Raw genomic sequence first — 144,179 nt, forward strand, 5'->3', positions numbered from 1 at the left:
CCCGCATTTTGATCATCTTTCCCCACGATTGGCATTGTCTACTTGACTAAAACACTGTAGTCACTCCTGTTGATTTCTGTACTTGTCAGGCATTTGAGTATGGTCAATCAGTCATTTTTCCCCCACTTCTTCTTTGCCTTTTTTATGAGTGTTTCCTGTTGTGATTGCAGTGAGATTAATTGGCTGGTTGTTTAATTACAGTAAAGACCCTTGGAATGGATTTACATATTAAGTTGTGTGGATTATGGGTAAGGCTCTTTTTCTGAGTCAGTCTATCTTTTAATTTTCTGTTTAGTCTCAGTTCACTAGAGAGACTCACAGTTCTATCACATTTTCCTTTTGGCTTGTTACATTGAATAGAATCATGAATCAAAATTTGTATAAGATATAAAAATAATCATAATTGAACGCATACATCTAAAACATACTGGCTTTATACAACTAAAACATACTGGCTTTTCTCACATTTCATTAAACCATGAACCTAGGTGATTAAATGGGTCTGATCATTGAAATATTTGAACCTGGCTGATAGGATGATATACCTTAACTTGGCCCATTAATTAATTAATTAATTAATTAATTAATATTCTTGTTACTTCTTATGGTAAGAAATATTAATATAATGCAACATTGCTCATGGGCAACAGTTTAGGTAGAGACTACTTTACAAGAAGACTGATGCTCAGCTATCAGCTTAACCTGAAAGGCTTAAAGAAAAGTGAAGGTGGAAGTAATGGACCACGTGCTCTGCACCCCTGGCACGCGGGCCGCGGGGTGGGGACTGGGAGGAGTGGTGTGGAGCATGGAAAGCTCCACTTTCCCGCCAGGTCGGCTAGGTTGGCGTCACCAAACCCTGCGCATGCGCCCAGGACGTCTCCAACGCCACAGGCTGCAGGAATCCACCCGCGTATCTAGGGGGCGCTGCTGTACCCGCGGGCGTGGCCTGGGGAGAGCGTGTGTGGGTCCTTCCCTGCACCGGCCCGGGCCACATGGCGAGTGAAGCGGGTCCCGGCGAAGGCCCGGCTCCCCAGGCACGCTCAGAACACCTCGTTGGCTTGGCAAGCGGCCCTCTGGTAGGAACAGTCCCCACAGAGCTGCAGGGCAGGGGCGGAGGCACAGGCCCCAGCTGGAGGGAGGGAGAGGGGAGAGGCGCCCTGCGAGGAGGCCGCGGTGCTCTGGGTGGAGGAGCTGCGGGGAAATGGAGATGCTGGAGTGGAGAGCGGAGCTGGACATCTGGAGATGGGGGGACGTGGTGCTGTAGAATGTAGTGGCGGTAGTGGAGGGAGTGGCCTAAGAGCAGGTGCAAGAGCAGGAGCGAGAGGCGGAGCAGAAAAGCCTGGAGGAGGGGCAGGAGGAGTGCGGGCGGGCCCAGCCAGGGTGCGATGCCGCGGAGGCCAGGACATCCCTGCAGGCGCTGGAGGTCCTGCAGTTAGAGCTGAGCAGCCTGCAAGCCCGAGCCAACCGGGCCCTGTGCCTGCTGAAGCGCAAGCTGAAGCGGAGGCTTAAGCCGCACCTGCAGCGCAGAAGCAGCATCATCGAGGGTATTCCTGGCTTCTGGGTCAAAACCGTATCCTTGTGCAACTGCGTTTAGCTAAAGTCCAAGCGCAGGCAAAGCTCCTTTCTGGTGGTAGAAAGCGGTTTCTTAAGTGCAGGGAGGGAATTTGACTGAAGACACACAAGGCGGTGATAATGTACCAAATCCTGTTTTGAGTGGTGATTATGTGGGTTTGTACAGTTGCTGAAACTTAACATATTAAGGGCTGTACATTTTATTATATATTGTTTATGTTTTAATGCAAAAAGTTCAGAAAAGCCCTCCCCAACAAAACAAAACAAAACAAAACCAAAAAAACGTACCCTTACTGCAGTTCCAAGGGGAATGGCCGCGGGCGAGGGTCGTGGGAGGAAGTCATAGCTAGGGAAGGAGGCAGTCCTAGTTGTGAGAGGGAGTGATGCAGGAGGAAAGAGGTCCTGTTGAGGAAAAGGGATGGGTGCAACCACACACAGAGGTCTTGGGTTAATATTGATTCTATTGGTAGTTTTGTCATCCTTCATACTGCTTACTTAGGTGGATACATTCAGCACATGAAGTCCTATGTACACTTTTGCACCCTCACCGGGAACTCAGAGACTGCCTTTCGTGCATAATTAGTAGCATACAGACCCCCACACACATTTGTAAGGTAGAGCTCAGGATCTCAGGAAACAGATTTTCCAAGTGTAAGAGCAGATAGCTATCTGGGAACAGAAAGCCAAGGAAACAGTAGACGAAAGGTAGTCTATGATGAAGGATCTTGATTGAAGGAGACCATCCAGCAATGCCAAGAAATCTGGGAGGTGCACTACCCACTTCTCATTGTTCTGTAGATGTACACTGCTTGCATCTATCCCTTCCATTCCTAGCATGTTAAGGCTTCTTGACCCAGTGCAGATTTTGAACCACCATCAAATGTCAGCCATCATCACTGACCAAGATGTGGACATGCTCAGCTACATCATCAATTTGGAGATAAGTCTGGGAGCATCAGCCCTCTCGGATGAGCTAGCTCTTGAGGGCAAGTAGTACTGATTCAGAACCAAATCAGGAAAAGGCTTGTTCCATAGAGAGGGGTCACCTTTCTCTACCTTTCCCTGTCAGGTGGAAGACTTCAGCTATCCCAGGAAGAGCTGCAAGATCACATTTTCCTTTCGGAGCAACCCCTACTTTGAAAATGAAGCAATCATTAAGATTTACGACATTACCATCACTGGTAAGAGGTGAGTTTCTGGATGGGACAGGCACGGAGGTGTTCAGGATCTTTTCCCACATCTTCCTCTTCTTCCAGGATACTGGGAATTTTACTCCACTCCAGGCCAATGGTTCCACACTTTTGAACACCAGGCCTACAACCGCAGCCACCATAGCACCAACTTTAAGCTTTTTAACTTGTTCTCTGACCACAACTTTGCAGAATCTAATAGGATTGCTGAGGTGAGGCCATCATGGGGAGCATAAGAAATGGCCTTGGAGGGCCTCCCAGCTACTTGGGTAGTGGGAATAGGGTCCATACCCTGGTTCCACCATGCTCTTTCCACTACCAGATCATCTGTGAGGATCTCTGGCTGAATCCCCTGCAATACTACCCAAGGATGGAAGAGGCAAGAAGAGGGAACAGAGAGGCAGACAGGTGAGAATGGGATGCAGTGGGGGTTAAATCTGTGTGCCAGCTGCCTGGAACCCTCGGTTCTCTAGTGAAGGAATTAAGGGTAAGAGAGAAACGGTGAGTAACCCCAGGTCTTCAGGGAGGTATTCCAAGATAGGAACAGTGGAGTAGTGTAATCCAAACAAAGTTGTCACTGGAGAAGCTTAATCCAGCTAGAGAGCATGTCCAGCCAAATACACTTAGATGCAGAGATAATCTTCTCCACTCCTAAGCGTAGTAACATGGGCATCAGCCCCAGCCCCAGCTCCAACATTTTGGTTTTGCTCACCCTAAGATTCTTCAGTAGCCTTCCCTTAAAAGTGTATAAATCCTTAGGGAAGTACTCCCTCCAGTGTCCCATCAGGTATGTTTTTTAATCTTCAGAGTATTCCTGATTTTCATATCCATTTCTTTGTTGTGAACAGCCATACAAATACAGGTCGTATCACATGGACAGTGAGGGCCATTTTGAACTTAAGAGTTAGAATTTAAAGACATCACAAGTAGTAAATGGAATAGGCATTGCGTGATCTAGAGAGTTAAGACCCGCTCTTAAACATCATTTAATAAATTCCATTTTTTATATTTCTTCGTCTGTGTGTGTGCATGTGTGCGTTTTCCAGGGAACTCTGTCCTCTTGACCTGTAGACAATCGAGCAGCAAACTTAACACAAATAGGACAAGACCACTTCAGCTATAGGAGATGAATTGACAACTTCGTTCTTTTGCAAACCTGAGACAGGAAGGAAGGAATAAATGGTGAAAAAACAAAGAATGAGTTTGGATAAAATTGGAATGACACTAGTAAAAGAGAAATAAACACTGCCAAGTGTGTCACTCTGCATGTGTGTTTGTATGCTAGGTGAGAAGTGCCCTCAATGACAGCACAGCTCGTCAGTTTAGGCCAGGGGTTCTTAATGAGGGGTTCTTAATCAGAGCATCCATGAGCTTGAACTTATCTTTATTTTCTCTGACCTGTACCTGAAATTCAGCATTTCCTTCACTTTTGAATATATGCAGTAGATTACAGTAGTGTTCATCTCATGTCACATGACAGGTGTTTCATAAGTTGAAAAATCACTAATAATTGTGCTTACTTTGAAATTACCATAGTTGTTAGACATGACACTTGTTGAGTGTCTTAAAACTCTCTGATGCTACATTTTGAGGAGGCGTCCATGATTTTCACCTGACTGGCCAAGGGGTCCATGGAACACAAAAAGTAAAGAATTCCGTTTTAGTCTTTTTTAAATTGCTGCATAAAAATAGCTTATCTGTGGAAAGCAGAGTCTCTAATGTTGGAGTGACGGGGTATAGCAGCCATGGAATTATAATTTGGGGCATAGTGGTTCCTACCATTTCATGGATTAGGAATGATGAGAGAAGAGAGAGGCCAATTAATTTTGGGTTATCATTTTTACAAGGGGAAGAGCAGACAAAAGCTATAGTGAACAAGCGGCTCACAGGTTGTTAAAACCTTTATGTGCTTAATTGTTGATGTTTCACCTAATATTCTTTCATCTTGAATATTCTTATGAAAATGAACAAAATACAAGATGGAGGAAATCTTAAAACTTCACTTCTAAACAAAATGTTTTCCAAATCTATTAATAACATAGTTCTAAATAGGGCAAATTGTCAAGATCAGTGTTCCTGAACAATAGTTTGGGCAATTCAATGTATTTAAAGATTACCGAGTCAGTCTCTGAAATTTGGATTAATGTGAACACAGGTAGATTTTGTTAATTAGTTATTTCTGAAATATTGTTGCATAACAAACAACTTCAAGAATGTCAGCAGCTTACAACAAAAATACGTTACGTGCTAATGATGCATTTTTATTTATGTGGCTGCATCAATAGGTGATAATAGGTGCATCAATAGTGTGTCAGCATGTATGTGTTAAGTATAGCAAGTTCATTCTCAAAACTGAGTCTGATCTCAAATACCTGGATAAAATGCATACTGCTGAGTGCCACCTGCAGAGATACTGACTCAGTTCAGCTGGCGTGAGGCCCAGCACTTTATTGTTATAATGAGGTGAGTATAATGCAGGTGATTTATGCAGAGCAGACTTTTAGAAACAATGGGATAATTGCTGGAATATGCTCTGGGGCCAGGCTACTGGTGTTTCAGTTCTAGGCTTAGGCAAGTAAACTTGCCTCTCTCTTTATTTTTTTTAATGTTACATTCAAAAAGTGTAAGAGGTCCCCAAAATTCCCACAACCCCCTCACGCCACTCCTCCCACATCAACAACCTCTTTCATCACCATGGGACAGTCACTGCATTTGGTGAATACATTTTGGAGCACTGCTGCACCACATGGATAATGGTTTACATTATAGTTTACACTCTCCCCCAGTCCACCCAGTGGGCCATGGCAGAACATATAATGTCCAGCATCTGTCCCTGCAGTACCACCCAGGACAACTCCAAGTCCTGATATATCATATATCTTCTTCCCTCTCCCTACCCTCATATATCTTTTTCCCTCTCCCTACCTTCAGCAGCTACCATGGCCCCTCTCTCCACATTAATGCCACAATTTCTTCCTTTACTAATCTCAATATTTCCATAGTAGAATATCAGTAAGTCCACTCTAATCCACACTCTGTTCCTCATCCTGTGGATCCTGGGATGGTTATATCCACGCCACCTCTGTATCAAGATGAGGGTTAGATTCCACATGGATGCAGACTTGCAACTCCTACACTCTGGATTATTGGACTAAACTTGCCTCTCTTAAACTGAGTCCTCTCATCTCTGAAAAATGAACCATAATAATACCTGCCTTGTGAGGTGGCTGTGAGGATTAAATGAGTTCATGCATTTAAAATGTGTCTACAATGTAAACTTTAATCCGTGCATAGTGGCAATGCTCCAAAGCATGTTCATCAATTGCAATGAATGTACCACACTAATGAAGGACATTGTTTATGTGGGAAAACGTGGCAGGTGTGGGGAGTGGGTCATATGCCAATCCCCTATTTCTTATGTACCATTTATGTGACCTAAGTATCTTTTAAAAAAAAGCAGTTGTAATATGATGGCCTTTTCAGGACATTGGAATTGTCCTTAATGATGTTGTAGTGACAGATACAGGCCATTTTGCCATAACTTATAAAAATGTGTGGCAGAGATTTTAAACTATGATGTAAACTATAAACCACACTTAATAGTGTCCTCCAGTATGTGTTCATCAATTGTAAGAAAAGTACCACGCGAATGAAGGATGTTGTTAATGTGGGAAAGTGTGGGAGGGGTAGCGACTGGGAAATATGGGAATTGTCTGCATTCATTCATTTATGTAACATATATGTAATCTAAGTATCTTTTAAAAGGTATGTCTCAAAAAATGCAGGAAATGTAGATTCCTGAGAGGAGGTGGTAAAGGTGCCATTGATCTTGGTAACTAATGGAAAGGGGATCTATAGGAAAGAAAGAGATTGGCTCATAATTGCCTGGGCTCAGCTGAATTCCTTGTTTTACTCAGGCCTCTCCATTGGGGATAGAAGGTGGAATGGCAAGTATGCAGATGCAAGGTTGTCCCCAGGGTATTCCTAGTGATGACACCAGGTATTTTACCTCTGTTAATAGCTCTCTTGTCTACAGGCAGGCTTAAGTGTTGTGCCAAGCCCAGCAGTAGGTGGTTCATAGGAAAATGTGGGGTCTCTATGCCCTCTGTGAATACACTTCTTGGCCATGAAACCCTCTATTAGAAGTCTCCTACTTATTGTACGGTGCACCACACAGTTGCTATCACAACCAGTGCTTGTGCATCTGGTGGTCCTGTCCTTTCCTATGTCGTCATTTAATAATGCATTAAATTCAAAGAATGGGACGGTCTCCTGCAGAAAGACCCACACCTGGGAAAACTCCCTCAGCAAGGGCAGACACTTCAGCTCTTCCTCCCTGAGAGTGTAATATCCTCCCAGAAGCAACTCTAGTCCATGGGAACAACAAAGGGGAGACCCTGCCCATAACTGTAAATGGATATTCATTGTTTCACCCAGGAACTCCTCCCCATGATCAGGTAAGAGTCCACATGAGCATCTCTGTCATCGCCATAACTATATTGACATTGCTGGCTCTATATCGACTCTGTCCCCCCTGCTAATTTTATGGCAGACTTAATGTTGTGTATCACAGCAGCACTGTCAAGGCACAGGATTTGATATCAGAATTCATGGATCTTCCCTGCCCCTCAAGCATTAGATATCACCTCCTCTATGGATTTGACATTCTAGAAGATGCCGTGGCCCCCTTTTTAAGGGGGGAAGCTTAAACTCTAGAAAAGAAGCCTAGATCAGCTTTGGCTGCTGTTCCTATCACTCACCCCACAGATGGGACTGACAGAGGCCTTTCCAGTTCCAGAACTTTAGATTTCAAGGGGCCCTTACAGTTCTTATCATGCTACTGATATGGGCTATGTGTGGGGGCTGTGTGTTTCTTCATGAATATCTGGGCTGTTTGTGTAAACTTGCTAAAACTTAAAATTCCAGCAGAAGCCATGTGTGCATGCAAAGAATAAGAACTGCAGCCCCGCCTGTGGCCAATGGTTCTGGTGCTGTACAAAGGACAAAGAGACTAGAGTTCATATGCTTGGTATCTGCCCATCCATTTCCATTATTACAAAAAAGAAAAAGAAAAAAAAATGAAAAGAAATAAAAAGAAAGACCAAAACACCCATGACTTATACTGCCAAGAAATTCCAATTCACATCCCTTGAAGCATAGAGGGGGTTGAGGGATTATTCAAGCAGAACCCACTTGTCTGTTCAGGGACAAGAAGTCTGGGGTTTATACAGGCAACGAGTGCACATCCTAGATAGGGAAGGATGCCTGGAAAAGGATATGAGCTAAACAGGGTCCATATAACCGGAAAGTTGTGGCCATATACATGCAGAAGGATTCCAGCGTTTTTATACTTGGAAAGCCCACGTAGATCTATACTTTAGGGAAAAAGAAAAGGATCACTCACACATGTCAAATATGCAGCTTCTCTAAAAACAGTCTTCTGTTAAATATGTTAATATGCAAACATCATACAACCCAGCAATTGCAGCCTGGAGCTTACGCTGGAGATGTGAAAACCTGTGTTTCCATCAATCTGCACAGGCATACCATAGCAACTTCTTCTTTAAAAGCCAAACACTGGAAAGAACTCCAAGATTCTTGAATGGTGACTGTTTAAAAGTGCCACGGCACCTAATGTCATGGAAGAGTAATCAGCAAGGAAAGGGATTAACATATTGACCCCTTAGTCCCACAGCCGGCAACCTCACTTTGGAAATTCAGTTAAGCAGGTGAGCAGAGCTTAAAGTGGCCATTTGTGCTGCGTCTCCAGGGGCTGAGGATGACTCTGCATAGAACAGTGCCAAGGGACCAGATGAAATGCCCCATGTTACAGATGATGCGTGACTCCATGTTTATTAAATCCTGTGTCGGGCAAAATTATGGAATTTAGATGTTTTCATGTCCCACTGTTAAGGGTAGGACGGGAAGCAGGTGATACGGCTCTTTGCTGCGGTATGTGCCACGTACCACAGCACTACTGTAACCTACTAATAGTAGGCGAATCTGTGTGTGGGTGTGTAAGGAGGATGGGGCAGGAATTCCCGGAATTTCCAGTGGAAATTTTCTGAAAACGTTTCTAAAAACAGCTTTTATGTCTAAGTCGGGGGTGGGGGTGGGGGGGGCTTGAGGTGGTGAAAATGTCCTGTGGTTGTGGTATGGTGCTAGAGTTTTTCTTTTAACCAGATATTACCTGTGGGAGACAGTAACGGGTCCAACGGCTTTGGATTCGCTCACTGGCGCACGTGAATCCACAAGGAGGTGACCATAGAGTTAATTAAACGAAAACAATACATCTGAACTGCTGGCGTTCGCTGAGGCTGCAGTGTACTTCCCATCGCTGCTTGGAAATCCTGGCAGCAGACGGGAACCCAGTCAGCGTTCCCCTTAACAAAGACAGTCCTCCCTCAAGCTCCAGGACAGCAACTCGTGGCTCTGCAGGAGAACCAGGCAACAAGAGAGCAACTCCCCAGAAGAGGAGGCAAGCGCTCCAGGAGCAGCCTGCAACAAGGAAGGCACTGAGACCTAGGAGTGGGCCTCGCCCTTCCCGCGCCGTCTAAACTCGCCCTTACTTCCTGGCCTCAGCGGTCAGACCTCCTACTGCGAGGCAGGCTGGGCGCAAGGCCATCCGCCCTCAGCCTCCGTGGCCTCCCTACGAGCCTGCGACGTCCCGCAGCTGCTGTATAACAAGTTTGGGGTGTAACGGGCGACTCGGTCCAGAGTCAGTGTACAAGCACCCGGTAACGGTGCTCCTGCTGCAGGACTGCCTGCTCTCTCAGGCAGCTGGAGGCCAAGGGCGAGCGGAGCTTTGAGCTGGACAGGCGGCTGGAAGGCTGCAGGCGGGGCCGCTTGCACCACGGGACCCACTACCGCGAGGTCCGCTAGGTCCGCTCTGGCCGCCACCGGGTACGCTTCTTCTTCCTCACCGCGTGTGCGCCCGGTGCGCGGAGAGCGTCCTGGACCACCTGCGACGGGGCGAGCACGCCCCCGACGTGGCCGTCATGAGCGCCTGCCTCTGGGACCTGTCCAGGTACGGCCGGGGGTCCTGGCGGAGCTACAGGGAGACCCTGCGGAGGGTGTTGGGTGGTCTGAGCCGCGTGCTGCCCGCGCCCTGCCTGCTGGTGTGGACACCGCCGAGCCGCTGGCTCAGACTTGTCCGCGGGCTTTCTGCCGCGGGAGCGCTAGCCCGGGGCCGCCCGCCTGCGTCGTGGGAAGGCGTTGTGGAGGCCAACTTCTCCAGCGCCCTTGAGGCCCGCAGACGGGATTCGAAGTGCTGACTTCCGCTTCCACTTCCCGCAGACCGCGCAGCACCGGCAGCAAGCCGGCGTGCGCTGGGACCAGCGAGCTCACGCCATCTCTCTCAGCTGCTGCTGGGCACCTGGCTGACGCCTGGGGCGTGGACCTCCCGTGCCGCGCGCGTGCGGGCAGGTGGATCCTGGACGGCGCGGCGAGGGGCCGTCGAGAAGGCGCAGCCGGCAGGGAGCCCCTAGACAGCCGACATGGACGCAGTGAACGCGCTGCACCTCCCTTGCTGTCCAATCCCAGGTCTCTGGGCTCCCTGCGGCGCCCGGGCCGCCCAGGCCCCAGGCTAGACCAGGAACCCTCCACCCAGGCAAGGCACCTCTCTAACCTCCCACCTAATCCGCAGGGTCGGCCTGCATCTGGGGTCCTCATCACGCCGCACAGATGAAGCACGCGAATCCAGCTGCATGGCTGGAAGACACACCCCAGCAGGCCAGGTTCCCACAACTTCTGGTCCTCATAGCGACCGCCGAGTTCACAGGGGATCCCCAGGTGATCGCCCGCGTCCCTCGCCCTCCTCATGGAGAGGACGCGGCAGGCTTTCAGAGAGAAGTCCTGGGCGGGGCCAGAGGCAAAGCCTCGGAAGCCACACTTAGTCCAGTACCCTCCCGAAGTTGACAGGGCGTGCCTGCTGCCTGCCCTTCCCCTCCCCAGACGTTTTCTGAGTATCTGATGTTGTGGCCATTACCAGCCCTGCCACGACGGGGACCTTTTGCCCCTTGTTCTCACAAGTGGGCAGCCTGGCCAATCCTGTTTGCCGGTTGCCGTCCTCTTCCTTGAGAGAGGGTGGGACCTGCCTGGATCCCCACTGCCTTTCTCTTAGGATGCAAAAAATGAAAACAAAAAGCTCTTGCTGAAACACTGTGGCTGGCTTTGGGACGCCTTTCTGGGGCTGCACCCTGGGGCTTTGTCTCTATTTCATGGAAACTGCTTTGCTTTTCCATGGGCTTGAATATCCATTAGGCTTAGGACTAGGTGGGGCTCAGAGCAGTGCTGGGGTACCCACTAAATACGATGTCCAGAATGATTGCTGGGCTGGGGGTGTGGGCAGGAGCTACATAGAACGTGTCGTTCTCTGTGCAAACTAGCAGGAGCTGAACCTCTTGGCCTCGTGGTTTCCTGGGGCTCTCAGAGCATCGCTGACACATCTAGGTATGCAGAAGACATAAGTTTCAGTCTTCAGGTTACAGAGAAGAGAGGAGAGGCTGAGAGGTGAGTAAGTCTTGTTGACGGTCAAATAGCTGACCAGCAGCTCCATCAGGGTGTGTACCGTGGACTAGAAGTCCCTGCCTCCAGGTTACACTCGCCAATTCTAACAACACAGGGGTGTGCCCTGAGGAACACAATACCATGAGCTGAGGGTGGAGTCTGGCAAAAACCTAGGCAAGCCAGGTTTTTGATGGGTGACGCCTCTTGCAGATTACTCTAGCTTTTCAGTAATATCTGAACTGTGGAGATGGGAGTACTCCAATTCTGATGCTTTGGGATGGGTGTTCTAGAAAGACAAATGCATTTTATTGGTATACCCATTAATATTCTGCATGTACCTACACAGTTGCATGCCCACTGTGCTAAACAGCCATGCAGATAAGCTGTCAGTATCCTTTTGTTTGCCTCTATGATTTGGCCTTTTATAAGTGTGCAGGCCAGGATGCTAGGAGCATCCATGATACAGGAGCCTGCGATAGAGCATAGCCTCTAAAACTCACATCTAGATACAAGGCAAAAGCAGCCTGTGTCTGTACCACAGGGAGTGCCCAGGTCCACCCAAAGAGGAAATTGCTTAGAATAACAACATAGACTACCTCACTCGGAATCAAGAAATAAAGGTCCAGGGATTATAAAGTTTAGGAAGATTGCATTCATATGCAGGAGAATAGGTTCATAAGGGAGGATCTTACAATGATGAAAGGAACGACGCAAAAATTTGTTTTTAATATTTAAAAATTATATCATTTCTTTATTCGACCTTGTTTTGGGGGAGGTTTTGGATTGCAGAAGGGTTGCATCTGTGGCAGGGGAGGGTCACTGCTGGGGGCAGTGGTGGGGGCATGCCCCTATGGAACATGAATGTGTTCAGGTGCTCATGAGTTGTTGTCTTGGTGGATGAGATCCTTTCAATAACTGAAGGAATTCTGGATGCCCACTCTGGGTAGTCTTGCTTCTTTCTCTAATAGAGTGGCAAGAGTCTAAAGATATTTTACAACTGATGGTGAAAAAACCTTAATGGAAGCATTTATAAAACTTTTACAAAATATAAAGCCTATTGTTATACATATTATTCATTAGCCAAAAAATTCTTATGTCATTCTTATGGACTTAGCCATTATTTCCATGATTTTTTATCAGAAATGTGAAGCTTAATAACCTGACTTGCCCTATCAAAAACAGCAACAGTGACATTTTATTGCAATTTTCTGAGCTGTGGACTGAGAATCTAGTTTTTCTGAATAAGAAGACCAAAAATTCACCATGTCACTATCCACTAATTGACCTTTTTTTTGTGACATGCTTCATAATGTTTCTTAATCAATTCAACCACAAATTACTAGGCAAGTTAGAACTAACCTAAAAAAGTACCCAACACAAAATCATAACATGACATTTTTTAGTATAAGTAACATGAACCTGCCTGGTATGCTTCCTATGCTGTTTAAAGTTAAACAAGAACTTTTACCAGAAAAACTACACTCAACTATTGTATTTTGATACTCACCAATACAAATTCAGGAAATGAGATTTTTCTCTTGTTTTACATGCTAGGACTTACATAATGCCCTCAGTTTAACCTCTTGCCTTATAAGCCTTAAGGAATTTACTATATGATTTTACGGAACAAGTTTGCTAACTTACACATTAGGGAATTGTGAATTACATTTTTAGAAAAATGAAACATAATAGAGAACAAAATATAAGTATATCACAGATTTTAAGTGCTGGTCATGACATTGTGATTATACACAATAAATTATTTCAAATGTGATGGAAAACCTCTGGAAAAACAATTATCTTGCAATAAACAGGAAGAAGATTTGTTCTATAAAGTCATAAGTGGCTTCATTCAGTCAGTACCCTAATGACACACCCATTTCTAGTTTACAATTTTCTGTTTCAGGTCATTATATGTAAAAAGGATAAAAGCACACTCTAACCTAAATTACAAAACTAACTCAACATTTTTACATATGTTAAGTAATATAGCTATTACAAGAACTTCATTCACTATAAATGGAAAGAATCTGTTTTCTCCCTGCATATTTCACATTTGATAAACTAATTTTTCAATTGTACAAGATATGTTAGCTCAAAAATCACCTGGTGTTTGACTCCCTGGAACTTCATGAAGAGTTGAACTGTATTCACACACAGTATGGTATGACCCACATGGCTTAAAACATTTCCTGCTGCACCACATGAACAACAGCAAGAAATTTGGTCAACTCATGTAGCTGTATTCTCTAGCTGAAATTAAATAGTAGATTAAAAGTAAAATCATGGCATAAACATCTGTGAGATACAGTGTAGCCATTTCCTCATAAATCTCATGTTCCAATCAGAAAAGCAATTAAATCTATAAATATTTTACTACTGCAGTTTCACAAAGTACTGGACTATTCAATATATTCCCAAGAAAAATTTCTAACAAATACTGTGTAAAAATAATTACTTAAAAAGGAATGTAGTAAATGGATGAAATCGTTTATATTTTATTTTATACTTAACATATAATGAGGGATTTTATATTCATAAGAAAGAAGAAAAAGCCTAATTGCAGAATGTTTTAAAATAATTTAAGACTACAACAACTTTTAGATAAAGCTTTATAAAGTGAAAGAATAATGACTGGGAATGAAAGAGTATGAAACTAGACAATTTCCAGTCCTTAATTCTCTTTGCTCTAGTTCAAGGAAATATTACTGATGAAATTACTTACTTTTTATCATTTGAAAGGTCAATGTTGGTCCCAGACTTTATTGTTTTAAAGGGTTCTATATTCCTCTTCCCAGATATTAAAAAAAGAGAGAGAAAATATTAAATTCATGCCTTTTAATGGAAATCATGATGGACCCCAAAAGTTACATACTTATGTGAAGATGTGGGTTCATTATCCAAATAGTCTTTTTGATGAGTTCTTTTCTCATTTTCTTCCTATAGTTCAAGCAAAAATATTCCTGCTTAGAATATTATATCATTTCCTAATTCACATGAATAAATGCTGATTTCTACATGAGTAGTGTTTGTTCAGAAACTAATTTTCTATAGGCTGATTTCATATGAAAATATCTTTAATGGTCACATTAAAGAAAAACTCAAGAAAACTCAAAGCTCAATAACATACTACTTAAACTTTCCCATCAGTCATAAAGTTAATATAAACCTCAGGTAATAGGATAATTTATAAGGGAAGTATGTGCCTATTCTAAATTTACTTTGAAAAAGTTTTCTAAATGACATCAATTTTCTTTACAGTGATAGCAAGTGAAATTTAAGAAGATATGAAAAATGAAAACAGTATGTGAAAAGAAAGAGAAATGTAAAAATAATTAAGGGGAAAAAAGATTATGCTATATGTAATAGCATATTACTTGGGGAGTGGACCTGGCCCAATGGATAGGGCATCTACCTACCACATGGGAGGTCTGCAGTTCAAACCCCGGGCCTCCTTGACCCATGTGGAGCTGGCCCATGTTCCGTGCTCATGTGCACAAGAGTGCTGTGCCACGCAGGGGTGTCCCCCACATAGGGGGGACCCCACGCAAAAGGAGGGTGCCCCACATTGAGCCACCCCATGCAAATAAAGCCCAGCCTACCCAGAAGTGGTGTCACACACACAAAGATCTGATGCACCAACATGACGCACCAAAAGAGACACAGATTACGGTGTTGCTGAGAATGCAAGAGGATGATGGATGTAGGATGACCAAATACCTGAAAGTAACTTGTTTCTCTCCCTGTTACTATGATACAAAGAAAAGAATTGTATGTAAATCAGAAGGTAATGAAATGCAACCCTCTCTTTGGGCCAAATTCCACTTTTGGTGGTCAAGAATATCCTGTTGAAGCATTGAAGTATGAAAATCAGCTTCAACCAGTTGGCCGGACCGGCACAGAAACAGCCCCTTGCTGTCCTCACTTCAACTTGCTTAATTAACATAGTAAAATTCCCACCCAGGGGAGGAGTTATCCACCCCTTTCTTGATCATGAATGTATGTGCAAGCATGATTTCCTGAGCATACTAATCACACAATTATATACCAACTATGTGTGTTCATTCATATGTATAAAAACTAATTAATAAAGCAAATGCTAAGTAATAACTTGGATATTTAAGCAAGGGTGAAACTGCAGCACGGGGAGTCAGGTCTGAGTCACTTTGGACTGGCCTTGGCTCCTTACCTCTGCGGATGTAATAAATGTGAGTTTGCCTAGCTCTCATGTTGAAGTTTACTTCATGCCATCTCTGGTTATCCATAAAGGCCTTGCTTTGAGGCCTAACAAGGACACAGAAGAACACACAGCAAATGGACAGGGGAGCAGACAATGGGGAGGTAGGGTGTGGAAGAAATAAATTTAAAAAAAATAAAAAATGTATACTTCCTTAATATCTGTGAAGTTTTTCACATTAAATGTTGATTGCTGCAAAAGATAATAAAATATTTTTTCTCTTTTTTCAGTTCCAAATATTGTAAAACAATTTACCTTAATCTCTGTTAGCTGCTTATTCTTTTCTGACAATACATAATCCTGTAGTTGAAGCACCTCAAAAGTAGAACAATTAACATTTTTTAAAAAAATGGGAACTCTACCACTCACAAAAAATTACATTAACAGCTTTTATTAAGTATCACTCAGAAAAGAACACAATATTTGCTTTAATTATTTCAACCAGATTAAAAAATGTGAACTGAGGGTTGACTTTCAAACATTTTCTAAACATAAACTAGTAGCAGATTAAAAATTTAAAGGTTTTAATCATTTCAGTTATAAAATTTTGATGAAGTTTAAAACAATAAAGATGAGCATTTAAGAAATAACATTTCTGCAACTTTAAATCTGTGATACTATTCAGAAGTTCTGTTTCATAGTTTAATAGAGATCTGAAAAAACAAACTAAAATATATTTAATAGGAAAATCACAATAGATACTTTACTTGCAAAAGATTTCACAAGGTTCGTAATTCTAAACCTATTTACTGTCTATTGAGTCTTTAATAACAATCCTATGGTTATGCTTTTTTGATAATTTTTATTCCCCACAAATTATGAGACATTTCTGTAAAATTTCTACTTTTCCCACTGAGATTCATCTTACGATACTAATGCTTTTGGTGAAGTGTCTTTCAGATTAAAAACAATGGAAACATGCCTGTATGTGTGAGATGCACACATAATTCCTTTCATAATTACAAGTGATATTCAGCAAATATTAAATAGAAATGGGTTATCCATCTAAATAGAAATATTACACAAATGAGGGAGATGCCTTGTTAAGACTAATTTTTATTTCTATATAATCATGTGTATTTAATCAAGTTAAAGTTTGTGAAAGTCTTGTTTAATAAGTTTGCAAATTATAAAATTTATGTATAATTTATATGCATAAAACAAATATTTTGCAGCGGTCATGTGCCCTTTTACAACTCCAATAAAAATCTCCATATTGAATACTTACTCTCAAAGACTCCTGAAATGAGGCAGCCTGGTACTGTACATATTCAGCAATTGTAGTATGAGATCTATTACTTTCACAACACCATATTTTCTTTGTTCCAGTAGGGTCCCAGTTTTCATCTACTGGTTGCAGCAACTGTGTCCTTCTACCATATGTTCATTGTTAGCTCCTACCAAAGTTTTGGTGAAGTCCAAGATCTTCATAGATAAATAAGTGTTGTTAGTAACTACAATTAAATTTGTAAATGTATTTCAAAAGTATTAAAAAAATAAAAAAGAAATAACACTTCATGGAGCTCCAGACATTTCCTAAAAGATTTCACTGAATCATGTGATGCTCAAATTTGCAAAACAATCCCTTGAAACCCTGGATCTAACCATAATGCTTCAGTACTCTGAAGAAGTATAGTATTTATAAGTAGGGTCTAATTTCATCTTTTTCCTATGTTCAAAACTTCTATTATCTGATAAAAAGCACTAACTTTGCATAGTTTATACAAAATTAAACATTTTAAATGCCTCTAAAATTTCAGCAATAATTTCACCTTTTTCTATTTATATCATATGCTTAAAATGTTATATATATAAGGGAAGAGGGGTGTGGGGAGACACCATCAAAATAAAAACTGAAAATCCTGGGGGAAAAAAAGTCCTGTATGATGATATGCATGACTCTCTTTTAAGTTCACAATTTTTACTATACAATTATGTTCATGTATGAATGGCATATGTAAATTTAAAAATATTTAATAGAAAAAAGATAATAGAGAAAACATACAAACTTTTTATCACTTTTAAAAGCTTACCTAACTTAAGAGCTCCAGCAAGGTCAGGGATTACTGTAACAGGGTTGTTAGGATTTGTACAAAATTGATGTAATGGAGGAAAGAAAGCATCACATTTATTTTCCAACTGCAAAATTAAATATTTTGTTAGATCTCAGAAAAATGACTCTTTAATTATTAATAGCAACTCCATATTCATTTTCTCATCCATCTGGCATTGTAAAATCTACAATGAATGCTAACAATTGATATTTTATTGGTATAAATTTTAATATTTTATCATTATCTCTTGATTTAAGAGACACTATTTAAGAGACTTTACTTTCATCATTATGATATAATAGGCCTAAAAATGTCTCTGGTGAATAAATTCATTTTAAAATTAGATTTATTTTTAAATGGTATTATCCATCTCTCATTATAATATTATGGTTCACAAAGTTATACTTAAAATTTTTAACTGTTTTAAGTATTTTCAGAGAGTTCTTTAAGTAGACTTCCATTATATTTTGAATGAAAACAACCATACACACTCCATGTAAATTAAAATAAAATACATGCCTGTGTTCTAATAAATCTTTTAAAAAAAATACAATTAGGAATTTTGCCTGAGGATTGATGACAGGTATTCTCATCCCTTGAATACTACATATTTACCCCAAAACTTTCAAGATATGTCCATGCATACTCTCTGATTTAAATACATACATATATAATTAGTGTGTTCTATTTTCTAAAGATATTAAATTCCAACACTGATTTCATTTATTTCTAAGAAACTGGGGCTCACATAAATACCAGGTGTGAGTAGATTCAATGTGTCCTTTGGCAAGGATGAGTATGGTGTAGACTGTAACCTTGGAGGTGGACATTTATCCAACAAAATGCTGCTGTTAGACAAACTGTTTTTACCAAGATTCCTTTTTTAAAAATTAGAAGAAACAAGGGCTGTATATTTATTTTGAAAACTAAGAGAAAAATAAGAAAGCCTAAATTAAATCCCAGTTTAATTATAGGGCATTTACAAATACACTGTAATTACAGGATATTTGGACTCGTAATTAAGAACATTTGATAATTTTTAAAATAATTTGAGTTCTTACATCATTTAAGAAAAATTAAACAAAATACATTATCTACATTTCATATAAATGAATGACAAAATTACACTCTTTACCCATAATTTTCCAATTTATTCTCTAACCTAAAGAACAAATATGGACCCCAATTTTTCCTTTAATATCTTTTACCCTTTGGTTTTCACCAATAAATATTTAAACAATAACTTGCACCAAAAGTCTAGATATCAATATTACCATTAGTAAAATTTGTCTCTTTGTCAATTTTGCTACCCCTTTTTCATTGTGCTAATGAAAACAAAGGCTTGAAAGTTTTGACTCAAGAATGTTATTACCTTTTTTGTTTTTTCCATTAATTTCATTAGATATTAACTCTCAATGAAATATTTAATTTTCCCCATGAAGTTAGATATAGCTCTGCTACATATATATTTTATTAAATGGTTATTACTATAAAAATTCCTTCCTTCCTTCCTTCCTTCCTTCCTTCCTTCCTTCCTTCCTTCCTTCCTTCCTTCCTTCCCTCTTTCTTCCTTTCTTTCCTTTCTTTCTTTCGCATTGAGGTGGAGAAAGTGGCCACAGTAGCCGCTGAGGATAGGGAGAGAAAGAAGAGATATGATGTGGGAGGATTTTCAGGACTTGGAGTTGTCCTGGGTGGTTATTACCTTTTTAAAGCCAGCACTCAGCTTCCTTGAGTTGGTTTGATTTATTTTGCTTGTTTTTTGTTTTTCTCAGGAGGCAAGGCAAGGGGAACCCAACGTAGAGCCTCCCATGTGGGAGTTAGGCATTCAACCACTTTAATTATTGAATTTTGTTTTATAAATACAAGAGTGTGAAATTGCTTATTAAACTAAATAAGTTATAACTAACAATTAAGAATATAAGCTAGGGAAACGGACTTTGGCCCAGTGGTTAGGGCGTCCGTCTACCATATGGGAGGTCCGCGGTTCAAACCCCGGGCCTCCTTGACCCGTGTGGAGCTGGCCATGCGCAGCGCTGATGCATGCAAGGAGTGCCGTGCCACGCAAGGGTGTCCCCCACGTGGGGGAGCCCCACGCGCAAGGAGTGCGCCCATAAGGAGAGCCGCCCAGCGTGAAAAGAAAAAGGTGCAATGGACACAACCAATCCAGTGTCCACATAGAAGAGGTGGCATTGGATTGGGAAAAGTGGACATAATGGACAAAGGGTATGGGGAAAGGCAGGAAGAGATGAGAGGTGGAGGCGTCTTCGGGACATGGAGCTGCCCTGGATGGTGCTTCAGAGGTAATCACCGGACATTGTAAATCCTCACAGGGCCTACATGATGGAATAGAGGAGAGTATGGGCCATGATGTGAACCAATGTATATGAGGTGCAGAGGTGCCCAAAGATGTACTTACCAAATCCAATGGATGTGTCATGATGATGGGAACGAGTGTTGTTGGGGGGGGGAGAGGGGGGGTGGGGGGGTGGGGTTGAATGGGACCTCACATATATATTTTTAATGTAATATTATTACAAAGTCAATAAAAAATTAAAAAAAAAAAAAAAAAAAAAAAAAAAAGAAAGAGCAGCCTGTCCAGGAATGGCGCCGCCCACACTTCCCGTGCCGCTGACGACAACAGAAGCGGACAAAGAAACAAGACGCAGCAAATAGACACCAAGAACAGACAACCAGGGGAGGGGGGGAAATTAAATAAATAAATAAATCTTTAAAAAAAAAAAAAAAAAAAAAAAAAAAGAATATAAGCTAAAGCACTACCCAAATTTCAACATCTCTTCACAATGCATGATGATCATGTAATTTTTAGAGTTAGGTATGATACACATTAAATTTTGAAATTTAAATACATAATGGACCTAAATTATAAACTGCACAGGTGTTTTGTTTTTAACAAACAGAAAAATGCTGCACTGTACCTGATAAAGGAATAATTCAAGTAACTTCATTAAACTAATGGGATTAAAATGCCAATTATAATTTATACAATAAAGAAACTGATTTCACTGCCTATGACACGTGTCACTTTTATATTTTAAACAAAATATGGTTCATTTGTTTGATTACATGAAGCTTGTTTATAGTCAGCAGTTAAGATGCAATATATCATAAAAACTATTTGAAGTGATTTTGAGAATGATCCAGTGTTAAAATTGTACTTGAAAACATGTTTATGCTAACTTACGTGCTACCAAAATTGAAGCTTATTCAACATCCATGATATGAGAAATGAGACTAGAAAGCATAAACAGTATAGTCACTGCAGTTTGTACATTTGTGTGATAGAAAAAAGTGGTTACATAGAAAATTAAATCAATGGAAAGTGCAAATGTCTGTATTATAAAGATGTAGCAAATAGAAGGGAGCCAAATTCAAGTTTTCTATCACTTGAATATTGTGAGAATCTTAGGTGCTGTAATTCATATACTTTCAATTTACAGCACTGACTGCACAAGCAAGATGAAACAAATGAGAGCTAGTTTAAAAAAGACAAACTAGGAATATAGGAACAGAATACTCAGAATAAATAGTGCTATATCTTATCTAGCAGTTTTTTAATATGTCAAATATTTACTACCTATGGCCAAGTCAGAAATTAGGAATTTTTGTGAAAGCCACTAATCTATGGGAAATATCAATCTTTCTCCCTTAAAATATACTATTACCCTAATTCAAAAGGACAGCCCTGTTGACAAGAGAAATAGACTATTTTTTGAACATGTATATGCCTAAAATTGTTGGAGACAAAATAGTGAACCTCACCAGAATTATTCAGTGAGAAAAAAATGAAGGTGAAGAAAAACTCAGGTTTGGAAAAGATTAACAGTTTAACCCATTCTGAAAACTTCTTAATCATTAGTTTATTTGTTATTGGAGAAATTAGTCAATATTTTAAAACTTCTTTTAAAAAGTGCTTTTTAAATATAGCTTTCTTTAAAATTCCAAGTTTATCATTTGGTAGAGAAATGAAAAGTTACTTTACAGATAAAACTCATGTACAATTAATTATATTTCCTCATGAAGTTTCTTAATCAGGGACATTAAATCATAAAGTCTATGTTTCTTTATCACTTCTTTTTACTTTCAGACTTCTGTTTAGTACAGATATTATTGAAAGAATCAATATGGACCTGACATGACAAATACCATTTCTTACTGGTTCTTTCTCAGCCTCAAAATAATTTTTACCCCAATTTTTCATAAACTGTTCCTTCCTTTCTACAATCTTTCCTCTTTCCTTCCCCTTCCTTTTTGGGGTGGGAGGTGGGTATCTTTAGTAAACCGAGAGATACACTTTCTGGAATAATCCATGTAGCCACAGAAATGGCTGAACATGGCTGTTCTCTTCAGAATGACTAACAGACCTCTCATGTTTTCTTTCTGTTTTCCCCTCCTCTGTGCCCATTTTATTACCTCATCAAATGAGACAAAATGTTTTTTCAAATATAAACAAAGTGGAATATTAATAATCAATGAGATTCATATCTACTCAAAACTCCAACAACTTCCAGAAAAGAAAATGAGTAGTAGGGTTTTCCAGGCCTTGCAATTATCTATGAAATATGATTTAAGCTTTGTGACAATCTTCAAAATAAAGTCAATCACACTGAAACTTATAATCCTAGAAATCAGAAGAGGGAAATGGCATTACACAAAGACATATCTCAGATTACCCAAATGCTTGTCACATCACATACATTGATAAGGTATAACCAGAAGACTGAAGCATAACCAAGAACCTTATTAAGCTGTTATTTTAAATAAGTAAATATATCAACCTTTGGTGAACTTTGCATTTCTTAAGTGATTCAAATTATAAATGAGATTTTTTAATGGGACCATTAGTCAACAATTTCACTTTGTGAGGAACATACCCACGTTAACCTGCATGCTTTCAGTACTTCTGCTGAACTGGAATATATGGACACAGACACTGATGGTATGATCTGAGAACTAGGTTTGTAGCTAATTTGAGGGAAATCTGTTTCTTTGTGGCTCTGTGAGTCCTCTACCCCTTCTCCATTGGTTCTATGTAGCTCACAGTGAGGACTATTAAGGCTGGGAACACTTTGTGTGGTCATCTGCTCAGTTGACTTAGGAGACGGAGTTGCTGTGGAAATGGCTGAAGATGGTGAAGAGGTAACAGAATCGCCAGTTTTTGTACAAATAGCTGGGAAGATGTTATTTGTCACAGGGTCTGGTATCTACATTGTCACTGGCCTTTCCAATCATCAAGGTGGAAAGCCGAGAATCATCTGAAATTAGTAAATTTGGTGACATGGAATCTCCATGGTTAGGACTGAAAGAACCATCTGGTATCAGCTGATGAACATGATTAGGATGTTCCTTGACACTGGCACAGCCATCGGATGACCCTTCACTGTGCCTGCTCTTATCAGGCACTAAGGATGTATTTCTTGACGGCTTGCTGCTCTCTTTGGTAAGAGTAATGACTTGTTGTCCACCTGAGGTAGCCGTGTGAGAGGTGAAGGGACTGAGAGCAGATCCCTCTGTTAATGAATTACTAGGCAGGGTGGAATGTCCCTTCTGATTTTGAATACTAGTGCTAGCTGATTGGAGATTCTGGGGAGGTCTAGTGAAACAGAGATTGTTCACCATTAGGGTCTGCCAAATGTGAACTCTGATCTCTCTGAAGCTCCTAGAAAGAAACAGAAAGCAAAAATAGGTTTAAAATTTAAATTTTCAACTTTGATTTAAATATTTGAATATTAAAAATCATAACTGAAAAATGAAAAGAAGAAACACATTCCTATGGTCATTATCATTTAAAGCCAAGGACACAAATCAAAATGAACCAAATCACTGGTCCAAGATATATACATTTAATAAAGGTAAACTATATATTCATTAGTCTTTAAAAATCATCAAGGGGAACAGGTGAAGCTCAATGTTTGAAATGCCTGCTTTTCTCTAATAAGGTTCTGGGTTCAATCCCCAGCACCAACTTAAAAAGGAAAATCACCATTAAAACTGTTAAGACAATAGTAATCCTTAATCAAAGGCAAAATTACTAACTCTATGAATATATTTCAAGAAACAGATTCCACAGATTCCACTCATATGTCTAAAGACATTTGAAATATAGCATCTCTCCACTAAGGATTTATAAAGAGATATAGAGGTAAGTTTCCCCAAATTCAGCTAATTAGAGAATATGATCATACTGGAAAAGTATTTTGAGGGAGAAGTTACCATAGTACTGAATTTAGAGGAAAGTTATTTCATGGGATGAATTACACAATGAAATAAGATGAATAATTCTGCTTAGATTATAGCCTTAGAGTCACAAACTGCTCTGAGAAGACTTTCTTTTATTTTACTGAAAAAGAAAACATATTTCTCAGCAATAATAATTAAGAAATACGGGGATAGGCAAACAATAATTTAATAGTTTCCACATGATTCTAATAACAACATATCAAAAATAAATACTGTTGAAAGATTATTTAAACATTAATATATTTTTAAGCTTTCTAGAATATTGGCATACTATATTTAACTTAGATGTTAGAGTTCAGCTATTTTTAAAAATTTGAAACAATTCAGTTAATATCCTAGAATAATTTGCTCCAACAACAGTTATTCAGTTAATATTGAGGGATATAGTTATTTTGTACTTTATATCTACAGAAGTTGTAGGTTTATGGAAAAATCATGCATAACATAAAGTTTCCATATACACCCCATTATTAACACTTTGCCTTGGAAATGTTAAAATATTATGTTCAGAATATGAAAGAGAAATTTTAAACCCTAGAGACATTTTAGAATTGTTCTTTTTAAGCTGGTGATTGCTTCAAAGGCAAGGATAAAGTCATTTTACTTACACATGAAAATAAATTTGTCAAAGTATAAAATAATAAAAATTTATTTTATAAGCTATTTTAACTTTTGAAGTCAGCCAGGATGCCTGTGAAATACAATTCTATAATTTAAAAAAACATCTCTGAATACAATGTTTCTAAGTAAAAATATTACTTATGATTAATTTGTTTACTTAAAAATCAGGTATTTTAAAAGAATGAGTAAGAACGCAAAAGGATGCAATTTGGTTTTTAATTAGTGAATAAGAAAGTAAAGAAATAATTACAGAAATAATTTAACAGTAATTCTTCAGTTGAATAAACTGTTTCCATAAAATAAAAATACCAAATGCTGTACTCAAATCACATTCAAAATACCACAAAAAAGGGACGTGGGCAGAAAAATTAAAAACCCACTCTTTATCATCATTGTCAAACACTGACATCATCAAAATTACAATTCAGAGGTTATCATTTAGCAAGTAAGGAGACAAGTGAAAAAGTAACACTGCTGTTATTTCTTTAGCAAAAAAATATTTTAAGGTAGAAAGAGCCCAAAGAAAATTTAAAGCAAAGGAAGACTTGAAAACTTCCTGCAACTTCAAATACATTCCCCAATCTATACAAAGCTCCATAAGCAGATGACAGTACACTAATGGCACAACCACTTGCTCTCATAATTAGCTGACCACCTATGCACAAACTATGCACAAATGTAAGAAACTCAGGGACCTATTTCTAAAAAATAAAATAAAAGGCTAAAACCAAAGAATAGAGATAAAAATTGGTGCATTGTGTAAGGGAGATTTCACAAACACATTTTTGCAAGTTATACAAGTTACTAAAAAAAAGGAATGGAAGGAATAAATTTCAGAAAAATAAAACCAAAAACACGCACAAAGAAAAACACACAAATTGAAAAAACAATTTTAAAGACCCAGGATTACAATACAATATTACATACAATAAGCAAAAAAAAGACTACCATTTAATACATCAAATTCAAACTGCTAAAAGCTGACAGAGGAATATCCAAAAGCAGCCCAGGAAAATAACTCACCACTTTAAGAGAGTATTTAAAGTATTACTATAACACTTGAGGGTGAAAAGACAGAATGTCTGCTTCCATCACTGTTAATAAACTTTATACCAAAAGTACTAGAAAAAATTTCAAGGCAAGAAAATGCCATAAAGAATATCCAAAATGGTAAAGAAGCAGATAATGTGATGATTTATGCAATTACCACAGAAAACTTCAAACCTACTAAAGCTAATAAATTCAGCAAAATTCTGGGGAACAAGACTTAACAAGTACCCCCTCCCCCCCCCTTCCTCCCCCCCCGTCCCCATATACATATCTAGGAACAATTTAACCAAGGAAATAAAAAGATTTGTACAATCTGAAAGAAAAAAAATGCAAACGAAGAATTCATTATTTAGTAATTTTGTCCTTCAAATAGAAAAATGAGTTTAAAATATGCACCAACATAAACTAAAAGAGTCTGGCTTTGTAGCAAGCAATAAAGGGAGATTAACAACAGGAAAGAAAGAGAAGCTTGGAGGAGAGTATAGAAGGGAGGACTTCAATGGAGAATGGAAAACCAAAAGATTAAAAAGACAGAAGAAAATAAGATAAAAGCCAACAATAAAATGGTGGAAGTAAATAATGTTTTATCAATAATATAATTGAATATATGGATTAAACACACAATCAAAAGAAATCGGCTGACAGAATGGATAAAAAAACATGAGCCATCCATATGCTGTCTATAAGAAACTTAGCTTAGACCCAAAGAAACAGACCATCTGAAGGTGAAAGGTTAGAAAAAGATATTCCATGCAAACATCAACCAAAAGAGAGCATGGGCAGTTTTAATGGTGTCAGACAAAAAAAGACTCTAAATTCAAAAGTGTTATATGACATAGAAGAAGGTCATTATATACTAAGAAAAGGACAATCCACCAGGAAGGAGTAACTCATAAATGGCTATGCTGCTAACAAAGGTGTCCCAAAACACATGAGGTAAACTCTGGCAAAACTTGGCAAAACTGAAGGGAGAAATAGATATCTCTAAAATAATTAGTTGGAGATTTCATGTAACACTCACATCATTAGATAGAAGTACTAGACAGAAGATCAACAAGGAAAGAGAGAATTTGAACAATATTATAAACCAGCTGGACCTAACAGACATATACAGAACACTGCATGCCAAATCAGTGGATTAAACCAATGTTCACAGATCTTTCTCTCTGAGATAGACCACATAATGGGTCACAAAGGAGGTCTCAATGAAATAAAAGGAATGAAATTATTCAAAGCACCTTGAAGCTGGAATTAAGTTGGAAATCAGAACTATTTGGGAAGAGAAAATTAAAAAATGTGTGGAGACTAAACAACACACTCCTAAATAGTGGATGAAAGAAAAAATTGTAAGGGAAATTAGTAAATATCTTGAGATGAATGAAAATGAGACCAAAACTTCTTTAAAAATTAGTAAAAAAAATTAACTATAGAAAACAAACTTATGGGTTACAGCAAAGGCTGAGAGGGAAAATAATAACCCTAAACACTTATATTAAGAAAGAAGAAAAATGAAGAAATCAAGGAAAAAAAGTCATTTACAATAGCAATGAAAAGTCTCCAATACCTAAGAACAAATTTAACTAAAGATGTAAATGGCTCTTAGGCAGAAAACTATAAAACCCTGTTAAAGGAAATCAAAAAGACCTAAATGGAAGAATATTGCCTGTTCATGCACAGGAAGACTAAACTTCACTAAAAAGTATATCCTACCCTAACTGAGTTACAGATTTAATGCAATCACAATAAAAATTACCAAACTATTTTTTACTGAATTGGAAAAGCTAACTGTGGAATTTATTTGGAAGAGCAAGTGGCACCAAGTAGCCAGAGACATACTGAAAAAGAAAAACAAAATAGGAGGACTCACACTACCTAATTTAAAAACATATTAGGTAAGTGCAAAAGGAATTGCAGTTTTAGACTGTGAATTTTAAATTCTTATAACTAGGCTCAGAGAAGGAGATTTGGCTCAACTGATAGGGCATCCACCTACCATATAAGGGGTCAAATGTTCAAACCTAGGGCCTCCTGACCCATGTGGTGAGCTGGTCTATGCACAGTGCTGATGTGCACAAGGAGTGCCATGCCACACAGGGGTGTCTCCTGCATAGGTGAGCCCCACATGCAAGGAGTGCACCCCTCAAGGAGAGCCACTCCTTGCAAAAAAGTATAGCCTGCCCAGGAGTGGCACTGCACACACAGAGAGCTGATGCTTCAAGATGACACAACAGAAAGAGACACAGATTCCTGGTCCCACTGAAAAGAATACAAACACAGACATAAGAACACACAGAAAATGGACACAGAGAGCAGACAACAGGGGGGAGAGGGAGAAATAAAAATAAAATTTTTATTAATCAAAATAGGAACCATTAAAATAAAAACATTTTTTGTGAATGAGAAAACAGTTTGTTGATTCCATAAGCATAAAAATCCATGCTTTGGATTCAACAAACTCTGGGAAAGCAGTTTCTGCACTTTGTTGGTTGTGGAAGTGTGTTCCCTGCAAAAGTTGTTGAGATGCTTCCAGAAGTGGCTGGGGAGAGGTCAGGTGATTATGGTTGATGAGGAAATACTTCATAGCCTGATTCATTCAACTTTTGAAGCACTGGTGGTGAGACATGCAGTTGGGCACTGTTATGGAGAAGAATTGGACCCTTTCTGTTGACCAATGCCAGCTATAGGCATTGCAGTTTTCTGTGCATCTCATCAATCTGCCAAGTATACATCTCAGACGTAAAGGTTTAGTTGAGATTCAGAAGGCTGTAGTGCATCAGACTGGAAGTAGATCACCAACAATGACCATGACCATTTTTTGATGCAAGTTTGGACTTATGAAGTGCTTTGGAGCTTCTTCTTGGTCCAACTGCTGAGCTGGTTATCACTGGTTTTTGTATAAAATTCACATTTTGTCATACATCGCAATCCGACTGAGGAATGCTTCAGTGTTGTTCCATAGAATAAAATAAGATGACAGTTCAAAATGACTTTTTAAAAATTTATTTTGGTCAGCTCATGAGGCACCCACTTATAGAGCTTTTCTGCCTTTCCAATTTCCTTCAAATGCTCAGTGACCACAGAATGGGCAATTTTGAGTCTTTGGCAACTTCCTATGTAGCTGTAAGAGCGTCAGCTTCAATGACTGCTCTGAATTGGTCATTGTCAAGTTATGTAGGCTGGCCACTTGCTCCTCATTTTCAAGGCTCTTGTCTCCTCTCCAAAACTTCTTGAGCCACCATTGCACTGTACGTTCACTAGCAGTTCCTGGACAAATGTGTTGTTGATGTTGTCTCTGCTGCTTTACAAACCATTCTGAACTCACATAAGAAAATTTATCAAATTTGCTAACATCATTTCCACAGTTTAAAATAAGTATCAACAGCAAGTAATAAGTTCTTAGCAAAAAATAAAGTGAGAAATGCACATTAAAATGATGTATGTAACATAACCACATTTATTTAAGAATATATGCCAATATCAAATAAGAAACATAAACAATGGAAAACAGTAATTACTTTTGCACCGACCTAATACTGCAAAGTTACAGTGGTCAAAACTGCATGTTATTGGCACAAGGATAGCCTAACTGATCAGTGGAACTGATCTGAGAGTTCTGCTATAGATACATGTACATTCAACTGATATTTGACAAGGCCACCAAGCCTACTCAACTGGGAGAGAATGGCTTCTTCAACAAACGGTGCTTGTAGAACTGGATATTCATATTCAAAAGATTGAGAGAGAGGCACTATCTGACACCTTATATAAAACGTGATGGAGGAGGCATGGGAAGAGTTTCACCTGGGGCGTAACTATAAGTCATATAAATGTGTTCAAGTGTTTATGGGGCACTGTCATGGTGGGTGGAGATCTACAGGATAACTGAAAGAATATCCAATTCCCATCCTGGGGAGTTCTGCCACAACTTCTAATGGCAGAGCAAGAATGCTCAGTACAGTGGCAGGGACTGGTGAAGGAGGAAGGACCATTCTTGGGTCCATGTTGATGATTGTACTATGAATCATTCCTTTTTTTTTTTTCAGAAATGCGTTGTTGTTTTTTCCCTAGTTTTTTTTAAAGATACATAGATCACAAAAAAAGTTACATTAAAAAATATGAGTTTCCTGTATACCCTACACCCATCCCCCCACTACTTCCTCATCAACAACCTCTTTTATCACTGTGACACATTCATTGCATTTGGTGAATATATTTTGGAGCACTGCTACATTGCATGGATTATAGTTTATTGTAGCTCACACTCTCCTCCAGGCAATTCAGTGGGATAAAGCAGGATATGTCATGTCCAGCATTTGTCTCTGCAATACCATTCGGGACAACTCCAAGTCCCGAAAATGCCCCCACATCACATCTCTTCTTTCCCTTCTCAGCCCTCAGCAACTCCTGTGGCCACTGTCTCCACATCAAGGATAAAATTTCTTGCATTGTTTGAGTCACAATAGTTCTATAGTAGGATATCAGTAAGCCCACTCTAATCCATATTTTATTCCTCTATCTTGTCAGCCCTTGGATTGTGATGTCCATTCTACCTCTAAATCTAGAGGGGGCTTAGATTCCACCTGCCTGATGGATGGGATTTTCCTGCTTGCCATGGTAGGCACCCTCGGTTCTCTGGTGTGGTGGTTACCCATCTTCACTTCCCTGTTAGCTGACTGGGTAAACCCAATGAGCCAGAGCATAGGTGTTGCAACACTGCTTAGTCTCAGGTCCTAGACAGCACATGCCAGTCCAGAGAGTCAAGTCTCCTGAGTATTCACCAACCCTACCACCAATGACAGGTTCAATAAAAGTGACAGAAGTTATGACCCCAGTGGGTGATTTTGAGTCTTTCCTTTGAAATTTAATCTTAGCCAAGTATTGTATTTTACCTAAGAGATACCTCCTGAGAGCCTCATTTGTGGGAAACAAAGGAATGTTGTTTCCATGGAAGCAAGTTACTTTCTGACTACTGGGTCATGCTGTCCCTAGAGATATACCTGCAGGTGGCTAATCTCTCTGGGAAACATAACATTCCAGCAGAATCCAGACTTGATATCTCAAGTAACCTGGGCAACAAGATTAATGAGTATCTTTGTTTCAATAATATAATAGAACATTATGAGCTTTGGTAACTATCTAATTCACTGTGCTAGTAAGAATGAGGTAATGGGAATAGTTAGCTAGAATAGTTCCTGCTTCTCACGGCCTGTTGGGGTATATAAGCAAGCCCCTGAGATTAATAAACTTGTCTAATGAGCTTGAGACTTCAATGCTCGCAGATTCCGTGAACCCAATATTTCTTTGCCTTTCATTCACAATTCTGTTGGGTCCTTTGACTCCAACAAGTGGTGCCCAATGTGGGGCCCAAGGCTATAACTTCAGCAGAGATTCTTCCACAACAGTATCAGGAATGCGGAAACAGAAAAGCCTTCTTTAAGGTAAGAGCATCAATCAGCAGTAACCTGGGTTTGGCATTGCAGTGTGTTAATATATTTTAATGTTGTTTCCACTAGCATCAGGGTATGGGTAATCAGCCAGGATGCTTGGAAGAATATTCACAAGTTTTAAAAACACTTTTACCTACAGTTGGCATCACAGTAAAAACAGCAGATTCATGACAAAATGTGGCATTGGTGTGGAAAAAGTGGCCATGGTGGCTGCTGGGTGCAGGGAATGGGAGGAAGAGATGAGATGTGGAGGCATTATTGGGACTTGGAGTTGTCCTGGGTGGTGATGCAGGGACAATTGCCAGACATTGTATGTCCTCCCATGGCCCACTGGATGGAACATGGGAGAGTGTAGGCTATGGTGTGGACAGCTGGCCATGGGGTGCAGCGATGCCCAGAGATGTATTCACCAGATGCAGCGGATGTTTCATGATGATGGGGGAGAGTGTTACTGTGGGGGGAGTGGTGGGGTGGGGGCAGTGGGGGTGAATGGGGACCTCATATTTTTTAATGTTATATTTTCTAAAAAATGAATAAATAAAATTAAATTTAAAAAAAACAAACAGCAGATTTACTTGAGCTTTTTGCCTTAGTTCAGAAACATTGTTACTGGTTTCAGACTCAGGAGTGTAATGTTTGAAATTTGAAACAGTGGAAACATGTAATGAATGCTTTACGAAGAGCATATCAAAAAAGGGAATTCATTCCATTATCAGCATGGGCCTTATGCCACCAGATAGTGGCAGCCTTAGATCCTTTACAGTCTAAAGAAGGAGAGAAAGATGAAATTACTATATTTTCTAAGCCCATAAGTAAATGTGAAATGAAAGAAAGTAAATTGGAACAAGAACAGGAACTTGAGACAAATGGGGAATCATCAGGTTTTTTCCCCCATCCTGATATTAACCCTTTCATCAATAAAAGCTCAGTGAAGTGTCCTAATGAAATATATTCTGTGTATCCAGTACAATCCTCTGCACCTACTGAATTGTCTTCTGTTACTAAGCCTAAATTAGAAATGTTTTCAGATGTTGCCAATGCTTTGCCTTATGTTAAACAATTATTATCTGCTTTCACTGTAACATTACATGTGATACCACCAGATACAAAGAATCTGCAAGGGGGTATTGAGTTTCATCCTGAGCCAATATCTTTTAAACTATTGAAAGATTTAAAATGGGTAAAGATACTAAATAAAGTCCTTGTTAGTGAAATCAGGCTTGTAAGAAAGCGCTCTGTTAAAGTGTTAACTAAAATAAAGAAACTGTTCTGGCAGCAACTCTTTAAACCCCCTGCTGTCTACATGACAATGTAGCTGTGGGCTAGTTGGGGTTAATAGAGTTAAGCCACTGAAAAAAGAGAAAAATGTGGCAACATTGGTATTCTGTTTTGTTTTCATGCTAATTCTAATTGGGCGTATTTAACCAAGATAATAAAATTAGTACAAAATTTTTATCAGGGTTTAAAAAGGAATTTTCAGTTTTAAATCAATAGTTTACTCCTGAATTTCAAGTCTCAGTATAGTCTTATAGAGCAATAATCCAAAAATGTGTGTTAACGGTCTGTCTAAACTGCTAAATAAGAGTTTAGCTACATTTCTGCTGCTCAAATTATCTTAACTGATTGCTGATAACTAATAAAAATGTTTCCAAGCACAAGCTTGCATGTTACAGGCAACATGGATTCCAGAAGAAATCTTAAAAGGTAAAATCTAAGATGTGATATTACAGAGAACTTAAAAACAGCTATACCAAGAAAGTAAGAATTATGGGTTAATTGTAAACTGTATGTTTCTTTTACTGTGTTGTGATTATTCTGTTTGTCTATTCATTCAATGTCAGTGTATATTTTGATACCTCCGGATGGTAATATAAATTAATAAAACTTTATAAAAGAGCTCTATTCAAATGGCCAAAAATTAAATAAGTGCTTATATTAATACTTAAGTTTAAATGTTAATAAGATCTCTGCAATGATAAAAATCATGTCTTGATTAACAAAATTACTATAAGTCCTTTTATAAAAAGTTGTTCTTGCCTAGATTAAAATGAATAGCTTATTTTTCTTCACAGGATAATATGAAGGATGTAAAACTTAAATGAATATTTAAAAGGTTAAAAGTTTGTGAGAATGCTAACTGAAATTTAATAAGTTTTTGCAAATAGTGTGTTTTGTCCTAAAGCAGGATGGCTAATTTTCATAAACTCTTGGAACTTAAATGCATGTGGCAAGTTGTAGAAAGTATTGTGGTAACTTTAAGTAAAGAAATGTGTTCTGTAAAGGTAAAATTTGTCTTAAAATAATATAATTATAGTCTATATGGTTATAAATAATTATAAAAAGTCTTATGAAGCATTGTTTAAATTAAAGTGTTTAAGTGGTAATTCCAAAAGGTCATTATTAAACAAACCTGAATTAATAATAATAATAATAAAAGGTAATTTTATAACAGAAAAGCTTTGCTGCAGCCAGCCTCCCTTGACAACTTGCTTCTAAGAAACTGTTTCTAATATTGCATGCTACTAAGTATTTAAAGTAAAGAAAAGTTTATTATTTTAACAAGCTTGTTTAGTGCTGACAGTGTTATAAGAAGTTTGCTTGATAACTTTGCATGTGGCTATATGAAATATGTTTTTATTATTAAGGAAACAGGAAATAATTTTGTCCTAAGATAAAATGATTGGTTATTAAGAAAGAATAAAATATGGAACAAAGCCTGAGTGAATACTGAAAGTGCAGAAGGTTCATGGAAAAGAAATTTTTATGGTTAAAGTTGAATAAGATTTGATGGGTCTATCTATAAAATTTTAAAGGCTTTAGTATCAAGTAGTATACTAATGCAAAGTTAAAATTTTGTTCTTTCTTAAAGCCTCTCAAATCATTAATCTGTTTTTGGTAAAAGTTCTTATCCTCAATAATCAGTATACAAAGAAAGCCTATTTTATCAAAATAGATTCTTGTGCTTTAACCTTATCATTTCCTCAGTGTTCAAAAAAGGAAAAGTCTTATCTCTTTTAAAGAAACATAATGTTCAAAGCTGCTATCTCAAAATCAAATCATAAATGTAGCCTTTTATTCCAAACTAATTATAAGAGATTTGTTCTTTTACCTTGAAAGAAAAATTAAATAGTTGAGTTCATTTAATATGTTAAAATTTAAATTAAAAAGTGTTTTAAAGTGTTATAAAAGTAACAAGTTTTTTCTTTCCTTTAACCCTCTGTTAATTAAAGTTGTGTGAGTAAAAGGTTTCTATTAATGCTTAAGAGTGTATAAAGTTGCCAATATTTCAGCATAATATAAAAGTGAAGTACAATGTGGTTAATTATGGTTTTAATTATTATAAAAGAGTATGTGTCACAGAAAGAATCTCTTATCATAGATTAAAGTAACAACACTGTAGTATGCAGCAATCCCAAACACTGCTAGTTTGTTGCAAAAAGTTAATGTCCAGCTGTATTGCTATCACTTTGTTTTAAAACTTGCTAAGACTTTCTTTCTTTCTTTAGTGTCTTCTTAGACAAATCAAGCCAGCTACATTCCTCTATCTGTAAAAAAAAAAACAACAACAATAAACTTTTACAGTGCTTTTCAGGACTAGGTGCACAGCCCAACCATCTTGTACAGTATTTACTGATAGTAATAATAATAATAAGCAGCATGTGTTAATTCTCAAAAAGAACAGGTTTGGCAAAATCCTTATTCATCTGCTCAACGCACAGAGCTTTCAGCCATCATTAAAGTTTTACAAATGTTTTGAGAGCCCTTAAACATTTTCTCTGACTCTGAATATGTATGTCTTACTGTCAAGCATATTGAAAGAGCTCATATCTTTGCTACTGATGAGTTATCTCAACTTTTCACTAACTTGCAATGTCTCATTAGGTTAAGACAGCATCCTATTTACATTACTCATATACACTTTAATACCTCTTTGCCTGGTCCTATGACAGCAAATAATGCTTGAGCTGATTTATTAGTAAAGTGTTTACAAAGTGCTTGTGATTACCATGCTTTAACTTGCATTAATGCTAAAGGCCTGTGAAATAAATATCAAAAGTTAACAAGACTACAGGTGCAAGAAATTATTCGCACTTGTCCTACTTGTGGACCACTAACAGTGGTGCCTTTTCAGGCTGGAACTAATCACAGAGGCCTGACTCCTAATCAATTAAGGCAGGTGGATATTACTCACATACCATCCTTTGGTAAACTACAATGTGTTCATGTTTATATTGACACTTATTCTCATTTTATGTGGGCTACTGCACAAAGTGGTGAACGTTTTCATCATGTTCATTCACACTTATGGTCTGCTTTTGCTGTAATGGGATGCTCTCTGAAAATTAAAACTGATAATAGACCTCCTTACATTAGTAAATCCTTTAAATATTTCTGTTTAAAATATAGTATTGAACATGTTACTGGCATTCCTTATAATCCTACAGGTCAAGCCATAGTTGAACACAGCCATCATACTCTAAAAACTATGTTTTTAAAACAAAAAGGGGGAGATGATGGTATTATAACACCAAAAGGTCAATTGGCAAAAGTTTTATTTACTTTAAATTTTCTTAATGTTTATAATTCATTGACACCTGTGGAATGTCACTTTGGAAAATGTCAAACATCTACAGTGGATGCAGGAAGTGAAGATCAACCAATATTCTGAAAAGATATTTTAAGCAATGAATGAAAAAAAGACAAGATTACAGTATGGGGGTGAGGCTATGCTGTTATCATTTCAGAAAATGGAGAACAAATTTGGTTACCTGTGAAGAGGATTAAACCCCAGAATGAAGAGATGGGTCTCCTGCAACTTCTGATGATGGTGATCGTAAGTAATGAGGAAGCTGCTGGTAATTACACTTAGTGGGTGTATATACCTAACCCCCCATTACTTAGAGTGTTAACCCGAAAAGATCCATTCTTTCATATATATCGGAAGAAGATCCATATATTCCCTGGACAAACTGATGATCGACTGCCAATTAAACCCTATGAAGAAGAAGAAAGAATTGATAAACTCATATTATCATTTGATTATCAACCCTTATGCATTGGTAACCATCCTTCCTGTATGTATGTTAAAAATTGGGCCATAATTATCTTCAAAAATAATAATACTCAGTTTATTGTGACTTTATTTCCCTCTTCCAATTTATTCATGACCAAAAATCCTACTTATGATTATCCACAAAAAGACAGTAGGGATAAAGAAGGATGGCAAAAGTGCCATATAAGAAGAGGAGCTGTCATTTTAATGATTCCTATGGAATAGTGTGGGAAAGTGCCCCTATGGGAAGTCCCATTGAATATAATAACAGATTTATTTGGTATGGTCTAAATAGTAAAGGACAACAAAAAATAATTTTCACTAAAAATAATAATATTTAGAAACAGAAAGGGAAACAGATCCCTTCTTCATAGTGTAACATTACATCTATACATAAAAGAATCCCTGGAAAGTTTTTCTAGGAATAGCTCTTACTATAGAATGGATTGAGAATAATAGTAAGAGGGGTCAATATCTGCATTTAGATCAAATTATCATCTTCAGGCATGTGTAAGAGATCCTTATGTGTTTGTGGTTGGAAAATTGACTATAACTGAGAATGCTCTATTTTATAAAAGTGGGGCTTTGCATACCTGTTTGTCTGAGAACATTTTACAGAATGGAGATTTCATTACAATGGCTCAGAGGCAGCGCGGAGTATGGATTCCAGTGCGACTGAACTGAATTTGGCAATCATCACCTGAGAGTCAACTGCTGTTCCATATGGCTCAAGAAATCCTGAAGCACTCGAAATGATTTGTGGGGCTGATAATAGCTGGCATATTAGGACTGATTGGTGTCACTGCAGCTGCCGCTACAGCTACTGTAGCCTTGCATGAGACAGTGCAGACTCAACAATACGTGCATGAATGGCATAAGAATGCTAGTGACTTATGGCATAGTCAAGAATATATTGATGGAGAATTAAACAGTAGAGGTAATAATTTAGAATCAGCTGTTTTGCATATTGGAGATCAATTGTATAATTTAAACTTAAGGGGATTGAAATGTGATTGGAATGAAAGTAACTTTTGTATTACTCCACTTGCTTATAATAATTCCATATTTGTTTGGGAAAAGATTAAAAATCATTTGATAGGTCATAAAAGTAATATGTCATTAGAGATAGAAGAATTACAGAAAAAGATATTAGAAATGTCTCAAAATCAGATTTATGTAGCTGAAGATAAGGATATCTTTAATGATTTAATTTCTCATTTTAATAAGTTTAATCCAGTAGATTGGTGGAAGTCTCAACATTTTTATCAGCTTTAGGAATAGGATTTTGTGTATTAATCTTGTTGCTCATTGTTGTCATTTGCCTGGGATGAGAAATATGCCGAAACCTGCACCATGCTGATGCAATGGGACAAGCTAATAATTTGGTACTTGCAAAAAATCTGATATAGTTCCCCATGGTCAGAGAACTTGGCTGGTAGTCAATGACAGGTAAGACTCTCAGAGGAGGGCAGCCTAAAGCAGGCACAGCCACCCTGACTAAAACAAAAGGGGGAAATTTGGGAAACAAAGGCATGCTGTTTCCATGGAAGCAAGTTACTTTCTGACCTCTGGGTCAGATATACGTGCAGGTGGCTAATCTCTCTGGGAAACATAACATTCCAGCAGAACCCAGACTTGATATCTCAAGTAACCTGGGCAACAAGATTAATGAGTATATTTGTTTCAATAATATAGTAGAACATTATGAACATTGGTAACTATCTAATTCACTGTGTTAGTAAGAATGAGGTAATGGGAATAGTTAGCTAGAATAGTTCCTGCTTCTCATGGCCTGTTGGGGTATATAAGCAAGCCCCTGAGATTAATAAATTTGTCTAATGAGCTTGAGACTTCAATGCTTGCAGATCCCCTGAACCCAATCTTTCTTTGCCCTTCATTCCTGATACCCTCGGGTCTGTCAACTCCGACACTCATTGTTACTCAAATGTGGCCTCTCTCAAAGCCAAACTCAGCATATTACCTCAGCTTGACTCCTAAGGATGAACCTCCCTGGCACCAAAGGATTACTACCAAGCACAAAGTAGCAATGCACCTAGAAAAAGACCTTGACCAAAAAGGGAAAAAAGGAAAGGCAAATGAGTTTATATGGCTAAGAGACTTCAAAGTGAGTGGGGAGACCATTACAAAAGTTACATTTATGTATGTATTCACAGGATCTCATTGACTACCACAGTAAATAATGCCTCAAATAGTGGGGTTCCTGAAGGTTCTTGAAACATCCATAACCTGGATGATAGGGTTCACAGCTCAGGAGTTTGGTTCCCTGCTAGTGAGCACTACTTTGGAATTCATGCACCTCAGTATGACAGAGATGGACTCAGTGGTGATTTCCCTCCATCTGTCTCACCTGCCCCTTATATTTGAACTATAGTTGGTACTAGTGCTGTAGAATTTGAGAGAGGTTCAATGATTTGCATATAGAGAGGCCAGGACTCAGGAATGATTTTGAGAAAGAAAAATGGTTTATTGATAGCCAGCTGGACTCAGGAGTTTCAATCCCGAGCCCCGAACAAGATTTTTTAGTCCCTTTTATACAGAGAGGAAAGGCCAAATTGTTCTTTTGTTTCAGTTCTCAATAGGCTTGAATTAGCATATATTTTCTACATCCTAGCTAAGCTTTTAGCATGGACTTCATATATTCTAGATAAGCTTTTAGCACATTTGGTTTGCATTTCCCCTGACTATTTAAAGTTCATAGAGTTTGCGTTGATAAACTGTTTCCTGGGACTGGAGTCATTGCCATGGTCACCAAGGGCAGGACTGCAGCCTCTCATCCCACACCCACAAGTCAAGACAGACAGCTTAGGTTAAGGTTATCTCCAAAGAGAAAAAGAGCCTCCAACCCATAGCCCACATCACTAGAGTTGATAGTTTATGCTGTTCATGCCTAAGAGACTTAAATTTTTCCACTTTCCATGTGCCCATCAGGCCCTGAATCTCAGAAAAGTTACATCACCTAATCTCTAGTTCATTAGACTCATCTACGACAACTAACAAGGACATGATGATGGATAATGACCATCCCAAGGAACAGAGAGAGTCTATAACTGCAAGCAAGATAGATCTGTCCATCTGCCCCCATGGGATCTAAGCCCCCTCTCAATTAGAGGCAGAGTTGGCATCACAATCCCAGAATCCTTAGGATTCAGGAATGAACGATGGACATGAGTAGAATTACTGTTATTGTACCACAAACTTACTGTGAACTTACATCACTGATGTTGAGGCACTGGCCACCAGAGATTCTGAGGGGAGAGAGAGGGAAAAACAGTTGTATTATGGAGGCATTTGGGGACCATGGAATTGTCATGATTTTGCAATGACAGGTACAGGCCATTATGTATCTTGTTATAACTTACAAACTTGTGTGAAAGTTTAACACTGTAATGTAAAATATAAGCTACACTTAGTGGCAATGCTCCAATTCATCCATTGTAACAAATGTTCCACATTAATGAAGGATGTTGCTAATGTGGGAAAGTGTGGGAGGGGTAAGAGGTTAGGCATATGGGAATCCTCTACATTTTTAATATATTAGAACAGAAATAAATGAAATAGAGAACAATAACAACAATAAATCAACAGAGAAAACCCAACAAAATCAAAAGTAGATTCTTTGAGATCAACAATATTGACAAACCCTCAGGTAGAATAGAATTTTAAATAAAGAGAGAAGATACAAATCAATAAAGTCAGAAGTGAAGGGTGGGTGAGTTATGAGTGAGCCCACAGAAAGATAAAAAGGATCCTAAGTGGATTTTAAGAGAAACTGCATGTCAACAAATTAGACAACCTACAAGCAGTGGACAAATTCACAGAAATATATAAACAACCGACAATGACTACGAGGAACACAAGAACTCAAAAAACCAATCACACTTAAAAGAGACCTATTATCCATCAACAATTTCTCAAAATAGTTGTTGCTTTCATTACATCAATCATTAAGAGCATTTTCCTTATTTCAATATTAATAATAAAACAACAAAACAAGCAAAAATACACAACTATGTGATTCTACTGAATACAACTGATTATACACTTTGAATGAATTGTAGGCGTTGTTAATATTAAACAATAAAATTATTTGTTTAAAAAAAAAACTCCCAAATAATAAAAGCCCAGGGCCAAATGGCTTCACAGATGAATTCCAACAAGCATTCTGAAAAGAATTCATACCAATCCTGTTTAAACTCTTCCAGAAAACTTAATAGGAAGATAAAAATCACTAAATATTTTAGGAGACCAACATCACCTGATACCAGAGTCAGATAAACTACAAAAAAAGAAAATTACAGACCAATCTCTCTAAAGATATATACAAAAATTCTCAAGAAGATACTTGCAAATAGTATCCAAAAGCATATCAAAAGAATTATATACCACAACCAAGTGGGATTTATTCCTGGTATGCAAATAGTATTTCTATATATGTAAATCAATAAATATAATTATCATCACACTAACAACTTGAAGGAAAAACTACATGATCATCTCAATCGATGTAGGAAGGAATTCAGCAAAATCCACCATCCTTTCTTGATAAGAAACTTTCAAAAGATAGGAATAAAAGGAAATACCCTCACTAGGATAAATGGCATGTATGAAAATCCCCCAGCCAACATCATACAAGTAGAAAGATTGGAAACTTTCTATAAATGAGAATAAGAAAAGGATATCTCCTGTCACCATTGTTATTCCACAGTGTGCTACAATTTCTAGATAGAGCAATTAGACAAGAAAAAATAATAAAAAACATCCAAAATAAGAAACTAAAACCCTCTCTATTTACAGATGTCATGTTTCTATATTTAGAAAATTCTGAAATGACTATGATAAAGCCAGTTGACTTCATAAATGAGTTCAGGTAAGTGGTAGAATACACAATCAACACGCAAAAATCAATGTTTTGTAGACTAGCACTTAATCTATGGAGTAAAAAAGGAAAAAAAAATTATTTACAATAATAACAAAGAAACTCAAATACTTAGGAACCAATTTATCCAAAGATGTCAGGACCTATGTTCAGAGAGCTACAAAACAATGCTAAAAGAAATCAATGAATACCTAAATAAATGGAAAGATATTCAATATTCATAGACGTTGTGACGATGATAATTCTACCCAAACTGATGTAAAGATTCAATGTGTAGCAGTTTGTTATTCTTTATGAATTCCAAATATAGCTACTGAATTGGGATTCTGAGATGATCTTTTCCTCTGGGCATATCAGATTGGATTGGATTCAGAGGTTTCACTTTCACTTGATAAACTAATGAGTAAGTGAATATACCATACTAATAAGGAATGTTGTTAAAGTGGGGAAGATGTGGGAAGCAGGGCTTATGGGAATCTCCTATATTTTTAAAGTAGCATTTATGTAACCTAAGTATCTTTTAAAAAGTAAAAAATAAAAATAAAAAGGCATGGGTGCAGAAAAAAAAAAAAAAAAAAAAAGAAGCCTTGACTGGGTCATGTCACTATGAGGTAGAGTTCCTGCTCCCAGGAAGAGAACACAGGAAGCCTGAAACCTTGCAGATATCAGAAGTTACTGTGCTTCAACAAGTAGCAAGAGACTTTGGTGAGGGAAGTAACTTATGCTTTATTATGGCCTAGTAACTACAAGCTTCTACCCCAAATAAATATCCATTCTAAAAACCAATATATTTCTGGTATTTTGCATCAGTACCCCTTTGGCTGACTAATGTAATACCAATCAAAATTTCAACAGTTTAGTTTATGGAACTAGAAATACAAAAGGCAATTATCAAATTTATTTAGAAGGGTAAAGACATCCCAAATAGCCAAAAACACTCTAAAAATGAAGAGCAGTGTGAGAGATCTTTCACTTGAAACATATTATGAAGAGACTGGTCAAAACAGCATGGTATTGGTGTAAAGATGTATATAGTGATCAGAAGAAAAGAACTGAGAGTCCAGAAATAAAATCTCACCTCTCTGGCCAACTGGTTCTGTCAAACCTACCAAGTTCATGTTCCCAGAATAAGACAGTTTTTTCAACAAATGGTGCTGGGAAATAGCCAAAACAATGGCTTTTCTCATTCCCTATACAAGAATCAACTCAAAATAGAAGAAAGACCTAAGTATAAAAGCAAGGACAATAACACAACTAGAATAAAAGTGATGTTGTGGTAGGTGGTAGTTTCTTAGACCTTACATCCAAATCATGAGCAATAAAAGAAAGAATAAAAAAATGGCACTTGCTCAAAATTAGCACTTTTGAACTACAAAGGACTTTGTTAAAAGGGTGAAAAGGCAGCAAACTCAGTGGGAGAAAATACCTGGAAATTACTTATCCAATAAGGATTTAATATCCATGATAAAGAGAAGCTATAATGAAAAAATAAAAAGACAAGTAACTGAATTTTTAAAATTGGGAAAAGACTTGAAAACATATTTGTTCAAAGAAGAAACACAAATGCTGGAAAAACACACAAAGAGTGTTCTATAACACTGGTAATTAAGAAAATGAAATCAATGTTATAAAAAGATATAATTTCAATACCTATTAGAATGTCCACTAAAGGGAGGGAAAACTACAAGTGTTGGAAAGGATGGGGTGAGATGGGAATGCTCATTCACTGCTCATGGGAGTGTGGAATGGTACAGCCACTATAGAGAACTGTTTGGCAGTTCTTAAGGAATTTTAAGGTAGATTTGCTATGTGAGCCGGAAATAGCACTACAAAGTATTAATATATACCCAGAAGAACTGACAGCAGTGAGATGAGCAGACACCTAAACTTCAATGGTCATAATGGTGTTATTCACAATTGCCAAAAGAAGGAAACAATCTAGGTGTCCATCAACTGACAAATAGAGAAACTGTGGTGTACAGATACAATGGAATATTATTCAGTTGTAAGAAGAATAAAGCATTTGATAATGTGGATGAAACTGGAGGTCATTACATTCAGTTACATAAGCCAGACACAAAAGATCAAATACTGTATGATTGCACTATTATGGACTAAGTATATAATGAAAACTCATGGAGTATATTAGAATATAGAAATTAGAAAGAGAACAGAATGGAAATTGAGGTTTATTCTGTACAGAAATGGGTAAAGAGGCTGTAGATCTTTATAATGAATAGAAATGGTGAGAGCACATCATAAAGTTCATTAATTAGCTGTGCTAATATAGAGGTTTAATGTGGTCAAAAGGGAGAGATTATGGTTGCATATATTAATGGAAGGAAAGTTAAAAATGTGGAACATGGGTCTGTATAGTATGGCAAAACCACACGTGAAGAATGAATATGGATAATACTGCATATATGACTGTGTTTTCTTGAAATTGAACAAATAAGCTGTTAGAAGATGTACATATCAAGCAAAAATATAGCCAGAGGAATTATGGACAGTAGTGTATAGTAATATATTAATAATCTTAGATTAAGGGTAATCAAAAAAGGAAATAAATTAAGTGAAGGGAAGTAGACAAAAATACTACATATTGTTTGACTCCACCTATACAAAATGTAACTACAAATAGATTAGAGAGATAGAAAGAGAACAGCAGCTATATGGCAAGGGAAGGTTAGAGAGACTAAGGGATGATAATTAAGGGGTAGAGTTTGGTTTTTGTTTATTGTTATTACTGAAACAATGAAATTGCTCTATTCCAATAGTAGTAATAATAAATGAAGTGATGAATGCACACCTATGTGATCATACCAAATATCAGAGACTGTATAGTGTGGATGCACAGCTATGCATTATTAACATATATCAATAAAACAGATTTTTCAAAAAATAAGAAGAAAATCTTCAGGGGTTGGAATGGTACTTCCCCTATCCTCCTCCTCACACTGGCGGGCAACAGTCCACATTCACCTACAGCTTCCTGGTTCCATATTCTGCAGGGAGGAGAGCTGTCAGTGGCAGCCGGAAGGACAGATCTATCACACTCACCCCTGTATTGCTGATCTGAGAATTCATTCTGACATGTTCTTGTGTCTGGAAGGGCAGTGAGACATCAAAAAGACAACCAAACCACAAATGTGTGAAGCAAGATATTAGTTAATATATGGTACAGGACCCCAGAACTGAAGGAATGAATACTTCGTAGGGGCAATCTGGAATATTCAAAGTGTCTGTGTAAATGCAGTTATTGGTAACACTATGAGCTTCTGGCTAGGACAAGATAAATTGCACAGAAAATAAATTAGAACACCCATATGATTTCACCTCGGATAGTTCTTTAGGTACTATAAAAGGCTATGTAAATGCTGAAGGACAAAAGCAAGAAGAGCAAATCTGCAAGTTTCCTTTTTTGTTTTGTTTTTTTGTTGCTTTCTGGCATGCAGAGAAGGCTCTTTATCAACAATAGCTGAATACAAGATTAAGGAACAAACTATAATGAACAAATAAGAGAGACTTAATAAGAAAAATACAAAAAAAAAACCCAGAAAACAATGGCCCACTTAAAGTAAAAAACTGAAATGACATTCTTAAGAGAAGATTTTGGAAAAAACATACTTTTTAAATTTTTTTAATTTAAATTAAAGATGTGTGTTTACAAAAAAAATGCATGCAATTTAGGATTCCCATCCTATTAAAACTGCTCTCATGTAAATTTGTAAAAATTTATGAAAGCACATTTCTATAATTGCACTTTTAATGACATTCCATGTGTATAACAGGCTTCACTATTTGTGCTCTGCAATTCCATAAATTTAAAAATTTTTATCCAGTAATATATAGAATACAAAAATTTCCCCTTTTAACTATATTTAAATATGTAATTCAGTGCCATTAATTACATTGCACTTCTCTCATCACAATTTATTACCAAAACATTTCCATATTTCCAAACAGAAAATAGGATAATTTAAGGCTTAATTAATGTCTCCACATCTACATCCAGTCCACTGGTATTGATTCTGCCTTTATGAGTTTGTTATATTTAATTCATTCGGTGAAATAATACAGTACTGTACTCTTTGTGTTCAGCATTTTCAATGTTGCCTGTATCACAATTTCATTCCTTTTTATGGGTACACATTACTCCATTATGTTTACATACCACATTTTCTTTATTCCTTCAAGGTTGATGGACAAAAAAAAAAAAGTTACTTCAGCCTTTGGCAATTGTGAACAATACCACCATTTCAACATCGGTGTGCAATTATGTGTTTGAGTCCTTTTCTTTTAGGTCTCTACCTAGAAATTGGATCACAGAATGTGGTAGTTTGAAGCTGGACGTACCTAGAAAAACATGTTCTTAAATTTAATCCATTCCTGGGTCCATGTAAAGGAGGACATTTATGATGAGACAATTTCATTTAAAGTGAGATACATTTCATTCAGAATACATCTTAATCCTATTGTCAGAGCCTCTTTAACGGGAATGAATACTGAGGGAGGAAAAAAAAGTCAAAGAAGCACTCTCCAACAATTTTAATTTTCAGTTTTTAAAATATTAATCTTAGCCATTCTAATGGGTTTTGTATTGACCTGTACATTGCTTCAGGGAGAAATGACATCTTAACAATATTTAGTCTTCCAATACATGAACATGGAATGTTCTTACATTTATTTAGGTACAACCTGATTTCTCCTAGAAGTGCTTTGAAGTTTTCTGAGTGTAAATCCTGTATAACTCTAGTTAGATTTGTTTCTTGGTTTCTTTGTCAGATTGCTTATTGTTTTGTGCTAAAAACACTACTAATTTTTGCATATTGATTTTGTACTTCACCCTTTCATTGAATTCATACTAGTTCTGGGAAATTTCTTGTGGATTTTTTAGAAGGTTCTGCTGCAGAATCATGTCATCTGCAAATAGGAAAAGCATTTATTTCTTTCAAATGTGGCACCTTCAGTTTAATTTTCAATGTCTCGAACAATATTGAATTACAGGGGTCACGGGGCTTCCTTGCTTTATTCCAGATTTTAGAGGGAAAGCTTTCAGTCTTTTACCACTTATTTTGTTGTTAGCTGTAGGTTTTTACATAAATGCCCTATTTCAAGGTGAGGAAGTGTCTTTCTATTCTTTGTTTTCTAAGTTTGTAATCAAGAAAGGAGCTATATTTTGTCAAATATCTTTTATCATGAATTGTAAAGATCATGTTTTCCCCTTTCATTCTGTTAATGTGGTGCATTAAATATGTTATTATGTTGAACCACCTTTACACACCTGGGATAATTCCTACAAAATCATGGTGTCTAATTATTTTTTTTTCCTTTTTTATAACTCTTTTAAAGTACTGTTTGCTTGTATTTTGTTGAGGATTTCTGCATTTATGTATTCATTAGAAATAATGGTCTGTAATTTTCTTCTCATGGGATATCTTTACTGGATTTGGTTTTAGGATGATGATGGAATGTATTAATTTACTTTCTTATGTTGACCCTCTTTAATTTTTTGGAAGAGTTTCAGCAGGTTTGGAATTAAGTATTCTTGGATGTTTAGGAAAATTCTACTGTGAAGTCATATGGTTTTAGTCTTTTCTTTGTTGGGAGGTTTTCAATTGCTGATTCAATCTCTTCACTAGTTAAAGTTTATTGAACTATTTATTCCATTTCCTCCTGTGGTAGTTTCTGTGTTTCCAGGAATTTCTCGATGTCACCTAGAGAATACAATTTTGTAATGTTTCCATATAGGAAAATTAATTCTAAATATATCAAAGACCTAAATAAATGCTAAAAACACAAAACTCTGAGAAGACAACATAAGGTAAAACCTTCAGGGCCTTTTATTAGGCAAAAGACAAGACTACAGAAAGGTAGAAAATACTGCAAGTAATATATCTAATAAGCACTTCATATCCAAAATTTATTAAGAATCCCTAGAATGTAACAAGCAGACAACAGCCTAATTAAACAACATGAAAAGGATTTGAATACACATTTTTGCAAAGATTTTCAAATGACCAATACTCATATAAAAAGATGGTCAAAATCATAAGCCTCTAAGAAAATGAAAATCAAAACCTCAATGAGATACCACTTCACACCTACTAGGATGGCTATTTTTTATTGGAAAAAAAAAAAGAATATGAAAAGCAAGGATATGAAGAAATAGGAACCCATATACATCAGTGGTGGGAATGTAAAATAGTGCAGACCTTGTGGAAACCAATGTGGTATTTCCTTATGAAATTAAATAAGATAGCAGTATGTTATGCAATTTCATTTCTACATATATAACCCAAAGACCTCAAAAGAGGGATTAAGTGGATATGTGGGGAAATGATGTGGTTCAACCAATTGGTTCCTATCTACCATATAGGAGGTCCAGGTTTTGATGCCCAGGATCTCCTGGTGAGGGCAAGCTGGCCCACACAGTGAGATGGTCCACACAGGGTTCCAGCCCACAGGGGAATGCCAGCCAACATGGAGAACTGGTGCAGCAAGATGATGCAACAAGAGAAACAGAGGAGAGAAAATGAGAAGACATTGCAGAACAGGGAGCTGAGGTGGTATAAGAGAGTAACAGCCTCTCTCCTACTCTGGAAGGTCCCAGGATTGGTTCCCAGAACCACCTAATGAGAATACAAGCGGACACAGAAGAACACACAGCAAATGGACACAGAGAGCAGACAATGGGGGGAAAGAGGTCGGGGAGGGGGAAGAAATAAGAAAAATAAATCTTAAAAAAAAAAAAGAATATTTACACACCATTGTTCATAGCAATAGGAAGTTACTGAAAATGTCTACAGTGACTTTATCCTTTATATGTGACCATTTCCAACTATAAACCTACCATTGTAATGGTTACTCTAGAGAAGTCTTACCTTTGTATATGAACATTTCTATTGATAGGGTGACCACTCCACCTTCCTCTGGTTGATAGCCATATGAAAAATCATGTAACTGATTTTTAGTATTCCCCTCTCCTGGATGTCTTGATCTCTGATAATGGTTTTACCTTTGTGATTCACAGACCACCACCCCCACACCTACCCCCATCCTTTGCAGCCCTTAATGTTTATTAATGAAAGAACCGGTTCAAACTCCACCCCAATTACTCATTGGCATCCTGGTGTTTTAAATAGAGAATTTCTGCAAATCTGGAGACAGTTTTGGCCACGAAGCTACTGTGTTCCATTGTTTGTGCAATTAAATGAACACTTCCTCTCTGAGTGACTGGTGTCTTTTAAATCCAGGAACTGAATTTAAAGATATACCAGGAGAAAAGAATCTGCTTTGACAGGAATCACTTTATACTGCTTATAGGAAGTAAAATTGTTCAGCCACTTTGGATTGGAGTTCGGGAGAATCTTTGAAAGTTTAACATATATGTACCACCCAAAACAGCAATTCCATGCACAGGTTTCTACCCCTAGACAGAGAAATAAAACCCATCAAAAGACTTCAGGATGCTTACAGTAACATGACATATAACACCAAAAAAAAAAAATTTCTAATCTAGTAAATGGTTAAATAAAAAGTTGCTATATATACATGAGAATATTACTCAGCTATAAAAAGCATTTATTATTATATATAACAATGAAATTTAACATCAAAAACATGTTAAGTAGAAGAATATAGGTATAAAAGACTAAATGTTTTATCATACCATTTGTATGAAATTCCTTGAAAAGTAAAACTGTAGAGATGGATGGCAGATTAGTGTTGCCTCAGCTAGGGATATTGGTAAGAACTGACTGAAGAGAACAAGGGAACATTTAGGGGTTAGGGAAATATTCTAAAACTAGTTTGTTGATGGATATTCAACTGTATCCAATGTCAAAATATAACTTTATTCATTGAAAGTGGGTAAATTTAATAGTTTGGAAATTATCCTTAATAAACTAAGCAAAAAAAAAAAAGGATCATGCCATTCATCAATTCAAAGCACTCCTACAGTTTTCCTTTTTTAAGAGTAAAATCCAATGTCTGTATAGTGACTCACATGGCTAAACAAATTCTACAGTCGTGTCCTCATTAGTATAGTGGTGAGTATCCCCATCTGTCAAATCCTACATATCACATTACTACCCAAACCTTCAGTTTTCTCAGATTACTCCTGGTTTATACTATTTAGTTAAGTGGCTTTCTTGTTTCTCCTCAAATCAGCTGAGGACCCACTGCTCCTTAGTTATCCCAATGATCTTCATTGGTTTGTCAGCAACTCTTTGAAGTATTTAATCAAATGTCAGCACCTCAGTGAAGCCTTTCCTGATCTTGCTCTTTGTTATGATAACTCTTGAATGTTCAGTGTCCAGAACTCTGTACCTCTCGTCTCTGACAAGTTTTGACTGTATTTCAAGAAAAAACGTAAAGTTATCAGATATGTATGGCAGGGGATGGATAAAAGGATTGAAAAGTAACTGCTAAGCATTAGGGGGTTTTCTTTTGGGAGTAATGAAAATGCAAAACATTTACGGTAGTGATGAATACACAATTCTGTGATTACACCATCTTATTCCTCCATAAAAATTAATAAAATTAATCTTAGTTTTAGGGAAAACAAAATCTATGTAGCAGCATAACACACTGAACCGTAAGCTAAATCATGAACTAATATATTATGAAAAAGTGTTTTCATCAATTGTAACAAATGTACCACACAAATACAAGTTGTGATAATTAATAATACGGTGCTATTTGGAAATCCTATATGTTACACATGATTTTTCACAATTACTTGAATTTAAAAAAAAACTTAATCTACTTTTTACTAAATGACCTACAACAACACTGTTTAGAATGTGTTCCAGCAAGAAGCTACATATTTCCTCTATGGTTGAATAATAAAGTCTCTACATGTAATATGCTAGAATTTTAACCATCTGAGTCTTCAATTCCACTCTGGGCACTCACTATGGAAATAAACCCAAAAAATACAGAAGAACAACTGCATAAAAATGACACATCATAGTGTAATATACAGAAGTAAAAGGTTTAAAAACAAAGTAACAATGGAGCAAATATATCATATATCTGATAAAAAGGACATTCATGAAATTCTAGACTCTAAACTAAATGCTCACATTTCATACTCTTAACTTCACTAGCCTCATTTTATCTTTCCTTTCTCCTTCCAAATTCCCTCAATTTTCTGAGACTAATATCATGGCCCCCCTAATTACTCAGCATTCTCATACTTACACTATTCCTTGTAATTAACGGTAACTGAAACTTTATTAGTTTTTCACCTATTAGCATGAATCCATAACAGTCAGCATCTGGTAAATAGGGAATTGTGAATATATAAGTATTTCAGATTATCTGACATATTATATAAGTATATTAATTTTATAGTGAGTAAACACATAGTAACACTTAAAACTCTCATATAATTATGAATTGTTTAAAAGAGTTTTATAGATAGAATCAGTTCCTAATTTTTTTCTTATTCCTCCAAAATGTACACATATCACAGGAAGAAATATTCTATGAGAAACTAACAAAACAGCTAGTGTTGGTGTTACCTGAATGGAATTAGATAGCTGTTTTCTCCATGGCTCCTCTGTACTGCTGGTCAAGTTTGTGCAGTTATGGGTAGATTGAGTGTGTTTCGCTGTAGGTAAGGCACATTTCCATCACTTCCATTTCCTTTTATACAATTACTGCCTACCAAAATAATTTCTGAACTCCCTAGCATTTTGGATGTGCTGCAAGGAACACAGCCTGCAGGAAAAGGTCCATTGGACAAAGGCTGCCCAGGACAAGCAGGGCGAACTCCAGGGTGAGAGATGCTAGGCTCTCTGGTCACAGCAGCATGTGGCTGCTGGCCTGAGATAGAGTTTGGAGGCAGTGATGAGTCAGTTACTGGCCCGTTAGGAATTCCAGTAGATTGTAAGTAAGCAACTCCTGTTTGTCTCATGTTCAAAAACAAGAAATAAAACCTGCTTGTGTGACTTCAAAAATATATAACCAATTTCTTTCCAATTTTATTCTACATTTAATTACTCTATGTTAAAAAATATATACACTGTGAAAACAAGAAATTATGTTCATTTTTAGCTATCACACTTGTAGAGTAGAGCAGAAATCTGTTTCATTTTATAATCAAAGGAAAGACCATTTATTAACAACATAATAAAAAAAAGAAAATAACTGAAAATTAAAAATAATGAATCAGAAATTTATAAATCCTTTTCTCACTATCTAATGAGGGATTTCTAAATTCCATTCAATTGTACATACTTGCCAAAGCCTTTAATCCAACAAACCTTAAAATGTTTCCTCCTAAATTTGGGATATTTAATTATGAAGTAAATAAAAATTCTAACTGCTTACAATGCATATCAAATATTACATAAAACATAGTAGTGCCCCAGGTTTTTTGTACTAAATTAATTTATGACAATTTTCTCTAAAAAGCTCTGTCCACTATTATTTTAAAATGTTCTGATTAAAGAATTCTACAGAATGCTGTCAGAAGGTAAAATGAATCATTAACATACAGGGATAAATTTTAGAATATAAATGCTATACACACTTGGTGTTGCTGCATTAAGACAAACTAACTTTTAACTGTCCCAGCATCAGTTTCTGTGCTGGATTTAAATTATCTCTATTCACACGCAGCTGTTTCAAATGCTAGAGAAAGAAAAGAAGAATATTATGAAACAAATCTAATGAATATCATGTTATAAAACAAACCCTTATTGATAAAACTCAGAACTTTTCTGGTCAAAGATAGTAATGTCTGACAAATAATTTTCCATGTCTTTTCTGAAGTCTGAGAAAAGTAGGAAAAAATGAAAAAATTCACCACCTGAACAAGGGTGCACTGTGAAGTTTGAATTTCTAATCTTCACATAGAAAGAGATTTAAGTGTTAAGTGCTTAAGGCAGCATTGTTTATAATACTGACAATGGAAATGATGTGGATGACCCATAACAGAATTCTCACCAAATAATGGATGCATTAATATACATACTGTGTCTGTATAATGTATAGACATAATAAAAGCAGAAATGCTCTACATAGACATGGGAAGGTCTCACAGCTACATTCTTGAGGAAAAAAACAAAGTCCTTTTCTATACACTCATAGGCATTTTACCTTTCATTTATAGAAGAAAGTCAAAAAGGAATATATGAGGGAAAAAGGTCATATATGTTTATGCATGCACAAAATACCTCTGGAAAAAAATAAGGAACTAAGAAGACTAGGTGTATTTGGCAAAGGGAAATATGTGGCTAAGAGAAGGAACTTTAAAGAGGTTCTACCTTATATATCCTCTACTTTCTAATAGTTCTTAATAACACATGAATATATTACTTCTTTATGAAATACAAAACACAACAAGCATAATTTCTGACACTGGAAAATGGAGGCTCATTTTAATTATGTATACACTTACTTAATTTACTGCCATTCAAATTTTAATAATTAATACTGAAAGAATTAAAGTGCCTCTACTGCTTTAACATAGAAATAGAAAACTCAGAATAATATCCTTACCTGTAATTTCTGTGGTGTCAGACACCACAAATGAACTTGTTGCTGTTCTGGAGCATGTGAAACAATATGGCCACTACTCCAGGTATCAGAAATATTCTAAAGAAAAATTATTTAAAAAATTAAAGACTATTTGGCTAAATCCTCATAATAAAAATAATGACTAGTGGGAAATCAAATGACTATGAATTGAGTATATATATTTAATATTCACTTGGGTAAAAAGGATTTATTATTTTAAATAAGTAATAGGATAATACACATAATCAATTTGGAAAATTGTACATTTAAAACATGTATTGATTCCTTAAACTACCCAAAAAGGTTCATACCTAAACCATTACCAATGTATCTAAGGAGGCTGTCCATTAACTCCAACATTCATTTTATTTCATTGTTATAAATTATAGTGAAAAGTATGTTAGGATTATAAAATCAGGAAGATAAATAATTATTTGATAAACTTATCCCCTACTTTATTTATTTAATAGAATGCTAAGATTCCGGGATAGAAAACCTTTTAAAAAAGAAGCAAGTTAGTTTAAAATCTTTTCACTCCCTAATGTCCACAAATTTAAAGCACAGGACAGGTTGTCTACTACACTATCTACTATCTAGTACATAACCTCAGGAGTGTTGGAGCTTCTTTATTGACTGGAATTTTTTAGTTTTTCTAAAGTGCACCTATACCTTTGTTGGACTAAATGTTCTTTTCCTCTTGACAGGACTGCACAGGACATCTACTTGGCTAGAAGTCATCATGTGTACTGGCAAGGAGTGCTGTGAAATTGGCGCATGATTGAGGCCTAATACAGGTTCAGTATTTGGATGATGAGGTTTAAAATCCTAAGAATCACAGGGGAAGACAAAAACCTGGTTCTGGATATTCTTAATTCATTCCTTTAAACTTGTGACACTTATAAGCTGCATACTTTTCAAAGGGATGTGGACATAAGTGATTGTAAATATTGAAAATCAAAATCAAAGGAATCACCAATGGAAGAATGTTATCTACTTAGAAAACCACATTTTGCTTTGTTTTTTAATTAACCCCTAAAATATTTTTATTGAAACCTTAATTTCAAATGCATGAGAATAAAAAAGCTTTTAAACTTGTATTCAAATTTCCTCCCATATTGGAGGGAATTTTATTTTGAATTCATTATCTCTTCACTTAAATAAAAGATTTTCTAGACTTAGTAAAGTAGGTTGACCACTAGAGAATGAAAAAAACCCTTAAAGCTGGGCACCTACAGAACTTATTATGTCACTTCTCACCTGCTGTACTGTGTTCAAGGCACCCTGCCTGGAGGAAAGCTTTGTGGGGATTGGTAGGCTCCATACCTCCTCTATACTAGGAAGTAATTTTGTTTATATTGTGGAAGGTTACACAACTGACCCTAGGAAAATTTATGTAAAAAGCAAATTAATACAAGCCCATTTGAGTAAGAGCAAGTGAATTAAATCTCCGTCAAGAATCTAGCTGCTTATTTTGTTCAAAAAGAAACAGATTCTAATTTTGGGACTTTGAGAAAGATGGTAGTATAAAGACCAGGCAGAATATACTTTGTGAATATGAGAACAAAGCTGAACTCTTTTACAGAGTTCTCACAGGCATCTTCACACAATTTCAAGCACAAGTAACAAATTGTGTTTGTTTCTTTAAAATGTGTTCCTGAGTGTGATGGAACACTCAGATGTGATCTTTATTCACAAGCCTATCTGGTAACTTTTACCAGACTGTGGTTGGTGCTGGGGTTTAGTGTATACTCAGGGGACCTGAATCTCTCAACTGTCCATGTGATAGCCAGGCCCTGAACCTCAACAGACTTGCAACTCCTACCATCTGGTTTAATGAACTTACTCCAGCCGCCTAAAAGGAAGTGAAGAAAGTCAACCACCACATCAGGGAGCCAAGAGTGCCTACAACTGCAAGCAGGAGAACTGCACCCATCATCCATGTGGAATCTAACCCCCTCTTGATTATAGAGGTGGAGCGGACATAAACATCCCAGGGTCCACAGAATGGAAGAACAGAGTATGCATTAGAGTAGACTTACTGTTATTCTATTCTGGAACTATTGTGATTAGTAATGGAAGAAAATGTAGCATTGATGTGGAGAAAGCAACCATGGTAGCCGCTATGGGTAGGGAGAGGGAAGAAGAGATATCATGTGGGGGCATTTTCAGGACTTGGAATTGTCCCGGGTGGTACTGCAGGGGCAGTTGCTGGACATTGTAGGTCCTGCCATGGCCCCTGGGTGGACCGGGTGAGAGTGTAAACTACAATGTAAACCATTGCATTCACCAAATGCAATGAATGTGCCATGATAATGAAAGAGGTTGTTGATGTGGGAGGGCTGGGGTAAGTGGGGTGGAGGTTATACGGGGACCTCATATTTTTTTAATGTAACATTAAAATAAGTAAATAAAAGAAAAAAGAACAAAATTATCACAACTTAAAAAGTAAACAATGTTCAGACAAATTAAGTAAATTCTTACCCAGCAAAAATGTAAATGTGGAAAAATGTATTTTAAAAAAATACCATATCTTATTTAAAATATAAAAATAAAATAATACCACAAACTATTACAAAATAAGAAAACAAGTTATTGAAATAAAAGCACAGCTAAACAAATATTCCAGCCACCCTCCTCCTGACTGTGTATCATGGAGAAAAATGTGTCTTTTAAAATAAGCTATTTTAAAATAATACCTGTAAATATTTAAATCTTCCTGCAAGGGCAAAGCTATTATGACAATATTTGCTTCTACTTGCATTTAAATGGCATTTAATGGCATCCTGAGGTTGGCTGCAGAATGCATACAGAATGCTGAGATCCATCCAGGCTGCAGAATGCCCATAATCTAATTGTACAGCACAAATAGGTGCCTGTAGGGCATCCATAGGCTGGTTTTGCTGCTGATACAGTACAGTGGAAAGAGAAATGAAGAATAGCTGACTAAATATGACTACTTGATTTTATATTACAAATTATATAGTATTATCAGTGAATATTCCTTGTCTATCAACTAAACTTCTTAAATAGACTTACCCTATTGAACACCAGGTATCTACACTTGCTTCTGATTGATCAATAGATTGCCTGCAAGATATGAAGTCATCTTGAACCTTTCTAAAACTTGAATAGCAATTTGGTGTGATGAAAACAGTCTAGAAACAGAGTGGTAAAAGTTACATAAAATTGTTGACGTACTTATTACCTAAGGGTTGACCAATGAAAAATGGTTAATATAAGTTTTACATATTTTACACAATGAAAAATAAGTAAAATTTATTTTAAGAAAAGAGGGAGAGATTTAAGATAGACACCTTGATAAGCAAAAACTAGAGGAGATCAGCCATATACAAAGTGCAGATGAATATGTACGTTGAAAGGCAAAGATATTACACAATAAAATTAAGCCACATGAAGAAATGGAGATTTCAGATTTCCTGTAGGGTAACAACATGGGTATATGTAAATACCAGGTTGATAGTATTTTTTGGTTTGTAACTTCACTTTTTTTTCCTAAATGAATTAAAAAGTAAATATATGACTGTAAGGTAAGTCATAATGTATAAAAACATGTGCCTTGTGATAATAACTTCATAAAGGTGGGGGAATTGAGAGGTACAGAAACACTGCATAAATTATTGAAATTAAGGCGGTATCTAAACAAGTGTTTGTTAAAAGATTTAGGATGTTAAATTTAAGCCCATAGTAACTACATAAATTATTATATACATTTAGAGCGACAGAATTGAGAGAATGGGTGCTAGGGATGAGAGTCAGGGGTAATGGTGAGTTAACACACAGGGATTCAGGATGTCCATCAGGGAAGAAGGGGAAGTTTTAGGAATGAAAGGGTGAGGCTTTAGCAATACTGCAAATGTGATTAATCCCACTGAATGGTATGCTTGGGAGTGGCTGAGATAGGAACATTTATATTATATGTATGTTCTCACAATAAAAGAAAAGGAAACAGCAATTAAAGAGACAATGACAATTAAGTGCAAAACTTGATCCTAGATGGAAACTAAGAAAGGAGGAGGAAAGGTTCCAAAGAACATTATTGGGACAAATGAAATCAGTGGCATATAAAGATTGTAAAGTCCTAATGAAAGAAATTGTTGATGTTGGAAGAGTGGGGGATGTGGGGAGTAGGTATATGGGAATTTCTTACATTTTTTAATGTAACATTTTGTGTGATCTATATCTCTTTTAAAAAAATAAATTAAAAATTTAAAAAACCCTGTAAAGTTTATATCGATGTTAAATTACTTCAACTTGATTAAATGCACTTGGATGGTTACATAATTGAAGATATTTGTTCCATATGAGAGTATTATATCTTCAAGGAGCATAATGTACACAATCCATTCTCAAATGTTTAGAAAATGGACGGATGGATGGATGGATGGATAAATAGATATAGCACTTGTGGCAAAACGTCAAAAGAAATAGCAAAGTTGGAAATATGTTCAAATTGGATAGGTGTTTGGGAGCTGAGGCAACTTCCGGGGAATTTAAAATTCACCTTAATAACTTGTACAATGGAACTTGGGAGATTAAATCTAATTTTCTCATTTAATAGGTTAATGAAAATTAAGATATCAACTGGTTTATATGGAAAATCAATAATTACACAAATAGTCTGTGGTAAACTCATAACTTGAATCCAAATCTTAGCTCTCAGGCACTGATCTTTCCACCATACCAAAATACAATCTGATGGTAATAAAACACATAATCTATCAGCTTCATCTACATTATATATGCAGGTATACAAGCAGAAAAAAATAATAATAGTGATATCTGAGAAGACTGAAACTTTAGGATTCTTACTTCAATACTCCAAGTAAGGAAAGGCCAAGTTATTTTGGATTGCAAAAATCTATTATTACATGAACTTTCCCTGCAAACCCATTTTCTCAATTTAAGATTTCAAGTAGAACTGTGGCTGAGATATATGCTTAATGCACGTATTTCCACAGTAAGGTGCAAAACTGGTAATCACAATTAAAAAACAAGTTTCTTCAAGCTACTAACAGTCTTCTGGCTATAAAGAAATCAATTCTCTTTTCTTTTATGTAAATATATTAAGAAATGATAGAAATCAGAGTGAATGTAATTATTTAATAGAAAAATCATACAAGTGATTTCTGAAAGGACAAAGATTTTTTAGAAACCAGCAATTCTAGTAGGATGAAAACAAAATTTAATGAGGAAAGTAAGAAATGACTCACTAAAAGCAATTCATCCTATTAGAAAGTACAAACAAAGCTGGTATCAATTTTACCTCCCAGAAATCTTATTTATTTATTTATTTATTTATTTATTTATTTATTTATTTATTTATTTAGATATCAGATTGAACCTGACCCTGAGACCTCATATGTGGGAAGCCAGCACTCTGCTAGTGAGCCGCATCAGCTCTCCTAGGTTGTTGGGTTTTTTTCCGGTTATTTTTTGCTTGTTGTTTTCTTTCTTTCTTTCTTTCTTTTTTTAGGCACTAGCAACTAAACTCAGTATCTTCCACATGGAAAGCTCAACCACTTGCCTAATATCCACTCCTGAAATCTTTTGTTTTAATGTACTTAAAATATTGAGTCACTGGCCAGATTATACTACATAACATTTTAGACTGAAAATCAACTCTCAAGCAGAAATAAACAAAGGCACACACAGTATCTAGTAAGTATCACCTTCCAAGGAAGTAACAAGATTGGCCAGAATTAAGCTCTGTCTCCAGAGACCTTTGCAGATATTGAATAGCATTGCTTTCCTTAGTGACTTTGTCTCCTAGTAGATCTATGATGCATCAAATCTAAAATAAAAACATTAAAAGCAATTATCCCTGATACAAATATTGTTCTAGTTTTAAGAATATGAAGCAGTAAAATTAAAATATTTCAGTGAATTTATTAATTTAGCTTGAATTACAAAGCCAAAATTGGAAACTATCAAAGTTATAGGAAAGTGCCCAAATTTTTGCTTAATAAATACTTACAATTCTGGCTATACTACATGGTCAATCAAAAGACTGGATGATGTAGTAGTATATATGAAACCATCAAATTAAATAAGAAGCAATATTTCAGTTGTGAATAAATTAAATTTCACCTCTAATTATATAGGATATATAAAATAAATATCCCTTATTTCTATTTTTAAAATGGTAGCTATGCTACAGAAAACATGGATTATGAAACTATATATTAGTAAGACAACAATACATTTGTATTCTTCCTTGCTCTTCCTTTAATTCTCTTGTTACTATTAATAAGAAAAAGACCTGATGAAACTGAGACCTAAAGGGAAATGTTTGTGTCATTGGCAAACAGCCAAGGAGGCTCAATATACAAATAAAATCAAGTAGGAAAGTATACTTATGTTCATCAAAGAATGTAGTTATAAAAGCACCAAAAGCTTCCTTTTATATGCTCTGAAATATAGTTTATAGTCTAATATAATGGATATTCAGACACAGATGATACCAAAATCATTCAATCTATTTCTTTAGTTTCAAAGGTATGTGCATTTTTCTTATGACACATTTTTTTCAGTAAAGCAGGAATTCATAAATACTTAAAAGAATAATTTGCATTAAAATTTTATTAGAATGAATGACCTGTCTATTCTACAGTCAACACTTCATTTCCTTAACTAACAATGAACATACAAATGTTTCTAGTGTCCTAATAAACATTTCTAGAGGTTTAATTGAAAAAAAACTTAAGATATTCCTCCATTTCATATCATAATACTTACATCAAAATCATTCATTTGATATACATTAATATGAAGAAAAAGGAATATTCTTAACTGTTTTTGAAAGTACAAACAACATATATACATTATGAAAACATTCATAATTCCATAATTGGTTAAAAATTATGAATGAACTACTAGCTCATGTAACATTTAAAAAAAAAAACAATAAAAAAGAAAAAAACTGAAAAAAGAAAATATAAAAAGCACTCAACAAAAACAACAAGGCACCCAAATATTAAATATCTCCAAGACAGCTAAGCAACAAAATAAACATTTGGGAATATGAGTACTAACGTCTGACAGATAAAGAGAGAATTCTTACGGCTAGCATTCCTCCTTTATCTTACATTTGAGAACAAACTGCTTTGAAAAGCTACAGTGTTAGATATTTTATAATTTATAGTCGTGTTTCCTATAATTTACATTTCAACAAACTATGAAAAAAATTTAACACCCACACAAAGGCTATGTGAATAATTTTAGTACCTCTAGCTTCCAAGCATGGTAAGCTCAAGGAAGTACTTTAATTCCTCCTGTGGTCAAGTGTTGGGGGATAAATTTGGGAATTTCAAAGGATTTGCTGTAGGAAGCATTGTAGATGGATATTTGATGGGTTCAGATTAATTACACCAACAATGGATAAAGAATGGAAAAACATAACACATAAATCACACATTTGACATGCATGTTATGTTAGAGACAAAGAAAATAGCAAAATAATGTCAACTATAAACATTAAAAAAAGATTTCTAATGAAAATTGCCTTTGAAGGAGAAGGGTAAATAAATATTGTTCATCAGAAGAAAAACCTCCTCACATTAATGTATAATTAAAAGTAAATTTTATATACCTAACTGTTATAATACCATAGCTTTTACTTGTGAAGGAAGGTTTTCTGTCATCAAAAGTTGTTATAGGCTTCCACTGCAGAATGATATTTCCTTTAAAGATTAGAAAGAAAAGAAGGAATTGGAGAAAAACAAAATGCTTAAATCTTTACACAAAAACCAACAAATTCATGGCCATGATTTAGTGAAACAATGAAGTCAAATAAAACAAATGAATATTATTTCAAAGAACTAGCTAGTAAATTTGGATTATCATAATAATGATCATCAAAGTTTCAAGCACTAAAAAAACATAACTGATAGTAAAAGTGCTCATTTTAATTTATCACTGGATATTTCTTTAACTCTAATCAGGCATGGGTAATAGGCCATGTTTCAAATATCTATCAGCTAATAAAACACAATGAGCACAAGGTATCATCAGAATATGACATTTTAATAAGTTGCTATATCCTATTGTTACAAAAGAAATAATTTAATTTGCATCCTATTTTATAATATTCAGAAAACTATGTATTCTTTATACAAATACTTAATTGGTCCAGAACCCTTTCAAAAAAAATTATTATAACACATGCCATGACAGCTTACAAAATTTAATGAAGGTACAAAAATAGTTAAAATTAAAATTGGGAAAAAAGGCAGTTTTGTGGAATAAAATATTCTAGGAAATTATTTATAAACTTTTATGAGTTTAAAATGTTGTATTTCCCACAGATATGGTCTAAGAATGTTCTTTTAAGGTTACAAGGAAATCTCAAAATGATTCCATTTATCCACAATTCTTCCTCAACAAAAAATGCTACTAAGACTAAAAATCACTACTGCAACAGCAAAAGTTTAAGATGTATACTCCAAAACAAAGGAAAAGCTAATAAAAGCAAACCTGGTAAATGTTATCTTTAAAGTATACTTGGCAAAGTGTGGGAAGATGAAGTCAAACTAACAAGCTGAGCTCAAAGCTCGCATGAAAACAATAAAGAAAGCCCAAAGCTGTCTGCAGGAAATGTTTTGGTGCTCAGCAGGCCAGGACAGCATTACACAACTCCCAAAAAGGTGAGAGACAGAGACAAAGAAGCCACAATATCAAAAATGAGCTACTAAGCCCCCATGGTGACTGGAAAGGGATCCCCTCCTCTATCTCCAAGTTATAAACTGGGGTAAAATCCATGGCTTACCACAGCTGACTGAGAGAAGAGACGTCTTTCTTTCTGTCAGGAGTTTCAAAGGAAAAAGAAAGGGGAATAGAGGTGCTTTTCTTCAGAGTTTGGAGAGTTTGCCTGCTTTGAATCTCCACACAGAAAATCCCAGACTGAAACACCTCCTTGGAGAGGTGCATTCACGTGCACCATCTCCTGGATGGTCTGGAAATTGCATGAACAAATCTGTTCTCAGTTCACTCTGTATTCTAACCCGAGGAGAAAATCTGAACACCACTAGTGAGTGTGTGGTCTGATTCTGATAACTTAAATTGTGCAATTATAAAGACAGAGTTGAGCCAAATATCAAAGAGCTGTGGGGAAAAATACATAGGCAAAATAGAGAAATTGACCATAAGAGTAAATTCACCAACATTTTCAGTTGCTTAGACATTGGCAAGACATTACAAGCCATACTAGGAAACAGGAAAAGATGGCCCAAGATAAAGAACTAGCCATTTGGAAACTTCAGCTGTGCTGTCAACTTTTGAAAAGCTATCCCAATTGTACATGGTGAGTTGGGATTATACATAAATTAACAAGCATATTGATGCAGAAATGTTAAATTTAATCTTTTTCCATTGTAATGTACTGTATTAAATATGTTTGGTCTTATCTACATGGGTTTTATTATAGAAACTAATAAAGTATTCTTTAAATTCTGTGGGGTGGCGGGGGGAGGGGGCGTGTTGTGGGGAACTAACCAAATACCCTGAGCCGATATAGGAGTTAAGACAATTAATCACTGATAATCACACAACCCTTAAATCAGTTCAAAGAATTTAAAGAAAATACCACTAATGAAATAAATAATATTAAAACACTGGTGAGCACAGACACTGGGTGAACATAAAGAACAATTTGAAAGCCAACACAGAAAGGTAACCAGCTTATGGGAATGAAAGGAAGACATAATGGATGACAATAAAAATACATTAGAGACATGTAAAAGCAGACTTGAACTCCTCAAAGACAGAATTAGTAATTCCAAGACAGGACATCTCAAATGGAAGAGACAGGAGAAGAGAAAGAGAATGGAAAAAATAGAACAGAGTCCCAGAAAACTGAATGACAAAGCTAAACTCTGAAATATTTACATTACTGGTGTTGCAGAAGAAGAGAATTTGGGAAAGGGGCAGAAAGAATATTTGAGGAAATAATGACCAAAACTTCCCAATCTTTACAAAAGACAAAAATATCAGTATCCAAGAAGGGCAATGCACCCCAAACAGAATAAATCCAAACAGACCTACCATGAGACACCAACTATTCAAAATGTCAAATATTAGAGATAAAAAGAGGGTTGTGAAAGCAGCAAGAATAAAAACAAAGCATCACATACAAGGAAAAGTCAGTAAGATTAATTGCTGACTTATCATCAGAAACCATGGAACTTAGAGGAAAGTGGTAAGATGTATTTAAGGTACTGAAAAAGAAAAATTGCCAGCCAAGAACTCTGTATCTGGCAAAACTGTCCTTCAAAAGTTAGAGACACTTATCACTAGTGATTAGGGAAATGTCAATCAAAACTATAATGAAATATCATTTCATACCTATTTGACTGTCTGTTCTTAAGTAGTCAGAAAACTGTAAATGTTGGAGATGATGTGGAGAGCTAGGAACACTTCTACACTGTTGGTGGGAATGTAGAATGGTACAGCCACTGTGGAGGAATGTTTGGCTCCTCCTAAGGTAGCTGAATATAGACTTGCCATGGGATCCAGCCGTGTTATTACTAGGGATATACTGGGAAGAACTGAGAGCAAAGACACTAACAGGCATCACAGCAGCATTATTCACAATTGCCAAAATTTGGAAACAACCCAGGTGTCCTTCAACTGATGAGTGGATAAACAAATTGCGATGTATACACAGGGTGGAATATTATGAAATGGTAAGAAGAGATGAAGCTGTGAAGCTCATGACAACATGGATGAAACAGGAGGACATTATGTTAAGTGAAGAAAGCCAGATATAGAAGGAAAAATACTATATGATTGCACTATTATGAAATAAATGTACTGTGTAAACTCACAGAGTTAATTACAGTATAGGTCACCAGAAAATAGGAGGGTAGAGAATGGAAAGCTGAGGTTTACTGTGCAGAACTGGTAAAAAGGTTGTTTGAAAATTGTTGGAAATGAATAGAAATGGTGAAAGTACCATGATGTTTGTAACTAGCAGTGCTCTTGTATGGGTATGACAGTTGTTGAAAGGAAAAGTCTAAGGTCATGTATATTACTAGAAGGAAAGCTAAAAATTATCACATAGGACTGTATAGTAAAGTAAAATATCACGTAAAACACAAATATGGGGAATATTGCATATATAAAACTCTTTTTTACAAAATATAAATAAAAACATACTAGAGATAAGGAAAAGAATAGCAGCTACGGAGGGCAGGCAAGACATAGAGAGATTGAGAGGTGAGTTTTTTTTTAATTGGAATAAATGAAAGTGCTCTGGGAATGATTGGGGTGATGAATGCACAAATATATGATTAAACCAGATACCACTGATTGCACTCTTTGGATGGATTTATACTTTATTAATATGTAACAATAAAATTGTTTTGATTAAAAAACTTACTTGACAAAACAAAGACTTAAAGTGGCTTGTACACTATCACTAGTACCTAAGCTATTATAGCTGCATGAACCACAGGCAGATCAGTTAAACCATGATTCCACTTCACTGACAAAGCAAATGCTTTACTGTTTTTCCCTCAATATTTCTGTAATAACTAAGAGATGAGTTAATTATTGTATAATGTATGAGATACAGGTCCTCTTTTGTTTTCCTTTGGATATGGATATTCAGATCGCCCAACACAATTTTTAAAACAGACTGTTATGATTGACCTGGGTTGGCTTAGCCTTATCAAAATTCTTTTGACCATAGATGAATGGGTCTGTTTCTGATCCATCAATTCTGTTCTATTGGTTTGTCTATTTTTATGCAAATACAACATTTTTACCACTGTAGCTTTTAGGATGTTTCTGGCTACTCAAGGCCCCTTACCATTCCAAATAAATTTGATATTTGGGTTTTCCTTTTCCATTTCTTTAAATAAGGATGTTGGAATTTTTATCATGATTGCGTTGAATTTGTATACCATTTGGGTAGAATTTAAATCTCAGTGATAATTAATCTTCCAATCAATGAACACAGAGTATTCATCAATGTATTTAGATCTACTTTGATTGCTTTTAGTAATGCATTATGATTTTCTAAGTAAATGCTTTATGTCCTTCTTTAAGTTATTCCTAAATATTTGATTCTTTTGGTCACTATTGTAAACACAGTTTTTTACCCTGACTTCCTCCCCAAAATGCTCTTTACTAGTGTACAATATTACAGATTTTTTAATGTTAATATTCCTTATTTTTAAAGGAGCTTTAGATTATGTAAATGTTACATCATCAGAAATACAAGGGATTCCCATATATTCCACTTCCAGCCCTTTCACATTTTCCCCCATTACCAACATTTTTCCATTGGTGTTAATTTGTTACACCCTACAGATTTTTATATGTTATCTTCCATCCTCCTGAGCCCGTTTCTAGAAGTTTTATTGTAGATTTCTCATGACTGTATCATTAGTGAAGAGTAAAAGTTTTATTTCTTCTTCAATTTTCATGCCTTTTATTTCTTTTTCTTGCTCTACTTGTTCAGCTGTGGGTTTTTCATGCATGCTCTTTATCATGTTGAGAAAATATCCTTCAATTCTTATCTTTAAAGGTATATTTATCAAGCAAGAATGCTGTCTTTTGTCAAACACTTCTTTGGCTTTAACCAAGACTATCATGGGAATTTTCTCCTTTGATTTATTAAAGTGGTATGTTATGGTGATTAATTTTCTTGTGATGAACCACCCTTTCATGTCTGGTACAAAACCCATTTGATCAGGATGACTAATTCTTTTAATGTGCTGTTGGGCTTGTTTAGAGAGCATTTTATTGATTTCTGCCTCATTATTTATTAGGGATAGAGGTCAGTAATTTGGTTTTTGCACAGTGTCTTTATCTAACTTTGGTATTAGATTATGTTGGCTTTAAGAATGATTTGGTAGCATTCCTTCCTTATCAATTTTTGGAAGTGTTTGAGTAAGACTGATATTAAATGTTCTTAGAGTGCTTGGTAGAATTCATCTGTGAAGCCCTCTGGTAATGGACTTTTCATTTTGGGTAGTTGGGTGATGACTATTTCAATATCTTTACTTGGGCCTGGTTTGCTGAGGTCTTCTATTTCTTCTAGGGCCAGTACAGGCTGTTTGTATTTTCCTAGAAAAATTTCCATTTCATTTACATTGTCTATTTTGTTGGTGTATAGCAGTTTATAGTATTCTTTTATGATCTCTTTTATTTCTTTGGGGTCAATAGTAATGTCCCCATTTTCATTTCAAATTTGACTTTTCACCATCTCTCTTTTCTTCTTTGTCAGTCTAGCTAAGGGCTTATCAATTTTCTTGAAAAACCAACTTTTAGGCTTGTTAATTCTATTGATTTTATTCTCAGTTTTATTTCTTCTCTGCTCTTTGTTATTTCATTCCTTCTGCTTTGTGAATAGTTTGCTATTCTTCACCTAGTTGCTCTCAATGTGTAGTTAGGTCCCTGATTTCAACTCTTTTATTTTTAATGTAAGCACTGAGGGCTATAAATTTCCCTCTCAGAACTGCATTTGCTGCATTCCATAGGTTCTGCTATGTTGTATTCTCATTTTCATTCATCTCAAAATATTTTATTTCTTTCACAATTTCTTCTTTGACCAACTGATTAAGAGTGCATTGTTTAACCTCCATATATTTGTGAATTTTCCTTTTTGCTGCCTATAGTTGATTTCCAACTTTATTCCATTACAATCAGACAAAGAACTTTGTATAAATACTGTTAAGTTTATTTAGATCTGCTTTATGAGTCAATATATGGTCTATCCTGGAGAGAGAACAATGAGCACTTGAGAAGAAGGCATATCCTGCTCTTTGGGGATGCAATGTTGTGTACATATCTATTGGTTTTAGTCCATTTATCATACCATTCAAGCTCTCTATTTCTTTACTGATCCTTTGTCCAAATGTTCTATCCAATGCTGAGAGTGATGTATTGAGACCTCAGTTAGAGGTTTTTCATGGTTACCAGGTCATAATGCTGTGGCTCCATTCTGATCGACTGAGCAAACTGCCTACCTGTGGAAGGTACCATATCTCTCCCCAGGAATGAGCCATATCACAGTGGGAATGGAGTAGATAAAGGCCCTCATTACTTTTGGGCCATCAAACCTTCCTGCATTCCAAGAAAATCCTACCTCCTAGTCCAACACACCACCAAGCCATACACAAGAATTCACTTTTACAGCCCTTTATTGACCCAAGACTGTACTCTGGACACTAATCCCCTCCCTATGAACTAATGATTCCTAACCTTTTGATGTACTGTAAAAATTCACATCAGTATCTTCCATGAGGGGAACTGAAGTCTCTCTTCAGATACCCACCACGCTCTAAGTCTCTAGCCTATCGGCAAACTCCCCTTAGGAGTCTCGTAGGAATCAGAAACTGTGCTTACTGCTGGTCCACATGACCACAGTATAGCTAAGAGCAGCCTCTGCATAGAATCCTGAATTCTATTTAAATCACTGTAAAAAAAGAAAACAGATAAATCTGAGGCCCAGGAACCTCATGTCATGTCTCCTTAATGAAATGAGGACATAAACCTTAAACTTCTCAGTTTAAAACCTAGATTGATATTAATGGCAAAAAGTTACTTCATAGCAATGAAACCTGCCTAAAATTCTCCTCGATGTACATATTCAAGGGGTAATAATAACAAGTTACCTTAATTCCATTGGGTAGCTTCAGTTTTCATTTTAAAAATGGAAAAAATAATTTGCTTCTACTGCTAAAGTAAAATAAAATCTTCCTAGTAAAAGTGTAGGAGTAAAAAGCAAAGTAATAAAAAGTTAAGTTCATTTGATATGTAACACATTGCACTGGAAATGTTTAAGGTATACAAAAATCAAGAGACAGACTTCAGCATTGTCAAACTCTCTTGTACATTCAAACCAGGCCTTGAATACATTGCAGGTTCCCTCTCTATATGAGTTATTCACTAGATTGGTCACTGACCCCTCAAACAAGAAAGATATTTACTATATCTCTGGTTGTGCTTCTGAAGTTGATGAAAACTATGTTGCAGTTTCAAACTCCTGAAGCAGCCAATGGGGGCTCAATATAGCAAAACGTGCCATGGATACCACCTCCAAACTTGCACTGTTTCATAGTGTCAAAGAATGCTATGTATCAGGCCAGTAAAATACTGAAATTACCTTCTTAGTTTCTCTCTAGGATCAACAATATTGTGGCTTGCTCACTGTGTGAAAGACATATCGAGTGAAGCCATAGTTAACCAGAGTTCTGCAAGTAGAGCTTAATTGCAAATTGGCATTATGGCCGGTTCCTGTGGAGAGATAACATGTAAGGTATTGCCAATCTGAAACTTGAATTTATTAATTGGAGTTCAAAGAGAAACTTATGCATTTAGTAGTACATTAATTAGCATTAAGTATTGTACCTGTATCCTGTTCTAAATATATGCCTGATGATTACAGTGTTATCTTTTCTATTAGATCCTGTGCAGAGGGACATTAAACATGTTAAAAGTCCTGGTAAACATCATTTTCTAAGTAACTAATGAATGTGCTTAGCCCAGGTCTCCCTCATAGCCCTTATTCAAGTTAATGGAATATCCAGCTTGGTGCACTAATCCTGAATGAAATCATCGGTCCAGGAAAGTGCCAGCTCACCAAAAGCACCTTGTGGAATGTACAAGTGCCAGTCATTGGATGGCCTGACATGCCTCTTTGAGAACAAAAGCTAAATAGTGTCTGTATCAAAATCAGCTGTTTCCACTAACTCTAGCTCAAAGTCTACTGCTAGGGGAGAACAAACCAAACATCCCTTAAAAATCCTTGCCTGTTTTCTTTTGAAAAAGGCAGTGTCCCTTCTCATCCCTCTCTTAACTGCTTTAGGCATAACTGCCACTGTTGAAAATTGGGGTTGGCAATCTATACAAAATCTAATGATCTATTTCAATTACTCCCTAGAAATAACTAACAGCATAAATGAAACCAGTCATGCCTTAAAAGCTCTAAAACAGCAAGCAAACTCTCTTGCAGCTATGGTGATGCAAAATCATAGGACACTTAAAATGCTAACTGCAGCACAGGGAAGGGTTTGTCCTTTCCTTAAGGAAAAATGCAATCTCTATGTAAATTACTCTAAAATAGTCCCAAACAGTATTCAAAACCTGGAAAATAAACCCAAGGATGTCAGGGAAATGCAGCCTTTATAAACACCTGGCCTTTTCTACTCCTGTGGTCCGGTGTCCTCTCAGTAGGACCACATATTCTCAAAATTCTAATTAAGTTTATTTTTCCCAGGATCAACATCTTGTTAGCCATATGGGGACTTCATCCATCTTCATACAGGATACCAGATTCGTCTTCCTCCAGTCAAGATAGAGAAGCAGGAGAGTTCTACACCTTGTCAGGTAGGGTCTGTGAGCCCCTAATCAGCAGGAAGTAGCTACAGAAGAAAGAGCATCTTCCTTCAGCAAAACTCTCTGAGGGGGGGAATGAAGCAGGCTGGTAAGATAGGGAATTAATAGATAGAACTGGAACCTGGCAAAGAGTCCACGTGGACATCAGTAACCCCCAAGATGGCTGCTGGAAGACCCCCACCCCCAAGACTCTGTTATCCAGAACAAAGACTTCCTTGGTGCAACCTTATTCAGCACTTCTGCAAGTGCAGTATGTTGATTTGTGAGTTAACCTTTCCCTGCACAGGTGGTTCAACATGATTTCCCTCTGTTACCTGAGAGTGCTAGAAAAGAGTCATCCTGCTAATGTAATAGTAATTGAATCCTGCCAATTATGCCATAATTTTCTGCTAGATAAAAGCTTTCTATATAGATATATGAGTAGAGAGAGAGAGATTGATATAATTATTCAATTAACTCAAGCATAAGAAAGACATGCATGACATTTATTTATTTATTTATAAACTTTGGTTAATATTTGGGAGCATATAAAATAGGGAAAGGATTGTCTACAAACAGGGGTCCAACTGCTACATCATAATCCTTTATGATGTAGATATGGGCTCACCAAATTGGGGACCCACTGACATACCTGGCTCTCCAGGGGACACACCAACATACCTGGCCCACCTCTGGCCAGAGTCCCAAATGGATGAAAAATAAATTTGTATATACATATCTAGTTTAATAAGTTTATCTTGACAATTAGATTGAGAGACAAGAATTCCACAATCAGTGAAAAGATGAAATCATCATTGAAGAGACTCACAAAATAAGAGAGAAATAGAAGAGTCTTAATAAAAACTCCCCAACATCTATCTCAGGCTGGGAAGCCCCAAGTCAGCAGCCAAAACCAGAGTCTTGAGTGAAAGCAACACCTGTGCAGAGCACCCTCTGCCAGGGTGGACTTCACTGTCCTGACCAGGGCCTGTCCCTTTCATTTGGCTCATAATCAATGAAATTGATACGATAGATGCCAACTTGAGGGGGCTGCGTCAGTTCCCAAGGAAGTGTCCAGCTTTCCCAGGAAGGAACACAAAACTCCCTGGGCAGTACTTCCCAAGGTTCACGTGTTAATTCCTGAGAAAGTGTCCAGCCTTCCCAGGGAGGACCATAATCCTCCCTGGGCACTACTTTGCAAGGTCTGTGCACCAGTCCCCAAGAAAGTGTCCAGCCTTCCCAGGGAAGACCACAATACTCCCTGGGCACTACTTTGCAAGGTCTGTGTGCCAGTCCCCAAGAAAGTGTCCAGCCTTCCCAGGGAAGACCACAATACTCCCTGGGCACTACTTTGCAAGGTCTATGTGCCAGTCCTCAAGAAAGTGCCCAGCCTTCCAAGGGAGGACCACAATTCTCCCTGGATACTACTTTGCAAGGTCTATGTGCCAGTTCTCAAGGAAGTGTCCAGCCTTCCAAGGGAGGACCATAATTCTCCCTGGGCACTACTTTGCAAGGTCTATGTGCCAGTCCTCAAGAAAGTGTCCAGCTTTCCCAGGGAAGACCACAATTCTCCCTGGGCACTACTTTGCAAGGTCTATGTGCCAGTCCTCAAGAAAGTGTCCAGCCTTCCCAGGGAAGACCACAATATTCCCTGGAGTGCACCCTATCTGTTATTTGTCAGAAAACACATTTGGCAATGTGCTCACTGTTCTAGTTCTCATTAATCCCTCTGAAATATGAAAAGTACCGACCAGTGAGGCACTGGGGTCCTGATTAACAAAGCCTTCTGCGTGATTTTTCACTTCTAGGTTTACTCATTAAAATTTGTCCACGTACTGGGGGGTGAGTTCAAAGAATTCACAGACAAACAAAAACTGACAGAATATCTTACTAAAGGACAAGAAATACAAAAGATACTAAAGAGAGTTCTGCAGTCAGAAAGGAAAAAAAAAAAAAAAAAAAAAAAAACAAACATGGACCAGAGACTTGGAGAAGAGTTTAAAAATGAAGATTAGGAAGTATAAATTAAAGTGTATCTGCTAACGGACTCCAAAAGCACATTAAAAAGAATCACACATCACAAGTGGGTTTTATCCAAGGTATGTAAGGGTAGTTCAACACATGACAATCATTTAGTGTATTTAACCACACTGAAAATTTGATGAAAAAGAAACATATGATCCTCTCAATTGATGTAGAAAAGGCATTTGACAAAATATAACACACTTCCTTGATGAAAACACTCCAAAAGATAGGGATAAAAAGAAGCTTTCTCAATAAAGGAAAGAGCTTGTAGGAAAAACCTACAACTAGTATTGTACTCTACGTAGAAAGACTGAAAGCTTTCCTACCATGATCAGGAACAAGGCAAGGATGCCCACTCTCACCATTATTATTGAATTGTGTGCTAGAAAATTGAATGGGAGCAATTAGGCTAGATAAGAAATAAAAAGGCACAAATATAGGAAAGAGAGAAGTAAAACTTTCACTATTCCCTTGCGATATGATCATATACTTAGAGAATCCTTAAAAATCCACAACAAAGCTTCTAGAATTAATAGATGAGTTCAATAAAGTGGTGGGATATAAGATTAATATGCAAAAATCAATAGCTGTTCTATATGCTTCTGAAATGCAATCTGAGGCAGAAATCAGAAAAAAAATCCATTTTTAATAATGGCTAAAAGAATCAAATCTTGAGGATTAAAGTTATCCAAGTACATAAAGAACCTGTATTCAGAAAATTACAAAACTTTGCTACAAGAAACTGAAGACTAAAATAAATGGAAGGACATTCCATATTCATGGACTAGAATCTAAATATTGTTAAGATGATAATTCTATCCAAACTGATTTAGAGAGCCATGCAATTCCAATCAAAATCTTAATAATCCTTTTTGCATAAATCAAAATTCCAATAATCTAATTTATTTGGAAGAGTAAAGGGCCCCAAATAGCCAAAATAACTTTTAAAAGAAGGTATGAGCCATCTGCCATAAATTCCAGTATTAAAAAATGAAGAATATTATAAAGCTTTGTCTTTGACATTTTGTCTTTCATCTCTGGAGTTCAGTGCCATGTCAGTGGATCCTACTTTGGAATTCATGTGCCTGAGTTTGATGGCGTTGGACTCCAACGTGTCCTTTCTACACATGCCTCTTCTGATACTTTTACTGAACCTGTGGTTGTTGCTAGGGTTGTTGAATACTCAGGAGACTTGAATCTCTGAATTGCTCATATGCCAGCTGGGCCCTGAGCCTCTGGGCAACTCCTCTGGTTTGTTGGACATTCCCAGGTCAGCTAACAGGCAGGTGAAGATGGTCAACCACCATACCAGGGAACCGAGCGTGCCTACAACTGCAAGCAGAATTGCAATCAACATCGATGTGGAATCTAAGGCCCCTCTCAATATAGAGGTGGAGTGGACATTACCAACCCAGTTTCCACAGGACAGTGGAATAAAATATGGATTAGAGTTGACTTAGTGATATTGTGCTATGGGACTATTGTGACCGGCAATGGATGAAATTGTAGTATTGATGTGGAGAAAGTGGCCACAATAGTTGCTGAGAGCAGGGAGAAGGAAGAGGAGTTGTAATATGGGGGCATTTTTGGGACTTGGAGTCATCTTAAATGATATTGTAGGAACAGATGCTGGACATTACACATCCTGCTATAATCCACTGAATGTCCTGGGTGAGAGTACAATCTATAATGTAAACCACTTTACATGTGGAGCAGCAGTGCTCCAAAATGTATTCAACAAATGCAGTGAATGTGCCATGATGATCAAAGAGGTTGTTGACGTGGGAGGAGTGGGATGAGGGGGTGGGGAGTATATGGGAACCTGTTATACTTTTGAATGTAACATTTTCTCTGATTAGGTATCTTCAAAAAATACAATTTAAAAATTTGTTGGGGTTGGACGGGTGGGGAGTGGGGTGTATGGGAAGCTCCTATGTTTTTTAATGTAACATTTTCTATGATCTAGGTATCTTCAAAAATATACAGTTAAAAAATTGAAAGGGATGGAGGGTTGGGAGTGGGATATATGGGAACCTCTTATGCTTTTTAATGTTACATTTTGCATGATCCTTTTTAATTTTAAGAAAGATAATTAAAAAAATAATAAACTAAAATAAATAAAGTAAAAAAGGAAAGACAGATAGAGGGTATGTTATGCGCCCCTGAAGAAGGGCAGGATGGTCAGGCTAGTGATTGAAAGCTCCCTAAAATCAAGACTCTTTGCTAGCCCTCTGCCCAGTGACAATGCCTGTAATATCAGGACAATCAGAGTAGAATTGGGATTCAGGTGTGGGTTGGGGCTGGCCTGCTGAATGTCAGGCTCAGGCACTGGGACCATGCTCCTGCACATTTGCACAGTGTAGAAGAAAAGGCCAGTCCTCTGATACTTTTTCCCACCTGACTACCCCTAGGTCTATCTCCTCCATCTTGAGCATCTGGCTTTATGAATCCTCAGCATTTCTTTTTTTTTTTTAATTATTTATTTTTAAAAATTACATAAAAAAAATATGAGGTCCCATTCAACCCCACCGCCCCCACCCCCCACTCCCCCCACAGCAACACTCTCTTCCCTCATTGTGCACCTGGTAAGTACATCTCTGAGTATCGCTGCACCCCTAGTCAATGGTACACATCATAGCCCACACTCTCCCATGTTCCATCCAGTGGGCCCTGGGGGGCTCTACAATGTCCCGTAATTTTCCGTGAAGCACCACCCAGGACATCTCCTCGTCCCGAAAACGCCTCCACATCTCATCTCTTCCTCCCATTCCCCAAACCCAGCAGCCACTATTGCTACCCTTCCCACACCCATTCCACATTTTCTCTGTGGACATTGGATTGGTTGTGTCCATTGCACATCTATGTCAAGTGGGGGCTTAGAATCCACATGGATACTGGATGCACTCCTCCTGCTTTCAGTTGTAGACACTCTAGGCTCCATGGTGTGGTGGTTGACCTTCTTCAACTCGATGTTAGCTGAGTGGGGTAAGTCCAATAAATCAAAGTGTAGGAGCTGAAGTCTGTTGAGGTTCTGGGCCTGGGTGTCATATTATCAGTCCAGAGATTCAAATCCCCTAAATATATCTAAAACCCCAGCACCAACTACAATTCCATTAAAGTAGCATGCAAGTCTTGTGAAAAGAGATCCCCTCTGAGTCCAATTCCATCACGCAGAAACACCAGTTCCAGAGAAGGGCCATCTGCCATGGCAGTGAACCCCATCTGCCATGATCATAGAACCCATGGGTCTCTTTATTCCTCAAAAGAACCAATACTTGGGGTTGTATCTACTTTATCTGTCTCTCAGACTCTGCTCATTTGTGCATAAGGGCATTCCTTCTGACAGCCTCCAGACTCTTTTTTAGAGACTCATAGCCTTATATTCTCATTTCTCTTTTCCATTTCCCCCTTACATTAGGTCAAACAGCATTTTGAAGTCATGTTATTATATGTAGACAGGGATTTTCTGCTGATCCGTGTTGAACCTTTAATTCAAGGTCCTTTTCTAGTTGCATCTTCAGCTGATATGTGGTAGTGATCCCTCGGTGCCAGGGAGGCTCATCCCCGGGTGTCATGTCCCACGCTGGGGGGACTGCACTGCATTTACATGCTGAGTTTGGCTGTGAGAGTGGCCACATTTGAGTATCATGAAGGCCGTCAGGAGGAAACTCCCAGGCACAGTGCTACTCTAGACCTTATTCTTATTGGAGGTGTATAGGCTCAAAAGCATAGCCATAAGTATCAGGAGCCCACTGTTGGGCCCTCCTTCCTTCCTGGTTCTTGCTGTTGCACCTGGGGAACTGCCGCTGCTCCCCAGGGTCCACAACAGTGACCCCTCGGCCAGGGGCCCAGTACCGCCCCCCCAGCTATTGTTTTTAATTGTTTCCACTATGAGTATATCTAGACATTACTATATACCCTGGGCATATGCCCTGGCAATTAGTCTGGCAGGGGCTCAGAGCTAGAGAGTGAGGGAGTCTTGCCTTCTCTCCATCCTGCTCTCCCCTGAGAGAGGAGAGAGACCATCAGCTAGTGAGCGAGGAAGGCTCCAGCTGGTCCTATTGATGTCTAATCCCAGACCCTACAAGTGCCAAGGGCTTCCTGGGCTTAGTGGGGAGGAAATATTTGGGGACCCGGGAGAGTGAATGAAGTTCTGTATAAAAGGGAAAAAATACTAACCACTTGGGTTGGGACAATATTTTCAGTATATTTTTCTTGAATTTATTGTTTTATATGTTGCATTGACTTCCATGTCCCTTTAAGAGCTGTATTTTTAAGTTTTCAGGTGTACCTTATGTGTCTGTTTCTATTATTTTTATAGGAATGCCCAATTATTACTGTATCATTTCTTTAAATATACACTATTCTTTCCACTGATGTTACTTTCAAGTTTGTCAAAATCAGTTGGCTAATTCGTGTATTTCTGGGACTTCTTTTTCATTTCATTGGTTTATGCATAGTAAAATTTCTTCTTATATTCTAGTTGAAGTTTTCAATAAAATATACATCATAATTCAAAAAGAAAAGAAAAGAAAAGAATGTAGGTATGAGAGCAGTGGCGTAATATGTATATGCACTTTGATGCTCATAACAGCATTATTCTCTATAGTCAAATTTGGAAACAAGCCAGGAGTCATAAACAGTGGAATACATACACAGTGGAATGTTATGCAGTGGTAGGCAGAAATGAAGTTGTGAAGCAAACGACAACATGCATGAACCTGGAGGATATTTTGTTGAGTGAAGGAACCCAGACATAAAAGCACAAATACTGTAGGATTGCACTATGTGAATTAAATACATTATGTAAATTCATGGATATAATAATTAGAACATAGGTCACCAGAAATTAGAATGAGGTAAGGAATGGAAAGCTGACGGTAAATCTGTGCAGAATAGGTTAAAATATTCTTTGTAAAACTTTGGAAATGAATGGAAATGGTGATTGCACAACATAGTGTTAGTGACTAGCAGAGCTATTACATGGGTATGACAGTGGTTGAAAGGGAAAGTCTAAGGTCATGTATATTGCTAGAAGGAAAGCTAAAAACATAACATGGGACTGTATAACATGGTGAAACCTCATGTCAAATAAACATATGGATGATATTCCATTTATACATATCAACTAGAAAGAAGAAAACAGAATAGCAACTATGTATGGTGTGAAAGCAAAGAAAGATCAATTGGTGATGAGTTTTTTACTTCTGTTTTTGTTTGTTAGTGTTATTATTATTACTGGAATACTGAAAATGCTCTGAAAACGATTTAAGTGATTGTATAGAATGTATGACTGTCATTATATGGAATACCAATGATTGTACACGTTATATGGATTTATGGAGTATTAACATGTATCTACAATAAAATTTATTTGTTAAACACTAATGGGAACAGTGAAGCTCAAGGTGCCTGATTATTTTTACATTTTCAAGGAGTTAAGATTCCTCAGCTTTGAAACATTTGACCCCTTTATCTTTTGGAAGTCAAATTTAAAATTAAAAGGTAGGTATCATCCACATTTGTGGATTTGGGGAGGAGGGGTAAGGAATTTTTCTTTCTGGAGTAATGAAAATGTTCTAAAATGGACTGAGGTGATGACAACACAACTTTGTAATGAAAATGAGAGCCACTGAGTATACACCTGTGATGGATTGCACAAATCATGGGACTATATACCACAGTAAATCCTGTGGTGGAAGATATATTGTGGTTTACCATATAATTATGTGAACTTTCTCACATGAATTGTAACAAATATCCAATACAAATACATGCTGTTAATAATAGGATGCTTTATGGGGAAATCATACCTAAGTTAAGCTAACACCATAGTTAAAAATTGTGCTTTTATCAATTGTAGCAAATGTTCTACAACATTGCAAGGAATTGTTGGTGTGGTAATGTATGGAAATCCTATCTGTTTTTGTATGATTGCTTTCTAAACTCATAATTTCTTTTAAAAATACCAAAGAAGTAAATAAAGTATAAAGAAATGAGTGCACTAAAACCTGAATATCTGATAAATGTTTTTATCTTGAAAAGATGATATTATTAGTTTGTATGGAATGGTATTAGTATGTAGTTGACTTTTTTTTGATTGCTGAATCTGTGTATCCAAATTTCCAACTATAATTTAAATTTGATTAATTCACACCCTTTGCATCTCTTCTATGTTTGTGACAGAAGAAGTATATATTTCAGGTATTTTATTTTGTATTTTAGCATTTTATGCTCTTCCTCTTTTTCTCACTCAATACTTTGGGCTTATGAAATGTGACTTATACATTATTAATACTGTCAGTATATTGTGTTTGACTTTTTTTTTCCAAATTGTGCCTAACCCATTTATCTCTGTTTCTTCTTTTTTCAATGTATGTTTGCTTCAAATAATATAAATGGATTTTTAGGATTCCAAACACCAAAGAGGTTTAGACCATTCACACTCCCAAGAGCGAGCAGGGAAGCCTTAGGCTGGCTCTCTGTACACCTGGGGGATGGCTGAAGGAAACCCACTCCCAGGTGAACTCTGTCAGCGGATGACTGTGGCTTAGAAAACATTGTGGGGGAATTCTTTTGGCAACAGTGGCAGGTGAGAGTCCCTAGCACAGGGTGCCCATCGCGGGGGGATGTGTGGGGATGGGTGCACCTGGGACATGCTGCTAGGGAATAGGAATGTGTTCATGTGGTCACTGGTTGTTGTCTCAGTGGGCGGAGATGCACGCAATACCAAAGGAAAAAAGGCAAAGAAAAGAGGTCTCGGTGTAAAATATGGGTTTCAAATTTCTGGAGCAAATGTCCATAGCCACTTCTTTGGATATTTGTATAAGTTTCTCAGTTGTGTAGCCCTGGCCTCCTTCTCATTTCAGTAAGTTTGAAAGGTCTCATGTGTATAAACCCCGGCCTACTTCCTTCTTGCACATAGGTATGATCTTCCTAGGTAAACAAATCATGTTTCTTTCTGTGCATTTGGTGTACCTTCCTAGCTGAATATTTCTGGAGTTCCATTATTCTTGAATATAACTGCATTCCAATTCTTTGCCTGTGAATGTGAGCACATAAATTCAGGCTTTTTTCTTAACTGGATATAATGCTAGTTTTCCTGCTATATAAACCTAACTTGAATGAACCTTATACTAAAGTGCGAGCTTCTTGGGCTGATGAAGTCTTGAATATTGATCACTGTTATTTGACATAGACTTCCAGAATATATAAACCCTGAATTACCTTTTTGTATATAGCTGTGAGCTTCCAGCTACTCAAATGCAGGCTTCTGTATTTCCTAAACTAGTATTCTTTTTTTTTTTCCTTTTTCTTTACTTTGAAGAAGCTTTAGATTACATAAATGTTACATCAAAAATCTGGAGGATTCCATATACTCTACTCCTTCCCCTCCCATGCTTTCCCCCATTAACACCAGCTTTCCTTAGTGTGGAACATTTGATAAAATTGATGAACACATATAGAAGCATTGCTACTAACCATGGACTACAGTTTGCATCATAGTTTACACTTTGCCCTGCATAGTTTTATAGATTATGATGAAATATATGAAGGACTCTATTCATCATTACAATGTCATGCAGGACAATTTCAATGTTGCCCAAATGCCCAGTGTTACATCTATTCCCCCCTCTCCCTTCCCTCTGAACCTCTGGTGACAACTGTCTTTATGTCACTGTTACAAGTTCTTCCATTTCTGGAATAGTAATGACTAGTCCATAGATGCATTCCCATCTTATGTTCTGTTTGTTCCTCAATCTTCAGGATTTGGGGATGGTGATGCCCACTCTCCTTCCGATTGTGGGGGCTTAGATCCGTGGGGTAGATGAAGGGGACCATCTTGCTCACAATTGTAGGTGGGCATTGTCCATCATTCACCTTGTGTTAGCTGTCCTTGGTGAGTGCAATGAACTGTAACTCTGCTGAGATTCAGGGCTCAACCTATGAACAGCTAGGAGGTTTAAGTCTCTGGGACATAGATTAAATGGGTATAGCGCTAACTGTGGGTTCAAGTGTAAGGGGTAGAAGAACCATATAGGAAAACTATAAGTGAGTCTAATTCTGAAACCCTGGACAAATGGGCCATCATATATTCCAAGGAAAGGCCCAACAACAGCATGCCAATTCTCTGGGATTGTCTGCCCTGCCTATAGTGTCAAGATGTCTCCAGAACCTTCAGGAGCTCCTGTGCTTTGGGCACAGTTTGCTGTGACATTCAGTGAGAGCCTCCTAAGACATGCATAACCATAAGCTCTGGAATGAACTCTCGATTCCATTTGAAATAATACCTTAGCCATATAAAAAACTCATATGCATTTAATATTTCCCCCTTCCACAGTCTTTTTCCCAAGCATTCCTAGTAGTCACTTGCTTATAATCTCTCAGTGCCAGGGAGACTCACCACCAGGAACCATTCACTGTTGGAGATTTGAACCGGAAGGGTATCGGGAATGAAAGAAAGAGAAAAAAGAGAGTGAAATAAAAAGAAAGAAAGGAAGAAAAAGAACGAACGAGAGAGCTAGGAGCAGGGTGTCTGCTAGTAGAGACTCATCAGACAATTTGTTGTTTACAAGGGGCTGTCTATATACCCCAGTCTATGTGACAAGCAGCAACACTTAGCCTACATGACAATAAGCAGCAACAGGCACTTAACTACCAGCATTACTCATAGTCTAAGGAATTCAAAACAATCTTATCTCAAGGTACAAAGTCTAAGTGTTCTATTTACTTCAAAAGGTATGTGCTCATCTTTTCTTTCAGCCTTTAACAGCTTCATCCTATTTGCCAGGAACTCTTAATTACTGCATTCCTTAGGTTGCAAGCGTAGCCATGGAAACAGCAGTGTCTCCCTGTGAGACCACTATGCCTCAGTTTGCAACAATGCACCAGCCTGGGGGAAGATACTGAGTTTATATGCTGAGTTTGGCCAAACAGGAGGCCATATTTGAGCAACAAGGAGGCTTTCAGAGGGTAACTCTTAGGCAATATGTATCACTGGCTAAGTTTCCATTTCACAAGAAAAGGTTCATCCCTGCAAGCGTCAATATCAAGAGGCTGGTGTATTGGTCTGTCCTCCTTTGCTAGGCACTGCCCATGTACTCTAGGGACTCTTGCCACACTATCAGAGAGAGAAGCAGAAGTACCCAGAGTGGGCATCCAATATCCCTTCAGTTATTGTAAGGATCTCATCCACCAAGACAACAACCCATGAGCACTTGAACACATTCATGTTCCATAGAGGCATACCCCCACCACCGCCCCCCACCAGTAATCCTCCCCTGCACATTTGCAACCCATCTGCAGTCCAAAATCTCCCCCAAAACAAGGCCAAATAAGAAATAAAATAAAATAATTTTTAAAAAATTAAAAACAAATATTGCTTCGTTTCTTTCATCATTGTAAGATGTTCCCTTAGAACCTATTCTCCTGCATATGAATGCAATCTTCCTAAACTTTATAATCCCTGGACCTTTATTTCTTGATTCCGAGTGAGGTAGTCTATGTTGTTATTCTAAGCAATTTCCTCTTTGGGTGGACCTGGGCACTCCCTGTGGTACAGACACAGGCTGCTTTTGCCTTGTATCTAGATGTGAGTTTTAGAGGCTATGCTCTATTGCAGGCTCCTGTATCATGGATGCTCCTAGCATCCTGGCCTGCACACTTATAAAAGGCCAAATCATAGAGGCAAACAAAAGGATACTGACAGCTTATCTGCATGGCTGTTTAGCACAGTGGGCATGCAACTGTGTAGGTACATGCAGAATATTAATGGGTATACCAATAAAATGCATTTGTCTTTCTAGAACACCCATCCCAAAGCATCAGAATTGGAGTACTCCCATCTCCACAGTTCAGATATTACTGAAAAGCTAGAGTAATCTGCAAGAGGCGTCACCCATCAAAAACCTGGCTTGCCTAGGTTTTTGCCAGACTCCACCCTCAGCTCATGGTATTGTGTTCCTCAGGGCACACCCCTGTGTTGTTAGAATTGGCGAGTGTAACCTGGAGGCAGGGACTTCTAGTCCACGGTACACACCCTGATGGAGCTGCTGGTCAGCTATTTGACCGTCAACAAGACTTACTCACCTCTCAGCCTCTCCTCTCTTCTCTGTAACCTGAAGACTGAAACTTATGTCTTCTGCATACCTAGATGTGTCAGCGATGCTCTGAGAGCCCCAGGAAACCACGAGGCCAAGAGGTTCAGCTCCTGCTAGTTTGCACAGAGAACGACACGTTCTATGTAGCTCCTGCCCACACCCCCAGCCCAGCAATCATTCTGGACATCGTATTTAGTGGGTACCCCAGCACTGCTCTGAGCCCCACCTAGTCCTAAGCCTAATGGATATTCAAGCCCATGGAAAAGCAAAGCAGTTTCCATGAAATAGAGACAAAGCCCCAGGGTGCAGCCCCAGAAAGGTGTCCCAAAGCCAGCCACAGTGTTTCAGCAAGAGCTTTTTGTTTTCATTTTTTGCATCCTAAGAGAAAGGCAGTGGGGATCCAGGCAGGTCCCACCCTCTCTCAAGGAAGAGGACGGCAACCGGCAAACAGGATTGGCCAGGCTGCCCACTTGTGAGAACAAGGGGCAAAAGGTCCCCGTCGTGGCAGGGCTGGTAATGGCCACAACATCAGATACTCAGAAAACGTCTGGGGAGGGGAAGGGCAGGCAGCAGGCACGCCCTGTCAACTTCGGGAGGGTACTGGACTAAGTGTGGCTTCCGAGGCTTTGCCTCTGGCCCCGCCCAGGACTTCTCTCTGAAAGCCTGCCGCGTCCTCTCCATGAGGAGGGCGAGGGACGCGGGCGATCACCTGGGGATCCCCTGTGAACTCGGCGGTCGCTATGAGGACCAGAAGTTGTGGGAACCTGGCCTGCTGGGGTGTGTCTTCCAGCCATGCAGCTGGATTCGCGTGCTTCATCTGTGCGGCGTGATGAGGACCCCAGATGCAGGCCGACCCTGCGGATTAGGTGGGAGGTTAGAGAGGTGCCTTGCCTGGGTGGAGGGTTCCTGGTCTAGCCTGGGGCCTGGGCGGCCCGGGCGCCGCAGGGAGCCCAGAGACCTGGGATTGGACGGCAAGGGAGGTGCAGCGCGTTCACTGCGTCCATGTCGGCTGTCTTGGGGCTCCCTGCCGGCTGCGCCTTCTCGACGGCCCCTCGCCGCGCCGTCCAGGATCCACCTGCCCGCACGCGCGCGGCACGGGAGGTCCACGCCCCAGGCGTCAGCCAGGTGCCCAGCAGCAGCTGAGAGAGATGGCGTGAGCTCGCTGGTCCCAGCGCACGCCGGCTTGCTGCCGGTGCTGCGCGGTCTGCGGGAAGTGGAAGCGGAAGTCAGCACTTCGAATCCTCGTCTGCGGGCCTCAAGGGCGCTGGAGAAGTTGGCCTCCACAACGCCTTCCCACGACGCAGGCGGGCGGCCCCGGGCTAGCGCTCCCGCGGCAGAAAGCCCGCGGACAAGTCTGAGCCAGCGGCTCGGCGGTGTCCACACCAGCAGGCAGGGCGCGGGCAGCACGCGGCTCAGACCACCCAACACCCTCCGCAGGGTCTCCCTGTAGCTCCGCCAGGACCCCCGGCCGTACCTGGACAGGTCCCAGAGGCAGGCGCTCATGACGGCCACGTCGGGGGCGTGCTCGCCCCGTCGCAGGTGGTCCAGGACGCTCTCCGCGCACCGGGCGCACACGCGGTGAGGAAGAAGAAGCGTACCCGGTGGCGGCCAGAGCGGACCTGGCGGACCTCGCGGTAGTGGGTCCCGTGGTGCAAGCGGCCCCGCCTGCAGCCTTCCAGCCGCCTGTCCGGCTCAAAGCTCCGCTCGCCGTTGGCCTCCAGCTGCCTGAGAGAGCAGGCAGTCCTGCAGCAGGAGCACCGTTACCGGGTGCTTGTACACTGACTCTGGACCAAGTCGCCCGTTACACCCCAAACTTGTTATACAGCAGCTGCGGGACGTCGCAGGCTCGTAGGGAGGCCACGGAGGCTGAGGGCGGATGGCCTTGCGCCCAGCCTGCCTCGCAGTAGGAGGTCTGACCGCTGAGGCCAGGAAGTAAGGGCGAGGTTAGACGGCGCGGGAAGGGCGAGGCCCACTCCTAGGTCTCAGTGCCTTCCTTGTTGCAGGCTGCTCCTGGAGCGCTTGCCTCCTCTTCTGGGGAATTGCTCTCTTGTTGCCTGGTTCTCCTGCAGAGCCACGAGTTGCTGTCCTGGAGCTTGAGGGAGGACTGTCTTTGTTAAGGGGAACGCTGACTGGGTTCCCGTCTGCTGCCAGGATTTCCAAGCAGCGATGGGAAGTACACTGCAGCCTCAGCGAACGCCAGCAGTTCAGATGTATTGTTTTCGTTTAATTAACTCTATGGTCACCTCCTTGTGGATTCACGTGCGCCAGTGAGCGAATCCAAAGCCGTTGGACCCGTTACTGTCTCCCACAGGTAATATCTGGTTAAAAGAAAAACTCTAGCACCATACCACAACCACAGGACATTTTCACCACCTCAAGCCCCCCCCACCCCCACCCCCGACTTAGACATAAAAGCTGTTTTTAGAAACGTTTTCAGAAAATTTCCACTGGAAATTCCGGGAATTCCTGCCCCATCCTCCTTACACACCCACACACAGATTCGCCTACTATTAGTAGGTTACAGTAGTGCTGTGGTACGTGGCACATACCGCAGCAAAGAGCCGTATCACCTGCTTCCCGTCCTACCCTTAACAGTGGGACATGAAAACATCTAAATTCCATAATTTTGCCCGACACAGGATTTAATAAACATGGAGTCACGCATCATCTGTAACATGGGGCATTTCATCTGGTCCCTTGGCACTGTTCTATGCAGAGTCATCCTCAGCCCCTGGAGACGCAGCACAAATGGCCACTTTAAGCTCTGCTCACCTGCTTAACTGAATTTCCAAAGTGAGGTTGCCGGCTGTGGGACTAAGGGGTCAATATGTTAATCCCTTTCCTTGCTGATTACTCTTCCATGACATTAGGTGCCGTGGCACTTTTAAACAGTCACCATTCAAGAATCTTGGAGTTCTTTCCAGTGTTTGGCTTTTAAAGAAGAAGTTGCTATGGTATGCCTGTGCAGATTGATGGAAACACAGGTTTTCACATCTCCAGCGTAAGCTCCAGGCTGCAATTGCTGGGTTGTATGATGTTTGCATATTAACATATTTAACAGAAGACTGTTTTTAGAGAAGCTGCATATTTGACATGTGTGAGTGATCCTTTTCTTTTTCCCTAAAGTATAGATCTACGTGGGCTTTCCAAGTATAAAAACGCTGGAATCCTTCTGCATGTATATGGCCACAACTTTCCGGTTATATGGACCCTGTTTAGCTCATATCCTTTTCCAGGCATCCTTCCCTATCTAGGATGTGCACTCGTTGCCTGTATAAACCCCAGACTTCTTGTCCCTGAACAGACAAGTGGGTTCTGCTTGAATAATCCCTCAACCCCCTCTATGCTTCAAGGGATGTGAATTGGAATTTCTTGGCAGTATAAGTCATGGGTGTTTTGGTCTTTCTTTTTATTTCTTTTCATTTTTTTTTCTTTTTCTTTTTTGTAATAATGGAAATGGATGGGCAGATACCAAGCATATGAACTCTAGTCTCTTTGTCCTTTGTACAGCACCAGAACCATTGGCCATAGGCGGGGCTGCAGTTCTTATTCTTTGCATGCACACATGGCTTCTGCTGGAATTTTAAGTTTTAGCAAGTTTACACAAACAGCCCAGATATTCATGAAGAAACACACAGCCCCCACACATAGCCCATATCAGTAGCATGATAAGAACTGTAAGGGCCCCTTGAAATCTAAAGTTCTGGAACTGGAAAGGCCTCTGTCAGTCCCATCTGTGGGGTGAGTGATAGGAACAGCAGCCAAAGCTGATCTAGGCTTCTTTTCTAGAGTTTAAGCTTCCCCCCTTAAAAAGGGGGCCACGGCATCTTCTAGAATGTCAAATCCATAGAGGAGGTGATATCTAATGCTTGAGGGGCAGGGAAGATCCATGAATTCTGATATCAAATCCTGTGCCTTGACAGTGCTGCTGTGATACACAACATTAAGTCTGCCATAAAATTAGCAGGGGGGACAGAGTCGATATAGAGCCAGCAATGTCAATATAGTTATGGCGATGACAGAGATGCTCATGTGGACTCTTACCTGATCATGGGGAGGAGTTCCTGGGTGAAACAATGAATATCCATTTACAGTTATGGGCAGGGTCTCCCCTTTGTTGTTCCCATGGACTAGAGTTGCTTCTGGGAGGATATTACACTCTCAGGGAGGAAGAGCTGAAGTGTCTGCCCTTGCTGAGGGAGTTTTCCCAGGTGTGGGTCTTTCTGCAGGAGACCGTCCCATTCTTTGAATTTAATGCATTATTAAATGACGACATAGGAAAGGACAGGACCACCAGATGCACAAGCACTGGTTGTGATAGCAACTGTGTGGTGCACCGTACAATAAGTAGGAGACTTCTAATAGAGGGTTTCATGGCCAAGAAGTGTATTCACAGAGGGCATAGAGACCCCACATTTTCCTATGAACCACCTACTGCTGGGCTTGGCACAACACTTAAGCCTGCCTGTAGACAAGAGAGCTATTAACAGAGGTAAAATACCTGGTGTCATCACTAGGAATACCCTGGGGACAACCTTGCATCTGCATACTTGCCATTCCACCTTCTATCCCCAATGGAGAGGCCTGAGTAAAACAAGGAATTCAGCTGAGCCCAGGCAATTATGAGCCAATCTCTTTCTTTCCTATAGATCCCCTTTCCATTAGTTACCAAGATCAATGGCACCTTTACCACCTCCTCTCAGGAATCTACATTTCCTGCATTTTTTGAGACATACCTTTTAAAAGATACTTAGATTACATATATGTTACATAAATGAATGAATGCAGACAATTCCCATATTTCCCAGTCGCTACCCCTCCCACACTTTCCCACATTAACAACATCCTTCATTCGCGTGGTACTTTTCTTACAATTGATGAACACATACTGGAGGACACTATTAAGTGTGGTTTATAGTTTACATCATAGTTTAAAATCTCTGCCACACATTTTTATAAGTTATGGCAAAATGGCCTGTATCTGTCACTACAACATCATTAAGGACAATTCCAATGTCCTGAAAAGGCCATCATATTACAACTGCTTTTTTTTAAAAGATACTTAGGTCACATAAATGGTACATAAGAAATAGGGGATTGGCATATGACCCACTCCCCACACCTGCCACGTTTTCCCACATAAACAATGTCCTTCATTAGTGTGGTACATTCATTGCAATTGATGAACATGCTTTGGAGCATTGCCACTATGCACGGATTAAAGTTTACATTGTAGACACATTTTAAATGCATGAACTCATTTAATCCTCACAGCCACCTCACAAGGCAGGTATTATTATGGTTCATTTTTCAGAGATGAGAGGACTCAGTTTAAGAGAGGCAAGTTTAGTCCAATAATCCAGAGTGTAGGAGTTGCAAGTCTGCATCCATGTGGAATCTAACCCTCATCTTGATACAGAGGTGGCGTGGATATAACCATCCCAGGATCCACAGGATGGAGGAACAGAGTGTGGATTAGAGTGGACTTACTGATATTCTACTATGGAAATATTGAGATTAGTAAAGGAAGAAATTGTGGCATTAATGTGGAGAGAGGGGCCATGGTAGCTGCTGAGGGTAGGGAGAGGGAAAAAGATATATGAGGGTAGGGAGAGGGAAGAAGATATATGATATATCAGGACTTGGAGTTGTCCTGGGTGGTACTGCAGGGACAGATGCTGGACATTATATGTTCTGCCATGGCCCACTGGGTGGACTGGGGGAGAGTGTAAACTATAATGTAAACCATTATCCATGTGGTGCAGCAGTGCTCCAAAATGTATTCACCAAATGCAGTGACTGTCCCATGGTGATGAAAGAGGTTGTTGATGTGGGAGGAGTGGCGTGAGGGGGTTGCGGGAATTTTGGGGACCTCTTACACTTTTTGAATGTAACATTAAAAAAAATAAAGAGAGAGGCAAGTTTACTTGCCTAAGCCTAGAACTGAAACACCAGTAGCCTGGCCCCAGAGCATATTCCAGCAATTATCCCATTGTTTCTAAAAGTCTGCTCTGCATAAATCACCTGCATTATACTCACCTCATTATAACAATAAAGTGCTGGGCCTCACGCCAGCTGAACTGAGTCAGTATCTCTGCAGGTGGCACTCAGCAGTATGCATTTTATCCAGGTATTTGAGATCAGACTCAGTTTTGAGAATGAACTTGCTATACTTAACACATACATGCTGACACACTATTGATGCACCTATTATCACCTATTGATGCAGCCACATAAATAAAAATGCATCATTAGCACGTAACGTATTTTTGTTGTAAGCTGCTGACATTCTTGAAGTTGTTTGTTATGCAACAATATTTCAGAAATAACTAATTAACAAAATCTACCTGTGTTCACATTAATCCAAATTTCAGAGACTGACTCGGTAATCTTTAAATACATTGAATTGCCCAAACTATTGTTCAGGAACACTGATCTTGACAATTTGCCCTATTTAGAACTATGTTATTAATAGATTTGGAAAACATTTTGTTTAGAAGTGAAGTTTTAAGATTTCCTCCATCTTGTATTTTGTTCATTTTCATAAGAATATTCAAGATGAAAGAATATTAGGTGAAACATCAACAATTAAGCACATAAAGGTTTTAACAACCTGTGAGCCGCTTGTTCACTATAGCTTTTGTCTGCTCTTCCCCTTGTAAAAATGATAACCCAAAATTAATTGGCCTCTCTCTTCTCTCATCATTCCTAATCCATGAAATGGTAGGAACCACTATGCCCCAAATTATAATTCCATGGCTGCTATACCCCGTCACTCCAACATTAGAGACTCTGCTTTCCACAGATAAGCTATTTTTATGCAGCAATTTAAAAAAGACTAAAACGGAATTCTTTACTTTTTGTGTTCCATGGACCCCTTGGCCAGTCAGGTGAAAATCATGGACGCCTCCTCAAAATGTAGCATCAGAGAGTTTTAAGACACTCAACAAGTGTCATGTCTAACAACTATGGTAATTTCAAAGTAAGCACAATTATTAGTGATTTTTCAACTTATGAAACACCTGTCATGTGACATGAGATGAACACTACTGTAATCTACTGCATATATTCAAAAGTGAAGGAAATGCTGAATTTCAGGTACAGGTCAGAGAAAATAAAGATAAGTTCAAGCTCATGGATGCTCTGATTAAGAACCCCTCATTAAGAACCCCTGGCCTAAACTGACGAGCTGTGCTGTCATTGAGGGCACTTCTCACCTAGCATACAAACACACATGCAGAGTGACACACTTGGCAGTGTTTATTTCTCTTTTACTAGTGTCATTCCAATTTTATCCAAACTCATTCTTTGTTTTTTCACCATTTATTCCTTCCTTCCTGTCTCAGGTTTGCAAAAGAACGAAGTTGTCAATTCATCTCCTATAGCTGAAGTGGTCTTGTCCTATTTGTGTTAAGTTTGCTGCTCGATTGTCTACAGGTCAAGAGGACAGAGTTCCCTGGAAAACGCACACATGCACACACACAGACGAAGAAATATAAAAAATGGAATTTATTAAATGATGTTTAAGAGCGGGTCTTAACTCTCTAGATCACGCAATGCCTATTCCATTTACTACTTGTGATGTCTTTAAATTCTAACTCTTAAGTTCAAAATGGCCCTCACTGTCCATGTGATACGACCTGTATTTGTATGGCTGTTCACAACAAAGAAATGGATATGAAAATCAGGAATACTCTGAAGATTAAAAAACATACCTGATGGGACACTGGAGGGAGTACTTCCCTAAGGATTTATACACTTTTAAGGGAAGGCTACTGAAGAATCTTAGGGTGAGCAAAACCAAAATGTTGGAGCTGGGGCTGGGGCTGATGCCCATGTTACTACGCTTAGGAGTGGAGAAGATTATCTCTGCATCTAAGTGTATTTGGCTGGACATGCTCTCTAGCTGGATTAAGCTTCTCCAGTGACAACTTTGTTTGGATTACACTACTCCACTGTTCCTATCTTGGAATACCTCCCTGAAGACCTGGGGTTACTCACCGTTTCTCTCTTACCCTTAATTCCTTCACTAGAGAACCGAGGGTTCCAGGCAGCTGGCACACAGATTTAACCCCCACTGCATCCCATTCTCACCTGTCTGCCTCTCTGTTCCCTCTTCTTGCCTCTTCCATCCTTGGGTAGTATTGCAGGGGATTCAGCCAGAGATCCTCACAGATGATCTGGTAGTGGAAAGAGCATGGTGGAACCAGGGTATGGACCCTATTCCCACTACCCAAGTAGCTGGGAGGCCCTCCAAGGCCATTTCTTATGCTCCCCATGATGGCCTCACCTCAGCAATCCTATTAGATTCTGCAAAGTTGTGGTCAGAGAACAAGTTAAAAAGCTTAAAGTTGGTGCTATGGTGGCTGCGGTTGTAGGCCTGGTGTTCAAAAGTGTGGAACCATTGGCCTGGAGTGGAGTAAAATTCCCAGTATCCTGGAAGAAGAGGAAGATGTGGGAAAAGATCCTGAACACCTCCGTGCCTGTCCCATCCAGAAACTCACCTCTTACCAGTGATGGTAATGTCGTAAATCTTAATGATTGCTTCATTTTCAAAGTAGGGGTTGCTCCGAAAGGAAAATGTGATCTTGCAGCTCTTCCTGGGATAGCTGAAGTCTTCCACCTGACAGGGAAAGGTAGAGAAAGGTGACCCCTCTCTATGGAACAAGCCTTTTCCTGATTTGGTTCTGAATCAGTACTACTTGCCCTCAAGAGCTAGCTCATCCGAGAGGGCTGATGCTCCCAGACTTATCTCCAAATTGATGATGTAGCTGAGCATGTCCACATCTTGGTCAGTGATGATGGCTGACATTTGATGGTGGTTCAAAATCTGCACTGGGTCAAGAAGCCTTAACATGCTAGGAATGGAAGGGATAGATGCAAGCAGTGTACATCTACAGAACAATGAGAAGTGGGTAGTGCACCTCCCAGATTTCTTGGCATTGCTGGATGGTCTCCTTCAATCAAGATCCTTCATCATAGACTACCTTTCGTCTACTGTTTCCTTGGCTTTCTGTTCCCAGATAGCTATCTGCTCTTACACTTGGAAAATCTGTTTCCTGAGATCCTGAGCTCTACCTTACAAATGTGTGTGGGGGTCTGTATGCTACTAATTATGCACGAAAGGCAGTCTCTGAGTTCCCGGTGAGGGTGCAAAAGTGTACATAGGACTTCATGTGCTGAATGTATCCACCTAAGTAAGCAGTATGAAGGATGACAAAACTACCAATAGAATCAATATTAACCCAAGACCTCTGTGTGTGGTTGCACCCATCCCTTTTCCTCAACAGGACCTCTTTCCTCCTGCATCACTCCCTCTCACAACTAGGACTGCCTCCTTCCCTAGCTATGACTTCCTCCCACGACCCTCGCCCGCGGCCATTCCCCTTGGAACTGCAGTAAGGGTACGTTTTTTTGGTTTTGTTTTGTTTTGTTTTGTTGGGGAGGGCTTTTCTGAACTTTTTGCATTAAAACATAAACAATATATAATAAAATGTACAGCCCTTAATATGTTAAGTTTCAGCAACTGTACAAACCCACATAATCACCACTCAAAACAGGATTTGGTACATTATCACCGCCTTGTGTGTCTTCAGTCAAATTCCCTCCCTGCACTTAAGAAACCGCTTTCTACCACCAGAAAGGAGCTTTGCCTGCGCTTGGACTTTAGCTAAACGCAGTTGCACAAGGATACGGTTTTGACCCAGAAGCCAGGAATACCCTCGATGATGCTGCTTCTGCGCTGCAGGTGCGGCTTAAGCCTCCGCTTCAGCTTGCGCTTCAGCAGGCACAGGGCCCGGTTGGCTCGGGCTTGCAGGCTGCTCAGCTCTAACTGCAGGACCTCCAGCGCCTGCAGGGATGTCCTGGCCTCCGCGGCATCGCACCCTGGCTGGGCCCGCCCGCACTCCTCCTGCCCTTCCTCCAGGCTTTTCTGCTCCGCCTCTCGCTCCTGCTCTTGCACCTGCTCTTAGGCCACTCCCTCCACTACCGCCACTACATTCTACAGCACCACGTCCCCCCATCTCCAGATGTCCAGCTCCGCTCTCCACTCCAGCATCTCCATTTCCCCGCAGCTCCTCCACCCAGAGCACCGCGGCCTCCTCGCAGGGCGCCTCTCCCCTCTCCCTCCCTCCAGCTGGGGCCTGTGCCTCCGCCCCTGCCCTGCAGCTCTGTGGGGACTGTTCCTACCAGAGGGCCGCTTGCCAAGCCAATGAGGTGTTCTGAGCGTGCCCGGGGAGCCAGGCCTTCGCCGGGACCCGCTTCACTCGCCCTGTGGTGGCCGGGGCCGGTGCAGGGAAGGACCCGCACACGCTCTCCCCAGGCCACGCCCGCGGGTACAGCAGCGCCCCCTAGATACGCGGGTGGGCCCCGGCAGCCTGTGGCGTTGGAGACGTCCTGGGCGCATGCGCAGGGTTTGGTGACGCCAACCTGGCCGACCTGGCGGGAAAGAGGAGCTTTCCATGCTCCACACCACTCCTCCCAGTCCCCACCCCGCGGCCCGCGTGCCAGGGGTGCAGAGCACGTGGTCCATTACTTCCACCTTCACTTTTCTTTAAGCCTTTCAGGTTAAGCTGATAGCTGAGCATCAGTCTTCTTGTAAAGTAGTCTCTACCTAAACTGTTGCCCATGAGCAATGTTGCATTATATTAATATTTCTTACCATAAGAAGTAACAAGAATATTAATTAATTAATTAATTAATTAATTAATGGGCCAAGTTAAGGTATATCATCCTATCAGCCAGGTTCAAATATTTCAATGATCAGACCCATTTAATCACCTAGGTTCATGGTTTAATGAAATGTGAGAAAAGCCAGTATGTTTTAGTTGTATAAAGCCAGTATGTTTTAGATGTATGCGTTCAATTATGATTATTTTTATATCTTATACAAATTTTGATTCATGATTCTATTCAATGTAACAAGCCAAAAGGAAAATGTGATAGAACTGTGAGTCTCTCTAGTGAACTGAGACTAAACAGAAAATTAAAAGATAGACTGACTCAGAAAAAGAGCCTTACCCATAATCCACACAACTTAATATGTAAATCCATTCCAAGGGTCTTTACTGTAATTAAACAACCAGCCAATTAATCTCACTGCAATCACAACAGGAAACACTCATAAAAAAGGCAAAGAAGAAGTGGGGGAAAAATGACTGATTGACCATACTCAAATGCCTGACAAGTACAGAAATCAACAGGAGTGACTACAGTGTTTTAGTCAAGTAGACAATGCCAATCGTGGGGAAAGATGATCAAAATGCGGGACAACATTAAGTAAAATAGTGGTTCTCAGAGGTTCTGAGGGGAGAGGGAAGTCCAAGAATAGGTGGAACATAGTGCATTTTTAGGGCATTAGAATTGTTCTGCATGATTTTGTAATGATAGATATGGTTCATTACACATTTTGTCAAAACCTATAAAATAAAATTCTATAGTGCAAAGTGTAGACCATAATGTAAACTATAGTCCATAATGTGAACGATAGATTATTCATCATTAGTAACACATGTACCACATTCATGCTTTTATTTTTCATGTATAGTTCACATTAGTGGGGCCATGAGATATTTGTCCTTTTGAATCTGGCTTATTTCACTTAGCATAATATCTTCAAGATTCATCCATGTTAGCTTATGTATCCCAATTTAATTTCTTAGTATTCCATTGCATGTATATACCAAATTTGGTTTATCCATTCATTAGCTGACGGACACTTGGGTTGCTTCCCCCTTGTGGCAGTTTTGAATAGCGCACAAACAAGACACGGACTAATTAGAATCCCTGTATTTGTGATGTAACTATTCCGTCATCTAAAACTTTTTTAAAAATAAAGTTAAAATTTTCAAAAATAAAGATAAAATGCCCACTTGCTTTGGCCCATCCTGGAAGAAGACATCTTTCAGGGCGAAGATTTTCCAGAAGACAACTGGTCTAAAGGGATTTTCAGTGAAAATGAATACACACTATTGGATTGCTAATAAGCAAAATCTGGTGAGCAAATTAATTTTGGTCCAGTAGAGACCAAAATTAGTCTAATGAATGTATATCTGCTAATCAATGTATATCTGCTCCCATTTGTAAGACACCCCTAATCAATGTATATCTGCTCCCATTTGTAAGACACCCCCATGTAAAATGAAAACTTCATGTCAACCAATAATATTGACCTTTCCTTTCCCATCCTATTTGAGTTTCCCCTTTCCACAACTTTGGTAGATCTCCCTTCTACATTCTGAATGAGGTGCTGCCCAATTCATGAATGTCACAATAAAATTATGAGATCCTAAAAAACTATAAACTTCTAGTTTGAGTTGATACCATATACATAATCTGCTTTTATACCCTAATCCCTCTTCTCTTGTTCTTGTTACAAATTATTGTTTTTTAAGCTTGTATTTATCTATCTCCCCTTCCCTCACCTCACCCCATTGTCTGCTTTCTGTATCCATTTGCTGTGTGTTCTTCTGTGTCCACTTGCATTCTTTTCAGCATCACTGGGAATCTGTGTCTCTTTATGTTGCGTCATCTTGCTGTGTCACTGGCCGTGAACATGGCATCATTCCTGGGCAGGCTTTGCTTTTTGCACAGGGCATCTCTCCTTGTGGGGGTACACTCATTGTGTGTGGGGCTTTACTCCGCAGGGGACACCCCTGCATGGCATGGCACTCCTCGTGTGCATCAGCACTGCATGTGGGCCAGCCCATCACATGGGTCAGGAGGCCCTGGGTTTGAACCCTGGGTCTCCCATGTGGTAGGTGAATGCTCTGTCAGTTGAGCCAAATCTGCTTCCCATCACAAATTACTCTTTGGAGTCCCTGCTCTGAATTTTTTAAAAAATATTTTTTAAATTATTTTTAAAGAAGTTTTAGATTACATGAAGTTTACACAAAAAGTATAGGGGATTCCCGTATACTCTATCCCCTGCCCCTCCCACACTTTCCCCCAATAACAACATGTTTCATTAGTATGGTACACTGGTTACAATTGATGAATACATATTGAAGCACTACTAACTGTGGACTATAGTTGACATATAGTTTACATTTTCCACTGCACAATTTCATAGGTTATGACAAAATGTATAATGGCTTGTATCAGTCATTGCAATATCATGGGGGACGATTCCAATGTCCCAAATGCCTCATATTATTCCAGTTCTTCCCTCTTCCTCCCCTCACAATCTTGGGTGACAATTGTGTTTATGTCAATGTTACAAGTTCTTTCTTTACTTGAATAAGTCTACCTTGGTCTATAGTTGTATTCTCAAGTTTCATCCCTGATTTTGAATGCATCAGGACTTCATTCACTCTTAGAGCTGAATAACATTCCCTCATATGTTTATACCATAATTTGATTATCCAGTCATCTGCTGATGAACCCTTGGGTTGTTTCCCTCTTTTAACAACTGTGAATAATGCCACTATGAACATCAGTGTGCATATATCTGAATTTATGTCCTTGCTTTCAGTTCTTCTGGATATATAGTGAATAATGGGATTGGTATATCATATGGCAATTCTATACTTAGCTTCCTGAGGAACTGCCAGCAGGCATTTCTTTGAAAATGCTGTAAAGGAATAATCAGAGGTTTTAGTTATAATTTTGTGATTGAGACACACAAAAGAGCACCTATGTCTTGGGAGGAAAAGCAGTGAAATGTCCTTCAGAAGTTCGGATATTATGAAGTACCATGTATAGGGGGATGGTTAGAAATGATGTCCTACCTGAGGTAAAATCTATCTTCAGGAAAGACTTATGGAGACCTAAATTTTCACTCTAGGCTGATTTCTAGAGTCTGTACAAGTCTAATTAAATGCTGAAGAAGACTTCAGCACAGAGCCAATTTGCAAAGAATGGGAGAGCTGTTTTTTTTTTTTCAAACTCCTGGATTTCAGGAAATCTCTGTCATCAGCAACATGAAATCAAGTAAAAACAACAGTTTTCAGCAGTGATACAGGACGAAGAATACTATGTTTGCAAAGTATTGTGGAAAATGGCTAAAGAAATAAACCACCACAGTCTTTGAAATAAACAAAAAGGGAAGCCATGGAAAGCGGAGAACCAGACTTCCAGTTTAATGCATTATATTGAAAAATCATATTTAAACATTAAATCACAAGAAATTCAAGTAAATAAGAATGCCCCAAACAATGAAAAAAATCAAGTGACCAAAAGCTGCATTTAAGAAGCCCAGACATTGCAATGACTAATTAAATATGTTAAGTCAACTCTCACAAATATGCTCAATGACCTGAAGGAAAGCTTTGACAAAGAACTAAAGGAAAAGAGTAAATGAAAAAAAGAAATAATGCAATAAAGAGATAGAAATCTTAAAAGGAAGTCAAACAAGAACACCATACAGCAGAAGGTTGGAGGAAGATATCCCTAAGTGAGTGGCCCTGATTAGAAAAAGAGAAAGTTACAATATATCAGAAGAAACTTTTCCAAGACTCTGGAAATGAATGTGGATAGACAACAGCACAGAAAATGCTGAACAAAGAAAGCCTAAAATTTCTAAAAAAAGCTGTTGGAAGCATTTCCTTTTCCTGGTCCCTGATTCTTCATGGGCTCAGTGCAGCATATGTGTGGCAAATGCTTGGTGGCTCACATGCTCAAGTGCAATTTCCTGGTGCTGATATGGGCTAAGGGTGGGGGTTGTGCATCTCTTCATGTATAACCTGGGCTGTGGGAATCAGACAATATAAACTGCAGCCCCACCTTTCGTAACCAGGCCAACCACTCCAGTCCTGGAAAGCCAATTAAACAATATATGCTCTATAGACTTTGACTATTCAGGGAGGATACACACTAAATATGTTAATTCAAGCCTACCTGGGAAATATGTGTTAAATCAAACTCATGGCGCATTCAAACAAAGCACCATTTGGCTCTTCCTCTGTATGGAAAGAACCCAAAAATCTTACTTGGGGCTTGGAGGTTTTCAACAAGAGTTCCTGAGTCAACCAGTCATTAATAAAAATGTGTCTTTCTCAAAACTATTAATGCATCCTGGACTTCCATACACAATTATTGAATCTCTCTGCTTCCACAACAGTGCTATAGCTAATAAATTTATGTCTTTGTATATCTGGTGTCAGTCCCAGTCTGTTGATTGGATTTTGACTCCGTGTACACATTTCAGTCACCTATCTAGAATTTGCCTAGGGCAGGAAAGGAGTGTGGAAAGGTGGCACAGAGCAATGGACAGAAGCCAAACAGACTGAAGCAGTCTGGGGAGAAAAACTATGGTTGAGACAAAGCAGAGAGAAACTCCTTTTCCAGAGGGGAAACAGATAATATGCTTGGCAATTCTTGAAATGTGGTGCACATACCCGGAACACACAGGGTCAGAAGCTCTGTAGGCGGCGGACTTGGTCCAGTGAATAGGGCATCCGTCTACCACATGGGAGGTCTGCGGTTCAAACCCTGGGCCTCCTTGATCCATGTGCAGTGCTGATGCCCTCAAGGAAGCCACGCCCCACAGACGTGTCCCCGCCTAGGGGAGCCCCAAGCACAAGGAGTGCCTCCCACAAGGACAGCCACCCAGAGCCAAAGAAAGTGCAGCCTACCAAAGAATGGCGCCACCCACACAGAGAAATGACAAAAGATGATGCAGCAAAAAGAAACACAGATTCCTGTACCGCTGACAACAGAAGTGGACAAAGAAGATGCAGCAAATAGACACAGAGAACAGAACCGGGGGGGGGGGGGAGATAGAAATAAATAAATAAATAAATCTTAAAAAAAAAAAAAGAAAGAGCTCTGTAGACACTAACTGTTGAAAAGATGCTGAAAAGAGGAATCTCAACATAGGCAATATACAGTAAAAACATGGAAAAAATGGAGGATCTGACTTTCAGGTGAGCACATCACAATATTCAAATTCCCTGACTTCAACAAAATACCAGAAGGCACATAAATTATTAGGAAAATGGCTCATTCAAAGGAATAAAATGAAACAACAGGGAAAGTACAACACTGGAACAAGAAATCAAATATATTAAACAGTCTCCAAAATAAATTATGAATTCATAAAAACCGAAGAAAGAATGAAAGGGATCAAGAATCAGTTCATGCTCTATATTGATGGAGTCTTATATAAATCTACTTCATATTTCTTACATAAATGCGTAAAAATAATCACATATAAATATGTATTATTGTACACACAAAATATAAAGATGTAATTTAATCTTATTATGATAAAAGACAATGAAAAAATATTTTATTTTTATATTTCTTATTTTATTTTCATATTTTAATTTTCTTGGCTTTGTTTTTGGTGAGGTTTTGGATCATAGGTCACAACTCTGGAAGAGGGGATTTCTGGTGCACAGTGTCACTAATGGGGGAAGTGCGGAGGGGTACACCTGAGGCATGCCTCTTAGGCATATGAATGTGTGTACAATTTTGTAAAATATCGCAGGAAGATATTGGCATTATTAACCATTGTAAAAGTTGGAAACAATGCAGATGTCCATTGACAGGTGAATGGATAAGCAAAACATGGTACATACATATGATGGACTATTATTCATATGTAAGAAGGAATGAAATCCTGATTAATGGAACACAAACACAAAAAGATGAGTACTGTTTGATTACCCTCTATGAAGAAACAAATAAATAAATTCTTGGAGACGGAAAGTAGATTAGAAGGTAATATGGGCTGGGAAAAGAAAGAATGGAGAGTTATGTTAAATAAAGACAGCGTTTCTGTTAAGGCTTATGAAAAACTTTTACACTGAATGGTGGTGATTTAGCACATTATAAATGTAACTGATTCTACTATATGTGGTATTCAAAACAGATAAGTATGTTCCTACAATATTTTTTTAAAGAATGGGCATTAAAACTAATAACAGTCTGAGACAAAGTTTTTCATGCCTCTTCACTCCTTTCTCCTTTTACCTTTGACAATTTAATTTAGCATTGTAAATTAAACACTTTTCTTTCATTTCTTTCCTTCTAGAGTGTTCCACTGCAGTATGTTTAAACTGTAATATTAAGTGTTCTTTGGTCAAGAAGTTCCTTAATAATATTACTCTTCATAAAAAAGATTTGATGCTACCTGATGCTTTAGGTAAGGCCCTATGCTCTCTTTCTTTGCCCTTTCTCTGTATACTCTTATTGACTTTCTCTTTCCTCTTTTATTTGCACAGGATGTTGCAGAGGATAAGGGTTATCTAAATACCTATCTTCTCACATTCTGACAGAGCCAAATATAAACTGCCATCACAAATTTTTGCTAAAAGATCATGAAGAAATTGAAGATAGTCATTTATTAAAGGAATAAGTCAAATAAACTTCAGGGAACAAGTCCAATGAATTGCCTTTATTTCTGCTTTGGGTATTACAAAACACTTAAGAACCTACAATGTAAACCATTATCCATGTGGTGCAGCAGTGCTCCAAAATGTATTCACCAAATGCAATGAATGTGCCACGATGATGTAAGAGGTTGTGGGGTGTGGGGACCAACTATATTTTTTGAATGTAATAATTAAAATAAAATAAGTGGAGAGAGAGAAAAAAAAAACCTACTTATGGTCCACTATAAGAGTGTCCCCTCAGGGGAATCTTGCTATTAGATACAGCCTTCACATTCTTTCTCTGAATAACAACAAAAGCAATTATTCATTCCTCTGTAAGCCACTCTCTTTTTTCACATCCTAAGAGAGCAGGGGAGAAATCAGTTATCTCAATGATTTCCAGGAAGTACTCTGCTATTAGTTTGAAATTCTGTCTTTATTAGCCATGCTCAAAATAAAGAGTGTTGAATAAAAAAATCCCATGAAAAGATATTGGTTAAAGGAGAGAAAAGAAATAGTTCCAGGAAAAAAAAAAAAAGCAAAAATGGTCCACTGAAGACACAGAAACTGTCACAAAACAGTAATGGACAGACAGCCATAGCTTGACCTTAATGGTGTAGACAGAGACAGTTATGGAAATAATGGTGTACAAATCTAGACAGGCAACAATGAAAGACATCAGAGATAAAGCTATGCAAGGTATCAGGGAAGGAGATTAAAAACTCACACTTGTAAAGAGAGAAATACAAGTAAAACTGATCACAGGGACTTTAAAATGAGAATAACAAAATATCCTGTTATTGGGGGGGGGGGGGGGGGGAGATTCAGAGAGATTTAGACCTAACACTCAAAACAGAACAGTGACCTGTGATTTTAGAGGACCATGGGGCTCAGATTTTACAAAAAGTATACGTGGGTACTTCCTTTGACAAAGATAGAAAATTTGGGGCTAATGAGAAGGTGCTGCATAGGAAGCTGAATTCCACCCAGGTCTAAGTTTTGTGATCCAGGAAGGAATCAATAAGCTCTCAACAGCCAGCAGCCCTCAAGGAAACAATCCAAACTGGAGAGATTCACTACCTGGATCCAGGCAGTATTTCCCTCACTTACCACCAGGGCAGATCTAGCCATGCATCAAATAGCTGGCTATTTGATGTTAAGCAGTCAGAGGATCCAGGCCCAACCTCTCCTTTTCTTAAATCCTTGGCCAGACCAAAAGAAGCTTTATACCCAGCTGAAGGATTACTGGGATCTAGTTTCCTTTGCCAATGCCCAGAAGTCCTAGGAACTGGCATGCAGGAGCTGCAAGGATTCCCTTCAAGTTTCACTCGTGGAGGTGGGAAGGTCTGCTTCAATCCAGTTATGGGGTGATTGTGTCATCAGCAGTCAGACCAGGACAAAACTTCATCTCTAAAGCCTTAGCTGCCTTTCCTCATGAAGGAGAAAAACTGCCATAGAGTTTCAAATCCACAAATGAAGTGATGGCTAATGCGTATTGGAAAGAAGGGGGGAGGATTCCTGAACACTATCCAATCTTCATCCTTGATAGAGCTGATGTGTTGCTCATTTTGTGACACTTTTGCGTCTGCCATTTTCTAAGTATAGTAGGGAGCCATGTAAAATGACAGCTTCCCCTGAGGATACATCAGAGAAAGGAAAGACTTGGAGAAGTCCAACCTAGCTAGCGAAGGGCAGTAAATAAGGGGGTTACAAGGGGCCTCACCCTCAATGGTCCTAGATGTATCTTCTAGCATAATATATGGTCGTGGCCTAAATCTTTTGTGGTGGGGGTTGGACAGCATGGCACTCTTGCCACAAAGCAAGAGAGTACTTTTATACTACGTTTATGTGCAGATAGGGAGGGCATATGTATGGGAACAATGATTTAAAAATGTAGTGCTCTGGACAGATAATCGAGGACTGGACACTGACGATATTTCTCAACAGGGCAGAAGTTACACTTTCAGAATGATTATACAAAATGAGCATTTTCAATGTTTGTCAGTGGGGCTGACGTCACATCTTTACAGTCATTACATATAGGGGCAACTGATACAAAAATAGTCAAGCAGTTCAAAGGTCAGATTATTCCTAGTTTCTGGGAGAGAAGTCTAAGCATACAGATTAAACCCATCAGTCATGAGCTCACAAAGGGTTATTTCTCAAGGTTTGCTATGGAACTATTAAGAAGTGAAAGGCTGCTGCGACTAGAAGGGGAAAGACCTTGAAGGTTTGTGGGAAAATGCAAAGCTATATGTGATAGAGTCATCCAATGCTGCTTTTGGACAAAAGATTCAAGGCTGTCAGAAGAGGGCTAAAAACAAAGTGATTACATTTAGGGTCATCATGGAAGGAGTGTACATGGGTAGTCTGACACTTGTTTACCACCAGCATGCACACTTAGATCTCATTACCTCTGACTATATCCATGTTGCACCAAAAATGAAATGCAAAGAAAGGAAAGGTATCACATGCACTTTTAATTATGAGAAATGTTTCCTTCTTGCAGTTCTGATTTTCCTGTACCCACCAGCTTCAGAAACCCAGGAAAATCTGAATCTTCCACATGCAAGTTTCCTTTTCCCAAAGCTCCTGTGAATACATTTCACATCAAGTTCCAAAACTCTAACTTTGAAGAGTGGTCCTCACAGGATGGCTGGTAGTCACTGCAAAGGGTTCTTGCACTCAAAATTCTTTGGTGAATGTTTTCTTCAATAATGAACTAAAATTTAAGATATCTTCTGTCCTATTTGGAAGGATGGAACTTTTTGGTAATGGATGGTGATGATGGTAGCACAACACTATGGATGCTATTAACACCCAAGTGTATATATGTATTTGAGTGCTACTAAAAGGAAAATGTTATGACTCCCAGAGATGAGCCTTGTTGGTACTGAGAGATTATGACCAAGCACCAACAACCAAATATGCATGTGGAAGTAGACTATGACCGAAATGAGGGAGCATTAAATATTTTTTATGACCAAAAGAGTTCAAAATGAGCAGAGAGTTCATCCCAGACATTATGTCATGGTGGAAAACTCAAGTGTCAGATGAATGGATAAAAAAACTGTAGTATAGGCAAATAATGAAATATTATTCAGTCATAAAAAGGAATAAAGTTCCTAAGCCATGACACGAATCTTTAGAACATTGTAATGAATGAAACAACACACAAAAAGATGAATACTGTTGCTTACCCTTTAGGGAGAATCTAGAAAAATTTAGAGATGGAAAGTAGATTAGAAGGCTGGGAAAAAATGATGGAGAGTTATGTTTAAAAGGAAAATGTTTAATTTATGAAAAATTTTAGATAATGAATGCAGATCCTCTGGGGGAATTCACTAATTACCACACTATAAAAACTTCAAACAAAAGCCCTACAGACATCTCTACACTATAGGCAAAGCACAAAGCTCCATGAAATCCACACCTGTTCAGCTGGCCCTATACAGGAATTCCCTACATGTGATTCTTCTACCCTTTTTACTTTCATCTGTAGTTTTCACAACCATCAAACATATGTCTTAGAGATGTGAATCTTCAAACTGTTCATATGCCAATTGAGCCCTGAATCCCAGGAGAGTCGTGGCCAACAGTTACTCTCCAGTTCTTCAGATTTGTCCAGGACAACAACATGATGATGGTGGGCAAGTCCATCCCCCAACTGGGGAGAATCTATAGTTACAAGCAAAACAGTTAATCATGGACTTAGGTAGACTTATTGTTTTTGGTATCATGTGGTAACAATGAACTTTTAACATTGATAAAAAGAGAGTGACTACCAGAGTTTCAGAGGGAGAAGGAATGATAAGCAGGCAGAACACTCTTTTTAGGGCATTGGAATTGTCCTACATGTTATTGCAATGACAGACACATGGCATTAGACGTTTGTAAAAGCCTACAAAACTATACAGTGTGAAGTGCAAAAGACACACTATAGACCTTGATTAGTAGCAGTGCTTCCATTTAGTTCATCAAGACTAGCAAATGTTCATCACTAATGGGAAAATATGTATGAGGGTGGGTATAGGTCACACAGGAATCCCCTATACTTTTGTAAGGAATCCCCTTACTTCTCTGTAAGTTAAACTTTCTCTAAAGTTTATAATGATTTTTAAAATGGAAATATTAGATCATATGTTTGAAAACAGAATAAACTTTTAAATCCACAGAAGTACACTATACAGGCAGTAAACACCAAATTAAATCATGGAATATAGTTAATATTATGATTATTTAAATGTGCTCTCACCAATTGTAATAAGTGTTCCACATTGATGCAAGCTGTTATTAGGGTGGTATATGGGAATTCTGCATTTTATGCATGATTTCACTGTAAATCCAGAACTTTCCTAATAAATAAAAAGCAGCAACCTCTAGCAACTAGTCTCTACTTCTTGTCCTCCCCAGTGCCTCTACTAGTAGGAATAATTGTGTCCTCATTTAGAAATCCAAAGCATAATACATATGATCCACATCTGTAGGCCAAGCCCTTTTTTGCGGCCCCTTCTCTCCAGACTAGGAATTTCCTGGAGAATATTAAGAAGACCCAAACAAGGATTTCTATTTATTCCATCTACTTCAGCAATCATATAAATACACACAAAGACAGAAATACTTGTTTGTGTTTATTTCTAACTATTATCATTCCAGTGTGCCCTTCTTTAATTACCCAGTTCTTTATTTCTCTCCTGCCCAGGAGAAGCACCTTGCCACCATTTCATGTTTCTGAAGTAGCTTTTTATGCCTTGTGATATTTGACATAAACTTTGATGCTCTATCATTTCCATTTTAAAAGCTCCAAGAGCCCTGAAACGTGAACACATAAAAAAGTATTACACACACACACATATATATAAACATTAAAAGCTGTATTTTTTCTGGGCAATATTAAAATATTAAATTAATTCCTACAGGTCCTGTATTGGAGACTATTCCTTCATCACTTGTGATTTCTTAAACTTTCTCCCCCATGAGTTCATATAATCCCTGCATGCCTATATTATCTGTATTGCTGTGGGAGGGGTCAGGAGATAGACATGACAATTAAAAGACTGATTATATGAATAGAAAAGTGATGGAACACTTTAGTGAGTAATTCCATAGAGATGCGTAGTCATTTTTGGAGAAGGTGGTTATAAAGCCTTAGGGTGAGCCAAACCTTAATGTAGGAGTTTGACTGTGGAAATGAAACCCATGGAATGATGTTTCAGGGAAATGGAGCTAATGATTCAGCCTTCCATCCATTTGAGTGGTCTGGGCTGGTCATGCGCCTTTATTAGGCTTAAACTTCCCCATTCAGAACCTGTTTTGAAACAGTTCTCCAATGTTCCTGTCTCACAATGACTCCCTGCCTGACCTGGGGTGCATAAAGTCTTACTCTTAACCTCAGTTCCTCCACCACAGAAATGAATTTCCCAGCAAGTGACCACTGCATTTCAGTCCCCACTGCCCATTATCCTCACCCATCCTCTCCGTTCTCTGTGCTGGTCCCTTCCTCCCTTGGGTAGTACTGCAGGGGATTGGGCCACAGGTCCTCATTGATGATCTGATAGAGGAAACAGGTAGGGTTAGGCCAGGGTAAGAACCTCATTCCCCAAGCAGCTAGGGGCAGGCCAACAAAGGCCACTTCTGATGATTCCCAGAGTTGCCCCACCTTAGCAATTCTGTTATACACTGCAAAGTTGTGGTCGGAGAACCAGTTGAAGAAGTTAAGGTTATCATTGTGATGCCTGCGACGGGAGGCCTGGCGTCCATAATCCCGGAACCACTGGACTGGAGTGGAATGAGAGGCCCTATATCCTGTAGAAAGAGGAAAATGTCATCCAGGGACTGGATCCTTTCGGTTTAAGGCCCACCCCTACCATCTGCCATGATCCACCTGGAAAGCCATCTCTTACCAGTGATGTTAATGTCATACTCCTTAATGATTACTTCATTCTGGAAATACGGGTTTCTCCTAAAGAAAAATGTGATCTTGCAGTGGTTCTTGGCTTGGGTGTTCTCCACCTGCCATGACGACATGGAGTAGACATGTACAATCTCTTCCTAGAAGACCCCTGCCTGTTTCCATGGATGAATTATTTCCCCTTGCTGGCCCCCACCCAGCTCTAGCACCTCAGTCTTCCCTGCCTCACCTCCAGATTGGTCATGTAGTTAAGCATGTCTTCATCTTGGTCAGTGATCATGGCTGATATCTGGGGATGGTTCAGAATCTGCATTGAGTCAAGGAGCCTTCAAAGCTAGGAATGAAAGGGTTAAAAGCAGGCAAAGCATATCTGGCATGCAACCAACATAAGGCAGGACATCTACCAGATAATCTGCCATTGTAGAGCTCTCTCTCAATCGCCATCCTTCATGAGAGGTTGCTTAGGCTCTATGGTCCTCTCGGTTTTCTGTGGCTGTCTGTACTCACATATGGACTGTTTGTTTCTAAGGAGCTCTTGATCCCTCTCTCTCCTATGTGCCCTCCTGTCTCTTCTGCCCTGATCCTTCTTGGGTCTGGATGTGTGTTCTCTGGGCTCTCAGTGAGGACATGGGGATGTTCACATAAGGCTATGACCTGAAAAATGTCCTCTGGTTTAACATGAGCTACATGGCTATGTTTGGAGCTCTGCTGGCATCACACAGTACAAGGAGATGACATATATATTTGGAGGAACAGTGCATGCAGTGAAGATAGTGCCAAGCAAGGGACAGCAGCTGTAGTGCAAAGGAAATCACTATTTGGAAAATGTGGTGTTTGGCAAGGAAATAGTGGCAGTGACAACACAGCACGTACATGACAGGATGGGAGTTTGCACAACATCCGGTCGGTTATTTTCCACGAAAAAGTGTGCTACACGTACCTGCTGTGTGTGAAAGTTTCTTTATGCTGTTTTTAATGCTGCATACAGATCTCCACACATACGTAAACACCCACGAAGTTTCCCCACATTACGCATAAGCCCAAAGGTTTCAGGCACCTTTTGCCTAGGATTTGCGTGAGTGTGGTTCAAGAAAGGCCGTTGTCTCATCCCTGGGCCCGTTGGTTCCCAACTGTACCCACCCCAGCTGTGAGTAACCCCTCGCCAACTGGCAGTGCCCTCTCTAACCACCATTTCCCTAGGTGAGGCCACCACGTGTGAGCAATAGGAAGGATACGGCTTTGACCCAGAAACCAGGAATACCCTGGATGACGGCTTTTCTGTTGTCCATGTGTTTTTTGCGCCTCTGCCACAGGGTACGCTTCAGCCGAAAGAAGGCCCTGCTGGCTTCGGCATTCACTGGCTCCAGATCTAACTGAAGGGCTAACAGCTGCTCCAAGGAGGGTCGGGTACTGGTGGGTCCACGTTCTGGCCGTGCCTGCCTGTTTTGCTTCCGCCTCTCCGCTAGTTTCTCCTCTCGCTCCTCCTCTACTACTATAACCGCCACCTCCAGTATATTCTCCACTACCACATCCTTCCCCACCTCTGCCTCGTCTTTCTTTCCCCGGATCTCGGTTGCCTGGAAGGCTACCTCCCCACATACCGGGGCCTCCCCCGACTCCTTCCCTCCAGCTGGGGCCTGTGCCTCCGGCCCTGCCCTGCAGCTCTGTGGGGACCGCTCGCCGGCAGGCCCCAGCGACTCTCCTACCAGAGGGCCGCTTGCCAGGCCAACGAGGTGTTCTGAGCGTGCCTGGGGAGCCGGGCCTTCGCCAGGACCCGCTTCACTCGCCATGTGGCCCGGGCCGGTGCAGGGAAAGACCCCGCACACGCTCTCCCCAGGCCACGCCCGCGGGTACAGCAGCGCCCCCTAGCTACGCGGGTGGGCCCCGGCAGCCTGTGGCGTTGGAGACGTCCTGGGCGCATGCGCAGCGTTTGGTGACGGCACGACGGCCAGTGACGGGGAAAGCCGCGCTTTCCACGCCCCACGCCGCTCCCTCCCCCCCACCCCTCCGGCGGCGCAGAGCCCTGGCCCCTCCCGCTCCTGCCCTTCCCCGCTCCTGCCCCGCCCTCACACTGGGCTGGAGCAAAGCCTGCGCCTGCAACCCGCAGCCCAGCCTTCGAGGGAGCGAGTCTGCAGGGCGCTGCTCACCTCCAGCAGGCTGGTGGGGAACGTGCGTGGCGCTCAGTGAAGGTCAGGTCAGGGCCCGCGCGGGGACCCCGGCTGGTTCTGGGGCGGAATTTCCTAAGCCATGGAGGCAGACCCCGCCATACAGGATCTGGCTGCCCGCAGCGATTATCCCGCCCACAAAACCTAAGCGGAGCCGGGAAAACTGCGCCCTGGCAGCCGAGCACCGGTGCCCGGAAAGGCGCCCTGTTCTGCCCCTAAGTTTCATTTTGGGGGCGCTAGGCCGCCTACCTGAAACACCTTCGCTCCTACGCAGGGAGGATGGCAAGAGGGGAAAAAAAGCCTTTCCCAACCTAGAGGAAGGTGGGTCTTAATCTCGATCCCATCCGATTATGAACGTGCATGATAGAGGGTCTCCTTCATCACGGTGTGTGGACTTACAGGTCCGTGACTTCCTGGAAGTCGTTCTTCTGGAGCGTCTGTTCTGCTTTTCCATACTTACCGTCTTTCCTTATTATTTTTCCTTTTGCAGTACATATCTTGTAAGGCTTGCTAATAAAATACTTTCTTTCTCCCAAGAGAGTATTTCCCTCCTTTCCCGTGGTCGGGAAGTAAACGTGTTTCCTTCCATGTGATGAAGCAGAAGCCGTGCTAAAATTCAAATTTGATGTTACTGCTGTCAAGATTTCTTAATCTTGCAAATATTTAAAGATATTAATAGATTGTATGTGGGGAAGTGGTTGTAAATATAAAATTTTTAGGTCTTCTGAATACTGTGACAGTCAATTTAAGACTTATGCACCAACGTTTTTCAAGATCAAAATGATTATTTAAAAATTAAGAAAATTTCACAAAAATTCAATTATTAGTTAACAGAAATCTGATGTCACTTTTGTGTTAAGAAATTCAAACATTTGAATGCTCTGAAATATGAAAACACAATAGAAAGGGTTTACATTAATTAATTCAGGAAATAAGGAGAAAGCAGTCAATGTGAGAAAGTATTTATTAAGGGAATAGCTAGTGAGATCCTGTTCAGTATTGTATCACTTGTATTTGTGATGTTTTGTGTTGTGTATATCATAATGTCAACAGTTTAGCTCTACCAGCTATATCCATTGTGTTGCAGTAATCATTATTGAAGAAAGTGGTAATGGCGGCTGGCTGTTTAAGCAGCTTTCTTCTTGGCCTCTTCCAGCCAAGGCATGAGGGCCAGATTTATGGAGGATTTGCACCAATAGGAACCACAAGTGTGGGCTCACAGTGTACAGCCTTGAGACTGGTGAGGCTTATCTGTCTCCACTTGCCTTCAGATTTTCATCCAGGCAGACAGCGTAAAGGCCACCAGAAGGAAACTTTGGGAAGAGCTTTAGGGCTTAGGCTCAATACTCTCTAGAAGCAATTTGTGTAATATACTTTATCCACACTATAAAACATCTTTCAATTTTTCTTTTTTTCTTTGTAATGTACACATCTTTATTAATGTAAAACACTATCACGTTTGAGCTAGTTAACTAGTGGGCAAAGAAAGTGAAAAATGTGAGTACTTCAATAAAATCTGTGTTGTATCCTAACCTAAACTCTGCCCACTTCCCTAGTAACAGCTAACGGCACAAGACCACAAGTCCGCCCACGAGTTTCTGCCAACCCCCAGCCGCCCCATAACCATCACTCCTCCTGCTCTACCCCCGCCCCCCTCATTCTCTATATAAACCCCTGCACCTCCGTAATAAATTAGACTTGCTCTGCACTCCAGACTGTCTCCGTGGTCTCTCCTTACCACGCATCCTCCCACGCCTTAGAAGCCCCGCTCTGGCCCACTCCTCGCCTGGGTCTTAGAGCATCATCGTCGGCCGTGCCAGCCCCTCGGTCTACCCCCGCTGACCCCCGACCCCTCAGGGAGCAAGCAGCCCGTCAAATCTGCAAGGAATAATCGATTCTATTTTGCATCTAAGGAGGAAAAACAAGTCATTTTCATTTCCTTACCTTCCTCTTACTCTCTTTATAAAAATCATAGGAATAAATAAAAATGATAAACTCAAAAACAATTTATTCAAATCCCAGAAGTTGGCACTTGAAGTGTTTGTCAGATCTATCTTTGGAACAATTTTGAATATTGGGTCTCCACATCTGAAAATCCTCAGAAAAGTATACTCAGGAACATTAAACACAATCCTCAGGATTTCAGTAATCCTCTCTAGAATTTAAGATTCATGCTTTTTCTCAAATTATGTTCATTCAATAAAAAAAAAAAATTATGTTCATTACTTTTTTGTTGTTTGGCTTTTTGTTTTCCCTTTCTCTCTTACTTTAAAAAAAAACTTTCTTTCTCTTTACACATCAATTCTTTACGGTTTTTTTTAGTTGGTGACCCCTTTTTTTAGCTTATGAAAAGTAAATCATCAAGGAAATTGGTCTTTACATAGTTAATGTATGTCTCTGTGCCTGTGGGTTGTGATCATAGGGAAGTTATAGTTTGCTGCCTCATCTCCCCCCTCCTAGTTTTCTTCAAGTCTCTGCGTTAGTGAATGGAGAAATGTAAAAGGAAAAAGCTAAGTAACCATTTATAGCATGTAACCAAATGCAGGTTTTGGGACACTTTCCAGCTCTTTTTGATAGTAAAACCTTTGGCTGCTCACTGGCATGTCCTTTCTGTATATAGAAAATTGGTGGGGAATAAGGCGTAAACATGGCAAGTTGTTCATGGCAAGTGCCTGTTTATTTGTGTACTATGGAAAATAAATAGTACTGGGTGATGGCAATTGTTAGGAAAGGGCTGAGAGAACTTTAGGAGTTTTTCAGAACACTGTATACATGTTCTGAATAATGTTTATGACGGTGGTATATTTATCAGGTAAAAACGACTGACAACATATTTTAGAAGATTTCATTTCTCCTCAGTATTTTTAGCAATGCTATAAAGGAAGTTCCACCACCAAAGTAAATACTAGGATAGTAAATTATTTTTGACTCATGGGTACAATACACAAAATATTAAAGGAAACAAAATGGTACAATTTAAACTATCCAGTGATAATGGCTATTGCAGTGTTCAGGATAGAGACATTGTGGCATTCTCAGGTTGCTAGGAGAATGTCTTTCTCTTGCTAGAGGGAACTTCCTTTTTAGGAGGAGAAAACTCTAAAGAAAGATTTTCTCTGTTACTGTTAGGAGGGAAAGGCTGTAAAGAAATAACATACCTTCTCTGATAAGCTCATGTTGCCAGGAAAGTAAGGACCTATCTTCCTCAGTACTAGAGGGACACAAAGAAGACACCTAATTATCTCCTTCTATTTGCCCATGCCTTTGTGTATTCCACATTCTCAAATGTGGGAGGGATATCTAATTTGCTTCTAACCTATACAATATGGCAAGTATAATAGATGTCACTGGAGTTATAACATGTCAACTCTTAGTGCCTTCTTTTTCTTCCAGAGAAAGAGGAACTTTCTTTGTTGACTTGAACAACTTACTGAGTACCGTTGAGGCCTTCGGACACTAGCCAGCAAGAACCCAGGCCTTCAGTTTATTGTGTGAAAGAAAATTTATTCTGCCATCAACTGGGATGATATTGGAAATCATTCCTTTTCCAGAAGATTTCAAATGAGAACAGAGCTGCCCTGCAGGTTGGGTACAGTTCAATGGGAGCTTGTACCGGGGACCAAGCTAAGTTCTGCCCAAAATACTAACTACTCTAGCTATGAGATAGTAAACAGGTGTTGTTATAAGCCACTCTATGTGTATAAATTGTTTATGTGGCAACAGAAAATGAATACATCCTCTCCTTCCTTTACTTGTGGAAAAAGCCTGTTAATTCCCTACTGGCGTCTACTGGATAAATTCCCATGTTATCCAGTTGATAAGAAGGTAAATTCTGTTATCTTCTGAGATTTCTTGTTTTGTACATATTAATTTGTTTTATTCTGTTAATTTGATCAATCACTTCTGTATCCCGACTTATGTTCTTTAGTGTCTGTTCTATCAGTAAAGGACACAGAATATTACTGTCATCTGCCCATTTCTTCTTTACATCTGATTGCTTTTCCATTATAGGATGGGAAGCAATGTTATGGCTTGGATTGTTGTGTCTTCCTAGTGGATTGACTTTAGTATAAATAAAAGAATCCCATATTATGCCAATGTTTCTTTATATAAAGTCTGTTTTGCTTGATGATAGGGGAGCTATCTTAATAAATCTTGTTACACTTTATTTCCCAATTTTATTTTGCTCACTTATCTAAATGCTTACATTTAAATTATCTTTTTTGTGTTGGCACCATATAATGTTGTCATCATGTAATGTAAGTATGAAGACCTTAAGTCTCATGTTGAGTTCCACATACCACATATATATGAGAAATTAGAAAATTAGTTTTCTCTGTCTCATTGTTTCATATTTTCCTGTATCAATGCCCCATCACTTGATGACCTTTTTTTCTCTGTGATCATATTTTTATAATAACTGTTATTCAATTTCCCCTTCTATAGATTTTGGTTAATAAGAGAAGGTAAATTTCCTTGCAAAAAGTTATGGTGACATGAATTATTTTTAAAACAATGGTATCTTAAAGCTAGACACAATCTGAGGTTAAGTAATCCTCTACTCTCCCTGTTGACCTTCAAAAATCAACACTTAAAAGTACATGAGCAATGGTTCTCTTTCTGTCCTTCTATAATCTTCCCTTACACTAATACAAAACTGGAATATCCTCATTTATTTTGTCTGAGGCTTTAAATACACTACTCTCTCCCTGAAGAGTTCATACACATTGTACTCCTTTTGATAATCTAGATGAGGTTGACATACCCTTCATAGTTCTTTCTCTGCATGCCCTACTTAGATTATTTTTCACTTTCACACTGCTATATAAAGTAATTTAGGTGTTCAAAGATATCAGAATAAGTAACAGCAGGGCACATTCTTCCTTGAGAAATGGCAAAAATATAGGCAGAAAATCCCTGAGGTGGTGGTGTTCAAACTCTGGAGGTTAGGAAACCTGGTACAGCATCTAGGAAGAAGCAGGACGGGTATCAGGACAAGTATGAGTCAACTGCTTTCCAGCCTGGTGCCCATCCCCAACACTTGAGACAAGCAGCCTCAGGTACAGACTGGTGATGGCTAGCTGCCATGGGCTGAAACGGGCAGAGAAACCTTCCTCCCTGGAAACAGGTTGGGGCAGGGACAAGGGCCAAGCCAGGCTTCTGATCAGATGTTTTGAACCCTGGGTCTCAGCTGAATTGCAATTCCACATGGCCATGTCAAAGCTCCTTGTTGCCATTTTTTGGAACACCAATCCTAATAAGATTGGATACTGTAGAGTAAGAAAAAATAACAGCAAAACACTCCCTTTGCTAAGGCAGTGGTGAACAGCTGGACAAAAAGCACGAACTACTAGGCAAGTAAAAAGGAAGAAAAAGTCCCTTTAGAAGATCATGGGTCCCTGGCATAGTTTTGATCAGTTAAACGCAGGCAATTTTAAAGATTTGGAATTAGTTGAATTAAGTGTCAAAGAAGAACCTTAACACACATACAAAACAAAATCCTAAGAAAGAGAAATTGACCATCAGAGTAAATTCAAGACAATTGAATCGGTGCCTAGATATCGGCAAAATATTATAAGCCATACCAAGAAATGGGAATATATTTCCTAGCCAAAGAAACAGATCAAAAATAAAGGAAACCATTAAAGATGTCCAAACAAATTGCCAAAACCAATTCAAGGAGGTGAAAGTGATAAAGGATATTAAGAAGACTGGGTGAGCATAAAGAAAAATTTGAAAACATGCAAAGAAAAATAAAATAACAAGCTAGGATAATGAAAATGAAAGGTACAATACATGAAATTAAAAATACAATCTGGTCATACCTCAGCAGATTTGAATTACAAGCACACTCCAGTCATACCTCAACAGATCTGAACTGACCAAACTGTCAGGATTGGTGAAATAGGAGATAAGATTCTGAAAATACAGAGAAGAGATAGAGGAAGACATGGAAAAAGTTTGGCAAGAGTCTCACAGACTTGAGTGATAATATGAAGTGCATGATAAGAATCTCAAAGGGAAGACAAGAAGGGAAAAGAGGTGGAAGGAGCATCTGAGTAAATAATGGCTGAAAAATTCCCAGCTCTTATGAGGGACATGGACGTATATGTTCAGGAAGTGCATCATACGCCAAACAGAATAAATACTAGCAGAACTATGCCAAGACATATACTAATCAGATTGTCAAATGCCATATATAGATAATTCCTAAAGCAGCAAGAGAAAAATGATCAATCACATACAAGGGATTCTTGATATAATTAAGTGCTGAGCTCTCATCAGAAACCATGGTCATGAGGAGGCAGTGGTATGACATTCTAAAGTAACAGAAAGAGAAAAAAAAAACTGTCAGCCAAAATGTCTTAATCCAGCAAAATTGTTCTTCAAAAATGAGAAAGATTAAAATATTCATAGAAAAACAGAATCTGAGATAATTGATCAACAAGAGACTTTCCCTACAGGTAATACTAAAGGGAGTTCTGCGGAATGTACAGAAAAACAAGAGGGAAAGTTTCAAGGCGAGTGGAGAAATCACGATTATCAGTAAGGATAACTAAAAAGATAGAAAGAGAGACAAGAATGACTTATGATATATAAATGCCTAAGAATAAAATGGCTGAAGGAAGTACTGCCTGTAAACTGGGAACACTGAATGTGAATGCATGAACTCTCCCATGAAGGGACACATTAGCAAATAGAAGGGAAAAAAAGAGCTATCTATATTCTGTCTACATGAGATTCACTTTAGACTGAAAAACACAAAAAAGAACTGGGGTAACTATGCTTAATATCAGGCAAAATAGACTTTAAATGGCAAACTTGATTTTTTTTTTTAATGAAGGACACTACATATTAATAAAAGAGACACTCTACCAAGAAGAAAGAACAAATACAAATATTTACGCACCTAATTAGGGTGCTGCAAAATACGTAAGTCAAAACCTGGCAAAATAGGGAGAAGAAATAGAAATACCTACAGTAATAGTGGGAAATGTCAGTATACAACTCTGAGCAATAGGCAGAACCTTTAGCCAGATCAAAAAGGAAACAGAGAAACTGAATACTACGATAGAAGAACTAGGCATAACAGACATATACAGAAACATATATCAGCATATATATCCTCTTTGGAAGGGATCATGGATATTCTCCAGGATAGACCACATAGGAGGACACAGAACAAGTCACAGTGAATTTAAGATACTGAAATTATGCAAAGCACTTTCTCTGAACACTGCAGAATGAAGCTGGAGATCAATATTTGGAGAAGAATTGGAAAATTCACAAACACATGGAGGTTAACACACTCTTAATCTTTGGGTCAAAGAAGATATTGTAACAGAAATTAGTAAATATCTAGAGACAAATGAAAGTGAGAACACAAGATATAAAACTTATGAGATAGAACAAAGAATGCAAAGAGGTTAATTTATAACCCTGTGTCTACATTAAAAAAGAAGAGCTACAATCAAAGACCTAACTGCCCACTGGAAAGACTAGAAATGAAACCAAAGGATGCAGAAAAAAAGGAAAAGCAAAGGTTAGAGCAGAGATGAATTAAGTGTGTTTATCAATTGCAATGGATGTAGCACACTAATGAAGGATGTTTTGTTTTTTTGTTTTTTTTTTTTTCATGAGACATTGATTGCATTTGGTGAATACATCTCTGAGCATTGCTGCACCCCATGGTCAATGGTTCACTTCATAGACCACACTCTCCCACATTCCATCCAGTGGGCCATGGGAGGACCTACAATGTCCAATAATTGTCCCTGCAGCACCACCCAGGACAACTCCAAGTCCCAAAAACGCCTCCACATCTCATCTCTTCCTCCCATTCCCCACACCCAGCAGCCACCATGGCCACTTTCTCCACAACAATACCACATTTTCTTCGACTACTAATCACAATTGTTCATGAATAGAATATCAGTAAGTCCACTCTAATCCATATTCTATTCCTCCATCCTGTGGACCTTGGATTGGTTGTGTCTATTCCACATCTATGTCAAGAGGGGGCTTAGATTCCACATGGATGCTGGATGCAATCCTCCTGCTTTCAGTTGTAGGCACTCTTGGCTCCATGGTGCAGTGGTTGACCTTCTTCAACTCCATGTTAGCTGAGTGGGGTAAGTCCAATAAACCTGAGTGTAGGAGCTAAAGTCTGTTGAGGATCAGGGCCTGGCTATCATATGGTCAGTCCAGAGATTCAGATCCCCTGGGTATATATTAAGCCCCAGCACCAACTACAATTCTGGTAAAGTAACAGGAAAGGCTTGAGAAAAGAGATCACATCTGAGTCCAGCTCCATCACACAGAAACACAAACTCCAAAGAAGGGCCAACTGATATGGCACTGAACTCCATCTGCCATGCCATAAAATCTGTGGGTCTCTGTATCCCTCAGAAGAACCAATACCTGGGGTTGTACCTACTTTATCTGTCTCTGGGACTCTGCTCAGGTGTGTATAAGGGCAACCCCTCTGATAACTTCCTGGCTCTTTTTTAGAGACTCATAACCATATCAACTCATTTGTCCTTTCCATTTCCCCCTTGATTTAGGTCAAAAAGCATTTTTAACTCCTGTTATTACATGTAGACAGAGACATTCTGCTGGTCCAAGTTGAACCTTCTATTCAAGTTCATTTTCTAGTTACATCATCAGCTGGTACTTGGTAGTAATCCCTCGGCATGAGGGAGGTCCATCCCTGGGAGTCATGTCCCACACTGGGGGGAATGAAACAAATTTACATGCTGAGTTTGCCTTCAAGACTAGCCACATTTGAGCAACACAGAAGCACTCAGGTATAACTCTTAGGCACACTTCTGCTCTAGGCCTTGTTCTTATTTCAGGTGCACAGGCTCACAAGCATAGTCATTTGTATCAGGGGCTCATTGTTGGACCTTCATTCTTTTCTGGTCTTTGCTGTTGCAGTTGGGGGATTGTTGCTGTTCCTTTAGGGACTGTGATAGAGCTCCCCTGGCTAGGAGCTCAGCACTCCCTCAGTTGTTGTTTTTAATTGTTTCCACTATGAAAATATCCAAACATTTTTATGTACCCTGGATACATGCCCTGGAGAACTGCCTGTTAACCATGTGTCCCCTGTCAATAACATTCCACACCAGTATTCCTCTGCTGCCATTGTTGAACCTCTCTGTGATCCAAAACTTCCTGAAAAGTGAAGCCCAATATATTGCCAGGTTCCCTTAATAGTAAAATGGAATATAGCGATGAGTTTAAAGGTTAGATATAGAATACATATTAATTTGGAAAAATTCTACATCCTATCTCGTTCTTTTCTTTGTTTCTAATTATTAAGTTTATCTTCACAAGAGTTTTAGATCACAGTAATTCATATATACAATATACAGTACTCCCACATATCCAACATAAAGCCTTTTCTCTTCCACAGCAATAATCTTTTAACATATTCATACCATTTTTACTGAAACTGGTGTACAGATATTGAGACAATAGCTTTCAAACAAGGTAACATTTGTGTTTACATTGTGGTTTATATTTTAGACTATACAGTTTTCTAAATTTTTAGCTACCTTGTTTTACATTATGATTTACAGTTTAGCCTATCAGACCCTATATATTTTTGGTGTAATTTTACATGTCTTATATCCATCCTTGCATACTCTTTTGAAACACTTCTATTGCCCACACAGTTACATTGGTTCCATCTATTCAATACCTCTTTCCCCCTCCCCTTAGGGCCCACAGTGACAGTCAATCTTCATTTCTTGAAGAGCCATGTTCAGATATACTGGCAACAGTGTTGAGGGCTTGACATGCTCAACTGCCCTAATGCCCTGGAAGCCACCATTTCTTTTGAGAGATATAGTTCCCTCTATTTGATGGCATCAGTCCTCCCCAGGATGTGAATATACCTTCACTCTCATTATAAGGGTCTCTACCCAATGATATAACCCACTCTGTCAAAATGAGCATTCACAAATTCCCTATGAATAGAGCTGCTGATGAGACCTGCCACCTTGCCATGCTGTGCACTGCCAGATGAGCAAACTCTCAGGTGTACACACGTTAGGGCACACACTAAAGATGGCACACCAGCAGAGAGTGGAAGCTGTCAAGTGCCACCTCCCTGCCCTTTCCTGTTAGCATATTGTCCAATTAAAAAATTACACATAAGCCACACTGCGCTATTGCCAGTAGCTGACACCTCGCTGTGCTTTTATAAAAGCTGCTGGTCTTCCTCAATAAAGTAGATTCATGTCCTGAACCAGTCTCCGGAGTGTGTTTATCTCTGTTGTCCTCACCCCAGCAGGTTTCAAGTTCAACAAGTGGTGCCCAAACAGGGACCTGCTGCATCGACGCTGTGTGTCCAGCTCGGGTGAGTGACCCTCGTCATGGGTAATCTGCCTTCCTCTGCATGGGCCCCCCAAGCGAGGGCACTCCATTCTCTCCTGGAGAGCAGATGCATGAAAGTGTCTGGTACAGGAGGAGAAAAACTGTTGTGTTTAAATGGAAAGGCTGTTATAGAGACTCTTTCACAGAGCATATCATTTTCACAGAATTCCTCTTTTGGATATTGTCAACATCCTGGGAACTCTACCTCCTGTAAGTTCCACTGGCTTGCCCTTCCAGTGTGGCTCCCTGGGCAGGGTTCTGGAGGAAGCAATGGAACCCACGTTCACATTCTGGAAGCATATGTCTTGTCCAATATGTCTTTTGGTGGCCCGAGGGACTCTCCATCCCAGAAATTGTCCCGGCTGCTTGACCCTGTGGGCTTCTTAGCGTGCCGGCCCAGGCAGGCCCGGGCACAGCCCCGGATGTTGTTAATGTGGGAAAATGTGGGAGGTGTGGGGAGCAGAGCATATGGGAATCTCCTATTTTTTTATGTAACATTTATGCAAACTAAGAAACTTTAAAATAAAAATAGAGGTAATATGGTGGCATTTTTTTTGGACTTTGGAATTGTCCTGAATGACAATGCAGTGATGAATATAGGTTATTATATATCTTGTGATAACCTACAAAAATGTTCAGGAGAGAGATTAAACTATAATGTAAGCTATCATCCACATTTAGTGGCAATTCTCCAATAGGTGTTCATCAATTGTAACAAATGTACTACACTAATGAAGCATGTTGTTAATGTGGGAAAGTATGGGAGGGGTAGGGAATCTCTTACCTTTTAATGCAACCTTTATGTAATCTAAGCATCTATAAAAAATAAAAGTAAAATACTAAAAACACATTAAAGGAACATAAGAGCAGACTGGAAATGACAGAAGAAAGAATAAGTGATACTAAAGATAAACAGCAAAAATTAAAGAGGAAAAAGAACAGAGAGAGAGAAGAATGGAAAAAAATTAAGCAATTGCTCAGAGAGTTGAATGACATCATGAAACAGTACAACATGTGTTTCTTACCATTTCCAGAAGTAGAAAACAAGGGAAAGGGGGCAGGAAAAGTATTAGAGGAAATAAAAGCACAAAATTTCCCATTTTCATAAAAAAAATGAACTTACATGTCAGAGGAGTGCACTGTACCCCAATAAGAATAAATCCAAATAGTCTTCATCCAAGAGACATACTACTCAATGTCTGATGTCAAAGGAAAAATTCTGAGAGCAGCAAGGAAGAAGCAAACCATCACGTATAAGGGATGCCCAGTAAGATTTAATGTGGATTTCTCATCAGAAACTATGGAGGCAAGAAAAGTGATATGACACAATTGGAACACTGAAACAGAAAAACTGCCAGTGAGAATTCTTTATCCAGAAAAAAATTGTCCTTCATATATTAAAATAAGTATAAAATATTCATGAACAGAAACTAAGAGAGTTTGTAAAAAAAAAAAATCTGCCTTGCAGGAAGTATTAAAGGAAGGTTTAGGACTTGGAAGAAAAAGACAGGAGAAATACAGCTGAAGGAGAGTATAGAAGAAAAAATAGCAAAAAGCATAATAAAAGAGTAAAAACACAGACAAAAATATGACATGACAGAAAACTAATGAATAAAATGGTGGAAGTAAATAAGGCATTTACAGTCATATCACTGAATGTGAATGGATTCAACTTACCAATCAAAAGATACAGGCTGACAGAATGGATAAAAAAATATATATAAGCCATCCATATGCTGCTTAAAGAGACTCACCTAAGCCTAGGGATACAAACTGGATGAAAGTAAAAGGTTGAAAAAAGATACTCCATTGCAAATAGTAACCAAAAAAAGGGCAGATATAGCTATACTAATATCAGATCAAACAGATTTTAAATGGAAAAAGTAATGAGATACAGAAGGTCATTATATATTAATAAAATGGACAGTTGACCAGGAAGATGGACCACTCATCAATATCTATACACCTAACTGGGGTGCCTCAAAATACATGAGACAAAGTCTGGCAAAACTAAAGGTAGGAATACAAATCTCTATAATAATCAGCGAAGACTTCAACACACCATTCACATCATTAGACAGAACAATAAGGACATTAACAAAGAAACAGAACTTGAACAATATGATAAATGAATTAAGACCTAACAGACCTATGGAGAAAGCTACATCAAAATTCACTGGGTTATACATCTTTCTCAAGTGCCCAGGGATCTTTATCCAGGATAGATCACATGTTAGGGCACAATGCAGGTCTCAATAAATATAAAGAGACTGAAATTACACAAAGCACTTTATTATTTCAAAATGGAATGAAACTGGAAATCAAGAATAGACAGGAAAAAGGTAAATTTGCAAATGTGTTGAGGTTAAACAGCACACTCCTAAATATCAGTGATTTAAAGAAAAAATTGCAAGGGAAATCAGTGTATATATTGAGACAACTGAAAATGAGAATACAACTTATCAAATCTTATGTAATATAGCAAAGACAATCTTGAGAAGGAAATTTATAGGCCCCAAATGACTATCTTAAAAAAGCAGAAAGAGCTAAACTCAAAGATTTAACTGAACAACTATAGAGAAATTAGAAAAAGAACAGCAAACCAATCCCAAAGCAAATGGAAGGAAAGAAATAATAAAGAATAATGCAGAAATAAATGAAATTGAGAACAACAACAACAACAAAATACAAGAAACAACAGTAGAGAAATTCAACCAAACCAAAAGCTGATTCTCTGAGAAGATGAATAAAAATGGTAAACCCTTAGCTAGAATATAAAAGAGAGAGAAGATGCAAATCAATACAATCAGAAATGAAAGTGGAGAAGTTACAATTGACTCCACATAAACAAAAATGATGATGGGGGTGGGGCAAGATGGTGGTTGAGTGAGTGCACCTGATAATTTCTCCTGCAAAGAAGGAGCTGGGCAGCATTGGAAACTCTTCGGGACCAGGCCGTTTTGGGATTTTGCAGGGCAGGAGGTGTCTGGACATCAATTTGGTGGGAAGGTAACAGAGAAAATTTGTGTATAAGATAAAATTGAGGTTCTATTACACGGAGGTGGGGGCTGTGTGTGGGACGCTCCCTCCTGGGGTGGGCAGAGCCACAGCACCAGCACTGCTGCGGTGATTCCTGGAGGCACTGTGGTACTGGGGAATTCATAAGCCCTGAGTGGGTTATTGGGGGGCTAATAGGGCAGGAGGCCTTCACAGACTGATTTGGGGAGACAGACAGGAGTTTTATTGGGGAGACAGACAGGGGAATTTTTGATTGCGGACAAAAATAATAGCGCTTCTGGCTAGAGCCCCACCTGTAAGGCCAGCTGCCAATCTGCAGTGGCCTTAAATTGGTCACAATAAATAGACATCACCAGGAGGCTGTTTCAGGGACTGGCAGGGTGGGAGTCTTCTGGAAGCCGATTAGGGGAATATTTTGTGAACCATTGGAATTTCAGTTTTGGACTCTGATATCAGCATTTCTGGCTGGAGCCCAACCCCCTGGGCCTGGCTACTGATCTGCAGAGTCATTAAATTGGCTGCAGGGTAGAGGTACCCCCAGGTGCCCATTTTGGGGGCTTACAGGGTGGGAGGTGTCCTGAAGTGGAATTGGTGATACAGCCACAGAAGAGACCCAAGTGAGAGGGTGAATTGTGGAATTCTGACACATAGGTCAGAGTTTGCGGATGTGACCTCCTCCATAGGGCTGGCACCCAGCTGTGGGGATCCCTGAAGGCTGTGTTGCACTGCAGTGCTCCCAGACTCCCTGTTAATCAGATTTGAGGGTGCCAGGTCTGAGTCCCCTAACCCTGGAGGCCCACACCCCAGAGACTCACACCTCTTGAATCTGCAATATCACAGACTTTTCATCCCTGAATCCATCATGCCCTGAGGTCCATCTGAGGTCCTTGAATATCCTAGCCCTCAAAGTTTGTGTTTTTTTTAAATTTTTATTTTATTGTTTTGTTGTCTGATTGCTAACATTGTATTACCTCCTAGTCTTTTCCCCCATTGTATCTCACAAAGTCTTTTTTTTTCAGTTATTTAGGGTTTTTTTGTTGTTGTTGCTGTTGTGATTGTTCTATATCTTTTCTTCTTTTTCTTACTTGTTCCCATCCCTTTACCCATCTCCTTATTCTTTCTTTTTTCTTCCCTTTTTTTTTTTTTACTCTTGTTGATCATTCTCTTCTTATTTTATTTTATCTTAATTATAAAATAGGTGATGCAGGGAACACTTCAAATTTGCTGGGTTTCCTTATCCTCCATTGGCTCATTTCTGTGTGAATTGATTTAGGCTACCTACACTATCCCCTTTCCCCCACATTTTGATATCATACATCAACTACTGTCTCTTGTATATTCTACCTCCCTTTCTTTGACCCCCATTGTCTAACTCTTAATTTCTAATGCCTTTGTTTTGTTTTCTGTCTTTTACCCACTCTTGAAACTATTGCCTTTCTTTTCTCTTTCCCTCTCTCATGAAAAAAATAGCTTTTTAATTCATACCATATCCTCCCATATTAGGTCAACTACCTCATTATAGGTACTCTACCTACTGCTATAACCCTACACAACTTACATGAATCTAATATCCATCCTCCCAGGTCTCATAATGTTGCTCTGTTAACATTTATTACCAATACTACTTTACACATTTTCCTTTCTTAAACAATAGCCATTCCCTGGCCTAATACTTGCTTCAAAGTGAAATCAGCCAGCAATAAGAAATTAGAATAAGAAGAACAAAGTGACAAAGAGAAGATATAACACATATGCAAAAGCAACAGCTAATTAATCCCCAAGAATAGACAAAGAAGCTAAGGAACTGATTAAAGCCATCACGATAAAATGATAACCAGACAGCAATAAAAATCTACAAACCAAACCAGTAATCAGGAAAACATGGCTGAATCCAATGAACAAAGTAAAAACCAAGAAGGGGAGCAGAACTTCACATAAGTAATTAAAGATTTCAGAATATATATGACAGACAAATTTAATGAAGTAAAGGAAGAGGTTAACAATATGAAGACAACACTTGGAGTGGAAATTGTAGACATACGCAAAAAGATAACAGATATGATGGGAATGAACACCACAGTTCAAGAAATCAAAAATACATTTGCAGCAAATAACAGTAGATTAGAAGAGGCAGAGCAGAGAATTAGTGATGTGGAAGACAGTACATCGGAAATCAAACAGTAGAATTGATTGATGAAAAGATACAAAAAATCCAGCTAGGACTTTGGGACCTGAATGACAATGCAAAACACACAAACATACGTATTATAGGCATCCCACAAGGAGAAGAGAAGGGAAAGGTGTCAGAATGAGTGTTGCAGGAAATAATGGCTGAAAACTTCTCAAATCTACTGAAAGAAACAGATGTACATATCCAAAAAGCACAGTGCACCCCAAACATCATAAACCCCAACAGGCCCACCCCAAGACATATACTTGTCAAATTATCCAACGCTCAAGACAAAGAGAAAATTCTAAAAGCAGAAAGAGAAAAGAAAACCAACACATACAAGGGAAGTTCCATAAGATTAAGTGCTCATTTCACATCTGAAACCATGGAGGCAAGAAGACAGTGGTATGATATAGTCAAGGTACTAAAAGAAAAAAAATTTCCAACCAAGAATACTCTATCCAGCTAAACTAGCATTCAAAAATGATGGAGAGTTCAAAATATTCACTGATAAACAGATATTGAAAGAGTATGCCAACAAGAAACCTCCCCTTCGAGAAATTCTAAAGGGAGTTCTGCAGGAAGAAAGGAAAAACAGGAAAATCAGAGTTAGAGGAGAGTGTAAGAGCAACAAAAAAGACAAAGAGAGAAGAAAAAAAGGCAAAAAAAAAACACACCAAAATATGACAAACACAACTCCAATCAAAATATGGCTAACGCAAACAATTCCTTGAAAGTAATAACAGTGAAAGTCAATGGATTAAAATCACCTATCAAAAGACTCAGGCTGGGACATTGGATAAGAAAATATGACCCATCTATATGCTGTCTACAAGAGACACATCTTAGACCCAGAGATTCATCAGGCAGAAAGTGAGTGGTTGGAAAACAATCTTACAAGCAAACAATAACCAAAAAAAAAAAAAAAAAGCAGGAGTAGCTATATTAATATCAGACAAAATAGACTTTAAATGCAAAACAATTGTGAGAGACAAAGAAGAATACTACATATTAGTGAAAGGGACAATCTGTCAAGAAGAATGAAAAACCATAAATGTTTATGCTCCTAACAAGGATGCCTCCAAATATGTGAGGCAAATGCTGCAAAAACTAAGTGAAAGAATAGATGCACCTACATTTATAGTGGGGGATTTTAATGCACCACTATCAACTCTGGACAGAACACCTCAAAAGAGAATCACTAAAGAAACAAAATATTTGAACAATATAATAGAGGAGCTGGATCTAATAGACATATACAGATCATTACACCCAAACACAGCAGGATTTACATTTTTCTCAAGTGCACATGGATCATTCTCCAAGACAGACCATATGCTAGGCCACAAAGAAAGGCTTAATGAATTCAGAAAGATCGAAATCATACAAAGTAATATCTCTGACCACAGTGGAGTGAAGCTGGAAATCTGCTAGGGCCAGAGGCCCAGATTTCACACCCAGATATGGAAATTAAACAGCACACTCTTAGAAACCAGTGGGTCAAAGAGGAAATCTCAAAAGAAACCAATGACTGCCTTGAAACAAATGATAATGATAACACAACATACCAAAATTTGTGGGATGTAGCAAAGCAGTACTGAGAGGGAAAGAGAAGAAAGAGCAAAAATTGAAGAACTAACTGCATATTTGGAGGAATTACAAAAAAAAACCCAACCCAACAACAAGAAAGTAATCCCACAGGAAGAAGAAGGAAGGAAATAACAATGATAAGAGCAAAACTAAATGAAAGAGAAAATAAGAAAGCACTTGAAAATATAAACAAGACAAAGAGCTGGTTTTTTTGAGAAGATCAATAAAATTGACAAACCTTTAGTGAGACTAACAAAGAAAGAAAGAGAGAATATGCAAATACATAAAATAAGAAATGAGAAAGGAGATATGACCACTGACCCCACAGAAATAAAGACTATCATAAGAGGATACTTAAAAAACTATATTCCAAGAAAAATAACAATTCAGAGGAAATGGACAAATTCCTAGAAACACATAAGCAGCCTATATTGACAAAAGAAGACATTGATGATCTCAACAAACCAATCACAAGTAAAGAGATAGAATCAGTCATTAAAAACCTCCCAACTAAGAAGAGCCCAAGGCCAGACGGCTTCACAGGTGAATTCTACAAAACATTCTGGAAAGAACTAACACCAATCTTACTGAAACTCTTCCAAAAATCGAAACAGAAGGAACATTGCCTATCTCCTTCTATGATGTCAACCTTACCCTAGTACCAAAGCCTTACTAGGGTAAGGTTGACATCATAGAAGACCAATATCTCTAATGAACCTGGATGCAAAAATACTTAACAAAATACTTGCTAATCATATTCAACAACACATTAAAGGAATTATACACCACGACCAAGTGGGATTCATTCCAGGTATGCAAGGATGGATCACATAAGAAAATCAATCAATGTAATACACCATATAAACAGATTGAAGGAAAAAAATCACATGATTATATCTATAGATGCAGAAAAAGCATTTGACAAAATATAGCACCGTTTCTTGATAAAAACACTCCAAAAGATTGGAATACAAAGAAATTTTTTGAACATGATAAAGAGTATATATGAAAAACCTACAGCCAACATCGTTTACAATGGAGAAATCCTAAAATCCTTCCCTCTAAAGTCAGGAACTTTAGAGGGATGCCCACTGTCTCCCCTTCTATTTAACATTGTCTTAGAAGTACTTGCTGAACCACTGAGGCAAGAACCAGATATAAAAGGCATTCAAATTGGAAAGGAAGCAGTTAAAATCTCATTATTTGCAGTGACATGATCCTATACATAGAAAACCCTGAGAGGTTTACAACAAAACTTCTAGAACTGATAAATGAGTTTAGTAAAGTTGCAGGTTATAATATCAATGTGCAAAAATCAGTAGCATTTCTGTTCACCAATAATGAGCAAGACCAGGAGGAAATCAAGAAACAAATCCCATTCACAGTAGCAAATAAAAAAATCAAATATTTAGGAATAAATTTAACTAAAGATGTAAAAAACTTATGCACTGAGAACTATACAAGACTGTTCAAGGAAATCAAAGAATCTAAATAAATGGAAGAATATTCCCTGTTCATGGAAGAGAAGACTAAATATTATTAAGATGTCTATCCTACCAAAACTGATCTACACATTCAATGCAATCCCAATAAAAATCAACACAGCCTTCTTTAAGGAACTAGAAAAACTAACTATGAAATTTATTTGGAAAGGAAAGAAGCCCCAAATAGCCAAAGACATATTGAAAAAGAAAAACAAGATTGGAGGAATCACACTACCGGACTTCAAAACAAACTACTAAGCTCCAGGAGTGAAAACAGCATGGTATTGGCATAAGGAGAAACACACAGACCAATGAAATCGAATTGAAATTTCTGATACAGAACCTGATATATATAGCCATATAATATTCGATAAAGCCACCAAACCCTCTCAACTGGGAGAGAATGGCCTATTCAACAAATGGTGCCTGGAGAACTGGATATTCATATGTAGAAGAATGAAAGAGGATTGCCATCTCACACCTTATACAAAGATCAACTCAAGATGGATCAAAGACCTAAATGTAAGAGCCAAGACCATAAAGACCTTGGAAAGCACTGTAGGGAAACATCTACAGGACCTTGTAATAGGGAATGGCTTCATGAACATCACACCAAAAGCCCGAGCAGCAAAACAACAATAGATAAATGGGACTTCCTCTAAATTAAAGCCTTCTGCAGCTCAAAGGAGTTTGTCAAGAAAGTAAAAAGGGAACGTACACAATGGGAGAAAATATTGGCAACCATATATCTGATAAGAGACTTATAACTTGCATATATAAAGAACTCCTGTATCTTGAAAATAAAAAGATAAACAACCCTTTTAAAAAAAGGGGAAAAGATTTAAACAGACACTTCTCCAAAGAAGAAATACAAATGGCTAAAAAGGATATGAAAAAATGCTCCAAATCTTTAGCTATCAGGGAAATGCAAATCAAAAGTACAATGAGATACCATCTTACTCCCATAAGATTGGCAGCTATGAAAAAAACAGAAGAATACAAATGGTGGAGAGGATGTGAAGAAATGGGAACACTCATCCACTGTTGGTAGGAATGCAGAAGGATCCAACGATTCTGGAGGACAGTTTGGCAGTTTCTCCAAAAACTAACCATAGATTTGCCATATGACCCAGCAATACCACTGCTGGGTATATACCCAGCAGAACTGAAAACAAGGACACAAACCAATATATGCACACTAATGTTCATAGCAGCATTGTTCACTATCACCAAAAGTTGGAATCAACCCAGGTCCCCATCAACAGATGAATGGTTCAATAAAATGTGGTATATACATACAATGGAATACTACTCGGCTGTAAGAACAAATACACTACAAACACACGTGATAACATGGATGAACCTTGAGAACCTTATGCTGAGTGAAGTAACCCAGGCATTGAAGGACAAATACTACAAGACCTCAATAATATGAAATAAGCAAGCTGCCTCAGAGAGCTAGAGACTGGAAGATAGGCTTACAGGAAATCGGGGGGTAGAGGAAGGATGTAAGCTGACATCTACATGGGTGAAATCTATGATAAGCTGGTGGTAAGTATGTGCACATGGAAGAGATAAAATGGGGCATAGGGTAACCTTTGGTTGGGGCTTTGCGGGTTTGAGGGTGGCTAGGGGTGGGCAGATGTGTAATATTGCCCAAGAAATTAGGGGGAGGGTGGGGCAAAATACAAACATAGGAGATTGTCAGGTGTTAGTTGAGAGTATAATGCTTAGAAAACCTTTTCAAAATATACTTAGGAAAGTTAAATGTTTAAGATACTCAAAGGGGATAATCTGACGCAGGACAGATTCCTGCTCATTTTGCCAGAGTGGGTTATACCATTGGGTAGAGACCCATATAATGAGAGTGAAGGTATATCCACATCCTGGGGAGGACTAATGCCATCAAATAGAGGGAACTGTATCTCTCAAGAGAAAGTTTGGCTCCCAGGGCATTAGGGCAGTTGAGCAAGTCAAGCCCTCAACACTGTTGCAAGTATCTCTGAACATGGCTCCTCAAGAAATGAAGATTGACTGTCACTGTGGCCCCCAAGGGGAGGGGGAAATAGATATTGAATAGATGGAACTGAAGTAAATGTGAGGGCAAAAGAAGTGTTTCACAAGAGTACATAAGGATGGATATAAAACATATAATATTACACCAAAAACATATAGGGGACGACAGACTAATAATGAAAGCCATAATGTAAAACATAGGATAACTAAAAAATCTAGAAAACTGTATAGCCTAAAGTATAAACCACAATGTAAACACAAATGTTACTTGTTTGAAAGCTATTGTCTCAATATCTGTACATCAGTTTCAGTAAATATGATATGAATAAGTTAAAAGATTATTGCTGTGGAAGAGAAAGGGTTTTATATTGGATATGTGGGAATTCTGTATATTGTATATATGAATTACTGTGATCTAAGGCTCTTGTGAAGAGAAGCTCAATAATTAGAGGAAAAAAGGAAAGAAAAAATAGGATGTAGAATTTTTCCAAATCAATATGTATTCTATATCTAACCTTTAAACTCATCGCTATATTCCATTTTACTAGTAAGGGACATGACATTATATTGAGCTTTACTTTTCTGGAAGTTTTGGATCACAGAATGGTTCAACAATGGCAGCGGAGGAATACTGGTATGGAATGCTATTGACAGGTGATATATGGTTGACAGGGAGTTATACAGGGCATGTGTCCAGGGTGCATGGAAATATTTGGATATACTCATAGTGGAAACAATTAAAAACAACAGCTGGGGTGGTACTGGGTTCCTGGCCAGGGGGGGGTTCTGTCATGGTCCCTAGGGGAGCAGCAGAATTCCCCCAGGTGCAACTGTAAGGACCAGGAAGGAATGAGGTTCCAACAGTGAGCCCCTGATACTAATGACTATGCTTGTGAGCCTATACACCTGAAATAAGAACAAGGCCTAGAGCAGCACTGTGCCTAACAGTTCCCTTCTGACAGCCTCCGTGTTACTCGAATGTGGCTGGTCTCAAAGCCAAACTCAGCATGTAAATGCAATGCCTTGCCCCCAGCGTGGGACATGACACCTGGGGATGAGCCTCCCTGGCACCGAGGGATCACTACCAAGTACCAGCTGATGACATAACTAGAAAATGACCTTGAATTAAAGGTTCAACATGGACCAGCAGAATATCCCTGTCTACATACAATAACAGGAGTTAAAAATGCTTTTTGACCCAAAGTAAGGGGGAAATGGAAAGGACAAATCATTTATATGGCTATGAGTCTCTAAAAAAGAGTCTGGAGGTTTTCAGAAGGATTGCCTTTATGCACATCAGAGCAGAGTCTGAGAGACAGATAAAGTAGATATAACCCCAGGTATTGGTTCTTTTGATGGCTAAAAAGACCCATGGTTCTATGGTCATGGTAAATGGCAAATGGAGCTCACTGCCATGTCAGTTGGCCCTTCTTTGGAGCTGGCGTTTCTGCATCATGGAGCTGGACTCAGATGGGATCACTTTTGCTACTTTACTGGAATTGTAGTTTGTGCTGGGGCTTAAGATATATCTAAGGGATTTGAATCTCTGGACTGACAATATGATAGCCAGGCCCTGAGCCTCAACAGACTTCAGCTCCTACACTCTAATTTATAGGACTTACCCCACTCAGCTAATATGGAGTTGAAGAATGTCAACCACCATACCATGGAGCCTAGGTTGCCTACAACTGAAAGCAGGAGGATTGCATCCAGTATCCATATGGAATCGAAGCCCCCTCTTGACATAGATTTGGAATGTACACAACCAATCCAAGGTCCATAGGAAAGAATACAGTAAGGATTAGAGTGGACTTAATGATATTCTATTCATGAACTATTGTGGTTAATAATTGAGAAAATGTGGCATTGGTGTGGAAAAAAGTGGCCATGGTGGCTGCTGGATGCAGGGAATGGGAGGAAGAGATGAGATGTGGAGGCATTTTTGGGACTTGGAGTTGTCCTGGGTGGTGCTCCAGGGACAATTTCCAGACATTGTATGTCCTCCTATGGCCCACTGGTTGGAACGTGGGAGAGTGTGGGCTATGGTGTGGATCACAGAACATGGGGGTGCAGTGATGCCCAGAGATGTACTCACCAGATGCAATGGATGTGTCATGATGATGGGGGAGAGTGTTACTGTGGAGGGAGTGGTGGGGTGGGGGCGGTGGGGGTGAATGGGGACCTCATAATTTTTAATGTAATATTTTTTAAAAAATGAATAAATTGAGTAGAATTTGGAAAAAAAAGAAATAACACTCCTTCACTGTTGATGGGAATGTAAAACGGTGCAATCCTCTGTGGAAGACAGTTTAGCAGTTCCTAAGGAAGCTAAATATAGAACTTTCACTTTTTGCAGATATCCAACAGTTGCTTACACAGTGGGGATTGCAAACTGCTCCAGAAAATGTTCAAAAATACTTTCCTTTCACTTACTTAGGTCATCTAATGGAAAAGCGGTGAGTAGTGCCACAAAGGCTGACTATTCATGCGTCCCATTTAACTACAAATGTTAGAGGAGATATGGAAAAATATGAACACTCATTCACTGCTGATTGGAATGGAAAAAGATTCAGCTGCTGTGCAAGACAGTTTGGCACTTCCTCAGGAAACTATTATCTCACTAATGTTCATAGAAGCATTATTCACAATTGCCAAAAGAAGGAAGGAACCCAAGTGTATCTAGAAAGGAATAGATAAACAAAATGGAGTATATATTTATACAATGGGATATTGTTCAGATATAAGGAGGAACAAAGTATTGACACATATAACATGGATGAATCTCAAAAACTTTATGGTTAGTGAACTAATTGTCATAAATTATTAGATGTAGGACCTAGATGATAGGTTACCAGGAGATAGAATGGAGGAAGAAAATGGGAGCTGATATTTAACTGCTTCTGAATTTACAAGTAGGTTGACAGAAACTGTTTGGAAATGGACAGAGGTGATGGTAGCACATTATTGTGAGTGAAATGATCAGTGATGAAGTATTTATGTGAATGTGGTTGACACAAGTTTTTGGTTATGGCTATAATTACAAGGAAAGCTAGAGGACAAACCATAGGATTATATAACACAGTGAACCCTCTTGTGGATGACTGTGCTTAATAATAAAAGCACAAGAAGGTTCTAAAATATGCCACTGACCCAATGTATTAATAATAGGGTGGTATATATGGAAAAAATACACCAAAAGCAAAGTATGGGCTATAGTAGCACTAATATTTTAACATTCTCACCTCAATTGTAACAAAGTACAACAAATGTTAACTGTCAACAATAGGATGGATGAACAGAAAAGTATCTATTTCTCTCTATTTTTTAAAAAATTTCCATTAAAAAAAATAAGAGGTCCCCACACACACCCCCATCCCCCTCACTACACTCCTTCCAAATCAACAACTTCTTACATCATCATTGCATTTGGTGACTACATTTTGGAGCACTGCTGTACCACATGGATAATGGTTTACATTGTACTTTACACTCTCCCCAGTCCACCCAGTGGGCCATGGCAGGACATATGATGTCCAGCACCTGTCTCTGCAGTACCACCCAGAACAACTCAAAGCCCTGAAAATGCCCCACATCATATCTCTTCTTCCCTCTCCTCAGCAGCTATTGTGGCCACATTCTCCACATAAATGCTACAATTTCTTCCATTACTAATCACAATAATTCCACAGTAAATTATCATTAAATCCACTCTAATCTGTACTGTATTCCTGCATCCTGTGGACCCAGGGACGGTTATATCCACTCCACCTCTATATTGAGGTGGGGCTTATATTCTACATGGATGATGGATGCAATTCTACTTGCAGTTGTAAGCACTCTTGGCTCCATGGTGTGGTGGTTGACCTTCTTCACCTCCCTGTTCCCTGGCTGGGTTAAGTCCAATAAACCAGAGGGTAGGAGTTGCAAGTCTGCTGAGGTGCAGGGCCTGGCTGTCACATGGACAGTCCAGTGATTCTGGTCTCCTGAGTGTGGTCACCCCTTGGGCTGAAGTGTGGTTTGCTGGCCTGGCGAGGGGAGCAGCCATGGTAAGCCTAATTCTGCTGCCCCCATAATAGGGTGGTTGGTCAGGCCCACCGCCACCCCTGAAGGAAGCTCGGCATGGGCGCAGAGTGTCCTCGGGTCTCCCCTTCTCGGCAGCCATGCTTCCACGGCTGCCCCTCCTCCCAGATGGCGCCACACGATGCCTTGTGGGGCGGCACCCTTCTTCTTCTTTCTCCCTGCACAGGCGCAGGGCAGAAAATTCCAGTCTGCCCTTTTCCCCTCCCCTGACAGCAGCAACAGCCAGGCGTGGGCGGAAAAATCCAGTCTGCCCTTTTCCCCTCCCCCCGACAGCAGCCACAGCCAGGCGTGGGCGGAAAAATCCAGTCTGCCCTTTTCCCTCCCCCTGACAGCAGCAACAGCCAGGCGTGGGCGGGAAACTCAAGTCTGCCCTCTACCCCAGCAACAGCAGCCACCAATCACTAAGCCCTGCCACTTCCCGCAGAAACAGCAACAGCCAATCCCTAATCACCACCCCTCCCCCATCCAGTACCTCCCACTGACCTTTCGCCAGCAACCAATCAGAACAGGGTGTGGCTTCGACCAATCAGCCTTCCCCAGCCCCTATAAAACTGTTGCCTCTCCCTCAATAAAGTGGACTTGCGTGTTTACCTTGTCTCCGCAGTAGTTCTTCTGCCGTGCGCCCTCCAGTCCTGAGAGCCCCCAACAAGGGCCTGGCCTCCCTTGTCCCCAGTTCATTGCCTGCTTCTCCGGGCAACCCCTTCGTCACCGGCTTCGCCGGGTGACCCCGTCAGCCGAACCGTGCAACCCCTGTGAGACCGACCCCTCGTCTGCTGCCGGACCGACCCTTCGTCCCAAGCGGGACCAATCCCTCGTCCAAAGCGGGGCCGGCCCCTCGTCCTGAGCTGGACTGACCCCTCGTCCGCAGCCAGACCCCACCTCTACCGACCGAGCAAGCCGCCGCAGTTGGCGCCCAACATGGGGCTTGGCAACTCCACCACAGCCTCACTCCATAACCTGGTGGCCCCCCCCCTCTTCTCACCGTGGGGCTTCTCTCGTGCAACATTGCTGCTACCTGAGCCTTGGCTACCTCATATGATCCACGGCGGTCTGGGAGAATCACTGGATGGCTTTCTCCTTCCATGTTGGGGGCTTATACCGACCCGCTATGATTAAGAGGAGCCTTGGATTTCTCGGGAGCGTGCCCTTGCACGTCTGAAGTAACCCTACCATAGCCCTACGCTCTCCTCTCTTCTCACCCCTATCTTTTCACTCTGCATTGCTGCTCCTGAACCTTGGTGACCTCATACGATCCACGGCGGTCTGGGAGAATCGCTGGATGGCTTTCTCCTTCCATGTCGGGGGCTTATACCGACCCGCTATGATTAAGAGGCACCAATAAAACTCTCAGGAGCCCGTGCCTGAGCACCTCCACCCCTGCCTTCACCTCTGCCTCCTCCCCTCCACGCTTGCTCCCCTTTGCCTTGCTTCACTGCTCGTCGTTCCACCCTCCCCTTGTCGGGGCCTTCTTTTGGCCCGCGACCACCGTCGGAGCCCCACCGCCTCTGACCCCTCGTCTCACCACGCACCTTGGCTCCCATCACCGCGCTCTCCAGGTAAGGGCCCCTTTTCTTATCGGCTCCAAAAGGCCATTAGCAATGGGTAACATCCTGTCTGCTAAGCAAGCCCCACAAGTTCAGGCCCTTGCCGGTCTCCTAGACACTCACTGGTGTAAGATCTCTTTGAAACAGCCCCAAGTCTTCGGTAACTGTGGCCCCCCATGCCGCCATCGCTCTCAAGCAGCTCCAGCCCCACTAAACGGCCAGCAACCCGCTTTCCCCAGCCCGTGGCCTGCTTTCTAGCATCTAATAACGTTTCTGCTTTTGCCTCCCCATACTTCTGCGGAGCTTCCTCCTGTCTCGACCTCACTCCTCTTTTCAGCCATCCAAAGCGTCCTTTCTCATCCGCTGCCCCCTCCTTTTTTTTGCCTGAACCCCCACTGCGTTGCAGATTGGGCCGCCCCATGTCGGCCCGCCCCGTCAATGTCAGCCTCCCTCGAGCCCGTGGATACTTTGGCCTTCTTGTTGTCCTCGCCTACATCTCCACCACTCATGATGCTGCCGCCACCACCACTGCTGGTGCCCTGACGCGACTTGTCCTTACTGCTGCGATCCTCCAGACCATCACACAGTCTGCCCCTGCTGCTCTTCGCCACCAAGAAGAGATCAACTACCTGTAACGCGCTGTCACCATGGACTTTTAACAGCAGATGGATCTTATAGCCGCTGAGATCAACGAGAATTGGACATTGGCCACCCTTGTTTGCAATGGCAAGATACCACCCCCCAAATTGTACATTTATATCCCCGGCATACTCACCTCCCTCTTCAGCCCTGCTTCCCTCATTGCTTGCTGCCTCTTGGGCCTCGGCTACTTGCTACTGCAGCCATCCTGGCCCTTATTTGAAAAGAAGGGGGAAATGCGGTCACCCCTCGGGCTGTAGTGTGGTTTGCTGGCCTGGCGAGGGGAGCAGCTGCGGTAGGCCTAATTCTGCTTCCCCCATAATTGGGTGGTTAGTCGGGCCCACCGCCACCCCTGAAGGAAGCTCAGCATGGGTGTAGAGTGCCCTCGGGTCTCCCCTTCTCGGCAGCCATGCTTCCACGGCTGCCCCTCCTCCCAGATCGCGCCACACGATGCCTTGTGGGGCAGCACCCTTCTTCTTCTTTCTCCCTGCGCAGGCGCAGGGTGGAAAATTCCAGTCTGCCCTTTTCCCCTGCCCCGACAGCAGCAACAGCCAGGTGTGGGCGGAAAAATCCAGTCTGCCTTTTTCCCCTCCCCCCGACAGCAGCCACAGCCAGGCGTGGGTGGAAAAATCCAGTCTGCCCTTTTCCCTCCCCCCCGACAGCAGCAACAGCCAGGCGTGGGCGGGAAACTCAAGTCTGCCCTCTACCCCAGCAACAGCAGCCACCAATCACTAAGCCCTGCCACTTCCCGCAGAAACAGCAACAGCCAATCCCTAATCACCACCCCTCCCCCTCCAGTACCTCCCACTGACCTTTCGCCGGCAACCAATCAGAACAGGGTGTGGCTTGGCTTCGACCAATCAGCCTTCCCCAGCCCCTATAAAACTGTTGCCTCTCCCTCAATAAAGTGGACTTGCATGTTTACCTTGTCTCCGCAGTAGTTCTTCTGCCGTGTGCCCTCCAGTCCTGAGAGCCCCCGACAAGGGCCTGGCCTCCCTTGTCCCCAGTTCGTCGCCTGCTTTTCCGGGCGACCCCTTCATCACCGGCTTCGCCGGGCGACCCTGTCAGCCGAACCGCACAACCCCTGTGAGACTGACCCCTCGTCTGCTGCCGGACCGAACCCTCGTCCCAAGCGGGACAGACCCCTCGTCCTGAGGTGGACCGACCCCTTGTCCACAGCCAGACCCCACCTCTACCGACCGAGCAAGCCACCGCACCTGAGTATACACAATCCCCAGCACCAAACACAGGTCCTATAAAGGTAACAGAAGAGACATGTGTAGAAAGATTACATCAGAATCCAACTCCATCACACTCATGAACACAAACTCCAAAGAGGGTTAACTGACATGGCACTGAACTCTAGAGCCATCTGTCATGACCATAGAACATGTGGGTGTCTGTAGCTCTCAGAAGAACCAATACATGGGGTTGTATCTACTTTGGCTGTCTCCAGGACCCTGCTGGGGCATGCATAACTGTGGCCCCTCTGATGACCTCCCAATTCTTTTTTGGAGACTCATAGCCATATAAACTCCTTTGTCTTTTCTATTTCCCCCTTTTATTCAAGGTCAAAAAGCAGTTTGTAACATCAGATATTACATGAAGGCTGAGATAATCTGCTGATTTGAGTTGACCCTTTTATTCAAGGTCTTTTTCTAGTTACATCTTCAGCTGGTGCTGGGTAGTAATCCCTCAGCATGAAGGAGGCTCATCCCTGGGAGTTATGTCCTACCCTGGGGCGAAGGTAATACATTTTCATGCTGAGTTTTGCTTAGAGAGTGGCCACATTTGAGCAACATGGAGGAACTCAGGAGGTAAATTTTAGGTACCCTGCAGCTCTAGGTCTAGTTCATATTTCAGGTACACAGGCTCATAAGCATAGTAATCAGTATCAAGGACTCATTTTTGCATCATCCTTCCTTATTGGTCTTTGCCATTGCACTTGTGGGTTGTTGTCATTCCATTTGCGAATGTGATAGTGCTCCCCTGGGCTAGGAACTCAGCACTCCCTCAGTTGTCATTTTTAACTGTAACCACTATGAAAATATACAAACATTTTTTTGTACCCTGTATACATGCCCTGGAGAACTCCCTCCCAACCATGTGCCCCCCATCAATAACACCCCACACCAGTGTTCCTCCCCTGCCATAGTTGAACCGCTCTGTGGTCAAAAACTTCTTCGAAAATGAAGCCTAATATATTGCCAGGTTCCAGTAATAGTAAAGTGGAATATAGTGATGGGTTTAGAGGTTAGACATAGAATACATAATAATTTATAAAAATTAAATAAAGTAAAAATAAATTGGGGTATCAAAAAATGAAAAAGCTTTGTTTTTGATGTTTTGCCTTTCATCCCTGCAATAGGTGTTGCCCTGTATGTACAGTGGCAAGGCAATTTCCTTCATTTCTGCCTCAGTGTCTATATCCTTTCTTTCTTTCTTTTTTCTTCCAATTATTAGTTTTGTCTTTAAAAAAGTTTTAGACTCCAGTAATTCACATATATAATATAGGGTACTCCCACATATCCAACATCAAACATTTCATCCCTTCCCCAGCAATGATATTTTCACAAGTTCATATTATATTTGCTGCAGCTGATGTACAGACACTAAAATAGAGCTTTCAACCAAGCTTCCATTTTGGTTTACCTTATGGTTTATATTTTAGACTACAATTTTCTAAATTTTCAGTTATCTTATGTTTTACATTATGATTTACATTTTAACCTATAGACTTTTATATATTTTTGGTGTAATTTAACATGTCCTATATTCATCATTGCATGATCTTGTGGAACACTTCCATTGTCCCACAGTTACCCTGTTTCCACCTATTCGATACCTCTCTACCCCTTCCCATAGCACCCCCAGTGACAATTATTCTTCATTACTTGAAGGACCATAGTCACAGATACTTGCAACAATGTTGAGGTATTGACATATTCAACTGTTCTAACCCATTGGGAGCCACCAATTCTCTCAAGAGACGCAATTCCTTCTGTTTGAGAACATCAGTCCTCCCCAGGATGTGGGTATTCCTTCATACTCATTATATAGATCTCCACCCAGTGATATAACCCACGATGACAAAATGAGCACTCACACACTCCCTAGAAACCTACCTTGTGTCAGATGCCCCCCTTAAACATCTTAAACAGTTAAACTTCCTTATTATATTTTCTAATGAGTTTTCTCAACATACCTGACAATCTCCTATGTCCAAAGGTTCCCCTACACTTCCCCCAATTTCTTGGACCATCTGACCGATGCACCCATTCCTAAACCAGCTCAAGCCCTCAAAGCTCCACCCAAAGGTATCCCTATGCCCCCATTTTATCCCTTCTCTCTACAAATACTTCCTCCAGTTTATCATAGATTTCACCCATGTTGGTAATACCTAGAATAGTTTTTCAGACACAGTTTTTCACGACATGACAACCACATTTCCCTTGTCAGTTACATTATTTTACGCTGAGGCTTACTTGAAAGTGCATATGGCCAGCTGCAGGTCAAATCTTCATCTTTAGGGGAAAAGAAAGATGTAAGTAGGAGAAGTTTACATGAGAAGCAAGGCAAATATAACAATTAGGTTCTACATGTCAATTAACATAACCCTTGGAAAAAGGTAAATATGGAGTAAGATCAAGTGTCTCAAAGGACAGGGCCTTGGAACATTTTGAACTTTATATAGGTATATACTTCTGTGTGATATAAATGTGTCCTTGTTGCCATTGGTATGTTTCTGGATAGAGGGTTTTCCTTGCCGCCAGGTTACTACCCCCAAAGTACCTTAAAAAATATTAAATTATGGACCTATTGTGATAAGTGATGGAAGAAATTGTAACATTGATGTGGAGAAAGTGGCCACAGTAGCTACTGAGAGTAAGGAGAGGGAAGAAGAGATATGCTGTGGGGGCATTTTCAGGACTTGGAGTTGTCCTGGGTGGTACTGCAGGGACAGATGCTGGACATCGTATGTCCTGCCGTGGCCCACTGGGTAGACTGGGGGGTGAGTGTAAACTACGATGTAAACCACGATCAGTGTGGTGCAGCAGTACTCCAAAATGTATTCGCCAAATGCAATGAATGTCCCATAATGAAGAAAGAGATTGTTGATGTGGGAGGATTGGGGTGAGGAGGGTGGGGAATATATAGGGACCTCATATTTTTTTTAATGTAACATTATTTTAACAAGAGGAAAAAATTAAAAATATGCAATATTAAATTTCCCACCTGGGAAATTCCTGCCATTTTCCCAAATAATATAGCTAAAATCTCTGGACTATATAAAATTGCCTAGTAAAAGAAAACAGGATAATAAACCAAACCCTCAATCTAAATGCTTGTACCTGTGAATATTATTCCTATAATAAACTATGCCTAAATATAACTAATGAGTAGGAGTCACCTCCTGAACACCTACTTGCTCAAGTATGGCCTTTCTCTAAGCTGTACTCCTTTAATAAAGTGACTACCTTCCTCAAAGCATGGGTCATGTTGTAGACATGAGTCTCCCTGGCATGGAGGGATTAGTACCAAGTGTTAATCAGTGATGCATTTGGAAAAAGACCTATTCCAAATTGGGGAAATATTTAATAAAACAGTGTTTTTATGTCTAAGAGATTTCAAAGCGAGCCAGGAGAACATTCTGGACTTTATACTTATGTAGGTGTCAGGTAGATTTTACAAAGTGCCATGTAAACAAAAACTCAAACAAAAATTTTCCCATGGCCTCTAGGGACAGCTAGACACCAAAAGCAAGTCATATGGTTACACTGACACCTCCTTCATGGACTCTATCTGGAAAAGTAAGAAAAGCTACTACATTTATAACACATAGTTCTACCATTTATGAAACACCTAATCATGATTCTTCTTTTATTTGAAGCTATAATCTTCAATTTACTTGTAAGTATTTTTCTGAAAACCTTAAAGCTTCAGTCTGTTTCTATGCCAGTTGAAGCCTTCAAGCTAGCAGGTATATGGTGGAACTCTCATTCTCAGGTCTTCAGCTTTGCCCTGGTCAACTGAAAATGGTGACAATGGACCAGTTTCTTCCTCAAGGAGTATCCTCAACTGCAAGCAAAACAATTCCCTTCCACTGCCCCATAATATCTATATTCCTCCTCAGCTTGAGGCACTCAGAACTGGCACTGTCCCATCAAGATTAAAAAATGAATAAAAATAAAGGGGGAATGTAACCACTGACTAAAGCATATTTGCAGTTATTGTAGTTGTAGTCTTGTGTTAACTGAGAAACTTGTAACACTGATATAAAAAATAGGTACATAAAACAATTTTTAAAAAAGACCAAAGGTGGGGAAGGGAGTTAGTCAATTACCACTCTATACTTTACATGAATAAAACTTTAAGATCGTAATGAAAAATAAATAACTTAGGAAATGGGTCCTCTAAGCATCTACTTCTTGGCACCAAGACAAGGCTAAATATAAAATGTTAAGGTAAATATTTGATTTAAAAAATGAAGATAGGATAGTCAACATTGATTAAAAGAATAGACAAAATTCTGGAAAAGCTCATGTATACTCTTTTCCCATCTGCTGTGAGAAGCACACCAGCTGGCTTGGGGACATGATAAGAAGAGATAAGAGGTGAATCTGCTGAGGCTGCCCAAATTACCTAAAAGACCTGAAATAGGGAAAACTGGTCTCAGAGAAAGTGGAATCAGGCAATTAACTAGGCCTTTGCAATACACCTAAGGGAGGAGGACAGTAGGACATGCTTGGCAGGCTTAGAGCTCCCAGCAAAGTGGGGTACTCTCAAAAAGACTAAGAGTCATAGTTTTCCATGGTGAGTTGGTTTACCAGGGTCACAAGTGAATTTCAGAGGGGAGCTCTCATATGGGCTTCCTTCTGCCCTGGGAGAGAGGGAAGTGAGGAAGGGAGAAAGCAGAAAGGACAGATTCCTAAGCAGTTTATTCAATAGCAAGGAGGAATACTTGTTTGAGGCCTTGTCTGATCCATTTTGTTTTTGTTTGTTTTCTTGTCTTTCCTTCCTCTTTCTTCCCCCACCACTCTTTTATTTCATTTTTCCTCTTTTTTCTTTCATTTTATATATATTTTTTCAATTAAAGTTAATTGATTACAAGGAATGTTACATTAAAAAACATTAAAAAAAAACATGAGTTTCCCACATAACTTACTCCCCACCCCATCACATCATTTTTGTAAATTGTATTTTTTTGAAGATAAATACATCACACAAAAAAAATGTAACATTAAAAAATATAAGAAGTTCCTGTATACCCCTCAAACTCACTCCTCCTACACCAACCTCCCTCATCATTGTGGCACACTCATCACACTCAGTGAACACACTTTGGGGCACTGCTTCACTACAAAGATAATAGTTTATCCCATAGTTCATATTCTCCCCCAGTACATACAGTAGGTTATGGTAGGATATATGAAGTTCAGCATCTGACCCTGCAATATCATTAAGGACAACTCAAAATCCCCAAAATGCCTGCACATCACATCTCTTCTTCCCTCTCCCTGCCCTCAGCAACTACTATGTCCACATTCTCTAAATTGATGCTAAAATTTCATCTATTACTCATCACAATAGTTTTGTAGTAGAATGTCAGTGAGTCCACTCTAATCCATATTTTATTCCTCCATTCTGTGGCCCCTGGGATAGTGATGTCCTCTCCACTTCTAGAACAAGAGGGTGCTTAGATTCCACATGGGTGATGGATGCAATTCCTCTGCTTATAGTTAAAGACACTCTTGATTCCCTGTTGTGGTGGTTGACCATCTTCACCTCACTATGAGTTGACTTGCGTAAGACCAATGAACCAGACAGTAGGAATTGCCACTCTGCTGAGGCTCAGGGCCAGCTAGCCATGGGTAGTCTAGATATTCAAGTCTTCTGAGTATGGACCATCTCTTTTACCAACCACAGGTTCAGTAAAAGTGACAGAAGATGCATGTGTAGAAAAGGCACATCTGAGTCCAACTCCATCACACTCAGGTGCACAAATTCCAAAGTAGGGCCCTCTGACATGGCACAAAGCTCCAAATGCCATGACTATATACCCTATGGATCTCTGTAGCCTTCAGGAGAACCAGTATGTAGGGTTGTAACTACTTTGGCTTTTTCTGGGGTCCTGCTGAGGTGTGTGTAACGGTGACCCCTCTGGTGACCTCCTGATCCTTTTTGGAAGACCTTTAGCCATATCAACTCATTTGTCTTTGCCATTTCCCCCTTTTATTCAAGGTCAAAGAGCAGTTTTTAACACTTGATCCAACATGTAGGCTAAGATATTCTGCAGATCTGATTGACCCTTTTATTCGAGATCTCTTTCTAGCTGCTTCTAAAAATATGAACACTTCATGAATTTGCATGTTATCCTTTTGTAGGGGCCATGCTAATCTTCTCTGAATCATTCCAACTTTAGTATATGTGTTGCTGAAGTGAGCACCCCTTTTTTCTTTTCTTTTTTCCGTTCTGTATCCCTTTTTCTATTAGGTGCTGCAGGCAGTGTTTCTTGTTTGCTGTGTTTCCTCATCCTCTATATCCTCTTTTATGTGCATACTGATTTAGGCTACCAATGCTATCCCCTTTTCTTTACATCTATCTCTCTTCCATCTCCTGTTGTTTCTCTCATATTCCACCTCTTTTGTTCAGCCCCAATTTTTCTGACTTTTATTGCTAACACCTCTAGTTTGGTTTCTATCTTTTATTCACTCTTTATGTTATTGTTTTTTCTTTTCTCTTTTCCTTTCCCCTGACAATACTGGCCTTCTAATTGATACTATATTCCCCATGTTCAGTTTCCCATCTAATTGTAGGTATTCCACTTTTTATTTTTATAAATCTATACAGCTTACACGAGTATAATATTCATTCCCATAGGTATCACATGGTTCTTCTGCCTACACTTACTATCAATACAACTGTTATACATTTTCTTTTCTAACCTCTTTTGCATTCTCTGGCCATAATATTTTCCTTCAAGAGAATTTAGACAACAACAAGGAAATAGAATAAGAAGAACAAAGTGTCAAAGAGAAGACTTAATACACAGATAAAAACAGCACCTAAATAAACCCCTTGACTAGATGGAGAAGCTAATCAACTAAGAAACCCCATCAACATAAAAGGAATGACCAGACAGCAACAAAAATTACAAACCATACCAATAATCAAGAAAACATGGCCCAATCCAATGAACAAACTAAAAATCAGGAATAGGAGTAGACCATCGAACAACTAATCAAAACTCTCAAAACAAATATCATGGGCCTATTTAATGAAGTGAAGCAAGAGTTTAAGAACATTATGCAAACACTTGGAAAGCATGCAGAGGAAATTGTAAACATATGCAAAAAGATAATGGATATGATGGTGATGAAAGGCACAATCCAAGAAATCAAAATACACTCTCGGATGTGGACTTGGCTCAATGGATAGAGCATCTGCCTACCACATGGGAGATCGATGGTTCAAATCCAGGGCCTCCTTGACCCATGTGGAAGTGGCCCACATGCAGTGCTGATGCACATAAGGAGTGCCATGCTATGCAAGGGCGTTTTCCATGTAGTGGAGCCCCATATGCAAGTAGTGCACCCTGTAAGGAGAGCTGCTGACCATGATAGAATGTTCAGCCTACCTGGGCATGGCGCCACACACACACAGACCTGATGCAGCAAGATGATGCAACAGATAGAGACACAGATTCCTGGTGCTGCTGACAAAAATAGAAGTGGACACAGAAGAACACACAACAAATGGACACAGAACAGACAACTGGGGCATGGGGGGAAAGGGAGAGAATTAAATAAAAATAAATCTTAAAAAAAAAACTCTCAGCAAATAACAGCTGATTTGAAGAATCAGAGGAAAGAACCAGTGATGTCAAAGACAGTATACCTGAGATCAAATAGATTGTAGAACTGATTGAGAAAAAGACAGAGAAAATCCAGGAGGGATTTAGGGACCTAAATGACAACAGAAAATGCACAGATATATACATTGTAGGCATCCAAGAAGGAGAAAAGAAGGGAAAGGACACACAAAGGGTATTGGAGGAGATAATGTCTGGATACTTCCAAAACCTAATGAGGGATATGGAAGTACATGTCCAGGAAGCACAACACACCCAAAAAAGCATAAATCCCAACAGGCCTACCCTAAGACATATACTTGTCAAATTATCCAATATGCTCAAGACAAAGAGAAAATACCGAAGTCAACAAAAATTTAAAAAAAGAGAAACATCACATACAAGGTAAGCTCAATAACATTAGGTGTTGATTTCTTATCCAAAATCATAGAAGCAAGAAGGCAGTGGTATGACATAATCAAATACTAAAGAAAAGAATTTCCAGCCAAGAATACTCTATCCAGCAAAGCTGGCATTCAAAAATGACAGACAGTTAACAATATTCACAGATAAACAGAAACTAACAAAGTATGCCAGTAAGAAACTTGTCCTTCAAGAAACATTAAAGGGAGCTCTGCAGGATGAAAGAAAAAACAGGAGAGACAGAGTTGTAGGAGAGTGTAAGAACAACTAAAAAGAAAAAAATAGAGAGAGAAAAAAACATATCCAAAGAAATATGGATAATATAAGTTACTCCCTTTAGAGTAATAATAATGACTGTCAATGGAATAAACTCATCTGCCAAGGGACACAGATTGGAAGAATGAATAAGGAAATATAACTCACCTATATGCTGTCTACAAGAAACCCATCTTAGACCCAAGGATTCAAGAAGGTTGAAAGTGAATGGCAGGTAAACAACCTTACAAGCAAACAATAAACAAAAAAGGTCCAGAGTAGCTATATTAATATCCGACAAAATATAGACTTTAAAAGAAAATCAGTCTGAGAGACAAAGATAGATACTACATATTATTGAAAGGGGTAATCTTTCAGGAAGAAAGAATGAACATAAACATTTATTCTCCTAACCATAGCGCATCAAAATACATGAGGCAAACACTGGAAAAACTGAGTGGAGGAATAGATTTATAACTACAATTATAGTGGGGAATTTAATACACCACTATCACCATTGGACAGAACATCTCAACAGAGAATCAATAAAGAAACAAAGACTTGGAATAATATATTAGAGGAGGTGGACCTAATAAACATATACAGAACATTACACCAAATACAGTAGGATATACATTCTTGTCAAGCACTCATGAATCATTCTCCAAGATGGGACACATGCTAGGCCACAGAGAAAGTCTCAAGGAAATCAGAAAGATTGAAGTCATACAAAATAATTTCTCTGACCACAGTAGAGGGAAACTGGAGATCTGTAAGGACCATAGACTCAGATTAGGCACCAAGATATGGAAGCTAAGAAACACACTGTTAGACAAACAGTGGGTGAAGGAGAATATCTCAAAAGAAATCAGTAACTACCTTGAAAGTAATGAAAATCAGAAACTACCTTGAAAGTAATGAAAATCACAACACAACATATAAAAATTATGGGATGCAGCAAAAGTTGTTCTGAGAGGAAAATTAATAGGCATAAATTCATATATCAAAACAGAAGAAGGAGCTAAAATTAAAGACCTAACTGCACACAATGGAGAAATTATTTTTAAAAAATAGAAAAAAAAACTAACTGCAAAGGAAGAAGGAAGAAAGAAGTAACAAAGATCAGAGCAGAACTAAATGAAATAGAAAATAAGAAAGCACTAGAAATAATAAACAAAACAAAGAGCTGTTTCTTTGAGAAGATCAATAAAATTGACAAAACCTTAGCTAGACTAACAAAGAAAAAAAGTGAGATGATGCAAATACACAAAATAGGAAATGAGAATGAGGATATCACCATTGACCCAAAAGAAATAAAGACTATCATAAAAGGATACTTTGAAAACTGTATGCCAATAAGAAGGAAAATTTAGAGGAAATGGACAAATTCCTAGAAACACATAAGCAGCCTGCATTGACAAATGAAGGAATTGATGATCCCAGCAAGCCAATC

General features: G+C 39.3%; 1 protein-coding gene, 2 long non-coding RNA genes, 1 other non-coding gene and 1 pseudogene across 4 annotated transcripts; 1 reads left to right on the forward strand and 4 right to left on the reverse strand.

Annotated features, from left to right (window-relative positions):
* The first annotated feature begins 2,858 nt into the window (after positions 1-2,858).
* LOC139438345 (uncharacterized) lies at positions 2,859-3,924 on the forward strand. The gene is made up of 3 exons (XR_011648036.1): positions 2,859-2,974; positions 3,085-3,170; positions 3,809-3,924. It is a non-coding gene; the product is annotated as an uncharacterized lncRNA (long non-coding RNA).
* A 9,441-nt stretch (positions 3,925-13,365) lies between these two features.
* LOC139438275 (lysine-specific demethylase 6A-like) lies at positions 13,366-81,702 on the reverse strand (annotated as a pseudogene).
* Positions 81,703-88,225: 6,523 nt separating this feature from the next.
* Positions 88,226-89,291, reverse strand: LOC139438346 (uncharacterized). Its single transcript, XR_011648037.1, has 3 exons — positions 89,176-89,291; positions 88,980-89,065; positions 88,226-88,341 (listed from the first exon to the last, which is right to left on the reverse strand). It is a non-coding gene; the product is annotated as an uncharacterized lncRNA (long non-coding RNA).
* Positions 89,292-102,818: 13,527 nt separating this feature from the next.
* On the reverse strand, positions 102,819-106,005 carry LOC139438347 (testis-specific Y-encoded protein 2-like). Its single transcript, XM_071213433.1, has 6 exons — positions 105,347-106,005; positions 104,341-104,418; positions 104,104-104,212; positions 103,860-104,005; positions 103,669-103,751; positions 102,819-103,012 (listed from the first exon to the last, which is right to left on the reverse strand). Exons 1-6 carry the CDS (start codon positions 105,899-105,901, stop codon positions 102,868-102,870), a joined length of 1,116 nt encoding a protein of 371 aa, XP_071069534.1. The 5' UTR covers positions 105,902-106,005; the 3' UTR covers positions 102,819-102,867.
* Positions 106,006-140,537: 34,532 nt separating this feature from the next.
* Positions 140,538-140,644, reverse strand: LOC139438428 (U6 spliceosomal RNA). Its single transcript, XR_011648103.1, has one exon. It is a non-coding gene; the product is annotated as a U6 spliceosomal RNA (small nuclear RNA).
* Positions 140,645-144,179: the final 3,535 nt, after the last annotated feature.

Source organism: Dasypus novemcinctus, chromosome Y, assembly GCF_030445035.2.
Source record: "Dasypus novemcinctus isolate mDasNov1 chromosome Y, mDasNov1.1.hap2, whole genome shotgun sequence".
Lineage (NCBI taxonomy): Eukaryota > Metazoa > Chordata > Mammalia > Cingulata > Dasypodidae > Dasypus > Dasypus novemcinctus.

Coding starts and splice junctions, on each gene's coding strand:
- LOC139438347 (XM_071213433.1), bottom strand. CDS start 105,901: ATGGCGAGTGAAGCGGGTCCTGGCGAAGGCCCGGCTCCCCAGGCACGC. Junction 104,419..105,346: donor CTGGTTTCTGGGTCAAAGCC/GTATCCTTCCTA, acceptor GACTCAATGCAG/ATTCTGAACCATCCCCAGAT. Junction 103,013..103,668: donor ACAGAGAACGGAGAGGATGG/GTGAGGATAATG, acceptor TTCACGTTTCAG/GGCTCTTGGAGCTTTTAAAA.